Below are 144,179 nucleotides of genomic sequence, written 5' to 3' on the forward strand. Positions count from 1 at the left end.
ATGAATACAATTTCAAGTTCGAAATCAACAACTGGGACATACAAGAAAAATTGAACGTGTCAAAAACAGCTCATCTTAAATTTATTTTTCATTTCAGGAACTATGATACAATATGTAATATAGATTTGTATGTATATATATTATAGCTTTATTTGCCACGTTACAGACTATAGCATTTAACATGTCAAAAACACAGAATATCTTGTTAGTCAGTATTGCATAATTAAATTCAAACATGTACAAAAGTACAAATAAAATATTAATAAAATCATAATAGTAATAGTATTTTTTACCAAAAAAAACTCAATAATAAATTATTAACACGATAGACACGCATAAGGTCAAAATATTCGTCACAACTTTGAAGTCACCATTAAGCGCACGATTTTTTCGTCCTGTTACTTGTTATTATAAAAAAAAAGCTGAATGTTCTTCCCTGGACTTTCACGAGGAACTCTACCGCTACTAAAATAAAATAAATAAGCAGAAAGTTTCATCGAGGGCACTGCCCTGAGGCATTTCCCCTTTGAATAGCTAACATTATTCTTATGCCTAACTTTCCAATTGATGTGTGCTGTTTCTTCTTCTAATTGTAGCCATGGCATACACTATAATGCTGTATGTTATTTGATTGTGATAAAAAGATTTGCAGTCAGCTTAAGGTACTCGCTGGTTGGAGCCTAAATTGCGTCAGTCGCAAAGAAAGGAAATGGTACGTCCTGCGAGAGGCTCCTTTCGTGAAATGCATATGAAGTTTTCAATCGATCATTATGTTGGATAAGGTCTTCATTCCCTCAAAAGAGGGTTCTCCAGCCACTGAATTTGAACTCGCATTTAATAGACGATCCAGTTTTAAATATAAAACGAACTTCTCTCCTTTCTTTCAAATCTATAGACATTTTAAAATTCCATATTCTCTCTCATCCATCATATTTTCAACTTCAAACGTAAATATTAAACAATATTTTCCTTTTGTTCCAGATTTCATATCCTGCGGGAATATCGTAGCAGCAATCTATTTATGGCATTGACTTGTGGCGCCTCAAAGTAATGCACTTGAAATAAAATGTATATTATTATGAAACGTGTTTCACATTTAACAAAATCTTCTTTGCAAAAGAGGTAAAACAAACAATGTATTTTGAAGAGCTAAGAGAAACAAACGGATGTCGCGATTCCGCGAGTTTGACGATATTATTTGGAGAAGATGTAAGTGTGTTTAGGGAAACAATTGAAGATCAGAAATATGGGTTTAGAAGTGAACCCAATGCTGACAGTAATAAAAGTGATCACAAAGAAGAATTTAGTGCTGAAACCGAGTATTCAAATGAAGAAACAAATATTGTTAAACATCTAGAAGTGAACATGAATTCATCTAATAATACCGTCGAAAATTTAAATAACAACGACATTATTAAAGTTGCATCTAAAATGACTAAAAACAAATCGATATTAGAAAAAGACAAAACACAAAGGAACGTTACAAGTAGAAGTGCAAATACATTGTTCCTTTTGTTGCGGATATTAAAAAGTCTACCAATATTTCTAAGCCAGGTGATGGTAATAATCATATTGGTTAGCTTTGTTTGTGCATTGAAAGAACAGAGATTTGCTATTGAACCTCAAGATCAGGTGAGTTTTTGTGATTTTTATCATTATTAAAGATAGTTCCTATTTTACTTCTAAAACGATGTTACTAGTAATTGATCGTTTTCTAATGATACCTAGAGCCGGGATGAGCATGACCAATACAAGCCTACCCATAACAGTAGCAGAGTCACTCAGAAGTTTAATCAAACGTCACCGTGAGATATATAGTTGACAATGTTCAAGTGCCTATAGTTTCACCTTTATCCTTCAAAACCGGAATGCATTAATGCTCAGCACAGAACAATAAATAAAGCAGAAGTGGTTAGTTAGCATCTGATGCGTGCCAACATTAGGTCTCGCTTTCGAGTCCGCCATTTTCGCTTTGTATTTGGTTGTGTCATTCTTTCGCGCAAATTCTCTGAATTCACAGATATAGCGGCTGGGTAAAGTGTCAATTATATTAACAATCCAGAATGTGTTACATCTTTTTAAATTAGAAACTATCAAATCAAATCAAATCAAATGCATTTATTCGTCAACATAGGATACAGTACATTGAAATACATGGTATTAAATAAGTTATAGCGACTCTCTATGTTGCACCTTCAGGCATACGAACTACATAAGTGGATGATGAACATGGTTATTTTACTTAATTATTATTTATTTACTTAATTATTACTCAATTTTATTTAATGTCAAATTACTTAATTATTACCGAAATATTCGTTTATAGAGTAAAATGTTTCATTAACAAGGTATTCAAATAGATTTCTTTTAAATGTTACAATGTCCTTAATGTTCCTTATGTCAGATGGTAATTTATTATAAATCTTGGCACTCATTGCAATAATACTATTACATAGGAGGGCAGATCTGCCACCTACGCTGTCAAGTTTATTATTCCTACGGGCACTCTTAACACAATTAAAGAAGTTTGGATTGCGTCTGATGAAAACTGCGGTATTAAATACATAAAGAGACATTAGCGTTAGTAATTTATGTTTCTTAAAATAAGGTCTGCAGCTATCTGTTCGTTTTAGACCACACATTGCTCTAATACACTTCTTTTGTGCTAGGAACACTCTCTTCACATTTATAGCATTACCCCAGAAAATTATTCCGTAGCGCAATTTTGAAGCTATGAAACCGTGATATGCTGTTAGAACCACCTCGAGGCTAGCTTTCTTCCTTAACATAAATAACGCGTATGAGAACTGATTCACCTTCTTACATATAAATTCTATTTGGGATTGCCATTTCATGTTACTGTCTATATACAAGCCTAGAAATTTAGTAGTAGTGGTCATGTCAACGTCAATGTTATTATTAGTAAATGGGTTCAAGGGGGATTTTTTTAGTTGAAAGCTCATAACTTTAGTCTTACTGAGGTTTATACTTAAGTTGTTATTATTAAGCCACTCTACTACTTCTTTAAGACTGTCAAGTATTTTAGATTTGTCTTCGTACAGTATAGTACAATCATCTGCAAATAGTACCATCGGATAAAGTGTGGATTTTATTATGTCATTAATATAAATTAAAACTATGACCAGTCATTATCAAGATTTCGTAGTGTTTATCATTTGTTTGTGTGAGTTTTGGCGACAACGGTTCCAATAGTAATCGGGGCTTAAGGCACTTCCATTGTTCTTTTGCTTCCGTGCTCACATTACTGCTTAGCAGCAGAAATGAGTATGGTGGCATTACTTTCCTGGATTAAGTCTTTCACATGGACCTCTACTGTCACTATTATAAGTATTTAGCATTACATATCAAAATTATTATATTTATATATCAAAGTTCATAGTATTGGTGTACGCTGGCACAAATTCTTGAAATAATTTTGTCATCAATCATGAGTGGACGTAGCTTACAATTTTGGCAGAAAGAGTCGTTTACATAATTCGATCCAGGATTGTATGTACTAATTTGGAAAAACAGTAGTTCATTTTTGTTAGATCCACTAGCGCAGTAAGGGATGATTTGTCAGTCTTTATGGCTTTAAGTACTACACGGGATGTTTTAGATTCCCTGAAAATCCGCATCGTCTCTTCGCAGACAGTGGCGCCGCATCGCGCACGCGAAGCGCTGATAACGCACCTACTCCACGCGCGATCGCGCTGCTAAACGCATTGCTCACCCAGTATCAGGATTTAGATTTAGACATATTCTTTGACAAACAGCATGTTATTCATCGCGGGATATTGCTGTTCTTGAACTACCTATCGAGTACTGCTGCCGTGTGAGTGAATGGCATGCTGTGCGCAATTTTAATTTTCACTATTTATTTTGTTTTCGATGTTATTTTATTCAATCTATTATTTTATTTTCCTTATTAATATGTTCAATTTAACTTGTAAGCGCTTTGGTGTTAATACTGTAAGCTTCCAAGTGTTTATAAATAAATAAATAAATAAATAAATAAATAAATAAAACTTTTATAATCTTCGAAAGATACGGAAATCTGGTCATGTGGGGTAGCCCACTAAAATTCCCTCGGTAACCATCCTCTGTGCATGAGAACTACTCTTTACGATTCTGAGTGGTGTTCGATATTTGTTTATGTTTCCCAGGGGCCTACAATAATCTTTCATAAAATAATCTTATTTCAATGTAAACTTATAATATCGCACTGTTGCTATAATAGTGTATTAACTCAAAAAGTGTATTTTTTAAAAATCGCTGTTAAAATACGAATTACTCGGTTCCTTTGAAAGATCATTAAAATTTATGTATGTGTTTAAATTTAGCACAATTTCCTACTTATCAGATATATTTAAATTAAGTGAAAGGGAAAAAAATCATTAAGGACTGTTTTGGCTAGAACTAGCTCAAATAAAGTTTTTCTCATTTTGAATTAAGTAGATATCTTTCGATGGTTCCTTATAACATTTTAACGACAGTTTTATTGACGTGTTGGGAATCAAATTTCACCTTCAGCAATGATATAATCTTGAATTTCACAAATTTTGAGTTACAACATTATTATAATACTAGTGCGATATTATTCATGTTCGTACCATGGTAAACCTGTCCATCAAGTAATGTTAAGTGATTGGAAGAACGATTGATTTTCCAAGTTTGTCTATTTGTTGCTAAAAGTGGGAAAGAAATAACGCTATATGAACTACATAACGCCATCTCTTTCTTTTTTGATGGTCCGAATCTTCCAATCGCAATATAATATTAAAATACTTATAGTCATCATATTATTTATATTCAGAAAATTTTAATTGCCAAAAAAATAAAAATATGTTTTGACGGCCTCAGTGGTCGAATGGCTTGTACACCGATTTTCATGGTGTCGCCATCTCTGAGATCCCGGGTTCGATCCCCGGACGGATCCGTGCAGAAACTAACTTTTCTATATTGTCTCGGATCTGGGTGTTTGTGGTACTTAAGTACTTTACTTTATAACACAAGTACTATAGCAACTTACTTTGGGATCAGTGCAACGTATGTAATGTTATCCAATATTTATTTGTTTATGTAATTATCAAATCTATTACGAATACGTTGTTTTCAATTATTTTTCCTCAAGAAAAATAAATAAAAAAAGCTGAGCTGTGATTGTCACGTTGCGTTGTGAATTCAGTTCCATCCTCTAAGATTCGAAATTAGTCTAGTGTCAACTGTTAGTGCCGCTGATTTTTTTTAAAACGTTATCGGTGAAAGACTCCATCGCGGCTCTACACTATACTCTTCTTCTTCTTCTTCTTCCTGTGCTTATCCCACGCTAGGTGGGTTCGGCACAACATGTATTTTTTTTCCACTCTCCCCTATCAGCCGTCATTTTTATACTTGGACCTTTCTTATCCATGTCATCTTTCACACAATCCATCCATCTTTTCTTTGGCCTTCCTTTCCCCTTATATCGCTCCACATTCATACCTAGCACTCTTCTCGTCACATGACATTCTTCTCTCCTCATGATATGTCCATTCCACGCTAACCTATTGCTCCTCATCTTTTTCGTCACTGGCGCCACTTTCAAACTTCCCCTGACGTACTCATTCCTCCATCTTATCCTTTCTCGTCACTCCACACACCCATTTCAATATTCGCATTATTCTGATCCATACAACATGACAGGTCTAATCACGGTCTTGTAAATTTTCCCCTTTAGCTTAAGTGGCATTCGCCGATCGCAAATAGTGCCGTTGACCTGTCGCCATTTCATCCATCCTGTCCGTATTCTGTTCTTAATCTCGCCGTCGTTCTGTATTAACGAACCGATGTACCAAAAATCGGAGTAGACTGGTAGGGATACACCATCTAAGGCAATATTGGTAAAGCTGGAGGCACCGCCAAAGTCGAGAAAAAGCTGTTCGGTTTTTGACCGGCTAATCCTCAACCCGGTTCTACACTATACGCCAATACAATACATGTGACAATCGATTTTCGACTAATTACATTGATTTCGAAACATTTGAATAGTTTTGTGCATTGTTTCTAACTCAGTCAAAGAGCATTAAGTAAAACAATGATTATTATATGAAAATTTAGTAACAAATAATACCATGAAACAAGTAGCGTGTTATTACAATCATATTGTGACATTCGAGTCACTGACAGTGCTGGCTTGGAAAATGCTTATGGCACCGCGACGCGGTCGTAGCTGATCGCTCTGTTTACTTTTCCACCAGAGCTGTGTTAAGCGAGGCCAGGAAAATAAAGTAATTATATTGGTGGATTTTTCTCGCATACCGCCTCGCTACGTCGCACATCTATGTTACAAGGGCATCCGGGCGTTGGTTGTGGGGACATTCGGTGTTCTAACGGAGACAGATTCTTGAGGCTGGATGACATGCACTGTGTTTCGGTACGTCATCAACATAGAGGAGGAATCGTTAAGTAGTCTCTCAAGGTGGTGCCGGAGACTGCGGTCGCTGGTGGGTTCGCGGTAGTATGTAATTGCGTTCTCGTGTTACCATCGGAAGTATAGTAATAGTCGGTACGGGTCCGACATAATCCTGACGTCCCCGGGTGGAAGGTGTCTATAAAGGCCCACCTAAGTTGAAAACGGTTCTTATACTTACCTATATATACTCACACCCTTGGATTACGGTATGGAGACACTATCGATCGCCACTTAGCACTATCCATAAAAACCTGTCTTGCCTCACCTATCAATCTTTCTATTAATCAATCTTTTTATTAAAGCTCTCTTATTCTTCTTACCACGCTTCCCAACCTTTTTAAGAACATTCTCAATTTGACCTGTGAATGATAATCGTGTTTGTCCTCTTCCAATGATGCCTTCCACATTAGCTCTATACATTTCATTCGTTTCTTTACATTCATTCATTAGCTTCGTGTGCTCAAACCACCTCAACATACCCTACTTTTCCTATTTTTGTCACTGTATCCCCTTTCAAACCACATCGTTCATGGATCACAGTTCTGATTTAATTAAAAACGAACTTTGCCAATTTTGTCTTTGTAGGTGTAGCGTTGGCGTTTGCTTTTTAAGGAAAATCAACTACACAATATCGTGGCAAGAATTTTTATATAGGTACATGAGAACATTCATTTTGGCTTTACGTAATATCCCCAAAGAATTTTTATAACTCCTTCGTGGAGATTATGAATTTTCTCTTATTAGGTTAGAAATGATAACCTTGTCATCAACGTTAGGACAAAATTCAACGTTAGGATAAAGTTGTCAAATAAAAAACGTTTTCTCAAATACATCTGTATTTATGTTATATGCTTATGTCAAATCAAAGATGATGAAATTATAACATAACTCGGTGTACTAAGTTATTCAATTTAGTCCAGAATTTCATGTTATTTTAATAAAATAGTTTTGATATTCAATATTCGAGATGCTGTTTGCCCATTCAAGCAAATTTTACGGTATGTTTAATAGTCTTTCAATATTGTGCTTTGGTTTTATCGTATTATGTTAGTTTTATTATTGCAATGGAAAATCACAGTTTTATAAAGAAAAGACGTTTTATATAACCATTTTTGATGGATTTTATGTGGATTTATATATTGAATGTTTTTTTAATTATATTTGTCATCAGCAATATTGATTGCTGATGACAAATGATATATGTGATATGATATATATATATATGATATGCATATTGTGCATACGGGGTATTTTACACATGCCGACGACACGCGTACTTATACGCGCCGCGCTGTAGTGAATCGATACAAACGCCTGTAAACACCGCGTTCTTAGCAAGAAGCTTTTACACTTAGAATTTTATGTAGTTGCTTCATTTCAAAAACTAACTGAAATTAACATACAAAACTAAAATTAAAACTATCTCTTTTCAAAATGCGAGGAGTTGACGTGCGACTTCAGTGCGTCTGCGGCGCGTATACGCGGAGATGACGCGTTTACGGCATCGTCGGTGCGTATAAATACTCCGTTTGCGTAGACTCTTAGCATTATAAATAAGCACGTCATCCAGTTCAACATTACTAGTAAAGGTGGTGATTTTATTAAAAACCTGATCATGGGAAACGAAGAAGGTCGGCGTGAATGGGGATGATCGAGAATTAGTTACTGTAGAAGTCACTAAAGGGGCAAATGTCAAATACTCTTCTGACATTCAGGCACGTTTAGGTGCAAGGAAAGATACGTACGGACGTATCAGATGTAACAAGTCTTTATCGCACAAAATTTACAAAGGACATATACAACAACGGTGAGCTTATCTCTAGAAGAGATCTCTTCTAGCCCATCCTAGCAACGGTGAATAAAGAAAATCGGCGGGAATATTATTGTAGTAGAAAAATAACTTACTATTTAAGAGTTGTGAAACGGTAAGACGATGTAAAACCCAAAAGGGTTTATATTTAAATAATTACTATTGCTATAGTGACATAACTTCATGAGGATATAATCTCAATATAGAGTACCAAAAAAACCGACCTCAAAAGTAGGACTACGTGGAATTACGTCTATTTGCTAAGTTTTATTGAAATATCCCCTAGTTCGCCACTATACAGGACTTGACACTGGAGATAATAAAAAATAGGTTCTCACTACGACACTACTCAAAATATATTGAGGGAAAAACGCCTTGAATTGGAGACATAGCAAAATCAACCATTAAAGTAATTGCACCTAAATTAAAGTTAGGCGCTATTTATAAAAATGAATCTTCATGCGTGAACAGCCACACTTCGAGGCGGATGATTTTCTTCAAAATGATGGAAATGGGTTGTTGGAAAGGGGGTATTTGGTGTGGGTCATAGGAACAGGTGACGAAACATGGATATATAGTTACGATCACAAAACAAAGCAGCAATCGAGCGTATGAGTCTTTTGAGATGAGCCAATACCAACCAAAGTAGCGCGTGTGCAACACTTTGCACAAAAAGAAGGAATCATCCGCTCCTTCTAGAGGCACTCCTCTAAGCGGAAGATTGTTTCTTTTTTTTAATAAAACTGGACACGTGGCTACTGTTGCTTTGGAGAATCCGGTTTATTGGAAGTTATTGACAAACTCCGTAAATATAACCGTAAACGCCGTATCATCTTGCACCACGATAATGCCAGTTCTCACACGGCAATGAATTTTTGAAGGTGAACAACGTTGATCTTATGAGCCATCCCGCGTACAGTCCAAAATTGGTTCATTCATATGAAAAAGTGCATTAACGCTAACGGAGAATATTTTGAGAAAGAATAAATTCATTTCTGATCATTTATAGTACTTTTTTCTTATTCATCCCGGAAACTTATAGTGCGCCTCACGTATGAACATGATAATGTATTCTTTTATTTAGATGCTAACAATAAGTTAACTAAAGTATAGAACTATGCAGACGACATGGATCTACTGAGCCCATCTATCACTGGACTACAGTTACTGGTAACTATTTGTGAACGATATGTTGCATCGCATGGCCTCAACTATAATGTTAACATGACTGTACTAATGGCGTTTAAGTATGGCAGAGGACCGGACAACATCCCGCCTGTCACATTAAATGGCACCGTACTAAGTAATTTAGCGAGTTTTAAATACTTATAGCATATACTTACCACAAATGAGACGATGAAGATCTAGAGCGACAGAGGCGGACTATAGTCATGAAGAGTAACATGTTGGCGCGTCGATTCGATAATTGCTCAGTTCAAGTAAGAATAACTCTGTTTGGGGCTTATTGTTAGGCGTTCTACACTAGTCAATTGTGGTATCATTATATTAAGCGACCTTTTGCTAGACTCAGAGTTCAATACAACAATGCATTTCGTGCTATATGCGCCGCGTCCTTGGCGGTGTGTAGACTATAGTTTGCCGTCAATAGAGTAGATGATGTTTTCGCCATAATACGAAAGAGACATTGGTCCTTTCTTACGAGATTGAGCGATTCGGCCAATATTATTGTAAGGACAGTATGCGATACGCGCTACTTTCTAAGCGAACACTAAACTTCACTTTAAAATATAAATAAATAAATTATAATTATACTACTATTTGTAATGTAAATTCAATTAAATTTAATTCTTAATTATTAACTTCATCAACAATAATAATTTTCCGTTAATAAAATTCAATTTAATTGTAATGTAATAAGTAATGTTAAACCTATTTATGGGTGTATACTTAAATAAAGAAACATTTTTTATTTTTTTATTTTATAGATTAAGTAGCAGTGGAAAGCCTTGTAAAAGAGTTCGTCCAGGGAAATGCCTTACGTCTTACTGCCGCCATGCAATAATTTGAGTATCACTGTTTTTTCTGTTTTGAAGGTTAATGGTGCTGGTGAAATTACTAGCACATGGGACTTGTCATTATAAGTCTTAGGGTGACGGGCGCAGTGGCAGTGTCCCTCAGATTTTTGTGATATAAAGTTTTTGATGGCCCCACAACCGCTATGTACAGGCGTGTCGCTTACCACCAGGCGCACGACTTGTTCGTCCCGTCAGAAAATATCTTATAAAAAAATATTTGTGAAGACTTAGTTACTCAGACCGCTTGCACAAGAGACATACGTTCATCCAGCTGGACTTTCACAGCTTGAATTGCTTGTCCTTATTGGAAAACAAGTTTCCTTGTGCTAGGTTTATGGCATGTGTGTATCAGAGTAGTATTGGCTTGCCACCGTTCACTTTTGTAAATAGTCGTCCTCTAGGCAAGAATTTTTAATATCCACAGAAAATTCACGAACCATGTCAACTTTAGTTGCCGAGGGAAAGAATAATATCGGGGATTGTTATTACTCCGCAGGGATTTTGCCGGAATGTTTGATTTATGGTTTAAGGTCTGGGGGAATTAATATTCGGGTTTGGGTTTGACGGTTGAAGTTTTGGAGTCTTTCCTGGTGGTTCATATTGAAAGTTACTTAAAATTATGTTCTTGTAACGTGGCAAATGAGAGATGAATGTTATTAACGTCACAAGTTGAAGTGCCAAGGTTATGTCAACGAGCGATCCGTAAAAAGATGAAAGATTTTACAAGGACACGTTTGAAATTCTCGAGATTTTTTCTTTTTAGGTCACTCAGGACCATCTCTCGAGAGCTTGAATAGCTGTGTTTAATATTTTTGGCAGCTTAAATTGTAACTGTCTTAGCCGTGAATAAATATATTTTGAATTTTTATGATTATTTATGTTTTTTTTCATAAAATAAAAAGTCGTCGAAATTTTGTCGTCGTCGAATGAGTTATTGTGGATGATTCTTTTATGTCTTATTTAATAAAACAAACATTTTTCAATATGTTTTCTTTTTTTACAGAGTGCTGTAGTGGGATCGAGGGTGACACTTCCCTGCAGAGTAGAGAATAAAGTTGGTCAACTTCAATGGACAAAAGACGACTTCGGACTTGGCACTCATCGGCATTTGAATGGATATGAGCAGTATAAGATGATAGGCAGTGATGAAGAAGGTAAGGATATAGTTCACTACTTTAGAAGTTAAAGAGATACAATGGTAGCAAAAGAGCTTCTCACGTAAGCTATGGATTAAAACCAATGTTTTTGTTCTGTAATGTTGAAGATCAGTTCTAGAATCTTATTCATTATTTTGGAAATGAATTATTTGAAATTTTAATATCTTTCTGACTCATGTCCACATGTTCTTGACTGTAAAACAACTTTACTCGTCATACTATTTGCAGATATTAGAAACCAAGTTAACTAAGCTGAACTCAATGTATTTGTCATATTGTTCCAAGTTTTGGGCAGGACCTCTCCATACTCGTGAAGGTTTTGTTAGGCCGCAGTCTCAAGTTTCAAGTGCTGGTATGTGAAATTGAGTCGAAGATTAAGTTTGCTTGCCGAACAAGTGCCTTTACACTTGGTCTTGTTATGTCTTAGGCAAGAAATCCACAGACAGAGACTTCAACACATTTACTTATTGGTTGTACCACTTTATAGAATTATGATATTTTTGTTACAGGAGACTACTCTCTTGATATAGCTGAAGTGACCCTCGATGACGACGCTCTCTATCAGTGCCAAGTTAGTTCAGGGCCTAGAGGTAAGACTAATTAATTAATTATCATTAAATTAATCAATTTAATAAATGTCATGAGTTCCACTAACTCGACGTCTCTCTTGGAACAAGACACCTCCAGGGACATATTCCAAGGCCAATTAATTTAGAATTCACATATATTCAAATATAGCCTTCAACGTCAATGTCGTATCTAGTATTATGTCGTATTTTATTTCTTCTGCAGTTTTTAATCCTTTACAACCCGTCTAACTAAAACTAGCTAAGTCGATGCGCAGTTTTACTAACACCAGACAGGTTTGCGTGTGCATTGAGGGTTACTGCAAAGTTGATTCAACTATACTATAATAACTAAAAGTATGTTTCAAACCATAGCACGATACATCGCATTGTAAATTAACACTTTTTCATGAGAAATTTAATGTGTGGTGAATAGATTTCTCTTCAAATCATAAAACATAACACAAATCAGTATTTTGGTTTTGTTTTCGATAAATGATATTTAAAAAATATATATACGTGTTGAATTAATAATGTGTAATTTTTTGTGAAAAATATAAAGATGTTCGATTTTCTATAATATTCCTTTTATTAGTTTTTTGACTCTAACAATTTTTAATGGTAGCAACGCAATAGCATAGTATAAAAAGACAATATGGTAACTCCATACAAATGTAGCAGCGTGGTTTGTATGTGTGTGCGCCCGCCGCCCGCCGTATACGAACGCACACTTTTCGCGTTGCATAGCGCTGGTCGTCTCACGCGCCTTTCATTATTATAGCTTTCATCATTATTTCTGTTCAGTAAATTACATAATTTAACATTTCAAACCATTCAAAGAGCCCAATTAATTGGAAGATGAGCACGTAATAACCATCTATTGATTCGGGTATCTACAGATTCTATTAACTGTGATGCGGTAAGAATGGTAAGCTAAATACAGGTATCCTCCAAGGCGAAGCTTTAGTTCGTCGCTAAGTGTAAATAACAAGTGACGGTATGAACAAAACATGCGCCTGGTGGTAAGCGACACGCCAAGCCATAGCAGTTGCAGTGCCAATCAGAACTTTAAATTACTCAAATCTTACCGTCACCACAGCGCTAATCACCTTGCGACATAAGTTGACAAGTCCCATGTGCCTGTAATTTCACCAGCACCCTTATCCTTGCAAATCAGAACGCAGTTATTCTGACATTACTCCTAGGCGACAGAAAGGGCGGCTCTTTCGGAAGGAGCTTTACTGCTACGAAAAGGTTGTAAACCTGCTTCGAAATACTGGTTAGCTCAAGATGTTTTTCCTCGCCCTTATCATAGGTATACGTCACTATAAGGATTCTAATCGTCGACCTCTCAATTACGAAGAAAGAAGAAGAATATCGTAATAAAAAAGAAAAGGGACAAGACAGAAAATACAAAAAATATTAGAATCATAACTGAAAACAATCACACGTAAGACACGAAAATAATAATTATAACAGTAAATCACAAACAAAACTAAATTACATTGAAGCACAAATACTCTCTCATATTTTAGATACCAAAAGCTATCAAAAGTATATTTAAGCTCAAACAGGTGACAAGAAAGTAAATGATAAAATTCACAATATTTATATAATATCTGTCAGTTATCTCTCACGTTAAAATAAATAAAATTGTTTTTGTGAAAGCGTTTAATAAAAACAAGCTTTGATACATTGCCCAAAGTGATTCAATTCGTATTACAGTATCAAAATACAGATTGCCACGAAATTAACATATCTAATACAATCGCACAAAGACAACTGATAAATGCAAAGGAGAACGTGTACTCCTTTGAGGCGGTGCTTTGTACCGTACACAAGACTTAGGACGTTGGTGGCCTCGGGAGAAGGCGGCTGAGATGTACGAATATTCGTTTTGCAGGTGTTGTATTTCAAGTTGAAGATATTTTACGGGAAGATTATTAGTGTAACCGGAAACCTTTCTCTCAACGTTGTAGTTTGTAAAGACAGAATGCAGACATTTGTAAATAGGTGCAGTCTTCTAATCAAAAGGACTCATAAAAATTTCGGAAACCGTTGACGACATGATCATTGTCGCCGACCCATCATCTTTTTTGTATCCTGAATACAGCGAAACATTTTTTTTATGATTGACACTGAGCTTTCTATTAGTTGCATTAATTGCGTCATAAAATTGAGCCGGTTTACAAAATATCGACTTTTAATTTTTATTTTTTTATTTTTTATTCAGATTTTTTAAACCACCTCCCTGATGAGTTGGGTGTTTTTGAGACAGGCCACTGGACTACTTCAAGTGAAGGGTTATGGCCACATTTTTTAATCATTGTGAACCTTCTTCGATGTTCTGTTCTTGCCGCCACAATTCCTCCTATTTCGGATTGTACAACAAAACTCGATCCCGGCGAATATGATTTTACATTGTGTGATTCTGATCGTGATTTTTTAAATATAAGTGTAGGTTCTTAATGTGCACCCAGTGTCAAAGCATTAGCATAAAACGTACGATAATTACTACGCACTTTCCAATTAGCATCCAGACCAGCATACTAATATAAAGCAGTCCATCTACGAGTCTTTAACAAGACATACAACCATTATGTAAAATACCAAGATTAAGGCAACATTAAATGGATATAATTTGGTCCACGTATAAGGTTGCTCAAAAAGCTGGCAGTTTCCCTTCTTTCTATAGCTATCCATAAGCTGATATCCGTTAGGTGTTCCAGTCGGCCAAACAATTATTTGGACATCATGTCATAAAACACACAATTTCATAGAACACGAAAATGTAGTCGAAGCCGAGGATCAGTTTCCATATCTTACGATGTTGTCGAGTTTGAGTATAATTCACTATTGATTAAAAATTTAATACCGCCTCTATTTCACTTTGAGTCAAGGCATATCATCGGGGCATAAATAGCAATTCTCTTTATTTAGAGCGCCGTCTGAGGCAAGAAAACGAGATTGGAATATTCAAGCTTTACATTTAATGCATATGGAAAGTAAGTAGAATACACTTGAACTTAAAATGTTAAGTCGTAAAAATAGCTGACGGGTTTATTTACAAAGCAAACTATAACTAGTATTGCTCTGATCATTGTAACATTGACGGTAGAATTATCAGTCTGTCCAGAACACGTCTGGATTCATCTTGATATCGAGATTAAATTTTCTGACTCGTTAACTTTGAATTATTTCTCCGCTAAACTCACTGTAGAGTAGTTGAGCTCTTTGCGAAAAAGTTTGTCCAGAGACGTATTACCACCCAGTCTGTGGCTCGTTACTGGTGGGCCCGAATTGGCGGCGAATGTGTTCCACGTCCACCTCTCAAGGTGGTTGATGGGAAGGTAACATCTCTCACATTATCGATTTGTCTACTTATCAATGGAAGTACATATGTATGTATTTCCATTGATAAGTAGTAGTATTCACACGTAACAATGTATTATTGGTTACGTAGTAAGTTATAAATAACCCTATATTATTAAAGCCACATGTCATCTGGGTAGGTATTACAGCCTAACCTTTGTCGCAAAGTAGCAATGTTGTACCCCTTCACGTTGATTGTTTCGTCTTGTAGTGATTGCCGACGAATATCCGTGTATTAAGGTGGAAATTGAAAACTAGTATACATTGCTTAGGTTCTGTTTTTTCATTAGCTATAACTTACCCTGCTATGTTTTTCATGTATTGTACTTTATTGAATAATATGCCTAAAGGATCAATTTTGAATTCTGGAATGACAAAGTTGACCAGAGTCAAGGACTTTGGCTTATGAACCGAATGATGTTGCGAGTCGCGCCGAGCGTTATTGTTATAACTTTTATTATTACTTCTGAAGAGAGATGCAATGCCATTTTTCCTATTTCTGCTGCGAAGTAATAACCTGAGTATTACTGCGTCGGTTTTTAAGAGTAAGGGTGCTGGAGAAATTACTAGCACATGAAACTTGTCAACATGTGACAGACGCAGTGGCAAGGTCCATCAAATCTTTGCGATTTAAAGCTCTGGGTGGCACTGGAAATGTTATGGACATACTTGTCGCTTAACACCAGGCGTACGATTTCTTCGTCCCGTCACTTGTTATCATAAAAAAATAGGCACAGAAGAAGAAACATAAACATTGTATTTATATCCAAAAATCAGTTATTGTAACTAATGAGAAATAACAATATCTCATGAGATATCAGTCTGAATACCGTAAAAAAATTGTTAATATTAATCTAACGACATGTGACAGAAACTTACGGCTCAACGCATTTCAGATATACTGGGAATTCAACTCCAGGGGTAATATTGCATTTTCTTACCCCGTATTGGGATATCCAAAACAGACATGCGTGTTTCACACTCGCTACAATTTAAAATTTGTCAGCCAAAGGCATTTTTTTACTTTTCTTTCGTAGATTTTAAAAGATGATAAAATGCCCTTCAAAAGAAAATTCCTTCTTCAAAGTTGACGAATATTTTGACCTTATGCGTGTCTTTGTTAATAATTTATTGTTGAGTTTTTTTTGGTGAAAAATATTATTACCATTATGATTTTATTAATATTTTATTTGTACGTTTGTACATCTTTGAATTTAATTATGCAATACAATAAATTACTAACAAGATATTTATTCTGTGTTTTTGACATGTTAAATGCTATAGTCTGTAACATGGCAAATAAATTTATGAGCTAAATCAACTATATATATACATACAAATCTATATTACATATTGTATACATCGTTCCTGAAATGAGAAATAAATATAAGATGAACTGTTTTTGACACGCTCAATTTTTTTTGTATGTCTCAGTTGTTGATTTCGAACTTGAAATTTTATTCATCTCAAAAAGAGTACATAAGTACTGATATTTCTTTAATTGATGTTATCTGTCGTATCATCAATAAGGAGCTTTTTTAAGATATAAGGCAGCGGGATGAAGAAGTCGTACATACAAAACACAAACACACAACGTAACATACATACAAAAAAAAACAAAAAAAAGAACATACAGTCGAATTGAGAACCTCCTCCTTTTTTGAAGTCGGTTAAAAAATGGAAGTCATCTGTTATGATACGATGATAGCTGGTTCCGTTATAAGAAAAGAGAGTTGATGATCAATTCTTTATAAACGAGCGACTCGATAGGTTCTGTGTGTTAGCGATTTCGAAAGTAAACAACAACTGCGCTTCCCGGCTACGAATACCTTGGGGACATATAACTTATAATATTCATAAATGTACATAATGAAGACATATTAAAATATGCCGTTTATTGTTGACATACGGCACATTTTAAATATTTTGATGACTGTAGGCTTAGTCAATACTGCCCATTGTAATTTTTAACTTTCGTTATAGTCACAACAGGGATGGGAAAATGGCGGCACGCGGGCCAAATTCGACCCGCAACATGAATTGATCCGTCTCGCGATCGGTAACAGCCATTTATTTAAATACGGCCCCGATAAACAAAGACCGTAGGTATTTATTATTGAAGTACACTGCGTTTTAGCTTTTTTATGATATCAAGCTATGGAGCAAACAATTCGGGTGCTTGGTGGTAAGCGACTCGTCTTCCCGTAACGTTGTAAAACAACTCTAAGCTTTAAGAGGGAGCATGCCAAAAAAGTTTTGACGTTGGCTCCGCCCTAATTTGTGAAACAAATATATGCCTGAAGTTCGCGTGACATGCGACAGGAGATGTTGAATTTTGCGCATTAAAAGTACCAAATTCGTTTTAGCGGAATAACTCTAAAACTAAAGGGATTAAAAAAAACCGTAGTGACAGTTGTCGATCATGCATAAATACAATTAATTATCTAATTTTTGTCCTAATAACCTGTAGCATTTCGAGGATGAATCGAAAAAATGTGAAAATTAGAGGTCATGCAGGGGATAGGGGATGCAGGGGATATGCACATGGAATTTGTCAACTTATGTCTCAGGGTGACGGGGTGCAATGGCAGTGCCCCTCAGATCTTTGGGATGTAAAGCTCTGAGAGGCGCTGCAACTGTTATGGACAGGCGTGTTGCTTACAATCAGTTGCATGACTTGTTCGTCCCGTCACTTGATATTATAAAAAAATCTATATCGTGTATATTTGTTCTTTTCAAACAAAACAAACCAATATTTCTGGCCCTTTGCAGATCAGCTGACATAGTTTAGATACGAAAAAACTCATAAGAGCTCGATATAAATTTGTTTGACCGCTTATTTTAATTTATTTCCTTGATATTCCCTGATATTTTATTACATGATAAGTATGTAATAAAATGGTTGATTGACGTCACCAATGTCGCTTTTTTGCTGCTGCGTGAAGTTATTCAAAAGGGTTGTATTTCTCAAAATAATTTCTATCTTCAAGTCGTATTTTATAAGGCTATATTTAACTATTCATTTTAATGTTACGAAGATATTCATAATTATTCTGCTTAATTGGAATTTTTGCATTGTCAGATGGGTCTCAAATAATTGTTCTATGAATTTTATCCTTAATTTGATTTTGCCTCTGTCATGTCAGATCACGTTTGAAATTACAAGAGTGAAGTCTTGATACGGCGTTTGTATAATTGTATGTCTCAAAATGGGAAACATTTTTTGGTAGCTTTTGAAATAATGCGTGGTTATTAAAATCTATTCCAGGATTTTGTTAACAACCTACATAGAAATTCTCTCTAGAACCAAAATGTTGACCTTGTCCATCGGTTATCATTGTACGCTCTAAATGTGTAGGTCCCGAAATCGATGTCAGCAAGCCCGCTAAGCCTAGCATGAGGGGAAATAGATAAAACTTAAGCGCGTAGAGATATCTCTCTCTTCTATACCGATTATGTCTGACCTTCGAGCACGACGTAACAGGAAAAGAAACTCTCTACTATATCCGCTCACGCGATGCGCTCCTCCTACCGCAAAATAGCGGCTATTTGGTTTCGCAAATTAGAAAAGCATTCAATTTAAATACAAATTTTTATAAATAAAAAATATTATTCTGCATTGCTAAATAAATACCCTCCTTACTACCAACAAAAACATCTAAAATAAAATGCAGTAATACACCGCAAATCCTGCACTTAAAAAGCACTAATGAAATTTTTGGTGTACTTGGATAAATATGATAATATTCCGTTTGAGTGGTTCTAAAGTTTACCATGAAATTACTCCTTAAAGTATAGTTTGCAAACATTTATATTCATGGTAAACTTAAAAAACGCTACTTACGGTATGTTTTCAATAAATAAACACCGAAATCACCAGCCCAAACAATAACACACACGATTGTCGTGACGTATTTTTGAAGTTGTTTATTTTTTTTAAATGACAGACCCAGGCATTAAAAACTTTACGGTTTGCTAGAGTAGTTACCGAAATAGTAATTAATATTAGTTCTTTTACCTGTTATAACTTCGATATCCGATAAATCGGTATAGAATCATCACCGGCACCTCTAGGTGTGGTATGCGTCTACGGCTGCATGTATGGCGTGAGCGGGTAGGCAAAGTTTTCTCTACGCGTAGTTTCTGTCTTCTGCCCCAAGGGTAGTAGCGATATTTTACTACGACTATCTGTCAAAAGTATATAAAATTTAGCTGTCGTCCTATGGTTGGAGATAAATTGTTTTCATTTGACATTTGCATGCGCGATAACTTAAAGTTCATAGCGCTTGTGCTCGAGCCTGAAGAGATAATTCGTAGTGACGTCATTATCGAGAGAAAATTTGCAGTTCGAAGAAGAGATACTTTTGTCTTCAGGCTCATGCTAAGCCTGTAGGTAAGAATATTTGGAAAAACGAACTTTTCTAAATTGGTAGTACTTTTTATCGTATCGATTTCATGCACTACAATGCTTGTCATTGAACTCTATAGAGTTTCTTTCTCATTCTTCTCTGGGGACTCTGCCTTACGAATGGGCAGTAGAATTTAATTAGGTAAAATGATGATTTTAAGTGAAAGTGTTTTACTATGAAATAAAGATGATTTGAATAGAATTAATAAAGCAGGTAAAAAGTGTTTGTAGGTGTACCATTATTCTACAATGACGTGAAAACATATGCAGAATACTTTCAATCCCTGTCAAAGGGTCCTTTATACGAACAAAGGCTAGTTATTGAACACATTTTTATTTACACTTCAATTTCCATTTTACAAGGTCCCATTACCATAAAACAAAAGCTGGCGTATGAATTTTTTACACTACATGTGTTTGTCATGACGACGGCGAACCCCTCCCCTTCATTCCCATCAGAAAAGGGAAGCCTTTGAAATTTCCATCCAATAACGAAACCGTAGCAGTGCCAAAATAATACAAAGGGTGAATGTTGTGGTAAAAGTTTGACGTTGGACTTTGTATGAAAAGTTTTTTTTTTAATTTGCTACGCAATCGTGCGGTGCAACAGTTATAAAGTGCTAACAAATTAGGATAATATGAGTCGTCAGTTTGCATAATAAGGATCAATTTAAAATACAAATCTAAAATGCATTTTATGCGATTTTGAAATAGGTATTACTTTCTCGTACAAAATATTGATTTTAAAAATTCCAATTAAATATATAATCACCCTGCGAATTAAAGACAGAACAGACAGAAATGAAGTAGTACCGTGGTGACGTCCTATTTAATTTTACAAAAAGCTTTATTTTTCTCAGAAAGATCTATAAGCAGTTACATTTCATGTATAATAACAAGTTCCTTATTGAGAGCTGGAGTCTGTACTAGATTGGGGACCAGTGTTACAGATCACCAGGCTCAATCCCTCTAGGAGTCTAAAGAACGTAACATTATTGTAAAAAATACGATCGTATTGCAAAATAAAGCGTAGCATAAACAAGAAACAACAAGAAACAATGTGTTCGTGCGCGAGTGTGTGAGCGTCGGCAAGTGTGAGTGAGTGAGTGAGCGAGTATGCGGGTGTGTACGTGAATACGTGCTTGCATGTGTGTGGGACCCGCGACACTGGGTATCCGTAGTGCGGCGCTATGAGTGTGTGTGGTATTTACTTCATTTATGTATTTACCTCGGCGGTCCAACGGCCAATTCTTCTCCGTAAGTGGAATATCATTTGCTTAGATTTACGAGTACCAACACGTGTACATATTGTTCAATAATTTCTTGTAAATTATTCATTTGTGTGAAGTAATGAAAATTTGTATGAGATGGCACGATAATCCAACGCGTCTCTTGGAGCTGTCAATGATCACACTAAGTACAAAATGTCTAAATCACAGCTATAGCCGGCAACATAGGCATGTCACAACGATTCAGATAGCGCTGTCGTTATCATTTTGAATAATTCAACACCGGACTGAGATGTACAATCGCTGGATATGTCACGTGATTTTGAATAGCATAGTTTGTGAGGGCAATTTGTTCCGTGACGTTTATTCAAAACAAGTTGTACGTACTAAGTTATTTGTTGGAATAATTTTTCATATGACATAGTAATAGAATGCAGAATGTTTGCCAAACCATCAGCGGTTTTGAATGGCAAATAAAAGTGTTACAAATGTTACGTTCAAATATATACATCATAACATCGATGAATGAAACCCCACTTCACAATTCACAGCTTAAACTCAAATAATCTTTGATTTATTTCAAATTACACTTGACATCGTCATATTGGTTAAATTTTACTACTTATTCGTAAGGTCTCCTGAGAAGAATGAGCAAGAAACTCTACGGGTGGCTCTTTATACTTTTTTATTTATTACAATTAAAAAAACACACAACATGTTTTAAATACATTGTGTAAATTTTTCGGCGGTAGTCTGGCTGTGCTTGTATAATATTCGGGTATGTACGTATGTTATTAGCAGGTATTAAATACCAAGTTTTTAAATAACTATATTTGTCAATGACTCGATTTTATTCTTGACTGTACTTATTAATAGAAATGGTTGGGTTGAAAATGAAATTTCACTCATCCCAACCAGTGACGATATGGAAGGGAAGAGCGGAAAAAAGTCCACTTGTCTCCACCAGTTTGCGGGGACAGTCGTGATGATGATGCGATGATGGCCGCGGTTGAATGAGTGAATTACGATTAACTATTTGTATATATTTATCATTTACAATATTTGCAAGAGCCAGAGATAACCTATAAGAGCTAAACGGGTCACTACCAGGGTTTTTCTAGGGCCTATAAATGATGGAAACGCACGAGAAGTTGTCATCATGAAACAGTTGCAGTACACCTTTACACATTGCCCCATTGATGTATGCAATTTTGCCCGGTCCTTAGTTTATCGCAAAGTGGCAGAATGGCATTCTGGAAGGTTCCCGGAAAACCGAAATAAATAAACAAAAGCCTCTCTAACAATGAAGGAAATCATCAATGTGGAACCTGCACGTCGTAGAAGGTTCACAGCCCTTGGAAAACATGTGACATTATGGCTTAACTCTCTCCTTAAGGTGTTCTGTTGCTCTGTGGTGCGCATGGTATAGGGAATTTCCCAGTTTGTGATGATCTGGTTGAGTAGTAGGTAATTGAATGGCAGTAGAGCTCCTTGTGAAAGAGTTCGTCCAGGGATGTACCTGCCACCTTACCTATTTCTACCGCCCAGCAGTAATGTGACCATTACTGCGTTTCGGTTTTAAAGGGTTAGGGTAAGGGTGCTGGTATTACAAGCACATGGGACTTTTCAATTTATGTCTCGGGGTGGCTGGCGCTGTGGCAGTGCCCCTCAGATCTTTGTGGTTGAAAGCTTTCAGCGGCACTACAACTGTTATGGACAGGAGTGTCGTTTACCACCAAGCCCACGACTTGTTCGTCTCTTGGTATCATACAAAAAATGTGGATGCCTGTAAATCACCATATGGTACTGGCAGAAACCACCGCTGCCGAGTCACGGCCATTTCAGCACAAACTGTAGTCATACATAAAATTTTGTTAATTTTCACAGTATTTGTTTGTTTGTTTCTCTCACCGTATTTGTTTTTATCACAGTATTTGTTATATATAAATGTGTATTAATTAATAATGTATGTTTTATGTGATTGTATGTTATACTTTGCGAAGTGATTGTACTCCTAAATGTTTTGTTTCTGTTTGTATTTGTGCTGAATAAACGTGTTATCTATCATCTGTTTAAATAAAAGTGGCAAGAAAATTAATTGTTTAGTCTTAAAACCATGTTAAGAAATGTGTAGTTGAAGACATTGTTGATTCTCTTCATTCGTATAAAACATTTGTAATATTCCAAATGAAAGAAGGGGAGGAATATATAGGAGTTATTCTTTCCCATTCACAATACGTTGGTTTCTTGGCGCTGGATCGTAAAAAGGACTATAAAAAGTGCTCATGAGCTTTTATAGCACCACTGTGGTCAGGCATCGCAGTTATAGCACGAATGACTTAAAGTAGCAAGGGACTAAAGTGAATGGCTTGCTAAGAAGTTTTTATATATAGGTAGATTGTAAAAAAATGTGTACAGCATGACTTCAGGCATACGTTGTTTATAGCCAGTCGCTAGTGACCCGGCAAACTGTGGCTTTTATGTTTAGATAAATAAAAATTTTTAACATGTTTTAATATTGGCTCAGCCTTAACCTCTATGGAATAAAAACGAAATTTCAAAAAAACCTTATTTTAAATTTTGAGTCCAAGCAGAAAAAGCTGACAATTTAAAATTTACTGTTTAACATTGATTAAATCAAACTTAAGTAAATTAAAAACTTTTTCTCCTGGTTTGTTTTTTTATATTAGGCAGCAAACAAGCGTACCCCACCCCCTCATGGCCCAGCTGATGATAAGCGGTCACCGTCGCCTATGAACGCCTGCAACACCAGAGGCGTCACGAGCGTTTCAAACACTTCAGAACCCTTCTCAAACCCCTTTTGAAGGACTCCGTACTACGTTCCTGCGGGAAAACCCGGACAGGGAGTTCTTTCCACAACCTAATTTTCGTGGGGGCCTTCCTTTGAAACCATGCAGTACGAGATCGACTCGGTTCCAAAGTGTGAGGATGGACTATGCCGGTGTAAAGTTTACAAAATTCACAAGGATATAAAATCAATCTCGATCCACTTGACACACCGTATTATTGTAGATGCGTTGTACTACATATAAAATTTAGAACAACATGCCCATCCTCACGGTACGCCCTTGTGGCATCTTCGTAGCTTCGCTTTTAGTAGGAACTTAAAAGAAATGAATGAAAAAATTACACTCGACCAAGGCCAAGTTTTTGAAAAATCATTGCATTGTTTGCAATATCCCTAATTTTGCTAGTGTTCCTCTAAACGCGTGTGGTTTTTTATTTTGTTGTATTTTATTTACTTTATTTATTTGTTCTGCAGTATTTACAGTGAAAATTTAAATACAACAATGAAATAAACTGCATGTAATAGTAAATCTTGGACGCGACGGGAAACACTTAACGGACTTTTTCTTCTGCAACATGAATTAAAGTTTGCTTTAACTAATTACCTACATAATGGCCATGTTGAGCTGCGACCTTTTGCCATCTTTCGAGTAATTTTAGTAATCATTTGAAGGCACTGAACGAGGTTATCCCACAGAGAACCAAGGTCGTCGACATAGGTGGTAGAATAAGCAAAGCTGAAGTGGCAGTAGGCTGGCATATCTGTCGAACAACCGATAACCTATGTAGGAAGCGAGTTCTTGAGTACAAACGTAGTGTAGGACGCCCTATGGCCAGATGGAGTGACGATTTGCGAAGGGCTGCTGGCAGCAGATGGATGTAACTAGCTGAGGATTGGGCGAAACGGCGCGCATTGGGAGAGGCCTATGTCCAGCAGTGGACTACGATAGGCTGTTGATGACGATGAGTAATTTTAAAATTCATCTTTCTTAAAACTTCCTCTCATTACTTATAAAATACAGCTCTAAGTGTCGTTTAATTGACCCGTTTGATGGTCTCTTCGTTATCAAAGTCGTGTTCGTTTAAAGAATTTTGTAAATAACAAAACAAGTGAAAATCTGAAAGAGCTATGACCGGTAAATACAGTGGATGAGGCAATAACGGGCTCTGCACAGACACTCTGTCGCGCGTGATACAGCAATTGTGCGCGATTGGCGCGCGTGTAAAGACGTTGGAAGACGTCGGTGCACAGCTGAAATATTATTAAACATTTTCAATATTCTTAAACAGGGTTATGGTTTTTTATGATATCTCAAAAAATTATTTTGTCATTTAGTCACATTTTAGTTAGCAGACGGCAGTTATCACAACCTAACTGCAATAGCGTTTGATTTCGTAAAGATGTGTGGTTCAGTTTACATATTTTTCATAAATTATACTTCCCCGTTTGTTTTTAATTATTTTTAAAATGATCATAGCCTTTAAAAAAAGTTCTTTTTTTTTGTTGAAAGTTAGCTAGTGGTAATATCTCACGTCCTTTATGGTCAATCTATTATAATTATCCGTATTAATGGCTTATAAAGTGGTTCTGTTATCACCATTTGCATTTCAATGGATATTTAATTGATTCATTTATTTTGTAATAGTGAAATGAAAATTTGTGCCTTTAATGCGATGCATATCGTGGACTACATCACGAACATTTTCAGTGCTATAAGTAACGTTTTACAGATAAATTTTGCCGTGTTCCATTTGATTGCGAATATGAATTGTTAAATTATATTTTAGGAATTCAGGACTTCGTTATTTTCGATTGTACTTATACTGCGATTTTTTATCTCCCCGCTAAATGCAAGAATGGTCAACAAAATCAAATTACATTAAAGTGAGAGGAAAACAATGGGCTTTATTTCATATGCAAAATACGTAAGTATTAAACATTAAACCAAAAATAAAATATGAATAACAATAATTTTAATTTAAAATCAAGGAAAGTATGGCAAAAGGGTTCATGGCTCAGCATCTGAGGACTATGTTAATTACATCATAGCCCTCGCTGTTATTCTACCATGGCCCGTCATAAATTGGAACACCCCAATCAAAATATATATTTCGGTACAAAAAATAAAAAGATTCTAGACAATTAGGCACCAAATAAATAAAATTTTACGTAAACAACACATAAACAAACAAAATAATCAACATAAGTAATGAATAAGTAAAATATTTAATATGCACAATATCATACGCATATAAATACACAAAACAGATGTATAACTGTGTTTGTATAAACACAAGCAACTTCGTAAAACAGCTACAGAACACATTTATGATTAAAAGTGTTTGAGACATATAATTATATTTCATCAATTCCAGAACTCACTGGTTTGATATAAAATTTTCTGTCAAAATTACTTCTGCCTCGCAATATCGTTCGCTTTCAAATATCCCTGGCTGTTTTTCACCTCTCGCATAGATAAGAAGTTTCTAAGTCCAAGGAAGACATAATTTTATTACCTTTATAAACCTTTGAGTCCCGCTACGGTGGTACATTTTACGAGTTAACAAAGGGACTTCGTAGGAATTGCAACTTTATTGGAAAGCTTAATCTGAATTTTACAGAGTTTCTCATTGCTTGACGCAAAATTATGAATGGTGAATCAATTTTGTAACCAACAAGTTTTTTTCAGTATCTTGGAAGATAAGTGGTATCTATTAGAGCTATTAGTGCTATTTTAAGCTCTGAATAGCACTGCAATCACATCACTTGGTTTAATAAAAGAAAAACTTATAGTACCAGCACGCTATGATGGCCGTTTTGACGGTAGTCCGCTCATCAAGTTTCGTATTAATATATAACTACGTTGAAAGAGCTAATTGCAGTACATTATTGTCAATTGTGACGTGCAGTAAAATTTATGGAATGTATAATTTTACGACACAACCGAAATTGACTTACAAATAAATGGACGACGGGTCCAATACAAAAACCACGAAAAAAATGTCCCAGGTCAACCTATTTAAACGTAGTGACATGTAAAGGAATATGAAAAAGCTAAAACGTTGAATTTAAATTGTAATGTCATCGCAGTACTGTCCAATTTTGCTTACTTCGCTGTCAGTCGAACAAACGAAGACTAAAGCGTGAATGACGCTCTGTATACGATTTTAACGCCCTATAAGTTCGGACACTTTTTAGCGCGGACCCGACGTCCATATAATTGTAAGTCAATGGACACAACACTAGCATTTGTTTTACGAAAATTTTAAAAATGACACCTAGGACTGTCCTCACCTAAGGAATCGCTGGCCAGCACAACTTCTACCTCCGGCAAACTAGCGTCAAAGTTCAATGCAAAATGAAGCAGTTTCGAATTGATGCTATATTAAGTGAACATTTTTATTTTCGTTTTATTAAAACTTTTTAATCAGCTACCCCTTGCAATATAGGTTATAAATCTAAAAACTTATAGATACGACTCCCATTTGATTATATTTTTTTCGATAATGAATTGAGATTTGACGTCACTATTGCAATCTGTTAAAACGGCCATAATAGCATGCCGGTACTGTAGTCGATACTTTTATGTTTACATGACAATATAATTTGGATAAAAATTACATACAGGAAATGAAATTATTTTTCTTAAATCAACCGTGACCATGAGACCTGTGAAGGGCCCAAAACGTCGGTTTTTATGAAAAAACAAATATACGCGATTTAAATTCGGAAAAATAGTTTTATTTCCTATGTGTAACAATCGTGAAGACCTAAGAACTCGATAAGATAATTACATGTCAAATATCTTATCATCAGTCTTCGTCAAATACATAATATATTATAGGATAAATTGAATTGTATTAGATAACGACGTTAGTTTGTTAATGTTATGTTTCATGAAAACATACTATACATATAAATATTAATTATGTTACATAAACAAATTCATTAACGTTCGTTCCTTTTCTGAAAAAAAAAAACTTCTTGAGCAAGTTTTAAAATAAACGAAACCTTTCTGAATACCACGTCAATCTAAATTTAAACAAAAACCATAAAATTGCAAAGTTACTTTCTTGAAATTTGTGAAAACTTGAGTTAGAACTTTGTAGAAAACCGCGGTTACTATTTATTTATTCTTTTCGGCGGAGAAACATGGGCCTGTTCGCTTTGTTGGGAAGCAAAATAAATAATTCACAGAGGTAAACACAAAAGGTCTGTAAGTTGCTCGCTTTTTCAAAATAAGGCTTTCATTTAATGTTGTTACTGGGGACGGGATGGGTATTTTGTGTATCTACAAAACTAGTTGTCTTTTTGCCTTTTAAAATAGTGATGTAACTCGATCGTTCATTGAATTTAAATGAATAATGCAATATTTAACAGTTTTTGTGAATGACTGGTTCACAAATATTTTAAAAAAAGAATAAGGACGTTGAAACCATGATTAAAAATGGTATATCTCTAACAATCATCCGGCCGATGGTTTGACGATATCGTCAGATTTGTTGGATCGCGGGTCGCGGGTACAGGAGCTTGAAAATTGGCGCATTGAATTGGCCTTCGCAGCAGTGGGTTGATGTAGGCTGATGATGGTGACGATATACCTAAAAGGTAAAATGAAACGTCTGCCAGAAAAACTGCTTAAGGGAAGTGAAGTCCCCAACAGCGACAACTCATCATGTCAATATAAGTATGTCACAAAAAGAATAGTTAAGCTGTACTTCAGAAATTCTGGTAGCTCACCTATTTATGTCATCTTCTAATTGATATCTACGACCTTTACAATAATGTTTTAAGTATTTTACACTCTCGTAACTATAAGATCCACGCAGCGACAGGCACTACAAATTGTAATTCATGAATTCGAATAACAAGGTCGCAACTCTAACCGTTGCCCTTTTTTGGGTTTCCGACCTCATAAATATGGGAAAGGCTAGTGGAATTAAATCTATCTCTTGGTTTAACTCTTGGACCCTTAACGTTGTACTGGTGTGTGAGGATTTTATATAATGTCTCTTCCGGAGTCACGTAGATTTAATTTTTGTAGGTGTTGTTTTTCTTCAAGAAAAATAGTGTCTTTTTTGCTACGTATGTGGATGTGATCTGACGTAATACAGACCGGAAATCCGCGAGCAATCTGCTACTTTGTTGTGTGATCCCTAGTTACGAATAGAACTAATCCAATCTCCTCGTATATACTTTAGAAAGCGAGAAGAATATTCATCCTGAGAGATACGTAGCAGCGTATGCATGTAGTAGATAGTATGCAACTGTACCTGCACGGATCGGTGTGCCAAGCTTAGCAATTGTAGCTTTTTCTGGATTCATTTCAGGTAGATAGAATTTTGCGTCTGAAGAAAACATATTTAATAGTATAGTACCAAACTAAAACCGTGTTTATAAATGTGTTTGATAGTAAGGCTGCTTGTTGTCACGTTACGAGCATAAGAGCACACGCTCCTGCATTTGTTTTGCGGGCTGCATGACATCACTTGAAGTAGAAAAGCTGCGATACGTAAACGGGCAGCAATGACGCAAAAGGGCAAAGAAATTTGGAGCTAGCTAACTTTTGACATGTGTTGTTGGAGGCGAAGGAAAAGAATTAGCTAAAGGAAAGTGCGCCGTGAGAATATTCGATGATGATTTTATTAAAAATTTGTTCGAAGGAAAAGTGGCAGCCTAGCGAGAACGACAAGGATGGAAGTCATCAAGCTTTGATTAAAAGCCTAGATTCTAAATCTAAGAAAAAGAGCTAAATTAGCTTTAAGTCATCACAAATCGTTTTCAGCTGTTTATGAGGACGATTTGACAAGTCCGTGATTTTGAGAATAAAAAAAATATTTTTTCATGATGGTTTATTTCCTACGTAATCTCTCTTTAACTGTATTCACCTTGATGGGCGATGTCCCAACTTCTTTAACCCATCAATTTGTTTTTCGTTCTATCATAATTTGACAAGGTTCTGGTGATCTGATTGAAGATGAGAAACGGAATACTCGAAATTCCAATTTCGCCATTTTCAAGCATATTAATTATATCAACGTCATCTGACTTTTTCCATTCCAACCAGTGACGGTGTAGTAGAGAAGAGTGGAAAATAAAAATCCACTTTACCTACCAACTGGGGACAACTGTTAGGGACTAGTGGAAAAGGCCACTTTTAATGTCTATCTTTTTATATTTTCGCGTGGTAATTTAAAAAAAAGTAACGTCAGTTGCTTAGTAAAGAGTCCTAAATTAAGAAATAAAAATAAATTCCGAAAAAAGTATTTATTTAAACTTAAAGTCACGTATTTAACTGCCTCTGTGGCCGAACGGTTACCATGCCGGACTGCCACGCAGAGGTCCCAGGTTCGATTCCCGGGCCGGGAGAAATGTTTGTATGGCTTACATTTATTTCTCTCGTGAGTTTGGGTGTAATTTGTGGTTGTCTATGTGTGTGTCCATGGCACCCGCGACACAGGGTTTCCCTAGTGCGGGGCTATGTTGAGTGTGTGCGTTATTTATTAAAAAAATAAAATAAAAATAATAATAATAATAATAAAAAAAAAAAAATTATCAAACAGCCCTAGTGTGTACTGACAATTTTCAAATTTTGTTATTTTTTCTATATAAATAATAATTATTATAAATTTAATACAAAATATTCATGGCAACAAATATAAACAACACTTGCCTCGCAAAATTCGTCCTCACTTAATAAGCAAATTAACAAGAAGCAAACACGAACATTTTGTCGTGGGAGAACTCGACGAGTATTGAACCGATTCTTATTTTTCTTCTTAACGCCAACTCTATTTCCTGTACGTATTTTAATTGACAGAAACATTTCAACGTTAGAACGTTCTGGTTGCAGTGTAAAGCAAAGAAAATTCAACTTTTACAACGAACCAAAGTAAACAAGCCCGCAAATTGTTCTGCCGCAACAGCTGCTCTGTCCATGGTCCGAATTTGTTGCAAGTGATGAAAGATAGCGTTTTCTTATTTACTAAATTTAACATGCTAACAAATGTCAAACAAATCAAAACATACTTTGGCATTGCTTCATATCTCTGCTGCGCCGAAATATTCGGCGCTTTTGGCTGGCTTATATGTAAAGTTATGAATGTAATTTGTATGAGCTTTTTTTGAGACATATTATTGAAAACGATCAAATGAAACTAACGACTTAATAATATTGTTCAATAAATATTTGAGTTATATATCCAATGCAAACTGTAAAGTATTATTATGCTCGTCACAATAATGTGAAACAAATAGAAAAGAAAATACAACAAGGGACCTTATTACTTTCTTGCAACCTTGGGGTACCACATTGAGCGCATACCGCAGAAGAAAAAGCGTGAGATGTAGCTATTCTCGTATGTTTATGTCGTTTCTCCCGCAAGTCCCGCTTAATATCCACCTTATCTATATTTTAATTTTTAATTATTCTATAAACGTTTAATTATTTTACCGTTAAATATACTATAAGTATCTGTGTTCGAAAAGATGTACCAGTACAAACTAGTATAAAACCTTCTTTTTTCAACGATGATCATTGCTCCTAAATTACGCGAATGGATAGTCTTTGAATGGCAGTTTCATGACAAAAGAAGTCTGGCCGACTTAACTATAGTACAGAGAGTTCAAAGTTGCTTGATTGACGAGTAGAAGGGCTAGGAAGATATTTCAAGATAGGGTGGAGTACGGACGACTATCAGAGGTTTTATGTCTCAGACGGGAACCACAACAATGAATGCAAGAGTGAGTGAATGCAAGAGGGAGTCCACCAACAGAGAGAGAGAGATGATGAGATATCACAATGTGAGTTACATCAGCCACTTAAAACATTCTCCTACATGACTACGACTGCTCTGTCATGAGCAATACGAAAAAGTAGAATGGAGAAAAGAATGCGTATAAATCCTCCATTGCTCAAAGACAGGGGTCTTTGACGATCTCCCACCACTCCCTCTCAAACCCATCAAGATCGTCCCGTCAACGCCATCTTGGCCGTACACGCCGTCTTTTTCTATCTTCGGGCATACAATATATCATATAGATGTTTTTTTTTAATATTTAATAATCGCTATTTGTTTCACTTAGACCACTTAAAAGTGGACCGAATTTAAACATCGGGTGAGTTAAACGACAGAAAGTTGTACCATTTGCGAGTGAGACTGTGAGAGTACACGTATTGTATTTGTTCAGCTCACCCATCCGTTATGCAATGGGCTTTTCCTATTTGGGCCTCTTTATACACTATTTTAAAGTTTTGTGCTCCCCATTTTCGGTCTGTTTGGTTGCGTACTTGAGGTTTATTTGCTTCAAACATTATTTTGTATCTTTCGTATTAATTATTATTGAGTGTTATGATTCTGCAACAGTGGTAGCTTTAGTCTATGTATGTGTTCTATGACGATGTACATCTAAAAATGCTTGTTGTTGACTTACACTACTGTGCCTTGTTGAACAGTTGTCATATTTAATGTTTTTGTTGACCTAAGGTTTACGAATCACTGTGTTCCAAACGGATTTATTGAGGGTGCTAGGTCAGCTCGCCCTAAAGGTCAATGTTCGTCATTAGCCGTATGATGCTTCTAGTATTTGAGGTATCGCGTTCTTCAGAATGTACAATATGTTCTTCGAAGGATGGGTTTCTGTTGTGTTATAATAATAGTTGTCTTTCCAAGATTTTAGGTCTTCTTAGGACTCGTCGATTATCAGAGTGATTAATAGACAGCCAAGCGTCTTCTGTTGTGTCTTACAAACTTCTTTTGAAGAGTGTAAATATATGTTATGCTCTATCGACAACTTTCCATTTTGATTTATCTTGGCCTTAGATCTGCTTCCTCGGTTCTGCAATTTTGTATCTTGCATTAATGTGACTATCTGTGGCACTTTTGAAGTATATATTTGATATAAATTCATTCAGTACAAGAATGAACTCTTTAACATTCTTTCGTGTTCCTTTTACATGTAAATCGACAAAAATATTCAGGATTGTACCACTTGTGACCTATTTTTAAAATAGATCAATTTGGTTAGCGTTCTATATTTTATAACCTGCTATAATCTGTTAAAAAGTTTAAGTGTTTCTTCTCCTAAAAATAAACTTTCAAAGATTTTTTTTAAATTTATTTTTGACTAATAATTTTCTGCCTCGATTCAATATTAGTACAGCTCGTTATATCAAAGTCAACGGTGACTTCTTTGTAACCCTGTTACCGTCACAGAAAACCTTTTACTTGTGGCCCTCGAGCAAAATATAAATCGTGGCTTTACGTAACTCAATCTTCGTGAGATGAACAAAGATCCCGAATTTCTCGTACGTGAGGAAATTGACAATTTTCGTGGGTACTTTTTGATAAATATGGTCGGGGTAATTGAGTACTGGTCTATGGTTCTGGATTGTTTATTCGGATTTTGATTTATAGTTCCTAAATTGTTGCTATTAGTTTATTTTTACAACGTGAAGAGAAAATACTAAAGATGTGCCAAACAACTTCACAAATTTACATAGTCTCAAAGTTGCCACAGTAATGAAATTATTGGGGGCAATGCCTAGCTGATCTAAAATAGAACCAATTTAGTCCAATGTCTTCGTTAACCGCTGGGACCCCAAGTAAGTTGTAAGAAAGTAACACGCCTTACCCAATACACCTCAGATTCAGTGAATTATTAATATAGGTGAGAAAAGAAGACGAAACGAAAACGAATGCTTTGGTATGCAAAGTACGGTGAATAATTCTAAGACTTTGGCATTCCAGGTAAAAGGAAGAAGGTACATAATTTCTCACAATTAAAATTTGTCAAATACTTGGAGTCTTGTAAACCCGATCCCTAAAGAAATCGAACCTAGCACAGTCTTTCGGTCAGAGCTTGGTAATAAATCTGAAAGCGGTTGGCACACAGAGGTAAGTTTGAAGCAGATAAATTATTTTCCTCGTCCGACAGTCGCACGTGAGAGTTCTGCCAATGAACCACATGTGTTTTTGTTCTGTACCACGTTGCTGAGTAGATTTGTAAGGTGCGATATCTGTGTTTTTCATGTTTTCATAGACTTGAGCTCTAAGATAAACCTATATAGACCTAGATTTAAAATTATATTTGAGTACACATATATTTCTACAATTATAACTGTTGTAGCCTAATGATTTGACCTACCATTTCTCAAGTAGTTACGCACATTCTGAGTTTTTTAGAATTTATGTGCGAAATTGAAATTTACCATTATGCTTTTCGGTGAATGAAAATGTAGTGATGAAACTTGCATGTCGGAGAAGGTTCACAACCCTTGGAAAACGTGTGAAATCCCCAACCAGCATTGGGCCGGCGTGGCGGACTAAGGCCTCAACCCTCGCCTGATAGGAGACCCTTGCCCAGCAGAGAGACGATAAATGGGTTGATGATGATAACACAATTGTATGACCGTCGCCAGGTTTCTCATAACGCATAGATTCAATCCATTTTTATATTCATCTTTTAAAAAGCAGTAAAGAATACGGCAGTGAAACGTGGCAAATTTGGTAAACTAATTTTGATGAGATTTATACCTAGGGTCAAGAAATTCCCCAAATATAACAAAAAAATTGTAGCCAGTGGTAAACGGTATGAAAATGCAGAGGAAAGAAAAAGGCAACTAAAGCTTTGTCACAGTTTACAGCCGACAAGACAGTTTCCGACAAAGATGTGGATGGAGACTAGGGAAAGAAAAAATACTCGAGGATCATAAAGCTTGGCAGAAGATCAAAGGCACACACCATTACATAATTTATTTGACGTTCGCAGGCTGACTATTTAGTCTGGTATGAAATAGTATTTCAAAAACCATCAAAGCGTTGTTTACGATTGCACACGTTGAGTAAAACGATATTCGGTCAATTTCAATGATCTCTATTTCGATATTGTTTGCATGTTTCAATTCAATTTTTTCCCCTTTGTACAGAACGAAACTTCACGCTTATGGTCTATTGGAAATATTTGAAATACCATCAATTGCTAGCAGTGTTGTGTTGTAATAGATAAATTATCGATAATTCATTTCATATTACATTAAAATTTTTGATAAAAATGTGTAGAATTTTTTAACGTGCTTTAGCGTGCCAAAATTGACAAATCTCTAAGAGAGAGAGAGAGAGAGAGAGAGAGAGAGAGAGAGAGAGAGAGAGAGAGAGAAGAGCTCTTGCTTGAACTCTATTTCACAAATTTGTTTAATAGTTGGATAAGTTATGATTTAGGCTCTTCACATTTGCAATACAAAATATAATTAATGAATAAGCTGTTACAACAGTACTTACTGTAATTGGAAACATTTTGAATGAAGACATTTAAATTTAGAAAGAAAAGACTGCTGTTGCACGGAAATCATCATGACTTCTGATGTTCTTGGACAACCATATTTAGATATTAATACGCATTTTCGATATCGACGCAATTATATCCACATCCCAATTTCCAACGATGCCATCACTCAACACCACGCGCTACATATTTTAAAATATTCGATATAAAGAAACAAATTCGCAAAAAGTAATTTAAATAAAAACAGAGCAATTTGATTATAGTTGTTTAACCAAAACCAAATTCTGTTACAATACGTGTGATAAACTTGGTTTGAAGAATCTGCTTCGATTTGTTTTGATTACATTCATTATGTTACCTTTATTTTATTTCACATACACATTGCCAATCAAATGAATTCATGATTAATGCCAGATAACATTAAAAAAGAATGAACTGAATGAATAGAACACAAGGAAGCAATTTTCAATAAAGCGCGACACGGCCTGACCGTGTTATATCTGCCTCCGTGGCCGAACGGTTACCATGCCGGACTGCCACGCAGAGGACCCAGGTTCGATTCCCGGGCCGGGAGAAATATTTGTATGGCCTACATTTATTTCTCTCGTGAGTTTTGGGTGTAATTTGTGGTTGTCTATGTGTGTGTCCATGGCACCCGCGACACAGGGTTTCCCTAGTGCGGGGCTATGTTGAGTGTGAGCGTTATTATTATTATTATTATTATCTTCAACTCTTTACAACTCAAAATCTATTAAACGTACGCACTCTCATGTTATTTTCTAATAAGGACTACAAGCTACATTCTCAAATTTTATTTAAAAAAAGTTAAATACTTCTTGAGATAAATCGTATCTGGAAGTTAAAGTTTCTGTTTCTGTTCAAAATTTGTACTGTAAAGAACAATGGCAAAATCATAAAGAATTCGCGTCTTCAAATATGTCTTAATCACAAGTATGAATAAAATAAATTAATTAGGTTTTTTAAATTATAATAGCGGCCTATCTAAGTATGGAAATAAAATCATATTTAAAAGAAACTCTAATGACTAATTAGTATGTAACATATGACCTCCAAAACTGCAAATTGGAATATCTTAAATTCCAGACTTCTCAGAATAGTAAACCTGAAACAAAATTTGCTTAGGAATTACAACTCTACATTTTCACATATTTTTCATACAACAGACACGTACAAATTATGTCAACAAAAATTTATATGGGAGTTTGCCATTGTTCTTTACTCATGTTATTATTTTTTTCTATTTCCGTTGGTAAGTTTGAAGGAACTTCAATTGAAGTTGACATTTCCCAAGCAGCACACCCATATCTAAATATATACTATAAGATATCTAATAGAATTTAATTCGATTGAATATTTTAGGAGCTTATCTTTCTTCTATATCTTTTTTCTCAAGTAACCCTTCTAGAATGCTACAAGACCATTTGTAGAATGTAGACAGTTTTTATTTAGTCTTATAGACAGTTTTTAGATAATTTATAGTCTTTGATAGTTTTCTTAGTATTGCTATTTTAAAACCAAAATACTAAAGCGTTACAAACACAAGACGCAATTCTCTTAATACTAATAGATTTCAAGTTTAATGGCTTACAAAATGTAAACTATCAAAATTGCAACATAGCGAAATTAGATATAATATTTCTGACTTTTTCGCGCAATGTTTAATCGGTTAGAAAGCGTGAATTAACATGCGACTTTAATACGTTGTGAAAAGTGATGTAAAACCTGTCATAAAAGTAATGCAATAAAAAACTTTTAAAACACTAGGTCAAATAAAACAATGTAAAAAATCCAATTTGTCGCAAAAAAACGTTATTCTGTATAATTATATTGAATGTGTTATATATGACTAGAAAGGTGGATAAATTCCCTATCATATAAATATAAGGAATATTTTAATGACATACCTAACTTATGTTGGAAGAAATAAAATTTTCATTACAAAATTGAGATTATTTCTTCACGCCAACCACATTTCACACAATAATTTCACTGTATTCTATTGATAGACGGCACAATACACATACACAACATTGAAGTACAGTAGTTTACGCGCTCATTTCAGTTGTTTTTATCATTTCAGAACACGAAATTACAATGTTTATTTATTTGTCAACAAACAAAAATGCCGGCCATGACCGGCTCGCGCGCGAATTACAACTATTGTATCCAGCGTTCCCAATTTGTGGGGAATTCCCCAAATTGTGGGGAATTTCAACTAGATTGGGGATTTTGTGGTGATTGGCGCTATGTGAGAAAATTGTGGGGATTCTAACATTTTATCATTTTGTTATCAATTGCTGATTCATCGCTAGTTTGATCGTCACTGTGATGGACTATAACGACGTGTTTTTCAACATCGTACATCTCTCGTATTATTAACAAGCAGCTTAAATAGAACTATTATTAGAGCACTTTGTTCTGAATTGTAAAATTACCAGTCAGTGCTTGTTGAGTTCGCGATTCTTTCTTCCGCTTAGGCCGGTCCCCGGTACGAAGCAAAACGAAATCAGCTATTGATAAACAAAGCTGAGCAGTTGGTACTTCCACACCACAACTTACCATTCGTCAACTTTAAATATTAAGTATAGGTCGAAACTCATTGATTATTTCTAACATTAATATAGTGTCACCAAATGCACAACAAATAATCAATTTACTTTATTTGTAAGGCAAAGAAAAATGAATTTTTTTTACAAAGACTGATTACAGATTAATGTTGAATCTAATTAAAATAAATAAACGATTTAAGGTCATCTAATTCTATAATTAGTTTTACATTTTACATTCTGTTTACATTCACAAGAAACGTAATAGCTTATTACATTTTGAGTTTTTTAATTCTTTATTATATTTTTAAGCGATGTATTTCTAATAAATAATGAAAACTCGAGATGTGGGGAATTAGTGGGGAATATGAACTTTGCTCTCACCAAATTTAGGGATTTTAACCGTGATTTTTGGGGATTTTGAACAATTGGCATTGGCAACGCTGATTGTATCGAATGATGTGACTTAATATCCAAGTTCTCCAGCTCCACCAGATCTTTTAATATTCTTTATCCATTTTGCATGAACTCTTACAACGTCCAATAGAGTAAAAACCCTAATTGTACTATTTTTTAAAATAAAATCTACTGAAGACGCACTATAACGCGTTTGTCATAAGTACAAACACTACAGAATGTCTAAAAATTGAATATATCTAGAATAAATTTCAGAACACTAGTTTTTAGACTATTAATACTTGACTGACAGTTCAGTTCTTGACAGCGACCGGGCTGCACGTCTAATTTTTAACAAATGTATCACGCAAAAAACAGCTCAATGACTAAGTGCAGTAAGTGCGAAATTTCTATTAAGCCCGACGACACTGCTTCAAACGTGTCATGCAAGTCGTGCGGACTATACTGGCATGTTTCATGCGCCGCGTTACGTGTTAAGCCACGTGATTCTTCCAGCTGGCAGTGCACGTCGTGCAAGACGAACAGCACAAAGAAAGGCAAGCAGGCGGATCGTAGTGAACCCTCTCCTACTAATATCAACAATGCCGAAATACTGAAGAGCATTAAGGACCTACGTTTGGAAATGAACAGCATCAAAAAGGATCAGCATGCTGGTGACATATTGGTAACTTTGGAGGACAGAATTGCGGCTGCTGAAACCAAACTCTTGGAACTGGAGGATATTTCGGAGCAAATTATAAATCTACAGCAACGTGTTTTTGACTTGGAAGAGCGCAACATGGTACTGGACCAGGCCGATCGTGTACGTAACTTGGAACTCCACGGACTGACTGAATACCCCCAAGAAAGTCTTACTCAGATAGTTGTACGAGCCAGCAATATGGTGGGCTTGAATTTGAATGAAATGGATTTGAAATGGGTTGGTCGGGTTGGATCAAAAGCTAACACCAATTCAAGACCCCGTACTGTGTTGATAAAATTTCACAATCAGGATGTCAAGAATAACCTACTACGTGCACTGAGAAAACGCAGAGGAATCACTATGCAAGAGCTGGGCTATGCTGAAGAATCCAGAAAGGTACATGTAAGCGAAAATTTAACCCCACACTTCAGAGACATCTATCGTGCTGCCAGGAATCTGCATAAATTCAAATTTGTTTGGACCTACAATTGCCGGATCTTCATACGTGAAAATGAAAAGTCTGAATTGGTACTGGTAAAGTCAAAAAACCAACTAGAAACATTAGCTTAATTTCTTTTATAATACCGTTTGTTATTGCACGTCCTTGTTGCTGTCTTTTATCTATATGTATAACTAGCACACGCTTCATTCACCCTTATTTAGGTCTTAGCTTCTGCATTACATTCCGCATTGTAACTTATTTAACTGTATTATTTAACAATACTTTAGAAAATATCTGCCTCGGCTCACGACGTATATGTGGACTTTGCGTATTCATGTTACTCGGGTATAGTCTAGTTGCTTCCGCTAACCGGTTTCGAGTGGATACCTGCCCGCGGGCCCACACGCTTCTGCGGCCAGTTGCTAACTCACGACGCGCTCTTCGCATTGACCTACCCTTATTTTCGTCACTCTTAAATAATATCCTACTAATTATTTGTAAAAGTATTATAATTATAATGATACATAACGATTTTGCCATTTCAATACAATATAATTCCGATTTTGATATTTACAGTATAATAGTTTATTTTAGTTTATTTACAATGGTTAAAAATAGGAGTAATAATAGTTTGTGTACTCTGGGCTTATTAAATGTACGTTACACGCATGCGTTCTGTACAAATGATGATATTTACAATATAATAATTATACCTTCGTTTGTTTACAATGGTTAAGAATGGGAAAAAAAGTAGTCTATTTACACTAGGCTTATTAAACGTACGTTCACTTAATACAGGTCGAGACGAATTGTTAAATTCAATTAAGTTGTTTGATTTCGATGTTTTGTGTTTAACGGAGACTTGGCTTACACCGGATTCCGACTTGCGTGCTTATTTTGTTTCGGGCTACAAATTGATTCACAAACCGCGGAGTTCATGCCGGGGCGGTGGGCTCGGGGCATATGTAAGATCTTCTATACGTGTAAAGGAACTGTATACACCCGGTACTATACTTGAACAGATGTGGTTTGAGGTCAAACTTGATAGTATTCTCGTTCTTGTAGGCATTGTTTATAGACCTGATTATGTTGCAACTAGTACTGCAACGGACTGCATTAGTGAATCTTTATCCTTACTGGCTCCTAAATATGAACATTTATTTTTGCTAGGAGATCTTAATATTAATTGTCTTAGTAATCGCAACATCGTAAATTTACCACCATGTTTAGTAAACTTAGCTGAATGTTATAACCTCCATCAAATAGTTAATTTGCCTACTCGAATTACTGTTGACACATCGACACTCATTGATATTATTTTAACTAAATCCCACACTCGTCCATCTACTTTGGAGGTTGTGCATAATGATGATCTGAGCGATCATGGACTTATAGTCAGCATATTCCCCTTTTCTTGCCGCAGGCCCCCCCCGCGCACGGTGACGTACCGACCTCTAAGTAGTAACGCAGCAACCATCGCGAACGCTGCCGTATATACACCTTGGGAACTTGTACTTTTATATGACGATATTAATGAAATGGTTGAAATGTTTTCTTTATTAGTTCTGGATTTATTTGACACCTTTGCACCGGTTCGTACGGTTACCTTTAGGTCTCCTCCAACACCTTGGATTACCGACACTTTGCGTGAAATGGGAAAGCTTCGCGACAACGCCTGTAGTAAAGCCAAAAAAAACTGGGTCCGATCCTGACCGAATCTTCTATCGTAATATGCGTAATATCTACAATGCGGCACTTATCAGGGAAAAACAAGCCTACTTCTCACATTATATAAATAATAATGGGAGTGACCCGGCGGTTATGTGGCGGCACATTAATAACATTATAAAACCAAAATCCGATCTTATAATACCCCGCCATATTGCCGACCCCGATGTTTTAAACCATTATTTTGTTAACTGTGTCCCCGGACCATCTAAGAATCTTGATGATGATGACTCAAATGTGCCCTCCACCTCGCAAAATTACACTAACATATTTAACTTCTCACCAGTCTCGAACTCTGTGATTTCTCGTATTATTTCCACTTCTAGAACCAACTCTAAAGGCTACGATGATATTTCAATGTATATGATTAGTTTAACTCTGCCTCATTCACTTAACGCTATTACATCTATAATAAATAAGTCCATCGAAACCGGTATCTTTCCTAATAAATGGAAATGTGCTCTAATCACTCCGATTCCTAAGAAGGCTAAGGTTGAAGACTGCGGTGATCTTAGACCTATTAATATTTTGCCAGCACTTTCTAAAATCTTGGAAAAGATAGTCAAAATCCAAATAGCCGACTATTTCGAAAACCACTGTATTATACCGCGGATGCAGTCAGGGTTTCGCCGGAAATATAGCACGACATCTGCTTTGTTAAATATTACTGACGACATCTTGATTGCGTCTGACCAGGGCAAGGCTACTATTCTGGTGCTACTGGACTTTACCCGCGCTTTTGACTGCGTTCCCACTCAGCTGCTAATTGCTAAGATGCAATCTATCGGCTTTTCCAGTATGGCATGTGACTGGTTTAGGTCTTACTTTGCCAATCGTAGCCAGGTGGTCCAATGTTGCGACGGTACGGGCAGTCTTAGGCGGTCTAAACCACTTGCCTTGACACGAGGTGTTATTCAGGGCTCCATACTGGGACCTGTACTATTTTCCTTGTTCACAAGCAGCATGCCGTCAGCTATAGTCAATTGTCGTTACCACTTATACGCTGACGATACTCAGTTATATATGCATGTACCACCTGATCCCGGCCTGGTTACGGCAGCCATGAGTGCTATTTGTTCGGACTTGGACTCGATAGCAGATTGGTCTGAACGCCATGGCCTTATTCTCAATCCAAATAAAAGTGTTTTTATCATTTGCGGTACAAATAAACAGATTTGTTCGATTAAGAATATGTGTCCAATAATCTCTATTAAAGGGACTGTAATTCCTAGGCAAGATTGTGTTCGCAATCTCGGCCTTATCATGGATGAGGGACTTAAGTTCGAAAAGCACATAACACAAAAAATAGGTCGTTGTTTTGGCGCTCTGAGATGCTTATATAGTTTGGGGGGTTACCTCAATACAAAAATTCGGTTAAAATTGTGTAATACATTAGTTTTGCCACATCTACAATACTGTGACATCGTATTCGGTCCCCGTGTCTCCGTTAAAACCAGTAAAGCTATTCAGAGAGTACAGAATGCATGTATGCGTTATTGTTTTAGAATACGTAAAAGGGACCACATTTCACCGCACCTGGTCAACCACAAACAACTCAACATGGCCAACTCAAGGTTGCTAAAATTAGTCTGCTTCGTGCAATCTATAAACAAGTATAGGGTTCCGGTTTATCTGTTTGACAAACTCGACCCAAAGCGTAGCCTACCAAGATTGCGTGATCGTGGTCATATTTAAAACCTACCTATATTAACTTTGGTCGGGAGTTCGGGTTCGTTTAAGTATGCCGCTTCCAAGGTTTGGAATGATCTTCCACCACCTGTGCGAGACTGTCATGTCCTTTCCAATTTCACATTCCGCAAAAAAGTTTCTAATTGGCTTCTGTCAAAACAAGCCTTGGAAGCAGGCGTTGCTGTTATTGTGTGAGTTGGGTGCGGAGATTGTGGCTGCTACGGGTCTGAGCTGGCCCTGGTGTTTGCACGCGGTGGTAATGCAGTTAGCGTTTACTTACTTAAAAATAATCACGAGGATGGAATGATGTGTGTGTTGGAGTATTTTTATAATTATGCCAGGCTGTAGCTGAAAATCAGCGGCGGAGTTTATTACAACGCCATTTAGCTGAGCTACAGACCTTATCATCTCGTCAACAAATATTGTCATTATTTATCTATTTATTTATACATGTTAGTTTTATTTTGCAACTTGTAATGTATTTTTTTATTTTTTTTATTTTTTTTTTATTTTGTTGATGTGTTCATTTTACTTTATTACTGTTGAGATGATTAAATGCTTTTATTATTATTATTATTATTATTACTTTACTGGATGTGTATAGAACAATTTTACTAAAAATAATCAGTTTTTCTACAGATGAACTTAAAATAAGGACTATTAGAGCAAATTTTAAGAGAGATTACACTTAATTAAGTTGTTTGGAATTAAGAAGGTTTTAAAATTTTGACTTGAGTGAAATAAGTCTATAAGAACAATTTTTTTTTTCTAAAACCTTTTATAGAGAACTATTATCTAAATCTATACCATATTAAGACTGTTTATAGATGTAACAGTTTTAAGGCGTATATAGTGTGCTCCTTGGGTTACTTGCATTATTTGATTGCATTATTTCATCTGCAAAAGTGAAGTACCTTTTTAATCGTTATTATGAACTCGACTTCTTTATCATACACATATTTCTGTTGGGAGTGAGTTTTAAGCAAAGTCAGTAATAATTGTACGACTTAAATGTATTCTATAGTATAATATCTATCGTCACCAACATGCCAGGCCCTTCTTTCCTCCTCCACTCCTTAAGGCCCATAGCCAGCTCTTTGATCTCCTTATAGCTGCTCACTTTGATCTTCTTTTTTATTTGTTCAGCCATTCGTGATCTACTTCTCTTTCTTTTCCCTTCTATTCTATATTGTATTGTAAAGATTTCTTTCGTCCCTAACGCATTTAATAAATTTCAATTCTTTTGTCGGATTATTGTGACGGGCCCACTTGTCTGTCATGCTGTACTTTTCCTCCTTTTATTTTTTTTATATTGTTTCAGTGTGGGATACTGACGTGCTTTAGCACAAGTTTAGAGTAAGCACTGAATTATTATTCACTTCCTATCCTTTAATTTACATAAACAAACATGGTTACATAAACATCAACGAAATTAATATTTTCTCTATTTAGAGGTAAAATAATATTCTCAATTAAGCCTTTGATAAAGGATAGTAACAAAACATCGAATATTAGGGATTGCTCAGAAAATTTCATAACAAATACCAAAGTCCCATTCCGACCCAACTTTCGGTCGATTCCCAAAATCCAACATACTCTCGCATAACTAACTTACAACATAATTTAATTTCCCGCTTAAGCCTTACTAAAGACCATAGTGTAGAAAATCATATTGTCGTGAACTAACTCTGTTTATTGGGCTTTAACTTCTATACCAAAGTTACGAAACAGGCGCGAATTATACCAAGGCCGTTTTCCTTTTAATCCATTTTCGTTGGTTTCAAGTTTCTTTACGAAAGAACGGTTTGTCATAACCGTCACAATTGGGATTAGAGTTATCCTATGCAATCTAAAAAGTAAATTCTCGAATATTTTCCTTGTTTTATTCAGGGAAATGAACATTCTCTAAATAAAACTGTAAACGTGATGATGTCAAGAGATTTTAAGTAGCGCAAAATATTTTCTTTTAATCCGTTGTCGCTAGTTTGAAGTCTCATTGAGAAATAAATGTTTGTCACAATTATTATACATTGTTGATATTCGAGTTAGCTACCCTATTTGACAAGAAACTTCGTATTTATCACAGGAATCAATCAGCATTCAGAATAAAAAGCATAGTGAACGTGATGGCTTTACGTGCTATTTGTCTTATTAATGAAATAATATTACTTTCTTATTCAATATAGCATAAAGATATTGTTGTCTATCAACATACATATTTAATCGTTTCTACCAACTACTACGGGAGATATGACGGTATTCTGTTCAATATGGGTCATATTTATTCCGGTTGTCTCACTGGAATCATTAGTAAATTTTCTACACTATATCTAAAAGTGTATCCGTTTTCGTAATCCTGAATAATGGTAGTTATGTTAAACGCATTAGGTTCAATTCCAACTGTTTAGCGAATCCCACTTCTGATTTATATTTTGCCCGGATTATTCTTCCGCACCTTTTCTATTGTTTTCGTTGTTTCAGTGGAAAGTTTTAAGTGAACAGTTTTGTCGATTTTAAGTGGAATTGAATTATGCTTTCGGAAGTAAAGAAGATGCTATGGTTAATATGTCTGCTAGGAACAATAAATATAAATACAAGTATAAACTACGGTTCGGTTCGGTTTAATATAATATAAAATAAATGAAAAGTAATGTAAGCTTGTTTCCATTATAGTATTACTGATTCAATATAATAATTACGTTTTACCGCCCACGGCTGATCAACATTCTTGTGTAGACGAAAGTACGCTATGACAAGTCATAGCGTGTCATATTAAATTGTACTAAAAACCTATGCGTTTTAGAGAAAAAATTTTGTTAAAACTTGCTTTTGCCATTAGAAAGTTCAATGGCACTAACATGTACTTGTATCATTTCTTACAAAAACGCCGGTGTCCACTTAGATTATCTTAGATTTTAAAGATATTATCTTAGAGTAACGTCCACAAATATGTGTGTGTAAAACATTGAATTTTGTTAGTACGTTATCGATACTTCTCTATGAAGAAGCAGTAGGTGGTAACTATATAATAAAGCACTTGAAAATTGAACTACAAACCACGTCGTTGGTTTTTTGAAATCCATGTAGCAACTATTCTAACTGGGGTTCCCCACCCCTGCTAGATTAGTTTAGTTTAGTTACTTCCTATGCTATGTCCTACAGATTTCTCATGTAGGGTACAGTGGAAGATTTACAATCTTATTTGTGTTGCAAAAACGAGCGATTCGTTCTGTGTTAGGATCTCGGGTTTCTCATAAAGGGAAAGGTTTATTATTAGGGAAATGGTACCATGACTGTAGCATCACAGTACATTTACTCAAATATTTTGTATGTCCATAAAATTATACTTAATTTCATTAAGAAAGAAGATATTCATAATATTGATCTTAGAACTAAGTCCAAACTCATGGTATCACGATTTCGTTTAACAAAGGTAAACGATTCTTTTATGTGGAACTATATACGTTTTTACAATAAGATTCGGAATATGTATTAAAGTTATCATTTCCTAAGTTTGAAACTTACATTAAAAGTATTTTAATTGAAAAGTTATATTACAAAATTGAAGACTACGTGTTAAATAAATATGTATGGAAACACGACAAGGGTCTAGATTCCACACAGATTAGATTCGAAGTGCATAGCATTTAAGTTTATTTGATAAGAGCAATCCTTAGAGTTTTTTGCTCGTTCTTCTCAGGGAAGTCAGCACAGTGAACGAGCAGTAGGTTAAACAATTTCATTTTTATTTATTTTACCTATGGAATAAATGATGCTTTGACTTTGACCAGTACTATTATTATTTTCATATTCAATTGTACGGTAAACGCCGTTAATATCCATGAATGTGTTAATCATGTTCTGTTCATTCTTGACTCTTGATAGGTTGATAAAGTTAAAACCCATTGTTTTCAGTGTATTGACCTTACCAGAGAGTTTTGAAATTAATTGCACGCAATATATTGCTGGCTTTGTCACATATATTTCTGTGTCCGTGATTGTGCTGATTTTCCCTACACTTTAGTTCACCACTTTGAGCTCTGGCATCCGCAAAAGCAAAGGTGGTAATACCGGTTAGATTCTTGCACAGAGATGATAGTACCACTAGCACAAAGTCTTCTTCTTCTTAATCACTTCCTCATTGCTGAGGATCGTGACTCCCCTTCATCCTGCCAGCTATTTGCCTCTATCGGTTGCGCTCAATCGCATGGTGTAGCACGGTGCTAACAGGTAGCTCCAGTTGTTCGGAGATCTAATCATATCACCTTTTGGAACTTCTGCATTTAGATCTCTTTTCCTCCACCTTCCCTGTCACGTTACCAAAACAGCGTATCACATTCTACATGCAAGTTGAAGACAGACGCTGTGCATTCTTTATCTTGAGTTCCTCAAGTAGCAGAAAGTAGTCACAAACAATTTGTTAACAATTTCCACCATAATTATACAATTTCCACAAAATATTATAGGCATATGATTTCATATTTTCCCTTAGGAGTTAAAAGGCAGAACTATTGTCGGTATAAATCAAACAAGTTTCAAACTATTCCGCCGGTTAACGACTCCATTCATAACTCGCCAAGTTATGGCTTGTTCGCAGTTTTAAACGCGCCCCCAACTAGTTTATAGCTTTTCGGGTTACGAGACCTTTTTATCGGAAAAACTAGGAAAGCGACACGTTTGTAGATCGAATTAAAACTTTGTTTGAAACACTTCCATTTATAAATGAAAGGGTTGAAAATTGTGTAATGATATAATATGTAGGTATTACTTATTACGCTGAACAAATCGTTGCGATAAAAGCTTTGAGTACCACTGCAACTGTTGCTAGTAAGCGTGTCGCTTACAACTAGGCGCTTGTTCGTATCAACTGCAACGTCCTGCCTGATCAGATTTAGGGAAAGAACGAAGAACCAGATAGCAATCACACATACTAGAAAGGACCTTCTTTCTCAAGAGCAGTAACGGGTTTTACGATATAAATGAACCTTCCTGTAATGAAGCGACTAAAACTTAAAAATCTAAGCACCTATAAATCGTGTCGGTCTGTTGTATTAGCTGTTAGGTAACAGTTATTTATTGTTTAGTGCGCGGAAGAAAAAACAATGGAAGTGCTTTAAGCCACGAGTACTATCAGAACCGCTGTCGTCAAAACTCACATAATCGTAATTACTTACATGTTACTGATAATGATTGGTCTTCTTTCTAATTTAAAAAGATGTAACAAATTCTGGATAATTATATAATTTATACTTTACCCAGTTGGTATATCGTTGAAAGTTACGTATTGCATGTTACGACGTCTTGATTTTATAATTGAAATTTTATCCCATTTGCTGCCATCTAGCGGCAATAGCTGAAATACAAACGATTTACGCATATAAACAATTTCCAAAAAAATTTGGCCATATTGCAGCAGCATATTATAACATTTACTTTCGTTTCTTATAAGAAAAAATATTACGATAAACTGAAAATGGAAAATTTATTAAAATTAAATAACATAAGATTTAATTTAAATTGATGGTGATTTACAGATGCGACTATAATTTTTGCACTTCAAAATAGCAAAACAAAGGCACTTCTGCACGATTTTCGAGGTTTTACGGATAATTGACACGACCGTAACGTACAATGCGAAAATGGCGGACTGGGCTCTAGTATATGGAACTGCGCGTACCGTTGGCACGCGTGTCCCGCCCATTAAGCACATTTGCTGTTTTTGTTATGTATCTGTAGATTACCTTTGGTCCATCTTCGTAACTGTTTATCATAACTAGTTACGAAAGAAGATTTTTCCTTCACTGTTTCGTAACTAGTTATTAAAAAGGAATATTTTGGTCCATCTTCGTAACTGTTTTTCATAACTAGTTACGAAAGAAGATTTTTCCTTCACTGTTTCGTAACCAGTTATTAAAAAGGAATATTTTGGTCCATCTTCGTAACTGTTTTTCATTACTAGTTACGAAAGAAGATTTTTCCTTTACTGTTTCGTAACCAGTTATTAAAAAGGAATATTTAATACGTATTCAAAACTCCAGTTACGAAAACGGATGCAAATTTATTCTTTCCATAACCAGTTACGTAAAAGGCTTACTTTTTTCTCTTTTTGTATCTAGCTACGAAAGTGGATGCTTTTAATCTTCTTTTTATAACTAATAAAATGCAAAAACCAAATAATTTTTTTTTGTTTTTTTTTTATTTGGTTTTTGAAGCAACTGATTTTCGCTTCCTTAACTAAAATATCCAGTACCTTCGCTAGTGAAGGGTTTTGGCATCCTACATATTTATTAAGTCTGGCATGCCAGCCTTCAAGATTGTTAGTTTTCCTAACTTCTTCACCATAACAACACCACCTTAAACTGTCAGAATTAACACAAACCATTTGTTTTCAGGCGAGCCACCGATAAGGTCGCGGTATGCTCGCTTACTTATCCTGATGCCACCAGAACCACCCAATATACTTCAAGGCCCTGTACTGCAGGCTGTCGAAGACCGAGAAGTCAATTTGGAATGCGTGTCTGTTGGAGGAAAACCAGCGGCTGAGGTACAATTTTCTACTAGCTACATTCACAAAGTTCTTATAGTTGTAGTAAAGGCGAGAAAGATAATGCGTCTTAACCTGTTCGAGCAAAGGAAGGATTTTAGATGGCTTTCAAAATACGGAAGTGGAAAGTAAAATAAAAGTATCCATATACAAAGCAAATAATTTTAGAGTTGCATGACAATGAACAGCTGTTATGTCAAATAATTATGTAGTTTTGACTATAAAAACTTTGTTATGGGAACTGAACTATCGGGTATCAACCAACAAATGTTTTTTTGTATGTAATCAACAAATGTATATGTGATATCAGTTATGTAGATATCGGATAAATGATTTAAGAAGTTTTCGAACGGTGTTAAATTTGTTAGAGAATTAACCCATAATATTGTTGCAGATAACTTGGGTAGACAACGACGGAGGAGTTCTAACTCAGGGCGTCACATATAATGTGGAGCAGATGCCAGATGGACGCAGATTCACTGCCCGGTATGTTACAATGTTATCAATGTTAAGTACGTAATGTTACTACCTCCCTAGTTAACGGTTACCGTATTGTTCTGCCGCGCAGAAATCCCGAGTTTGATACCCAGACAGGGAGAACTATTTGTATGGCCTATATTTAGATCATACAAATATGTATAATATGAAATGAGGTTCTCAATTCGTGCTGTATTTTTGTGTGTGTATGTCACACAATTGCTACGACGTTTGTGAACCGATTTCGACGATTCTTTTTTTTATTGGAAAGGGGGTACATCAGTAGTGGCCCCATTTAAATTTAAAGAAAATATTCTACCTCTTAGGATGACAAATGAGGGAATGAGTTCGGTTTATTGCGTTTCACCCATTTTACGTTAACTGATTTCAATGAAACTTTGTATATAGATGTAATTCTAATGAAAATAAAATGCCGCGAAAACGGATAAACAAACTTTTGAGGTATTTTTTTTTCGAATAGAACATTTTTATTGTAAACTTATTTTCAAGTAAAATAAGATTATTTTTTTTAAAACATGCGTGATATTTAAAAAAATAAAAACATTTAACGCACTTTATTCCTAAATAAGCCCTCATTATACATCACGATGTAGACAATATCTTTAAATTTCATGTGACAACGGACACTGTATCATTTGCAAAAGCTTTCTCTATTTTTAAGTGATGATATCAAAGAACCGTATTTCCAACAAATAATTATTTTCAGCTCAATCCTCCACCTCCGTCCGCGTAGACACCACCACAACCAAACGTTCACCTGTCAAGCGCAGAACACGGCTGATAGAGCGTATCGAGCCGTTTCCATTAAACTAGAAGTAAGTAACTCTCAAACTACACTATTAGACAAATAACGTTCAGAATACTGGCGGCAATACGGTGTTTGACTCTCTTGGACTAAACTATATGCTTAAACGGATTTACTTTGTCACTATATTTATGTTTAGGCATATTGTATCTTATAAAGATCCCTGTGTCGCTGGTTCATATCCGGCTCGAAGGACCAAAACGTATGGGCCACCTTACTCCAGACATGGATTGTAGTGGTAGTACATTACCAACTGTTCACCGATACACTACATCAAAGAAAGATTTGCCACCATAATACCTGTATTTTACGTATACCAACATACTTACTAACTGCCTCCGTGGCCGAACGGTTACCATGCCGGAATGCCAGGCAGAGGTCCCAGGTTCAATTCCCGGGTCGGGAGCAATATTTGTATGGTCTACATTTTTTATGTTGAGTGTGTGCGTTATTTATTTATTTCTATCGTGAGTTTGGGTGTGATTTGTGGTTGTCTATGTGTGTCTTCATAGCATCCGCAGGGTTTTCCTAGTGCAGGACTATGTTGAGTGTGTGCGTTCTTATTATTATTACTTTTACCATTTATTTTCACATAGTCACCAAGTCTTTCTCTGCGTACTACAACTACAATCTAGGTATGGAGTAAGGTGGCCCATACAAATATACCAATAAGTCAACAATACTGCGAATTGCGAATTGAGATAGCGTAGGTCTGGTATCTAGTACCTATTGTTATACCAGATGTCGCGACTAGCACAGAATAGTTATTTTTGTGACTAATTTGTTTTATATTGACGAGCTGCAATTTATCAAAGCAACTGTAAGTTCTAGTGATAACAGACAAATTAATTAGATGATTACTAGAAGCTTATTTTTTAATTAAATTTTTATTGAATTGGTATTCAATTATTTTTTGTGAAATTACTCCACTAGTTTGTTACAATTATTAATACAAAGATCGAACACTCAGAAAAAACACTCAGAAAAAATTCTTTCGATCCGGTCGGATCCGAACCGACGTCTTCTTGCATACCGTGCCAGACGCTATACCAACTAAGCCACGGAACGAACCAACGGACGTCACGAATTTTTCTATGTGCTTGCGTCGTGTCTTTGTACTTGGTTTTTCAACGACTTTTTAGTCGTAGCGCCATCTATGAGAAATCGTTGACAGATTTATCACCCAGTTAGTACCTTTACAGCTACCAGTCCTGGCGAAAAGATGTCGCTATTCACTGTATTAATTAAATTTTTATTGAATTGATATTCAATTATTTTTTGTGAAATTGCTCCACTAGTTTGTTATAATTATTAATAGAAAGATCGAACACTCAGAAAAAAATCCTTCGATCCGGTCGGATAGCTTATTTTTTTATAATATCAAGTGACGGGACGAATAAGTCGTTCACCTGATAGTAAGCTGCAGGCCTGTCCATAACAATTGCAGTGCTACTCAAGAGCTTTAAAACGCAAAGATCCGAGGGGCACTGCAACTGCGCCCGTCACCCTGCGACATAATTGACAAGTCCCATGTGCTTGTATTTTCACCAGCACCCTTAACCCTTCAAAACCGGAACACAGTAATGCTGACATTACTGCTTGGCGGCAGAAATAGATAAGGTAGTAATACTTCCCTGGACGAACTCTTTCACAAGGAGCTCTACTGCTAGTAATTATAGCACGATTCCAGGACCGGGAGAAATATTTGTATCGCCTATATCTATTTATCTTGTGAGTTTGGGTGTAATTTAGGTCCATTATGGTATCCGCGATACAAGGTTTCCCCAATGCGGGTCTGTGAGTGTGTGCCTTATTATTATAGGTGTTTGAAATTCGTTTTTGACTAACTGAATTGTTTCTTTCTTTCTTAGTAATATTTAGCTGTTGATCTTACGTGGAAGTTGAGGCGCTTGAACCATACAGCTTAGTTTAGCTTATTTAGTAGTAACGAGGGTGTTTTAGTTGGGTAGGTAGGTTAAGGCTCAATTTATATTGCGGCGGAACGGCATGGAAGCGTTTTCTTTTACGATATTGTAACTTTATGATCAATTGTGTAACGGACAAACTAGATACGAGCCAAAATCTTCCGAAGATTTTGGCTAGATCCTGTGTGGTTAAAACGTTAAAATATTGACAGCAATTGGCAACGTTTTTGTTTTACCTTTGACAATTAGGTTTCGTTTTAGGTTTAGTTTTGATTTTTTTTGACAGTTAGCGCGACGCGAAATGTATGCAATGTGTCACATTAGCGACGTTTCGCTTGTGGTTTACCGTTGACAATCAGAGCGATTGGCCACTTGTTCGGGCTTGCTCGCACCGGTCATAGTCCCCTTCTCGTATACCCTGAGGATCAGTAGGGTGAGTCACCATAAAGTTCAATATGCTATGTACAATATCGTTACAAAAATTCGCTTCCATTTCGTTCCGCTGCAATATAAATTGAGCCTTAAAAGCTTCGGATGCTACTAAACACTTTCGCAGGAAGAGTGCGCTATAGGAGAGAATCGACGCGAGCGTACGCTGAACTGAGGATCTATTAGACCTCGCCGGTGAAAACGGTAATCGGTATGGAGTATAATTGGCCTGTAAAGTGGCGAAAATAGTCAGAGTCGTTGAAGATTTTCGAAGATCGTTGGCTACTACGAGTGCGTTGAGATTGGGAGAAGTTTTACGGCTTATTAATCTGCAAAAGTTTATTGAATATCACAGCCGCCCTCTAACCAAAATGCGGCGAAGTGACAAAATATTTTTTGAGGTATCATAAAAAAACCATAACCCAGTTTTGAATGTTGGAAATGTTTAATGATATTTCAGCTATTTATCGTTAAGGTAAGTTCCGATAAGTCGAGCACGTTAACTAATTGTGACTGTTTTAGAAGAGAGTTTTGTGCTCTATTTTTTGCTATTTAAAACGGATAATTAACCATTTGTCTCTTAACCGCGTTATAGTTAGTGGACGGCAGATCACAATGTTTTACTACCATGATATTCAATAATTCAACTTCAACTGCCTCCGCGACCGAACGGTTACCTTGCCGGACTGCCACGCATAGGTCCCAGGTTCGATTCCCGGGCCGGGAGAAATTTTTGTATGGCCTACATTTATTTCTCTCGTGAGTTTGGGTGTCGTTTGTTTATGTTAAGGTTGTATCCATCGCACCCGCGACACAGGGTTTGCCTAGTGTTGTACTATGTTGAGTGTGTGCGTTATTTTTTTTTTGTGAAATCGCTTCACTAGTTTATTATAATTATTAATACAAAGATCGAGGCCGAATAAGGAAGACTTTCACAGATGGCGCCACGGCAAAAAAGTCGTTAAGAATCAAAAACAAACTTCTGCCACAAGTACATAGAAAAATTAGTAAAGTCTGCTGGTTCGTTCCTTATTTGAAATACCATAAGGAACTTTTTTCTTTACAACAAATTCTCCCTTATGTCATTTTAAATTTCCATCGTAATACTGAAGGCGCTGATACGAATACAGCCGGATCGAACGAAGTTTTCTTATTGTTCGGTCTTAGTAGACCTGTGTGTACGTCTCCGTATATTCCAAAAAAATATTCTGTGTTTTTTGTAATAAAGATAATATCTCTAACAATGCCGTGCTGTTCAATTTGGTGGTGTGGGAAAAACAGCAAAACATCTAATTACAAAACAAACAGAATCACATTTCATCGGTAATTAAATATTAAATATGTAATTTTGCAATTTTCGTCCATTATAGCAAAGCTCAAGTTAACTGATCGATTTGAAGTGAAACAGTTGACGACACCCATTGACGACACCCGTCAATTGTTTCGAACTCGAGCTGGCCAATCGGAGCGTAGTTGTCACAGTAATGATATGGCAGAATAGTTTTCAAACAAATTAAATGACATTTCGTCTCTATTTCTGGTTATATGAGTATATAACCAGAAATAGAAAAGATGGGTGGCGTACACTATACAGGCAAGTAATTTATGATAAACGTTGCCATTTAAAAAAAATCGCTAGGTGGCTTGCGTTATGATATGAGGTGTCCTAAGAAGGAATTATTCAAAACGATTACGATACTTGTCAAAAAGTACTAATACCTGAAAAATATCGAGTAAAAAAGTATCGGTATCGGAGGGAAAGCACTCGATACCAAAAAGTATCGATACTTTTTCCGTGTCCGTAGCTCCCATTTTTCGGGACAAGTTACGATTACTTACGAGAACACCTCAGAGTGAATGTCTTTTTGTAAGATTCGCACCCACTGGGACTTGTCGCGGACTCTGCGTCGCGCTTGCATCTAACGCAACGGGCCGTTTTATTGGACATATTTGTATTATAAGCTTCTACAATAAATCAAGTTATCTTCACCGAAGTACGCCGTTTGATTCCTGGACGTACTAAGAGGACACCAGCTAGCCGAGCAAACCTCTAGCCTCCTTCCTACTACAAAAACTAATTAGAAAATAAACATGAAAAAAAATTAGGTGTATTTTGAACGGGAAAATTCAAAAATGCAATAAACAAAATTACGGTAAAAGCGTTTATTCGGTGAGGCCGTTCATATGGGAAAATCGGTAATCGATTATCGCTTACACTACACAGGCAGTAGTGACATTTGGTCCCGCCGGCTTGTGCGAATCGAAAATTTCGTCGACCGTAAAACTGCCTTTCGGGCACGTACGCACCGTAGCCATTCATGTACTGACATTGTGATAGACAGAGAATAACAATGATAGACATAATCAAAAATCGCGAATGGAATCGAAAAGCTAAGCTACCAAGAATTTGAAATGAATTGAAATTATGGTTTATTTTTTCCTCACAAACATAAAAAAGCTTATGAATGTATACAACCTCAAATGGCTTTGGTTGATTCCGCATGACAGTAAAAGTGTTGAATCAATCCATCGAGTATATAACCAGAAATAGAGACGAAATGTCATTTAATTTGTTTGAAAACTATTCTGCCATATCACTACTGTGACAACTGCGCTCCGATTGGCTAGCCCGAGCTCGAAACAATGACGCGTGTCGTCAACTGTTTCACTTCAAATCGTCCAGTTAACTTGAACTTTGCTATAATGGACGAAAATTGAAAACAATTACATATTTAATATTTAATTACCGATGAAATGTGATTCTGTTTGTATTGTATTTAAATGTTTTGCTGTTTTTCCTACATCACCGAGTATAACAGCACGGCATTGTTAGAGATATTATCTTTATTACAATAAATGCAGAATATTTTTTGGAATACACGGAGACGTACACACAGGTCAGTAGTTGTCCTGTCTATATTTCAGTGCAAACGAGAGTTGATATTTATAAGAGTCTCTATTTCTGGTTATATACTCGATGAATCAATCACTTTCGAAAAAATATATACTAAATGTGAGGGTACTAATAGGGGTAATACATACACTAATTACTAGACGGTATCAAACACGATTCCTAAAAGTTTTCACGACAGAAAAAACACAAACTTACCTCGCAATTTTACAAGAAAACCGCTGTGTTCAATAAGTACTTTACATATACCAATTTTTTTTCTAATATCAGCTGAACTAAATAGAACACGTGTAGTATACGATACACTTTTTCCAAATGGCATTAATTTCGATTGTAAAAAATTAATTCTGAACTAAATCCACTATCTTTGCCGCTCGCCCCAAGCAAATGTGAGTTGGATCTGAGGTAGTATGGATTCTTAAGAATAATAGCAGCAGCAGAGCTCCTTGTGAAAGAGTTCGTCTAAGGAAGTATTGCTACCTCACCTAGGATAAATATTACCATCGTAGGGTACATAGTAGAGATGCCACGAATATTCGGCTACAATTCGGTATTAGCCACTTCCTATTCGGCCTCTTTTTATTCGACCGAATGCTACGACTATTCGGCCGGATACCGAATATCAAATAATGATAAAAAGCTCATATTATTCAAAATGTATCATGTACTTTAATCACAAATTATTGCTTGAATACATAAATTAATCAGTGGCAGGTTGTGATGAATGAAAACAAATTTTTCAGCTTTTTTTGGTAACAAACGATTGGGTTTTTCTTCACAAACAATTTCTGCATCTGAAAATAGCTTCTCACTGTAAACACTACTGCCAGGAGACGTTAAATAAATCTTAGCAAGTTTTAACTGGCTTATAAATATTTAATATTAAATAAATAGTAAATTAGTATGACTTATCCAAAGAACAGAGTCCGTTGTGACAATATAGCGAAAAGAATATAAGTACATTACGAGAATAATTTCGTTATTCAAAATATGGCGGTAAAGGTGCATTGAGAATTTATATATCTTATTTCGTTTCGGAAATCATAAAATCGAACAACGGTCGATCTGACATCCACAGCGAAGAAAAACGACTGAAATGTATGTCCTAAGAATAAGTAGTCTTATACATAGGTCTTTGTTCTACGGATGAGTCGATTAGATGCCATTGTTGTCACGGCGCCGTGAATGAACAGCACAACTATTTTCCATAAAAAAGAAGACACCAATTCAGTGAGAGACGCCACAAACTTTCATCAAGGCCTGTTTATATGAAAATCATTTGTGAACCAGGTTTTGTCAGGCAAAGATCGTATTTACACTTACGACTGGTCCATTTCTAAAATATAATGTTTATCTGAATACATTTTCTCAATGGATAAGGTAAATTATCTCATTCCAATATACCTATAGGTATATACGAGTAAGTATATCCTTATAAAACTTTCTGAGCACGTCGAAAGCGTAAACGACCACTTTATTTCCATAACTAGGCATTTGAAGCTTCCCCAAAAATGAAGATAATTTGATACTACGATTAAGCCAGCGTTTATTTTAGATTTTATGGCAAAACTTCCCTTAGAAAGCGATTCGACTTGCATAATTTTTGTATTAAAGGGTAGATAGTAAATTTAAATGCACAGGAAAAATGAATGTCTTTATAGATTGAAGGTAGACATTTGAAGCAAATAATTTAATAAAAGCAGTGGTAAGCTAATGGTTTAACCTACCGCCTTTCAACCAGAGGCCATGAGTTCGAATCCGGGCTTTCACCTCTTTGTTTCTTGGAATTTGATGAGGGAACTTTTATTTCAAATTTACCACGAGCTTTTCGGTGAAGGAAAACTGCGAAGTCCCCGACCCGCATTAGGCCAGTGTGGCGGACTATTACCTAGCAAACCCTCGCCAGTAGCTAATGCTACATCGCTGCTAAAAGTCGCGGTGTGTAAGTCGCTCCTAATGTGGTTGAAACCAACCAACAGGCTGAGAAAAATAAAGTAAATAATTATAATATTGATACTCTCGTTCGAGAATTTATTTTCATGGCCTCTTCGAATTTTCGGCGGAATGCATATCACTTACGTGCGAGTAATAGCTTCAATAGATTATCCAAACATATATCCATAATATTGACCTTTTTAACACTAGTGTTGCATCGGTGAAACGACTTATCAGTAGTTTGTTTTTTGGCGAGAAGGTAATTACTAAGTGTTGCGAAAATGTACATAGTATAGTTAGTAGTTATATAAATTAAATTTTTATTGAATTGATATTCAATTATTTTTTTGTGAAATTACTCCACTAGTTTGTTATAATTATTAATACAAAGATCGAACACTCAGAAAAAACACTCAGAAAAAATTCCTTCGATCCGGTCGGATTCGAACCGACGTCTTCTTGCATACCGTGGCAGACGCTATACCAACTAAGCCACGTAACGAACCAACGGACCTCACGAATTTTTCTATGTGCTTGCGTCGTGTCTTTGTATTTGGTCTTTCAACGACTTTTTAGTCGTAGCGCCATCTATGAGAAATATACATAATATACAAATAAAAATATTCACATTATTTGCAATGAGATCACTTCTTGCCTATTATAAAGCACTTTGTATTCTTTAAAATGCGGAAATTGGTTAATGGGTTCGTACTCTTATCTTTAATAAAAATGCAAGTAAATTAATTTGCTACTCCGCGAACCCAATGAAGGTTAAATCGTGCAAATAGCAGTGCTTGTATTAAATATTTTTTTCATTTAATAAAATGTACAAAGATTAATAACACAAACGGAACTATAGTTACAGACACCACCACCAAAAACATATCCGACACGTGTTGCGCCTCAATACGAGGCATCCTCGGGGGTTGTTGATTGTTCGACGCTCTGCCGAAGAATCTTCTTCAGCGTTCTTCGGCAGAACGTCGAACAATCAACAACACACATACACACTTGCCATGGACTTCCGCAAAGTAACGCCTGAATCTATTAATTACTTTCATCTTTGTGTATGAACATAGTAGTAAATCGTGAATTTTCCTAAAATATAATGATTAAATTTTAAAAATAACGTCTAGACATTCTTTTTATAAAGTAGGAGCTATTGCAATCGCTACGCTTGAAAAATTTATTTCTCGCTACGATATTATTGCTACGCTCGGCGATCGCACTAAAGGTCTAATTTAATACACAGAGATACGTTCGCGCTTATGTCTGGATTTACCCTTACTTATGTTTTACGATATCGTTTAAAATAATCGAAATCGAGTTTTTGTGAACTTGTGGTGCCATTGGAAAGCAGTTAGCGTTTGCACTAAAGCATTAAGCAGCATTTAGCATTTTTAGTTTAAGTACTGCCGCCACCTTACCTGTTTCTGCCGCCAAGCAGTAATGTGGGCATTATTGCGTTCCGGTTTTGAAGGATAGTGAAATTACAGTCACATGAGACTTTTCAAGTTATGCCTTAGGGTGATGGGCACAATGAGGGTTTGTAATATCTGAACCCGGGGTCGGTTTAAAGTTGCAACGAGACCCGAATGAGCCCAAATGCGTGTTTTTTAAATTATATGTTTAAGGAAACTGATTAATTTTCGAAAATATGTTTTAACGTACGAGTCTACATACGTAACTCAGGTTCAGACGAAACAAATTTAATGTCATCTTTCGAGGTGCATCTGAACCCGGGACTGGATGCAACTCAAATTACACTATTTTTGACAAGTAAACAGTCCCGGGATCACAGGATACTCGCATTTGGGCTCATTCAAGTTCCGTTGCAACTTTAAACCAACCCTGGGCCCAGATGCTACAAACCGCAGTGGCAGTGTCTCTCAGATCTTAGCAATTTAAATTTCTGAGTGGCAATGCAACATGCTACTGTGCTGGTCACCTCTCAGGCAAGGGTTTAAGTCATAGTCCACCACGCTGTCCCATGAGGGTTGCGGACTTCAGACGATTTCCGAGAGGTTGTGAACCACACCAAAAAGTTTTTAAATTAAATTAAATAAAAAATTACGAGAAACTCAGAGGTTCCGGGCCTGGGTTCGAACCCACTTCCTATGCTTACCAGTCGTAATAAATTGCTAATTCACATTGTTACTTTTGTCCATATTTGAATTTGTCCCAAGCGCTGGCAATATACACTGAATCTTGAAACCAAATCAGATGAAAATATGAAATTTAGAGAAAATGAAAATGTATTATTTTAAATTACTTTTACCAACTTCGAGCTCGAGACGACACTATCATAAAGCCCAAGCTTAGCCAACGGAGTTACGGGGCTATCGAATTTACATAATGCAAAACGGGCTTAAAATTGCCAAATAAACGCTAAAACATTCAAAGCACTTATTCAACTCAGGGCAATTTCATCAACAACTTAATTACAAGAAAAGAAATCTACTTTTATTTGAGTTTGCACACATAAATTACTTTTTAATCCAACCCCCCAATAAGCACGAAAAGGAAGGTAACGAAATAAACAGACAAAAAAGCTGCACCACAATTTTCTGTACGACGAAAAATACGCCGAATCTGCTCCATTCATCGTCCAAAAACTTGTGACCCATGAAAGTTAGTACGATTGGTCGTAATTTATTTTGTAACATAAAAGATGTTAGGGTTAGGGGGGATCATTTTAGGATGGATGACGTTTTATACTGGAAAAGTGAAAATAAGAGCGCTGTGGTTCTAATTTTGTGACAACACGTCAGCGGATCCTGCAGATCCTTGAGCCTGAACATTTTTTTCTGCGAATTTAGCATCACTGTAACGGGTGTTAGGGTTTTTAATATCATTTCTCTATTTTTTCCAAGTTGTCTTTTGACACGGTATCTTCTTAGTTCTTGAAAGTATTAAACATGCAACTTTCTTTCATTAGTCATTTTGAGATTGTCATTTTGTTTTGTAAATAATGACACGTTATATTAGTACTCTGAATTTTTAGCAGAGCTTCTTGTGAAAGAGTTTGTCCAAGAAAATACTAGGTAAGGTGGCACCTATTTCAGCTGCCAAGCAGTAATGTGAGCATTACTGTGTTCCGGTTATACAGGATGAGAATTGCTGGAGAAATTACACAGGCATAGCTGTTATGGACACGCGTGACTTTCCACCAGGAGCACGTTTTGTTCGTCGTTCATCACTTGGTATTATAAAAAACAAAAGAGAATAAGGATATTACTTGAGTCAAAGTAATTAAGACATATTTATTAATTTAACATAATGGAGTAGCGAGACGAAACTTGGTTGGTCTTTGGAATTGTATTTTGACGCCAGTGGCCACCGTCCTACATGAAAAGATTCCGAGTTATTTATCTCGTAGAACCAATTTCGATTTTTAGTTATCCAGAACTGGGTGTTTGTAGTACATGGAATTTCCTAGTTTGAAAACCAGGTAATTGATGAGGTTATCTAGCACTGTTATGATTACATTATAACAGATCATTATTTAAATGATATTCACAATAGGATAAACTCGATTTAAGACTATATACAATACCGTAGACACTTGCGTTTTACTGGAGGCTTGGGCTCTAATTCCCCTTTTACAAGGCTTCGTCTAGACACCCTAGTGATATCGGATATAATAGGATCTCCCTTTAAACTATTCAATACTTGTTCTAAAAGAATATATAGCTTTGTTTCACATACCAACGCTCATACCATAAATAAATAAAAACAAAGATACAGAAAATAAATACTATTTCTAAACGAATCGAAAGCTTTGCTTTAGGAACAACAATGCGGACGTCTAGAGCTGTCACTCGACACTACAATTACGTTCACTAAAGTCAATAAAGCAGAAGCAAAAGCAACAAAGACAAAGCAAAGCGGAAAAAAGCACTTGTTCTAAGCGAATCGATAGGTTTGGTCCATGAATAATGGCATCGATATCTAAAGCTATCTTTTTATAGAAAACTTGTGTCCACTGTTATAAAGTACAGCAAAAAACAAAAGCAACAAAAGATACAAAGCAAAAAAAGAACTGTACACAAATCGATAGTTTTGTTTCTTGGACAATAATACCGGTATCAAGAGCTGTCTTTCCATGCAAAAAGCACGTCCACTTAAATCCATAAAGTAAAAACAAAAGCAATAAACACAAAGCTAAGCGAAAAAACCTTGTTCTAAGCAAATCTATAGCTTTGCTTTATGAACAAAACACTGATGTCTGGAGCTGTCTTTCTCTTTAAAAATCACGTCCAGTAAATTCCACGAAGCAAAAACAAATGCAACAAAAACATATGAAGCGAAAAAAAGAGACTGAATTTACGCGTGGGCAATATCATACGTTTCTAACTTCTTGCAAAGCTCTTCTCGCTTACTGTATTAAAGCCACATCTGCAAAATGATAACTTTTCAGGAAAGAGGCTAAAGATTGTTCGAATGAAATTAAACGACAACTTTTTTATGCTTACCTAGAAGAGTTGTAAAATTTCACAGGTAAGTTTCAAAGGACTGGAATACTCTCTGTGTTTTCTGAAAAGCAAATAGAGTGTATAGGCATTTTTAGGCAAACGCGTACCATCGTCGGTCACATCATCGCTTAACATCAGGTGAGATTGTCGCCAAGCGCGTGTCTATTATTTGTTAAAAAAGGTACATAATCTGTTTCATATATTTCGTATAAGTTTTATGACCTTCATGTGATTACCTTTGACGTATCAGATGTGGCTATACCTTTCATTACACCAACGTTGTACCACTATAACGATCCTGACCTCCTTCCTCGTTATTGCACCTTTTTATCACACTCTTTACTGGTTCCTGGGGACTTACTTTTAAAATTTTGAATCGCTTTCGAATACCTTTTTTATACTATCAAGTGACGGGACGAACAAGTCGTGCGCTTGATGGTAAGTCACACGCCTATCCATAACAGTCGCAGTGCCATTCAGAGCTTTAAATCGCAGAGATCTGAGGGGCACTGCCACTGCGCCCGTCACTTTGAGACATAAGTGGACAAGTCCCATGTGCCTGTAATTTCACCAGCACCCTTTTCTTTTCCTTCCACTATTTTTACGTTGTTCCGTTCCGACTTCAATTACATCAAAATTTTTGAAACGAGATGACTTGCTTATTAATATCATATAAAATCGTCATCATTATAAAAAACTCAACTTCACCTCCTTATGCAACTCCCCGAAGCGACGTGCATTCCTCTAGAAAATGTATACTATTTAACTGTCAAAAGTTTCTCGTGCATTTTATAGCGAAGAAACAATAAGATGTGATGAAAATTGTGTGTGCTCATTGCACATACATTAACATTACACATTATTATTACTGTCAACAGTTCCTAATACGTCAAGAAATGATAAACCTTTAAAAGAACACCAACAGAGCCCTCACTCAGGTCGAGGTTGAGAAAACTAAGAAACGTATGCGTACAGACTACAACATTACATTATTGTGGCTCAAAACTCAGCCACGCTGACTGTGTCGCCATTAAATCCTCAAGCATGGGCCATTATTTGAATCGTATTGCACAAACAATTCAGGTTAGAACTATCCGAAAATCCCCTCCAATTATCCTTACTCCGGCTAACCTGACTCCGAAGCCTATTTAAAGATTTCTGAATCAGCCATGGCAGTTAGTATCGAGGACGAAGATTCTCAGAAAGCGAGACAAAGGTAGATGGCACTCTTTCGCGCACTTTGGGCACTTATCAAGGGCACTTACTATTATGTTGTAAATTCTGATAATAAATAAACATAAATCAATATTAGGCAGCATCACATACATTGCTGTGATTCCAAAGTAAGTAGCTAAAGCTCTTGTGTTATGGAAATCGGAAACAACGACTGTACCACAAACACCCAGACCAGTGACAATATGAAAAAAGTATGTTTCTACCGTGAAAATCGGTACGCAAGTCACTCGACCACGGATGTCGTCAAGAACTAACTGAAGTTCCCTAGTTTCAAGAAGCAAAAGACGGTAACGGTTTTCAACATCGATAGCATATCTTAGATTATCGATACTCGCTACCATCTGTTCTGAAATAAAAATACCCAAGTTTGCTCAGCGAAGAGCATCTTTGCGGTCCATAGCGCAATTACTATATGTTCGTTGTTGTTCGTTTGAAAAGTGAGCGAGTTTGGATCGAGAAATACGAAATTGTTGAAATAGTGTAATCAAGAGGTGGTTGTATTAGTTAATTCTTTAGTTAGTTTTAACGGATAGTATTTTAATTTAAAATCAATTTGATAGCACATTGGCAGATAGTTTTAGAAAAAAGTCACAGATTAATTACAATTACACATATTCTTAAAGGTGCCATTAACGAATTTCCTCATTTAGCAAACAATGTAAAGTGTTTAACAAAGCTAAAGAGACATTTATGAAAAAAAAAAATAGCACATTTATACAAAAAGTACGTCGTCAATATCATATGATCATAGGCCTCCCCCAAAGATCTAGACTAGCTGGTCGGATGCAACGTGCATTCATCGGTTACTCGCCACTCTTACCAAGCCAACCGTCCATCTAGTAGGGGGTCGTCCCACTGAATTTGACAAGTCGTTCCATATGCCTGTAATTTCACCAGCAACCTTAGCCTTCAAAACCGAAACGCAGTAATCTTCACATTACTGCTTGGCGGCAAAAATAGCTAAGGTGGCACTTCTCTGGATCAACTCTTTGATTTTTCTCCACTGCTACTAAATGTTTTGCGATAGGCAACTAAACATTTACAAATTTAAGTACGTAACTTATAAATTTGTCATAGGCACATCGCCACTGGTTTTTTAAGTTACACAAATGTGAAATAATATTTTTTTTAATAATATCAAGTGACAGAACGAAAAAGTCGAGCACCTGATGGTAAGCTACACGCCTGTCCATAACAGTTGCACTGCCCGTCACCCTGAGACATACGATGACAATTTCCATGTGCCTGTAATTTCACCAGCACTCTTACCCTTCCAAACCGGAACACAAGACCTAATGCTGATATTGCTGCTAGACGGCAGAAATAGGTAAGGCGGCAGTAGTTCCCTGGACGAACTCTTTCACAAGGAGCTCTATCGGTACTAAAATCATCATAAATGTTGAATAAGTCTGTGAGAGCGCTGCTGACGCTGGTGGATTGTAATGTTGTAAGGCGAGTGTAGTGTAGTAGCCTCCGCAGCTTCCGCAGCCTCCGCAGCCTCTTACTTAGTAAGTTTAAAGTTCAGAGTTCAAAAGGGTAAAGAACTAGTGGTAATAAATCCAGTTTTATAAATATTTATTTTTAAAATACTAGAGATTTTTCGTAAGTGGTAAACGGCTCAAAAAAATAAGAAGAGAAAGTCTTAAAAGAATGTTCTCCCTGTTCGAGTTTCATGTGAGTTCCAGTAGTTCAACTTAACTCTATTTTGTTGCTCTTTTGTTACATACGCCTTTGTACTCGACGACGTATTTCTGTTTGCGTCTTTGTCGGGTCAAGAAATATAGTTGCAGCTGTCTCTAATCCATGTACTGTGTGAATATATCGCCGGAAATGGTACAATGACGGTTTATATGAGAATTATCGCTGTACTGCTTGTATAAATATATTTCATTTCTATTTTATTAAGGATATTATGAGTGTCGAAGTGTAAGATTGACTATACAGGGTGAAATAAAGTTTATGTCAAGTTTAGTAAACATAAAGATACGTTTTAGGCGTCTCCTTCTGAAATTGGAAAGTTTCTAGAACCGCTTTAATTAAACCTATTATAAGAGCTTATAATATTATTTATTATTATTATATTACCCAAGGTATTTAATCCATTGAGCCACAGGTTGCTTTAGTTTTATTGAACTGGTTGAGCCACGCATTGAGTGCCAGACTCACAATAAAGAACTAATATTAAAACACGCAACTCTGAATCTTGCACATAATTTAGCACTGATTAATATCAATTGTCATTCGTAATTGGAGTTAGATTTTTGAAATTCTGCTCACGGGGTTGCGTATTGAAAAGACAAAAGTAGTATTGTTAAAAAATATCATGTCTGCAGTTTTTTTAAACGGATTCATTTTTAAATATAATTAGTGTAATTTCTCTTTTTTTTATATAATATTAAGTAACGGTACGAACGAGTCGTGCGGCTGATGGTAAACTACATGCCTGTTTATAACAGTTGCAGTACCATTTAGAGCTTTAAATCGCAAAGATACCACCACCACGATCCACCGCGATCGGCACCCTGTGACATAAATTGACAAATCCCATGTGCCTGTATTGGAACTCAGCAATGCTCACATTGCTGCTTGGCGGCAGACATAGGTAAGGTGGCAATACTTCCCTGGACGAACTCTTTCACAAGTAGTTCTACTGCTACTAAAAATCGTGAATAACTCCATTAATTTGTACAAAGAAAAAATTGTTCGACCCGACAGAACTTGAATCTGTGTCTACGCTGCACCGTAGTGATGCTCTGCCAACTGAGCTACAGGTCGACTGAGCAGGTCGAAACAGGGTCTGTTATAGATCTTTGTTTTAGGTTTTCCGGCTTTCAACGCTGCTAGCGACATCATGTGAGAGATTTATGAACTTTCTCACTCAATCGGCACCTTTACTCATGTTGCATTGGAAATATGGAACTTCAATCATGTTAACTATCAATATGCTTCGTGAAATCAATATCAACTTGATAAAATTCATTAATTAAAATGGTTTCTGTAATAATTCTGCTTGATAGGTTCGTGACATGTTACAAGAAAACAAGTAATCTGAAAGACCTGAAATAACACTTTGTTTGTAGGAAATGAAACTGTTTTTTCGGACATAAATCGCGTAAAAGCGTGAAGCAAAACATTGACACTTATTAATAAGTAATGTAGCGCGCAGTGCTAGACTATGGTTGAAACTAGTCGGACCGCTTCCGACTAAAATACTACGCGAGTAAGTCCGGTTACGTTTATACTAAATATAATGTGTGATAACCGCGTTAGTTTTAATAATAAATTGAAATTAGTCGGTACCTTTTTTATACTTAAATAGGATAGTCATAAAATATATTATATGAATTTTGTGTTAATTTTTCTATGTTTTAAATGTATTTATATCCTACAAATATTCCACACTCTTTAGCTACTTATATGAACTGATCACCAACTCAATTGAAAACCTTACATGTTAAACCCTAGTTTGGCTGATGAGGTTTACATATATTGCAATGTACAGTATTTCCTTACGTTTATCTTATAATTGATCTTCGATTCGGCTAGATTCGAACCAGCGTCTTCAGTATACTGTGCCAACGCTCTCCCAATTGAGCTACGGAACTGGTAGATTTTACGAATTCTGTGGCTCTAGTAAGTAAAAAAACCCAACTTTAAAAGGAGACACGAAAACCGTTAAAGCTTAATATGATATTAAGCATTAAGTGCTTTTCGCGTTTGCTTGCAAAGTTGGCTTTTTTTACTTATATCTCTTTTTCACTAGAGCTATAGAATTTTTCTATGTGCACCTTGCAGATTTTTGTTTTTTTTTTTTTGGTTTTTAACGACTTTTTTTGCCGCAGCTTAGCGCCATCTTTGAGAAATCTATGACAGTTTTCACTAAATTTTTATTTATTTACTTACCCATCCTGTTACTAGTTAGTAATAATGAAAGCACGAGTACGACTATTGAAGTCATTTGAAGTATTATTTTCCTTAAGTTACCAATATTAATAAACATTTTTAAAACAAGTTTCAATTCAAATTCAATATAAAAATATATCTCATATTTTGCTCAAAGCCACCCTCCTTTGACCTTTTATCTTGAATATAAGAGAACATTAACAAAGTGATATTAAAATTAATCTACCCGAAAAAATATATGAGAAAAGAAATGTCGATCAAAAGCCTAATTGTCCAAGCTTTAATACGATTACTTCGCTTTTCACTTTTCTAAAACGGGAGCATTATGAATATTAAGACGCTATTACACTTTTGCCAGAGTTCTTCCTTCTTCAGGAGTTTTAATGTATTCATTTTGCAAGTGTTGGTTTGCTTTGTTTACTTATATAATATTTTATTAAGTGATTTGTTTTGAATTTTTTGTATTCAGTAAGATATCTATGCATGAAAAAGATGTTAAAGTTGTTAAGCGGGTACTATCGCCTATAAATCTAAAATGTAGCGATGCAATAATTTGTAACCAGTGTAACCACTCTTAGTCTTGGCGTTAAGGATTCGATCGGGACACATTCCTTTGAACAAGTTCAGATATAGGAAATGAAACAATTTCGAATTCGAATTCGTTTGTTTGTTTGAAAAACCAAACATATACGTGATTTAGATCTGAAAAAATAGCTTCTCTAATCGCGAACACTGAAGAAGTTCGGATATCTGATGTTAACGTATGAGACGTGCCATTTGACAATACACGTTTATCGTGTGATAATGGAGTGTGTTAGGAGTGAATTGGGAACGAGTTCGAATGTTGCGAAGCAGATCGTTAGGTGCACCATACAAGTGTTACTTTCTGTAGACGCTGAATGAGGAGTTCTCGGGTTCAACCCAATTTTGGAAATGAACTTGTGGCGATCCCATTACAAAATGTACATATACTAATATAAACACTATATATATTCTAAAATTATGAATATATAGACAAATACGTAATATATAATACATACTACAATAAATAAACATTGACTACAGAAAACAACTACACTAAATTAATGTATAAAAACACGGATGCACTTTTTTTAACGCACAAACGCATATCCTCGCACTAGGGAAACCCTGTATCGCGGGTGGTATGGACTCACACATAGACCACCACAAATTACATCGAAACTCACGAGAGAAATAATTGTAGGCCATGGAGATATTTCTCCCGGCCTGGGAATCGAACCTAGGACCTCTGCGTGGCAAACCAGGATGGTAACCATTCGGCCTCAAAGGCAGTTTCCTTCACGACGCATCGGACGAAAACACTGGAGTCGTGCACTGTGATGCAAGAACAATGGGTTGCGTCACTCACCTGCGCCGGTGCATCAAACCATCTTGCAAACCAGTCCAAATCACTCGCGGACGCGAAGCTCACATCGCTTGCTCTTATGTTTGGGACCGCATATCTGTTATCTACAAATTTTCTAAATTAGTCTTTGTCCAGGTGTTCTGGGCAATGTCTCGAAGTGATTCTGTAGCTCTGGTACTTATATAGTTAGTAAATTTCCTAATTTGAGACTAGAAATTAAAGTTACATGAGGGGTTAGACCCATCGACAACTATTATCCCACTGAGTTATTACTGTGCTCTATGCTATACAGTAATATTTCTTTAACGGAATTTAAAATCTTTTTTTTATTTTAGGTACAGTTCGCCCCAAAAATTCGCATGTATTTCAAATCTGGAGCCAAAAATGGAAGAGCACAGGAAGGAGATACTCTTGTTCTGGGTGAGTAAATAGCATACCTGTTTTCGTATTGAACTTTTGATAGTACAGTTAAATAGTAACAGTAGTTAATGAAGTAAGTGATTAATCAGTAAGGCAACGTCTAGACTCGAATATTAAAGATTAATGTAATTAACAAAATCCGGATGAAAATTATAAACTTTATTTTTCACGTTGTATACATATTTATGTGGTTAATAACTATTAAAATATTTTTATTTCTTAGCTTTTTAACCGACTTCAAAAAAGGATGTGCTCAATTCGACTGTATTTTTTTTGTATGTATGTTACGCGATAACTTTGAACTAATTTTGATGATTCTTTTTTGTTGGAAGAAGGTTACCTCAATATTGGTCCCATTTAAATTTGAAGAAAATATTCCACCTCCAAGGGTGGCAAATTAGGGGATGAATCCGGTTTGGCGCATTTTCCGGTAACCAATTTCAAAAAAACTTGGCAAATAGATGTAATTCCACGAACTTTTGAGGTCGGTTTTTTAGTACACTGTACAGCTCTTCCGTTACATTTTGTTTCCTTCGTAATAAATTGCTTTAAAATGACGGGACGAACGAGTTTTAATAATTGTGGTAACATAGCAGAAAGAAGATTAAACTTCGACGGTTTCACAGAAACTGTTGGTTTTATGAAAGTCCTATTTCTTAATTTAAAACACGTGGAACTAAATTAAAAGTAAATCAACGCAATTACAGGTACAGATGTCTTATATTCCACGGACGTTAATTCGTTAGTAATATTAAAGACTCCTTAGCGTCGCAAATGTCCACAGACGGCTGTTACCATTTACCGCCCGGTGAATCGAGACAATACTAATAAAAAAAAAATTCCACAGGTTGTCAAGCAACAGCGAATCCAAACATTCTGACCTACAAGTGGTATATAAATAATGTTCAGATTGTCAGCAGTGTTTCCCATGAACTGGTAAGTGTGTTTATAACAGTGTATAATAATATACTTATTAATACAAAGATCGAACCAGGGACCTTGCTATTCCGTGAGTCATGGCGAGTCCAGCCTTCCGGCTTCCGAAGGAATTTTTCTTTGTGAAAATAATTATTACAAACTAGTGGAGTAATTTCATTAACTGAATATTATGGTAGAAAAAATCATCATGGTAATAAACATCATAACTTTCAGTAAACTTGGTGCATAACATATTATACACTAGTAAGTTTGCACATAAGTATGGCACATTATATAGAATATTATTAAATAGAAATACTTATTGATAAAATGTGCTATCGTGTTTACTAGTAAAGTATCCCACATGTACTTATTTGACCTAATAACTATTTACAGCTTTAAAGCAATCTAATGATTATATTTTTCTCATAACATCAGGCCCCACGTTGGGCGCCAGTTTATAAGAATAAAACATTCTCAAAACAATCAACGTGCTGACCGGCAAATGGAGAACAAAGCGGTTTAATAAAGGCAGTTATAACAAGAGCTTTTACTGTGGCACTTTTATACTTGTATTCCTCCATTACATGCGATGGCTGCTAGTATTCCCATTCGCTAAGAACAAAAATGCAAAGTAACTTACTTCTTTTAGTAACAAGCGTTACACTGCCTCATTTCCATTTACAAAAACCGTCTTGAAATATCTCGAGTCATATTAATTTTACAAGTCGAAATTTGCATGTCGTCGTCTCCAAAAATATTCTCCATGGTTAGGGTTGGCTCATTCAAAATGGCGGACGTCATCCGTCAGATTGGACATTCAGCTGTCGAGAATCGGACAATAGCAGTCTTGATCCTTTATCTTTTGTCGTCCGAAAGACAAACGACTGTATTTTATTGAGGTTCACTAAGTACGTACCTACTTAGCCAAATATTTTTTTTAATCTTGCAAAAACAATGTCCAGATACATTCCACTCGATTCGTGAACAAGAAGGATAAAAATCTCAATGAGCTATTATATCTGTTCTCAATCAAAAGGACTTGTCATCTTAGATAGTGTGAACGTGTTTCACTGTTTGCTATCAACCCTGTCCACGGTAGAAAATTTTCAAATTTCTTCTTGGCACACCAACCACCTGCAATATGCATTTTGCATTAGCCACGTTATAGCAGCGAAGTGCTCGAAAATATTAAATGAGGTGTACCTTATGTAGTTTATGAAGGCAGGTTTATTAAAGTTTGGTTAAGTAAGACCGAGGTTTGGTTCGAAGTTATAGTTTCAAGTTAAGTATAAAGAAAGCTATTCTCCGCTGAATATTAGAAATAGTTTTGGATGACAAAAGATATAGAAACATGGTTATGAGAAAAGCGAAAATCCCTTTGTAAGCAGATCCTTTGTTGAATGAAATCGTAATGAGTTTAGCACAAGAAGATAATAATATTAGGTACATAAACTTACTATGTTTCTATCTGAAGTATTCTAAAGGATAGGGTAGAAATAATAATAAATATACCTTAAGGAACGTTTTCGCTTCCTCGGAAAGGATCACAACCGTGAACTTAGGTCTAAAATGGATAACTTACTGAAACCGCCTTTCACTCGATTGGAGTATTCAAAAACTCCTTTACGGTTAAGGCTGCACAACTATATATATAACTTCGGTCTGAAACCCGACATTCTAAGTCGCTTCCTATTTTCAAAACTGGATACGCAATCCAATGTTTTTCATGTTTTTGACACTGTCCTAGTCTGCAACGTGTATATTTATTAGTCAGTATAAGTTAGGTATATATACATACATGTATATATACACGTACTAATAAATATTTAGGTATACTGTGTAGTTATTTGTTTTTTGATAAAATATAAATTTTTGTTTATCTATACAATTAACACACAGGCACACTACGTATCCCGCTCTGATTTCTATATCTCAAAGGTTGTCTGGAACAGATCGCTCTTAACGATAGGGCCGCCTTTGCCCACTTTAGTTATAAGCTGTTTATGTACTGTTTTTGTTCTTGTGTGTGTGCGCAAGAAATCTATCTATCTATACCCTCCGTATCCTGCTTCCTAGTAGCAATGGAAAAATCTGTGGACTTTGAAAGAGATACGTTATAATTCTATTAATTGGATATGTAAGTTTTTCTGATCTAAATTTTATATCTAATTAAATTTTAATTAATAAGTTCGAACACTCCTAATTCAAATTTCTTCGATCCGGCCGGATTTGAACCGACGTTTTCTAGCATACCTTGCCAGATGCTATACCAATTATCAAGTAAGCCACGGAACGAACCAGCTGACCTCACGAATTTTTCTAAGTGCTTGTTGTCGCGTTTGTTGTTTGTTTGTCTTTGTATTTGGTTTTTCAACGACTTTTTAGCCGTAGCGCCATCTATGAGAAATCTACGAAAGTATTTTGTCACTCAGTTAGATATCTTTACAGCTACCGGATTAATACCGGCCGGATCGAAGCATATTTTTCTGAGTGTTGGATCTTTGTATTAATAAAATTGTAACAAACTAGTGGAGTAATTTCGCATAAAAAATAATTGAATATCAATTTATAATAAACATTTAGTAAGTGCAATTAAAAAAAAATCTCATTGTAAAAATGATATTTTGCAAATGGCATGTAGCGTAAATTAGAATTTTCTTCGGTAAGTTAAAAATTAAAACACAACGTAGAACTAAACCATTACAATAAGTGCAAACGGCCATCTATTTAGTTCAGACTCGCACCGCTAGATGGCGTTGGGATCGAGTTAAAACGCGCTATCAAAGTACACACAGCAAAAAATGACATAGAACGTGGAATTTTGTAGAAGTGTGGATATTCCTCAGCTGCCGGACCTATTTCGCTTCCGAGTTAGCTTCCACTCGTGGGACTGTCTTGGGACGTGATAGCCTGGTCTGCTGTTGCTACGCCTCCTGCTTCCACTTGTGGGACTGGTTTCGTAGCACCCTTCGCAGCTGAGCAGTCGTAACCCTCTACGTTACCTGCTCCCCTGGTGGGACAGTTTCGTAGGTGCGTAGCCATAGAACATCAAATCATCTGTTAATTGTATTGTAAAAGTTGCTACAAATATTGCAAATAAATATCCAGATTTCCTACAAGTCGGACCTTCATTAGCTCTACGATTGATTCCCTTACAAGATAAGATATTAAAATTAATAACTTTTAGTAATTAATAGATACAGGCGTTATTTTGCGGAAGTCCATGTTAATAAAAATGGAAGTAATTTAATTTGCTACTCCGCGAACCCAGTGAAGGTTAAATTGTGCATAATAGCTGCGCTTATGTTGAATATTTATTCATGCAGTTAATTATCCCACCATCCCTCCGCATAAAATTAATAAAATAAATAACACAAGTGCAACTTCAGTCACAAATCACCAACAAAAATATGCCCGACATCTGTGTCGCCTCTCTATGAGGCATCCTCAGGGGCTGTTGACTGCTTGACGCTAGGCCGAAGAGTGAGCTCGTTCAAAACGTTTTAGAACAGATGGAAATAATTAGGTACAACAACAGAGGTTGTATAATAAATGAACAATTGAATTTTGCATCATCACCTTTATTATGGGTATTTTCGGGTTTCAACAATAGCAACACTGGGGGTAGCGGGGAATAAATACACCAACCGTTCTTCCGTCAACATCGTCCGTGATTGGCAATAATATTAAACATAACTAGTTAATGCTTTACAGTCTCAGTCAGTCGTGACTATGGAACGTGCAAAAAGCCTGAAGTGTTGATTTGTTTGAAAAAAAGAAACAAATATTCGCGATTTGGATCCAAAATAATACTTTCATTTCCAGTGTGTTGCAATAGCGAATGCCTAAAAACTTGGTTGTTCCATTAACCTTCGTATACCCGCGCATTGGTCTCTCAGATCGACGATAGTTTCCCGTGTTTTGTTTTGAAACAGAAAACAAAGCTTTGGGCTCACTGCTAGCTGCATGGTTCATAGGTAAATTCATTTCAGCGTAACAGGAGTATTCGTGCATACAACACGTATACCCGTACACGACACCGATCGGTCCCTGAGACCGACGCGGGTATAGATGTCACAGTTTTAGGTAATAAATAGCCTTAGTAATTGTTATATTTAGGCATTATTTTTAATTTATCAATTGAGTTTACGTTATGTATTATATTTTAGGTTATATTTTATAACTTCAATATGTAAGAGGAACGCATGAGAAGGTTTTTGGAAGAGGATGACTCTGATTTTAACTATGAGGGTGAAAATAACAATGAGTTTGAGGATCATAGAAGTGAAGCAAGTAAGCAATGGCATAGAGCAGGAAATAGTTCTGAAAACGGGGAGAAGTTTCTAATCTATTACCTAGTCAAAAATAGTTAAATTAAGTGGACTAAAAATGCTCCATCGATGACACGAAGAGGTATTTTTGAGCAAGATGTATACCTAAATTTTTTTGCAACATGCTATTTAATTTATGGTTTTTTAATATTATATATTATTCTTTGATATTTCAGAGTTTTTGTTATTTTATTACTATAAAAAGTACGATTTTGTTCAAGTTTTTGTGGCTCTTAGGAATATTGTAACTTACCAATAGCTGTAATAAAGGACTGATTATCTCTAATAAAAAAAATATTTTATATAAAACTTTGTTTGATACAATTTTATACATTTCCTTTTAATATTACACTTAATGATATTTTATTAAGCGACATACTTAGATAGCCCTCGAGCTTTCGGTCTCACTGACCGTGCGCGGGTATAGGAAAGTTAATTATTTGGAGCATTACCAATTTGGACGTATATTTATTTTAACTCCAAAGAGGTAACACATACATTTCTACTGTTTTTATCCCATATTACTGATCTTCTTCTTCTTGGTGTGTCGTTCCCCGTTCATGCACTCCTCGCTTCGGCTGACTTGGGTCCGCAGCCTATTTAGGGACTTCCAAGTTTGCCAAGGTAGATCATTCGCAGAGAGGTGTTCCGACAGCGGGATGAGTGATGCCGTGGGGTATCTTTCCTTCCAAAGATTTATTGTATTTTTGATGTGTAACTGATACAGTATTGTATTTAGAAAGACAATGTTTGTATCATTCCAGAATTCAGAGGGTGGTATTTTATATTATCCTTATATATATTACCTGAAGTTTGGGTAAATGGAGTCTGCAAATTATGTTCTCTGACCCTAATAACAGACAAATTTTCTGTAATCAAACTCCGAAACCTGTTTATTTTATTTTGTTATTGATTAATAATATAAAGAAATGTTGGAAATGTATATGTTTTCTTTTTAACTTTACAACTATCCTCCATGATCGAGTGGCTTGCACATCGATTTTCATGGTGTCGCCATCTTTAAGGTCGGCGGTTAGATCCTCCGCCGGGTCAGTATAGAAAACTATCTTTTCTGCATTGTCTCGGATCTGGGTGTTTGTGGTACCGTCGTTGTTTCCGATATCCATAACACAAGTGCTTTAGCTACTTACTTTGGAATGTTGTCTAATATTTATTTATTTACTTATTTTACATAAAAATTGCACGATTTATTTCCGCCTTCTCCTTTCTATCATCGGGGTCTAGAAGTAGGCTGAGGTTTCACCCTTATGTTGTGGATATTCCAATACGAAGCGTTTTGATTCTACATTTATATGAAGCTATGAATTGGAATTCTCTACTTGTAAACTTACTCCCTAAACAGCATAATTTGAGCCTTTTTGAGCCAAGAGAGAATAGTCATTATTTAGGTGTGCATGCTACATCGTTGACTTCACTGTCCATCAAGTGAGATGGGGCTCAAATGTGCACTAATCATTACAAAAACTCTCACTTGATTTTAAGCGATAACGTGAGCTTTGACATTACGCGTTTGTCTAAAAAATACCTATTAACTCTAGCCTTGAATAGCCCTAAGTTGTACTTATCGGGAAACAAAATAGCATACCGTTCGCATTTGGAAGGAGGAAGCAAAGGCTTCTTGAGGAATGCTATAAATTGGGCCTTTTCAAGGCGATATCGAATACGCATTATTTAGGGGTGCATACTCCATCATCTTACTTCATCATCACTTTCCATCAAGTGAGATGGAGGTCAAATGCGCATTTATATTTTTGTTAAAAAAAACAGTGGTGCTAAAACTGATGCGTGTATGTTTGTTTTATGCCGGTAGTATAAAAACTGTCCACGTCCGGTTTCAGATTAGTTAAAAGCAGTAAACCTGTGGAAGCATTTTTAAAGGTGTATGTGTGTTCCATGAAAGCCAATGGGGAAACTGCAAATGAATATTTTATTGCAGGTGATAAGAAATATAACGCGACATCATAACGAGGCAACGGCCAAGTGCGAAGTTAACAACGCTGTGGGGAAAAGTGCTGACACTAAGACTCTAGAAGTTTCTTGTAAGTATTTTTTTAAATAAAGTTTTAACTGCATCTAGAACATGTTTGTCACCAGTGCCCCTACCACGAGTTTATTGTGACAGTTGACGCTAGCAACCGCGTAAGTTATTTCATGGCGTCACTTCACATGACCTTGTACTCGCTATTGGGTGTTTGATGTACTTAGAAAAATATTTCAACTACAAACAAACGTGCAAACACTAACAAACATGACCGTCTACATATGGAGTCAAATAAGGAGTAAAAATAACAATATGACAATAGTGTGGAGGGTTTATTTGCGTATTTGCCTATTTGGCTCCTTTGATGTGCGTCGAGAAACCGACCAGCGCATGGTGAAACTCGAGTTTGGTATTTGGCAAACACACTGTCACGCGTAGTATCTACTCATGATTTTGCCAAATATATCAAATATGCAAATATAAATAGCCATGTGTAGTGCCATTACAATATTGTATGGCAAATTAAAGTGTGTCTAGCAGTAACAAGAAGAAACATTTTGTATACAAACATTTTACGCGGTCGCTAGCGATAATTATCACTGTAATCTCATGATAGAGGCACTGGTTATTATTACTGCCCTGCTTGTCATAACTAACGCATTTGCTTTTCAGTGACTTTTGAGATATTAGCACCTAAAGTTTTATAGTCACCTAAAGTTTTATTGTCACTTAAAAAATTGATTTTGATTTTGCTTATTGCTAAATAAGATGTTGAAATGTTTATTCTAATGCCAGCCTAATACAAGTTCACAAGTACTAAAACACAAATCATCTTAAACTAACCTAAAGCACAGGTTACTTAATTGTTACTATGTAATAGATACATCACTCTCATATAAAATCGGAAATACCTACGTTATAATAGCCTACTAAATCTGACTAATGACACCAGGCGCTCACTACGAGGAAAACGGAACCTAAGAACGCGCTCAGAGAGGTGAAAATAACGTTGCCTATCTTGGGCAGTCGCGCGGAGCCGAATGCTCATATATGAAAGACTTATATGAGCGCTTGTACCGATGTCGGTACACTCAGCGGTAGGTACTTAATCGCGTAACCCTGAGCGAATGACAGAACCCTGCTTAAAGTACGTTACATATAGAGTTATAGTTATATATATAAAACTAAAGTGTTATGAGCTCTATGTGTTCCGATGGCGGTTGTCCTATTTATTTGAATGCAGTCGTGGCGATTTTGCAGGGCTGACGAAGCTAATAAACGAGGGTTTCATTTTTAACCGACTTCATAAAAGGAGGAGGTTCTCAATTCGACTGTATGTTCTTTTTTTTTCTTTTTTTTTTGTATGTATGTTACGCGATAACTCCGGTATTTGTGAACCGATTTTCATGATTCTTTCTTTGTTGGAAAGGGGGTATTTCCATAGTGGTCCCATTTCATTTTGAAAAAAAACATCCAGCTCAAAGGGTGGCTGTTCACGCATAAAGATTCATTTTTATAAATAGCGCCTAACTTTAATTTAGGAGCAATTACTTTTAGTAATTATTTAGTTGATTTTGCTATTTCTCCAATTCAGGGCGTTTTTCTCTCGATATACTTTGAGTAGTGTCGTAGTGAGAACCTATTTTTATAATCTCCAGTATCAAGTCCTGTATGGTGGCGAACTAGGGGATATTTCAATGAAACTTAGCAAATAGACGTAATTCGACGTACTTTTGAGGTCGGTTTTTTTAGTACTCTGTACTGAGATTATTTTATAATATTGTACTGAGACATAAGTTGACAAGACTCCTTCGAAACCAGAACGCAGTAATGCTAACATTACTACTTGGCGGCTCCTTGTCAAAGAATTCGTCCAAGTACTTCCTTTTTATACTTAACACGTACGCATCAGACAAGGGGCCAGGAGACGAAGCGGGGAGGGACGTTGACAACGCCGGCCGCAGAATATTATAATTTTCAACCAAGGATACGAGCAGAGCACGCAAAACTTTATCGTGAATAAAGACCCATTTTCTTGTCATATTTTTTTTTATACATACGAAGATGAGTGCTTTATTCAGGATAAGTTTCACGTTTGTTCCTCTCCTTACTACGTTATTGCATACAGATAATTATCGTTATCATGTTATGTCTTTTTATGTGAAGGCGTCTTCATAACGATTATCCAAAAATATTTTCTTTCACTTATATCTCCATTTTATTTATAAAGCTATAAATTCTCAATTAAAACTTTTGCAACCACTCCCCAATCTTTTGTATAATCTTCTTAGAAATTAATATCTATTTTATTTTATTTCCAAAGTTAGTCTTCTCCAAAATTAAACCCTCTAAAGGGATGTAATAATTTTATTCCATGAAGGGAACCATTGAAATAATTTCGATTATTTTAACAGACTTCATTAATGACATTTGGTGCTTCATTACGTTTCCCGTTGAAGAGATTATAACTGTATTTAAAACATTCGTTATGTTTAAGCCACTTCGGTAATTCGGTCTGACTATCAAGGTATAGTTTTTCATATTAGATATTTTAATCGACCGAGATTGTGCCTGACAACCACATCAATTACCAGGTCTCGAACTAGGGAATTCCCGGTACTATGAGTACCAGAGCAATGGAATTCTTTTCAGGGCTCCATCTGGAACACAAATAAGAATAAATTTAGAAACGTTCATTTTCCAAAGTTCCACCGGGAATCGAACTGGGATCTACTCAATCAGTGCAAACCGTTAAGGTACTGAGTCAAGTTTTGTCAGATTCAGATTCAGGTCAGATAAATCGCGTATATAATTATGTTTATTCAAACAAACCGACGTTTCGATTCTTTTACAAGTACCATGGTCGCGGTTGACTGAGAAAAATTATCAACCAGTTATGTCTAATATTAATGCAAACCATCCTACTTTTCAATATAGTCATAAGTTATTAATTTGAACTTACTTATTTTTAATTTAAAATATTCCAAATTCTGTGCACAACTTTTAGAAAACTATTTTATTTTAATTATATTATTTTTCTTATTAAATTAAATTTATTAAAAAGGAATCTCTTATTAAGAAATGGCTTTTTAGTAAATCTGTTTTAAATTATCGGTTTTTATTATTATCTGCCCAGTACAACCCACATTATTTGTCCCTCTCGTCTCGTCGTCTCCTGTGAAAGGGAATTTTAAGGTCATAGCCTGCCATGTTGGCCCAATGCGGGTAGGGAACTTCACACTTTGTCTACGGTGGAATACATATATTAACTATTTAAATATTTAATAACTTTTAAAATTTGGGACTTAATCGTGTATAAGAACCGTAATCTCAAAAAGTCTGCAATAGTAGAGCATTTGCTGGAATCAGGGTTTGGTCATTTATATAGCATCTGGTTCATTTAATAAAAATACGTAGTTTTTAAATATTTTCATTACACACACAGTACGTATTTTTATTTAATAAACCAGATGCTATATCGACGCAAACAATTTTTTTCTTCATCGTGTAAAATTGTCAAAATTGAGATAGTAGATTGCCAGTTGACAGTCGATATTTCAATCCCAAATTGAAATATAAATATTGAAATCGGGAGTTAATCGTGTGTATTTGCTGGAATTAGGACCATACCACTGGATCGAGCCAAGACCCTTTCTACAGGAAGTCATTACTACAGTAGAATTGTACGCGAATGTGTTGAAATTATAAAAACAAACAAATCGCTAATATCGTGAGTATTGTTTGTCGGTCTAGTGACAAACCCTAGTGCACAAATAAATTTTAATAATGAAGACCAGCAGTAATAGAGTTCGTTGTGAAAGAGTTCGTCCAGGGAAGTACTGCCACCTTACTTATTTCTGCCGCCAAGCAGTAATGTCAGTATTGCTATGTTCCGGTTTTGAAGGGTAAGAGGGTGCTGGTGAAATTACAGGCACAAGGGACTTGTTAACTTATGTCTCAGGGTGACAGACGCAGTGGCAGTGCCCATCTGATCTTTGCGACTTAAAACTCTGAGTGGCACTGCAACTGTTATGGACAGGCGTGTATCGTGTGTGCGCTTATCATCAGGCGCATGACTTGTTCGTCCCATTACTTGATATTATAAAAAAAGACCAAGTAAGGTAGGTAGAAAAACTCGCACGGCTAGAAGATGTTGACACCCGCCTCTTCAGTTTCTTCTAGGCCATGGACGTAGCAACACATCCAAAACGTCGAGTTTTAGTTTGAATTTAAAATCAAATAATGTATATTAACGCTATGTTCCATATTACGTTGATAACTCTTATTTGTTTTCCCTCCTGTAAAAATTTCAATTGGATTGTGTAGTAAGTACGTAGATGGTGGTTGAGTCCGTTCCACCGCCATATCGTCAGCAAGCAACGCAGCTGAGTTGGCTGAGCAATTAAAAAGCCAAATGTTTTCAGGACTGACTGACTTCCTTTGAGGTCCCATTGCCCTTTCTTTCTATAGAATGTAATCTAAAATTAATGGACCGACTGAGGAACCCAAGGGCCGACAGCTGCCTTGCTCAACGTACCGTACCTTACCCTCTTTTGTATTAGCATAGCCATATAAAATGTGGACGCTTGCTGCATTTTGGTCACTCAATTTTTAACTTATAATATAGCCCAAGTTCTAATATTAGAAGAATTTTGTGTAGGTGATAAAACACGTCGTGCCGTAGTTAGTGTTCTAGTATTATAAAGGGCCTTACTATCAGTGGCATCTTTCAAACGCAAATTTAAAGAGCATTTCCTGTTAAACTCAATAGCTAATAGCATTTGTACATACCTCCCACGTAGGTTGTTGTAAGTCAAGATACCATTTTTTGCTTTTTACTGAAATATATCCCTTTCTATGTATATTACCTATAGGTTCCATATTTTAAGTAAAGAAATCACTTGGTGTTATGTTTGCTTTCAAACATGGAACCTATAATATACATAAAAAGTAAGTTAGTAAGTTTTTTTATCCGTGCGGAGACGGAGAAAGAATACTATTCTCCGCCCCTTTTCCTCCGATGGGTGTCGTAAGAGGCGACTAACGGATTTTAGAGCTTCCATCTGCTCTACTGCGTGGTAGGGCATGGCCCGTCTGGTTAGTGACCACCGTACGCATGGTGTAAAACCCGTCAAGTGACCGCTTGTCGGTCGCGTTTCGGGATCAGCCAGCGTATAACCAGAGCTCGAGTGAATGCTGCCGCGATGCAGTTGGTCTGTGGAGGCTTCCGTCGAACCAGTGCCAGGAAGACTTTGATAACCCGCCGGCCAGGGAGACCCGTAGAAACGGTTGTTCCGCTGGCCGCCCGTGGCACAGTACAGGGGCCCAAGCGAGTCTAACCAGCTCGTGAGGCTGCCTCACCATGCCACGCATAATCTCGGGGTGGTCCGTCGTGCCGGTTGGTGACCGGAAGGTGGGGTCCCGGTGGCCATTCCCGGGGGGGTTCGGGGGCCCTTCCGTCCGGCGGGTTAATGATACTCATCTGTAGGCAGATCTCTGGCGAAACAGGCCGCCACACTTTGACCATCTGCATCGCGGTAGCTTTTCCTCGATTCACACCTCCCTCCTTTTATCCACCATGACAGCGCTTAAAATAAAAACTGGTCGAACAGCGGTGCACACCCCCACCACAACCAAACCGTTTGAGGTCGAGTTCGCTAACATCCGCGGACTCCATGCAAACCTCAATGCCGTCCACCACCATCTTGAGACGGCACGGCCAGCAATGATGTTTTTGACGGAGACGCAAATAATCTGCCCGGCCGACACAGGCTACTTGCACTATCCGGGCTTTGTGCTTGAAGAATCCTTCAAAGCCAAAGCCGGAGTTTGCTTGTTCGTTCGGGCGGATGTTTGTTGTCGGCGTCTGCGCTGTCTGGAGGACCCTTCCTTTTCCCTCCTTGTGGTACACGTCGACTTGGGCTCTCATAGCCGTGTCTATGTTTGCGTCTACCGATCCCATAATGGCGACATGGAGACAACTCGACTTATGGACCATCTTAGTCGGGTAGCAGATGATGCGCAGGAGCGATTTCCATTGGCGGAATTGGTGTTTTTGGGGGACTTCAATGCTCACCACGAGTTGTGGTTAAGTTCCTCCAAAACTGACCATGCTGGTAGAATTGCCCATGCATTCGCCCTCACGCACGACCTGACTCAACTGGTGAACCAGCCCACCAGGATCCCAGATATAGTCGGTCACGCGCCCTCTTTGTTGGACCTTCTGCTGACGAATCGTCCAGCTGGTTACCGAGTGGAGGTTCGAGCTCCTTTAGGATCTTCTGATCACTGCTTGGTATCCAGTAAAGTGCCTCTGGACCCGCTACCGCCTTCCGCGGTATCGAAACGCCAGATTTGGCACCACTCGTCGGCAGATTGGGATGGTATGCGGGATTATTTCGCATCCGTTCCTTGGGGGCAGCGCTGCTTCAGTGGGAAGGACCCAACAGCTAGTGCGGCTGCAGTTGCTGATGAGATATTTTTAGGGATGGAATACTACATTCCAAATTCCTATCTCATCGGCAAAGGCAGACGAAACCGATGGTTCAACCGCGAGTGTGCCAGTGCTGCTGATAAAAGGCAAGAGGCATATCGCGCTTGGATCAAAGGTATAGCACTTGGAGATCCCGAAACCCACTCGCTGAAAGCAGCCTACAATAATGCCACCAAGTCCTGCAAAAGGGCTTACATTAGAGCGGATGCCCAGCGCGTTGCTCGGGTCGGCCAAGAACTACTGACGCATCCTACGGGCAGCCGTAGCTACTGGCGTCTGGCCAAAGCCGTGCAATCCAACTTCTGCCAACCCTCGCTGCCACCATTACGATGTCCTGACGGAACTTTAGCCCACAAGCCGCAGGAGAAGGTCGATCTCCTGGCTAAACTCTTTGCGGCTAACTCCCGAATCGACGACTGCAATGCACAGCCACCTATAATTCCTCACTGTGGCCACACAATGCCCGATCTTAAAATCAGGCAGTGTGATGTCCGTGCAGAGTTGCAGTCAATCGATGTCCGGAAAGCTAATGGTCCTGATGGCATTCCTCCAATCGTTCTGAAAATGTGTGCAGCGGAGTTGTCCCCCGTGTTAACGCGCCTTTACCGCCTCTCGCTCTCTTCAGGTTGTGTGCCGGAATCTTGGAGAAAGGCTAATGTGCAACCGGTCCCCAAAAAAGGAGATCGATCAGATCCGAATAATTACCGCCCAATAGCCGTAACTTCAGTTTTGTGTAAAGTGATGGAACGGATTTTAAATAAACAGCTAATCCACTACCTAGAAGAACACTCCTTAATTCACGATCGTCAATACGGGTTTCGGCCGAAACGGTCAACGGGTGATCTTTTAGCGTTTATTACACATCTCTGGGGTGTGGCTATTGATAAGCGTGGCGAGTCGATGGCTGTTAGCCTTGACATAGCCAAGGCTTTTGATCGGGTCTGGCACAAAGCTCTTCTCTCCAAACTCCCGTCATACGGCCTGCCTGCCCAGTTCTGCAACTGGGTCGCTGGCTTCCTGCATGAGCGCAGAATCCGAGTGCTGTCAGACGGATGCGCTTCGGAATTCATGTCAGTGAACGCTGGTGTCCCTCAGGGGTCCGTTCTATCCCCCACGCTGTTCCTTCTGCATATCAATGATATGCTTCCACTTGGAAATATTCATTGCTATGCAGATGATAGTACAGTGCACGGAGGGTATAATGGTCACCCTGCGGCTGGGCGGGTCGAGACTGAAGAGAAGCGAGTGAATCTTGTCATTGAGCTCAATCGGGTGTTGGACCTCATATCTCAATGGGGCTCCAATAATCTTGTTGAGTTCAATGCCAAGAAAACACAGGTGTGCGCGTTCACGGCAAAAAAGACGCCATTCCTTCCCCTTCCTTCTCTTCAGGGCACACCACTTAGCCTACAGAGCAGCATTAGCATGCTCGGTACGGAGATTCGCTGCGATCTGAACCAGAGGGACTACATTGAAGCCGTGATAAAAACAGCTTCACGTAAACTCGGTGTCCTGAACAGAGTGCGACGCTTCTTCGCGCCGGATCAGTTGTGTCTCTTGTATAAGACACAAGTGCGATCGTGCGTGGAGTATTGTTCGCACCTCTGGGACGGTTCCGCTAAGTACCTTCTCGATGCCTTGGACAGATTGCAGCGGCGCGCTATACGCATTATCGGCAATGCAGAGGTCACTAATACTCTCGAACCTCTGCAATTGCGTAGAGATATTGCGTCACTCAGCGCTTTCTACCGTTTATACCACGGCGAGTGCTCTGAAGAACTCTTTGACCTTATCCCACCTTCTCCCTTCCTCCATAGGAGCACGCGTGCTGCTCTCCGGAGTCACCGCTATACTGTCTCTAGCATTCCATCGCGCACAAAGAAATTTGGTGACTCGTTTCTTTGTCGCACTTCCAAAAGATGGAACAATCTACCAGCACACGTATTTCCTCCTTCCTATGACTTGGGGTCCTTCAAGCGAGGCGTGAAGAAGCACCTTGTAGGCCGGCAGGGTGAGGGCGACTGATGATGCGTTGTTTTCACGCTGCACCAGTTGTCCTTGCGTCTGGACTCCGTTTCATTTAACATCAGGTGGGACGGAGTCATCTGTCGAGCTTAGTATATAAAAAAAAAAAAAAAAAAAAAAAAAAAAAAAAAAAAAAAAATGTACAAATGTTTAAATTATTATAGAACAGAGCAACGCCACTGCGCCTGTCAACCAGAGACATAAATTGACAGATCCTTTGTGTCTGTAATTTCATCCATTTTTGTCATACAAGAACACCGTTACCCTTCAAAACTGGAACGCAGTAAGAATCACCTTACTGGTTGATGGCAGAAATAAGTAAAGTAGCAGTACTTCCCTGGACGAACTCTTTTACAAGGCGATCTACTGTTTCTAATATCATAATATAAAAGCACAAATCTTCCATTGAATAAAGACTAACAACTCTAGTGAGAGACTAGGCAACTGGGCAACTGGACCTGTAATCTTATATAAAAACAAATCACCTATTTTTGCTGAATAGCAGACGCTATTGATGGAGAGTGTACATGGATAATCCAGTAAATTACATATCCAAATAATGATCAATTTAATTCTTATTGTTGCTGCTAGCTGCCTTTAATGTCCCTCCTCATTTCTGTCCTGCGAGCGCGGCCAACTTTACTCGGAAACAAAATCGATAAACTCAATTCAATTAATTATTTTTATAGGATTCAAAGATATAAACGAATAAACAAAAAAAATCCTTCGATCCAGCTGGGTACGAACCAGTGACTTTCTTCGATTTTCGATCGATTCCTATCGAAGTAATTTCTCTTTGTGTTTGTTCGATTTTTTATCAATAATAACAACAAACTAGTGGTATTATATCACAAAAAAATATATGAATATTATAATATTTTTGTACGACATACGTTTAAGGAAACTGCGACCTCTTGTATCCACTTTGGTATTGAGGCAGACGTACTTTGCATATTTTCATTTATAGATGCATCGCACTGTGGGGTAACTCAACTACGTCGAATAGGGTTTTTATTCTTTAGAAACGTGCACTTAGAACTATAGTAGGTATAAAAAAGGTCAGTCCTGCAGAAACGTTTAAAAAAAACCATATGATGACGTAATCATAATACTTATGCGCGTCAAAACTTGAGCACTTATGAGCGACGTACGGGCGGAGGCCGAGTGTTGCGAAACGCTGGAAAACTAAAATCTGTTGCCGTTGGCCCCTGTATCGAACTCACAACGAGAAATCCGCGGGTGATAGGTCTTTGACTCTGCGAACATCTACCCACAGACCTACAAAGTTCTACAAACGACGAAACGTTTAATATCAGACTAAAACTCCTTTTATTGGATAATGAATTCTGCAGTGTTGATGGGTTTCTTCTGAAACAATTGTAATTTTGTTTTACTTGACTTCGTTGTATTTAGACAAGCAGTCGAGTAGTATAACTATACTACTTTATTTTATATTCATCGTTATTGTTTGCGTTAGTGACGATCATATTATCCCTTGACATTGTATTTTTAATAGTAATATTGTGACATTGACAATATGAAATAAATTATTCTATTCTATTCTGATTCTATTTCACATAAAAAAACAGTGTATATTAAGCAATGAAATATTTTAACCATGTTTCCGATAATGAGTATATTATTAGCTGAAAGCCTAGGAGGCGTGATTTCCCACTCCACCCCATTCTGTTATTACTATTATTTTTTTTACTATAACCTCGTCGATTTTCTATAAATTACTTATAGAACATTCCCACTTTATAATTGAGTGATATAGTGCTTTACAAAGAAATAGGTTAATTAATAATATGTTATTAATTAACCTATTTCATTGTCACAACCGTCAACTTTCGAATACTTCCAAAGCTGATTTTCCATAATAGTACAAAAAGACTTTGTTAAAAAATATGTTCTAATCATAACTTACAAAGTATGCAACAAAAAGACATTTAATACCATATAACAACACTATAAAGGAAACTTGTTACCTCCAATATGTTGTTGTGGTTGCAACGATTCGCCGATTGTAAGCTTTGTTGCCATCAAGCAAAAGTAAGTGGCCAATTTAACGTGCAGAGTGCACAGTCTCGCAAGGTCTAAGGTTCATTCCTTAAACATTGGACCGAACTTCATTTGTGTAATCTAAGGAAGGTCACTTTTCAAAATGGAATCGGCTTGAGCACGTCACAAAACGCTTTACAAAAAATCAGGTCAAAAATAATCGATCCCTTTTATCCGGCTGCTATCCTATAACCTTAATTATAATATATATTTGTTAGTACAAAATTATAATTTTTTACTTTAATTTTTAACTATTATAATAGCCTCAGTAGCAGAAGGGTTACCATGCTGGTGCAGGTCCCGGCTTCGACTCCCGGGCCGCGAGAAATATTTGTATGGCCTACATTTATTTCTTTCGTGAGTTTGGGTGTAATTGGGAGTTATGTGCCAGACGCCCGAGACAACAGCTAAGAGATCCGATGTAAACGAGAGCAGATGGTCACCCGGTTGAACCTGAGCCTGAAAGCGACTGGGGATATGCGAACAGGGTCAGGTTTAATGCAATTAAAACACAGGCGTGTCTTTTCACATCGAAACGAAGTCCCGTGCACCTTAGTCCGACTTTTCGAGGTGTATCCGTGCCAATAAGGGACCACCTTAGCTACTTGGTCTGGACTTATCATCCAACCGCAACTTTGGGCGATACATCAAGTGCTTGGAAAAAACTGCTGCCAGAATCTAGGCGTACTTTACAAGGTCAGGCGATACTTCACACCTGAACAGCTTTTAACTCTGTATAAAGCACAAGTTCGATCGTGTATGGAGTACTTCTGCCACCTTTGGGACGGCTCTGCCCATTACCAGTTAGTTGCATTAGACTCGGTGGAGCAAAAAGCAAAGAAACTTATTAACAACGATTCTCTTGTGCAGTCGAAGCTACAAAATCTCGACCATCGCAGAAAAGTAGCCTGCCTGTCGGTTTTCTATCGGATACATTTCGGGGAGTGTGCGCAGGAACTTTTCAATTTAGTTCCACCCTCACCGTTCCTTCTTCGGTCGACTAGAAGGTCCGGAGCACTCCATTCTTATGTCGTTGATATTCCACCTATTCGCACTAAGCGCTTTGCTTCCTCCTTTGTGATGCGTACGGCAAAGGAATGGAATGCTCTACTCTAATCTATATTTCCCGAAAAGTACAATTTGGGGCTATTCAAGGCTAGAGTGAATAGACATTTTTTAGGCAAACACGTCCCATCGTCGGTCACATCGTCGCTTAACATCAGATGAGATTGTGGCCAAGCGTGTGTCTATAGACAATATATAATAATATATAAAAAAAAAACAATTTGTCTTGTCTACGTGTGTGGTCATGGCACCTGCTTTACAGGGTTTCCCTAGTGCTATGAGTGTGTACGTTATTAGGTATGTATTATTAATTCTTATTGAAGGTTTTAATTATATGTTTAATGTAATTTATTCAACATATTTACGCACCAGTGCGCGATCGTGTGTGTTAAATTTGTTGAAGCATTGCCCGTCCTTTTTGTTGCTGCCTGTATAAATTACTAATCGATCTATAATGTAAGTTTTTAAAGTTAATCCATTTGTCAACAGATGGCCCAACGTTTAAAGTAAAGCCAGAAAATGTGGAAGGAGAAGATGGGTCTATTGCAACCCTTACTTGCGTGGTTGATGGTCATCCCCAGCCTAAGTTACTGTGGTTGAGATATGAGAATGAAAGGATCATTGTAAGTATAAGATTATAACTCGTATCCTCGGTATAATAAAACCACATATGATCATTTGTCAAAAGTGCTTATAACATACCTACCAACACATGGACGACAGGGTCTAATATGAAAACCAAGAAAAAAATGTCCGGAGTTAACATATAAAATATTTAATGCAAAAATATATAGGCCCAAAAATTCACCACAGGAAACTTAACAAAATGCACCATATTTAGCTTCTAGTAAAAACTACTTGATCATAAGAGTTATGGAGTTAAGCCTTTATTGTCAAATTTAAAATATTCATTTTACTCGAGTAATTTTTACAAGTTTTTATACAATATGCCATGATTGACACGCGCGCTGTCGTGCGACCAAATGAAGACTGACACGGGATCGATGCTCTTTTTGAGATTTAATGCCTTATAGGTTCGGATACATTTTAGCGCGGACCTGTCGTCCATTTATTGGTAGATCAACACACGAATGTCATAAAAATAAAACGAACTACATGAAACAATTAATTACGAGTATGTGTATGTGAAATTTTATTAAACACCCATTTAGCATAAAAAGTTATCGATTAATTTGGTTTTTTTTTAAATTAAGTGACGGGACGAACAAGTTGTGATGGTAAGCTACACGTCTGTCCATAACGGCTGCAGTGCTACTCAGAGCTTTAAATCGTAATGATCTAAGGGCCACTGCCACTGCGCCCGTCACCCTGAGACATATGTTGATAAGTCCCATGTGCCTGTGATTCGTTTGTGAAATCTTAATTTATTTATTTATTAAAATACCTCTCTCTGATGTGGCCATATCAAAACAAATGTGCGAACACAATCAACATAGACGCAAATAATAATTTCATTTCCATTTAGTGTACATATTTCTTTTATAATCGACGACAAAGAACTGACGACCTAATTTTAGATAAGAACTCTTAAATTTGACAGCCCTTTCCAAATTTGAATCTTACGTACCATCAGAAATTAGATTTGGAGCTATCACATGATAAGAGTTACGACTAGACAGCTGCGAAGTGAAAATGAAATCTTTTATCTCTTTCTAACCGATAATAGAGAAGACAGAAACAATTAATTTCTACGAAGTTTGAATGACTAATATTATATATACTGGCAGAAACACAATAACATTTAGCAGAAAAAGCCCAAAATAAGCAGTATTTTGTTTTTTAAACTGCTCCGTTATTTTATTACGGGTCTAGTTTGACAATTACAAAAGAAATGATTGTTTGCTCCTTAGACTATTCCTTTTTTTTCATCCTCTAAGGTTTACTCTGTGGAGTATTTGGGAGTTTTTTTGGTTTCTTGTAAATTTCGTAAACTTTAGTTGATAAAGTTTTTATTTATTTCTTAAATTTTAATTCGATCATTGTTAAACTGTTACAATTTAAAAATTTTCTACTGTGCCTCAAATTCATTCCAAAAACAATTTTGTTTCATATCGATTTTTTACAATATTACCCTGTCAAATCAATACACTGTAACATCAAAAACAGCATTTTGAGAAAAAGCTGCACAAAGGATTCTTCGACTTGTGTCATTATTCAGGTTAATGACATGAAAACACACTAACAATAAAGTGACGTGGTACATAAGATATTAACTAATTCTATGCGTTACAATTATACTTAGCAGAATACGCTATTGCTATCTAAAAGTAATTAATTTGTTTTGCCTTGATAACAGCTAATAAATTTTTGTTGTAATGATATTACGAAACACTGCAAGGACTTGCAGGGTGTTGGTTCGACACGATAGAATAGAGATTATAGAAGACTCTATGTCAATGTTAAAAGATGATCATTTTATTGCTACTTTTTCGTAATTCTTATTTATTTAAATACAAACTGTAAGGGCAGAATAGCGACGCTGTCCGTACAGGATGTTACCTCGTGATCGCGACGCGGTAACTGTTATCACGAGGGTGTTTTTGGAGTAGTTGTTGGTATTAAAAATGATATAACTTTAAAAGTAATATTGTTTATTTATAAATGAGAATGTGAAACGAAGTATTATAAATGTTTTAAATATGTTAATGTTAAATGTTATTGATGTTTATTGATTAGGTGTTGGTAACTAACTATAATAAAAAAAACAATAAAATGTCATAATACGATTTACCACATCAACAAAATAGCTAGAACTAGCACATCTTATTACATCTTACTACAGCAAAATAAAACTAGAACTAGACCATGTCAATGTAGCAAATCAAAGTTCAATGTTGTACGTAACCGTAAACAACCCTTTCGGCATGAAAAAAAAATGTTTTTCTAATTGGGTTTGATATTTATGCATTTACGCCATTAGTAAACAAATACAAAAATAAAATCACTTCTTCAAATCATGGCATGCCGTCATGACCCTTACCAAAGAGTTAGCGTGTTTTTTATGACTTAAAATATATTTGCTTTTTTAATAGAGAATGGGAAAGTTGCCAAATTTGACTGTGACGATATCTCAAGAAACAGCAGGACAATACTGGTGTCGTGCGAGTGTTGAGAATTATCCTGATGTTGAAGCTTCTGCCATGGTGTATGTTAAAGGTAAGGCTAGAAAAATGGAAAGAGATGATAAATGATTATAAATGAAGAAGTTACCAACTTTGTGCAACTTTTGTGAGCAAATGTTTCACCGTTTAAAAAGCATGGAATTTACCAGTCCTAGGTTCGACTACCGGGCAAGGAGAAATATTTTTGTGGCCTACATCTATTTCTCTCGTGAGTTTGGGTTGGGTGTAATTTGTGGTTGTCTATGTGCGTCCATGGTAACTGCGATACAGGGTTTCTCTAGTGCCTGTGCGTTATTACTATAATTATTATCATATCGATCTATCTGCTCATGTAGGGTACTGGATACTGCAAAAACGATTACATCACTGGATTTCATTGTGTACTTTATAAAACTATTAATACGTTATAAGTTGGACAATGGTGCCGTCATTTATATTTTTTTGAGAAACATTTTTTTAAATAGCCTTGTATTGTGTCCCATTGCTGTGAAAAGGGCTAAATGTTAAGCGAGTACTTCATATACGCGTCCAAGTCGTCCTTTCATCTCCTGCTTAGTCCGTCTCGTCATCGCAGGCGGTCTTCGGCATTCACTAAGTAGCTGAGTAAGTCCTTCTCCAACCCAGTCACCCAGTATCACTTCAGCTTGGCTGTCCTTTTCCCAAAATTTGATATGCGTGTGCTATGAGCGCAGTGTAATGTTCCAAATTCTATCTATCCTCTTTACACTTAATATGCTGCGTTTCATGTTTCTCTGTCGCACATTGATCTTGGACTTTTGAAATAAACTAACTCAAATCACACATACAAAACATACACGTAGACAATCACACTCCCAATAAAGCGGAAAGTATAATAATATAGACAATAAGTTAAACAGGTTGATTCCAAAACAAACTAGCTAAAATATCAAATGAAGTGAAAATACCAACTCGACAAATCTAAGTTTCTAAACTTGCTAGTTCACGAAATGTTCGAATCCAAAATGACCTGGGAAACGACATTCCTAGTTGCTAACTTCTGCTAACAGGTTGACGGCAAGTGCACGGAATTGACAGTCCGTTTTGTATGATTTGAAAACTTTAGTACCACACCACGGAAGTAACTAATGTTCTTGACATTGTAACAACGATCTGGCTTGAACTGCCAGCAAATGATGATGGAAATATATCTGCAGAATAGTAAGATTAATATATAAACAATAAATAAAATTTACGGAAAATTGTTTGCAATCAGAAAGATAACAAACCAACCAAAGGTATTTATTTTCTCATGTCAATCGTTGGACAGCTACGGCGCAGGAACAGACCTCTTTGATTAGTAGGTAAAGCTCTAGATAAAGGCCAAAATATACAGTATATGCCTGTAGCCCGTCGCAGACAGATGTACGGTAACTAGGACGTAAGGCACGCCAGGTACAGGTATCTCAAACTAAGGCGTGTTTAACGTGGTTGCAACATTACTTTGTAATTAAAATAAATCTTTATTTTACCGACTTTTTAATTTTACAAAAATAGTTTCTACATGTTGCGCAGAAATGTGTGATTTGCTACCTACTGTTTTTTTCACAGGTTCACCAAAAATTATGTCCAACCAAACTCAATATGGAGTAGAAGGAGATAGTGTGAAAATTGAATGCGTAGCTTTCTCAGTACCGAAGCCAGATTACGTGTTGTGGAGTCTCAATGGAATCGAAATCAACTCTTTTCATAACCAGGTAAGAGAATTGATAGGATAAAAGAATTTACATGTATAATTATTATATTCTGTCACCACTAAGGTTATGTAGAAAAGGATGTTGCATTTCCTAATAATTGTGTACAGACAATTACAAGTTAGCTGTACAAACTTTTACTTTATACATTGCAAATTCCAAAGCTATGTCAAAAACGTAGTGTGTAATTTTGAACAGAGTTTTTTTGACAGTGTTATAAGACTGTGGCGTACAATAAAAACTGTTCTGATTATTGTTTTTAGATTTAACTTCTTTTCTCTGGTACTCCGATAATATAATATAATGATTTGTAAAAGGTTTGAATTTAATCTTTTGTTCATAGGAATATGCTTTTCTGGAAGAAACATTGTCAGATAGAATTACAAAATCTACATTAATCATACGAGAGAGTCAAGAACGACACTTCGGAACTTACAACTGCAGTGTTACAAACGTTTATGGAACAGACAGCGTTGAAATAAGATTGGTTGCTGATAGTAAGTATCTCTATATTTGTCTGAAAAAAACTTTACATTATTGCAATGCTACAGCTGAAACCAAAATAGCGGAATACCTGCACGATATTGCTATTGTTACCAGTTCCTAATTTTGGTGTATCTACATGGATTTCAAAAATTGGTTCAAAGATATTATTAATGACAGGCATTGACTTACAATTATATGGACGTCGGGTCTGCGCTAAAAAGTGTCCGAACTTATAGGGCGTTAAAATTGTATACAGAGCGTCAATCACGCTTTAGTCTTCGTTCGTTCGACTGACAGCGAAGCAAGCAAAATTAGACAGTACTGCGATGACATTACAATTTAAATTCAACGTTTTAGCTTTTTCATATTCCTTTACATGTCACTACGTTTAAATAGGTTGACTTGGGACATTTTTTTCGTGGTTTTTGTATTAGACCCGTCGTCCATTTATTTATAAGTCAATGATGACAGGCAATAAAAAGTCAAAACTTATGTCCGAGATTTTGTTTTTGAGCATTAGTTTACAATACGCTTAAGTATAGCATAAATAAATCAACTAATGATCTTCCAGAAACCTTACCTCTAATCCTCATCATATCAGCCGGCTCCTCAGCAGCAGTTCTCGTCCTCATAATCATGCTGATAATTATGCTGTGCCATCGGAAGACCAGGCAGTCGGATGTAAAGAAACCTGACATTACGGATGTTGGGAAGACATGTGACCAATTCAAAGACAGTGACAGAAGTTCGAATATTAGTGATATGAAGATGGAGCTACGACAGGTGGAAGGCGGTTGTGATATGGTACGTGGTATATTTAGTATTTTAAAATGTAAGGTTGAAGAAAATAACAGTATAATATATATTGAGACAAAATTCTTTGGTGACTTGTTTACCTCCAAATCTACTATAAACCACTTATGGTTTAATATGTAATGGCCAATGTTGTTTTATTCTTTCATTCCTTCAAGACTGGTACAAGGCGCAGTACTGGGGCCTTCCAGTACTTCCAGTTACTTTGCGGCTTTGTAACAAAAATATTACATTATAACTTAAGATTTATTTTCCAGGAGAACTCAAATGCCGGATCAGAAACTGAGCTCCATTCAACTCTTCATTTGACGACAAATCTTGGGTTGCCACTAGCTGGTCCAGTCCCCGTCCCTGAAGCCGTCTTTGATAATGAATTAATGAAACAGTATCAGAGATATAGTGGAGATTTTAATCAGGCTTTGACTAACTTGCATTTTAAGGTAACTTCTTAATAAATTGTAGCTCTATAAACATACTGCTAGGTGTTTTATCTTTATGACTCATATGAAACTTGATTAAAGAAATATCGGACAAAAAGAAGAATTAATTCGATCCGGTTGGATTCGAATCAGAGACGTCATCATACCGTGTCAGATGCTCTCCCAACTGAGCTAAGGAACGAACCAGTGAACCTTACGAATGTTTTATGAGCTTGTTGTATAGATCGGCACTATATTTTGCATTCCAACTTCCAGTTTATACTTCTTGGAATTTCTCTAGAACAATTACTTTCGTGAGAGCCGCTGGTTCGTTCCGTGGCTTAGCTGGCATAGCATCTGGCACGGTTTGCTAGAACGCATAGGATCAAATCCGGGCGGATCGAAGGATTTGTTTAAGTGTTTGATCTTTGTGTTAATAACTATAATAAATTAGTGGAATAATTTCACAAAAACATAATTGAATATTAATTCAACACAAATTTGAGAACAATTACTTTCTTTTTTTTTTCAACTTTCACACTCAAATAATTTACGTGGCTTAAACTTTATGAAGATCTGCCTGAATAAGTGTTAAGATATAGTATATTTATAAGATTTAGTATATTTCTATTTAGTATACAACACCATATTTAAGATAACGTAAGCGACACCCCTAATAATTATAACAGTTGTAGTGCCCAGAGTTATAAGTCGCAAAGATCTTGGGGGTACTGACGCTGCCCATTCCATCATGTGACGTATTGTTGACAATCCCATCCGTTCCGTGGTTTCACCAGCAATCTTACTATTCAAAACTGGAACGCAACAATGCTCACATTATGGTATGGTTCCAAATGTATATACATTTTGTCTACTATTAAAACGTTGAGCAAAATATTAATTACCAACTTCCAGAATACGATGTTTTACAAGCTTAATTCTCGTATTCAAACGCGGCGTCGACACAAAATTTAAAGCCAACTCAAATGAGCATACAGTAACACGTAGGTTTCATTATTACTCTTTCGTACGTCTCTTTCGAATTCTCATATGTCAGCTATGTGGAATATGAAATTTAATATCTCTGCCTTTGTCTGCAATGATAACATCATAATGTTTTTGTTTGAATTGATGGATGAATCGGGATAATTGTGCTAAACCTTGTCAATATTGCTTTTAAGGAGACCATCAAAATTATCGTTTTTATTGGGGTATGTATTTCTTTTTTAAGACCACGCTGTACGCTTTCATGATTTTCCTTCAAATCTCTATCAGTATCGTGTATGTTTATTATAAAGAAATCATGTTTTAAGAACATGTATTTTAGAAATCTTAAAATATTATTTGACGATTAAGATTCTCACCTTTCAGGCACACAGTCAAAGCAATGGTTACGTACCTTACGTGGACTATACAAGAGACTATGCCCCTCCTACAGGAGATTCCCTGACAGGATCCTTGACTAGAAGTAATGATACATATCCGAGTCACTGTGGCTCATTACATAGACAGGCCAGTTGCGGGAGATTAGGTGGAATGGTTGGACCTGATGGTGAGTGAACTTCGATGATGAAGATTCCAGTTATAAATAGGTATTACGACTTCTGTTAAGCTAAGAGAGTGCACCATTCAGATATTACGAGACAGCCTGAGTTGGATCTTCTAGCACAACTTTGTTTCGAAACGATGAATGACGGAAACAAAATTTTGAAATTTTAGCGTTTGAGATTTTCCGGTATTTGATTTTTATAAGGTATTTTTAATAAATACCTTTACCTTTTTTTCTTTCTATGACTTGAAAAGTTTGTTCAATTCGGATATTATGATCGCTTTAACAGCAGAGAAGCTCAACTTGATGTTATTTTTGCAGTTATACCGATGGCCAATCCTGGAATAGCGGTTGGCGGAGCAGACGTCCGATACGCTGCTACTTATGGGAATCCTTACTTAAGAGGCAGCGGGCCTTTATGTAAGCATACTTACTTATATAATTATTTTGAGAGAATTTTTCTGTGTTTGAAAATGTGTCTGAAAATAGGTTTTGATCATAGCGACAGTAGCTGTGATGATATTATTCCACATCCATATTAGTCTATAATTGAATGAATGGAAAACATTTCTGCTCATCGTCTAATATTTATAATTGCAAGATATACATTTTCTTATTATGAGGTACTATTACGTATGGAACAATAAAGTATGCATGTCTTTGATTCAAATCTTTCGAAATGCTGAATAACTTTATTGGGTATTTTACAAATAAGTTATTTTGTTTCAGCTTATGTGCCACAAGTTACTTCAGCCATTTCGGGGGTGAAACCTCCTCCTTATTATAGCATTAAAAATTCCAGTCTTGCTTTGCCTGGTGAGAATGTTATTTTAAAGTTTCAAATCTCTTACATCTTCCTTTTATGAATTTATTTATATAATCAAATTTAAAAATTAATTTAACTCGTCACTTAGATTTCTTTAATGTTTGGACAACAATCAACATTATTATGGTGATGAGTAATTGGTGAAAATAAATATTTCCTATGCTGTGTTTCTTAATTCTACCAATAAATTACGTTTGATTGATTTTTGCACAGTAATAACATCAGTAAGTTCCACGTCCCCATCATCGTCATCATCGTCAAGACCTATCACCAGTCCGATGGCTTCTTCGTCTTCTTCTGGCGGGGCTCAGCCTCAAGTGAGTTCGTTATTCTTAAAATTGGATGCTTATCCACTTGTTTATTTATCACTGCGCGCTGCGGCTCTCTCTGGTTTTTTCTTTATTTAGTTTCAGGATTTTTGTATTCCGTGTTCTAATTGTTACACTATTTACAATAAAAAGCCATGTTTTTATTATAGTATATTAAAAGTACAAAGAGGCAACTTAGTTTTGAAATCGTATGAAATGGAATTGAAATATTTTTAAATTGAGTTACTGTTACGTTTAGTCTCGTTTTTAATTAGAAAATTCTAGTGGAAGTTTCAAAGTAAAAGTAAGAAAAAATTATATCAAATGTAAAGTCCTTAGTGGGCACATTCCATCTCCTACAATATTATTGAATATCATATTTTCTTTATAAGACTCTCAGCTTTATACCATAGTTTTAAAGTCAACTCTGTATCGTTTTAAGAACGGTTCAATATCCAAAGCATAAAGCTGAGTGTGCTTTAAATTATAACTTGCTAGTATACAGTAGACACAAGTGTTAAGTTTGTGTTCTCTTCAGGTGCCTAAAACTTTGCCACAGTCGCCCGGAGCACTATACGTCCTGCCACCTTCCAGCCAGGGAAGTTTAAAGTCTAAACAAATTACTGTTAAGGGTAAGTTGAATCTAACTTTACTATCTTCATTTTACCATCTCGCTCTAGGCGTATCTCGTTCGTAATATTCTTTAATTTCTTATTTTATTATTTGTGAAGAAAAGACAGTACTAGGGTATGCTCTGCAAACAAAGTGTATAATTGGGCAAAGATATATTAGGGGTTAAAGTATGAAATTGCCGTTTTATTGCAATAGGTTCTTTGAATTTTCATAGAATCTTCATGGTTTGAGGTTTTCGAATGAAACTTTTTTCAAATGGTTTCTGTGATTTTTTTTTTTTTAAATTTGAAACATTTGAATATCGACTTTCAATTGTTTTTGTTATTCAATTTAGACAAGAAAGATGGATACTGCGAAAATTCGAGTGATTTTTGAATACGAGTTCCGACGCGGAACTAACGCGGCAGAAACAGCCCGCAATATCAATGCTGCGTTTGGAGAGGGGTCTACTAATGAACGCACCGTGCGATTTTGGTTTAAACGCTTTCATGATGGAAATTTCGACTTAAAGAACGAGTCACGAGGAAGACCGCCCATACAGGTGAATAACGATGAATTAAGAGAGATAGTGGAAGCCGATCCTAGTCAAACTACCCAGGAATTAGCGGCATGGTTTAACGTTACCTTACCCACAATATTGACTCACTTGCGTCAAATCAATAAAATAAAAAAATACGAAAAATGGGTGCCTCATGATTTGACTGATCTGCAGAAAGAAACGCGTGTTGAAACTTGTGTTGCCTTGTTGAACCGGTACAGAAATGAAGGAATATTGGATCGAATTGTAACATGTGATGAAAAGTGGATTCTTTATGATAACCGGAAAAGAAAAATGCAATGGCTGACCCCAGGTCAAATGCCACAACAGTGTCCTAAAGCAAAACTTACCAATAAAAAGGTAATGGTAACTGTTTGGTGGTCTCAGCATGGTGTTATTCACTATAGTTTTCTCCGATCTGGTCAAGCAATAACGGCAGATGTCTATTGTGCCGAACTCCGAACCATGTTGACAAAACTAGCAGTAAAACAGCCCCGACTCATGAATCGATCTTCACCATTATTGCTCCACGACAACGCGAGACCTCACACAGCACGAGAAACCATTTTGACCCTTCAGGAACTGCAGTTAGAAACCATTCGTCATCCTCCGTATTCACCAGACCTTGCTCCAACGGACTACCATTTTTTTCGTGATTTGGACAATTATCTACGTGACAAGAAGTTTTCTTCCCAGGAGGCAGTACAAAATGCTTTCACACAGTTTGTGCAGTCTAGATCGTCGGAGTTCTATCGCAAAGGCATTAATAACCTTTCCATTAGATGGCAGCAATGTATAGATAATAATGGCAACTATTTTGATTAAATAAATTTGTTAAAAATTTAAAAAATAAACAATTTAGATTTTCAGTACAAATCGGCAATTTCATACTTTAACCCCTATTACTTTGTATGAAATTTTTAGTTAGATAACTCCGTTCATCCGAAAGTTTAAAGATTATTGATTTATGGAATTATTATGGAAGTTCGGGAGAGTTACCAGTAGTTCTATCGAAAACTAAGACTCAGATGTATTTTTTTATGTTATCAAGTGACGGGACGAACAAGTCGTGCGCCTGGTGGTAAGCGACACGCCTGTCCACAACAGTTGCAGTGCCACTCAGAGCTTTAAGTCGCAAAGATCTGAGGGGCACTGCCACTTGCGCCTGTAACCCTGAGACATAAGTTGACAATTCTCATGTGCATGTAATTTCACCAGCACCCTTGCCCTTCAAAACCGGAACACAGCAATGCTGACATTACTGCTTGGCGGCAGAAATAGGTAAGGAGGCAGTACTTCCCTGGACGAACTCTTCACAAGGAGTTCTACTGCTACTAGTTTACTTGTAATTCTGTGTATATTTATCATCCTGAAATCCTTTACTTCACGTAAATAGGTATCATCTCCAATCCATCTTTAATCTCATTTTGACTTAGGCTCAATTTACATTGTTTCGAAACGAAATGGCAACGACTCTTTGTAACGAAATTGTACATAGCATAATTAACTTTATGTCAATTGTGTAATGTATAAATTGGATACGAGTCACGCATCTTGTGGAGAATTTTGGCAGCTACTGTATCGTATCTATCTATAGGTATTAAAGCCAAATTGGACATATAATGTTTAATAACATAACCAATGGCATAGAAAAAGAACATTTTTTGTCGATAGCTAGCCCGCGACCTGCTTGCGTAATTAGAATTTAAATAATAACACTTACCTGGCCAATTATTTATTAACTTTGCAAAATACTTATTGATACGTATGGACTATGAATAAAATAATTAAGTTTGTGATACCTATTAATATACTATATAATTAACTATACACGAGTATCTCATCCAGCATCAATTTCCGATTCTGAACTTAATTACTATTCGATATAAAAACGTTTGCAATTTCTTCCTTCAAATAAAAAAATCATGAGTAAATAATAAATGATTAATTATAGGAAATGAAACAATTTTTCCGTATTTATAAAGCGTATATTTGTTTTTTCAAACAAACCAAAGTTTCGGCCCCTTTAAAGGTCCTATGGTCACGGTTAACTGAGGTGATACAGTCATCAACCAGTGTCTAATATTAATGCAAACCACCCTATAAACAACGTCGCGTAAATAAGTTTGCAGTCTCCGAGCATGTCTTGGATAAACTTACACATTCAATGAAATTTGACAAACTCCTGGTTCTTGCAAAAGAAGTCCCTTATCTATGATGATGCGAGTGGCCATTGAAATTAAAAAACACCTAATTACTACAGGGAAGATGGTTTCTCCGTCCCACCAGTTTGGGATCCAGTATTTCCTCGGATGAAAAATCCCAAACAGACATAAACTGTAGTACTAATTGATATGTTTTGATTTATTCTAATTTCCATTATTAATTATTAACAAATTTAACTTAATAAAAATTCATATTGTTAAAATAATTTGTAAAACATGATGTAGCGTAAATTGGAAAGTTTCTTTGTAAAATTAAAAATAAGGTATTTAATTTATAACTTTGGTAACTATAGTAAAAAAAATAGGGTAGTTTGTGTTAGACATATATACATAGCTGGTTGACGACTGTACTACCTTTTTTTTTTTTGACGGGGGAATCTTTATGGATACCTTACTGAGCCCAGGGAGACTCAGGGGTTATGTGGGGACTCTCCTTTCAGACTGGAGGGCCTACCCCACTAAAACCCTCTCGGGTTACCCTCTCGCCGGTTGAGTCGGCGTCGTGGGACCGGTGAACATTCACCACGACGCCTCCCGGCCGCTCTAGCTTGCGCCAGGGCTCCCGCGCCAACGGAGAAGCCAGTCGGTTGTCCTCCGACCCGCCCCCCAGACGAGTGAGGCCGTGCAAAGCAGGCTCCGGAGTCCCTGTCCAGAGCCCGCTGGCCTCACTAGGGGATCAGGCGAGCAGCGAACTGCCTTCGCCTTCTCCCCGTACGTCTGCGCCGAAGCGGGTGCGCGTCCGCCGCGTCCTCGCGCACCCGCTCCGCGGCCTCTTTTTGCGACATAACCTCTGCGCAACACGCAAAACCACGCTCGGCAGCGAGAGGTCCTGCCCTACAGTCCCCGTCAGAGTGCGGCGCTGCCCATCCCACCGGCTGCACACCTCTAGGGTGTGCTGCGCGGTGTCATCCACAGCGCCGCACTCGTGACACGACGGGGACGGTTGCCTCCTCGCCACTTTGTGCAGGTAGTGACCGAAACACCCGTGCCCAGTCAGCATCTGACAAGGTGGTACGACTGTGGCCTGTGGGACCGGTTTACCCACTCTACGAGGACAGAGCGGATCGCCCCTATGGTACGAGCGCCATAGGGGGGATCCGCCAAGCCCTCTTTCCACCGGTCCCGCATGCGCTGTGCCGCGAGGCGGCGCTCCCGCTCGACCTCTTGGGAAGCGGGTCGCTCGTCTAGGTCCGTCATTCTCCGCCGGTAGGTGTGGACCTCCGCCAAGACCTCGGCTTTGAGGTCCCACGGCGGAGTACCGGCGAGGATGCATGCGGCAGCGCAGGCCACCGTCATGTACGCCCTGCAAATTCGCAGGGCGACCACCCTCTGGGGCCTCCTCTGCAGCGACTTCGTCGCCGCTGATAAGGCCCCACTCCAAATGTGGGCCCCGTATAAGGCCATACTCCGGGTTACTCCGGCGTATAGCCTCCTGCACGGGGCTCCCGGCCTCCCGAGGTTGGGGACCTCGAGCCCCAGCAGTTGTATTCGGCGGACCACCATGTCCGCCGCTACTGAGGCTCTTCGGGCCGCCTCCTGGGAGGTGGTCCCCCCAGACGGCCACCAGCGTGTGACAGTACTACTTCAGCCAACCGTCACCATGGGTCTGTAAAGGGCCCGAAACGTTGGTTTGTTTGAAAAAACAAACATACGCGATTTCAATTCGGAAAAATAGTTTCATTTCCTATGCTTCCTATAACAATTGCGAAAACCTAAGAACTCGATAAATGATCAATTACTTTTAATTAAAATCATATCGCACTCTTGTAACTTAAAATATGTAACATTCAATTTATTTACTATTGAACGTAAAATTTTAATCTCTACACGTCAATACAACCGTCGTCGATAGAATATTGTGAGAAACAATTAATCTACTTAATTCAAAATGAGACAAGCTTTTTATGACCTAGTTCAAGACATACTGTCCTCATTCAAAAATATATAGTCAGTAGTCATTGTTTAGGTGTGCATGTTACATCGTCGACCTCATCATCACTTTCCAACAGGTGAGATGAAGGTCAAATGCGCACTTATTTTTTATAAAAAAAAATAAGGAAAACATGAAATTATTTTTTCTCTTTTACTTTAAAATATATTTAGTATGTAAGAAATCAAATAACCTATACCCAAATTTTAAAACCTTTCGCGAGAAGTGAGCAATTGGTTTTTCATAGATTCTGAAAAAATACACTTTTCGCGTTAATGCATAATTGTAAATACAGTGATGTTTTTGTTTATAGATATATTTTATTCTACATTGAATTTGGCTAGAGTATGTACGTGACACAATAGACATACAGTTAATTATGCCATGAACAATTTCGTTACGAAAACTCGCTTCCATCCCTTACTGCGGCAATGTAAATTGAACCTTAACCATCTTGATTGTAGTACTTTTTACAAGAAAAAAATATTCATTATTTATTTTCTATTTAGGAATACTGCCTGTGGCAATCCTGGTGTTATAATTTGGAGTACACTTTGAATATTAATTTATTAATTTAATCACAAAACCCTGTTCAAACAAAAATGTTCAAAAGGAAGCAAAACGGAAGCGGCTTCCACTTTGAAATTGTTTACCGGATCATTTTACCACTAAATATCAAATTTATAAAGCATGGTAGACGTTGATAAAAAACGTATAGGTATAAGACGAATATTCTCTCAGCCATTTAAAAATTATGTTTTTGTTGAATTTGATTTAATTTTTACATGAAATAAAACGTACATTATAAATTTGTCTTGTATTTGGCAATATTGTAACGTATTTATAATGCAATTTATTGGTGTTTTATAAATTGAAAGTGAAAACCAAGTTTGGACAATTAATGTAATTTTTTTGTATTGAGGATGTTTTTATGATTTTTTATTTTTTTTTTATTTAAGGAAACAAACAGTCATCAACAGAGAGGCAATAAATCAAAATTGATACACATACCGACCTAGAGTTCCATTAACAAAAACTAAAATAAGGTAATGAGCGAAACAACATCAGAATAAAAAAAAAGAAGAATATTATACAAAATAAGAAAACTTTAAAACTTAAATAATTAATGCTACTTCATTACATGTACAAGTAAAACAGAATCATTATTGACATTCACGTAAGGAGGGATCCTTACGATTGGAATGTCTTAGAAAGCTCTTAGAGAGATATATGTATATCTCTCTCAATATATATATATGAATACATCTGTGTATACCTATACGTATATATATATACACGCTGTATATTTGAAAGTAAGACATATTCATACATGTCATAGTAAATCATGTTTAAAAATTACAATAAAGGACCCGGAAAACTAACTACGGAAAATTTGAAAATTAGTGGACCCCCCAAACCAATCTTCATTGCCGAGAATTTAACTGCAAAGATGAAGCGGCTATTCTACCTTGCGCGGGTATTTGCCAATAGCAATGACTATAAATACTGCTGGTCCTCAAATGGCAAGATATTTATAAGAGCAAGAGATGGTTCTCCTTATTACATCATAAGGGCTGAAGAAGATCTAGAGAATCTGAATCAATCTAAGTGACTAGTACTTATAAGTTTAACTTGCATGCTATACCTTTTCTCACTTCAACTGTCATTTACTGACCTGTTACGGCCTATAGTGATTATTGCTCAATGTATTCGATGTTATATTTTATTTAAAACAAATGTAAAACACATGCACACATCCATATTTCAGCACTGCATCATACACAATTATTCACGCATATTACCAACAAATCTCACAAACATCATAATATCTACATCTACTATAATCTTACTACAAATAAAGAGGAGTGTCTTCATATTCACACATATTGGCTCAAATTTTAGATTATTACTAAATATTATTTCAATCGGTTTATTCAATTGTTTGTATTCAAGTGGTTATCTCTTCCACAAATTTTATGGCTGACCTTGTTAACGTTTCTTCCGAGATTGATCTCGTATCAGTCAGTAAGTCGTACAAATGCTCCCCAGAAAATGCATCATTTTTTCTCACTAATCCAAATCACTATCTAAAGACATTTCACGTAAATATAAGAAGCATAGGAAACTCAGTAAATTTTGATAATCTGCAAATTCTCTTAGATCGTATAAAATTTGGCCTTGACATTATTGTACTGTCGGAGTGTTGGTTGAGCAAGTGCCCTTTTGTTCCAAATCTATCTGGTTATACGTCATTTACCACAAAATACAATAACCAAAACGATGGTATAGTGGTTTACGTGAGAGAAACTATAACAGTCAGGGTTATTGAACCAAATATAAGCGATGCAAACTGCTTGACCCTAGAGCTTAATAATAACGTCGTAATTATTGCCATTTATCGCTCACCTTCCTACAGAAATATTGAAGACTTCACAAACTCATTAGACAATTTACTGCTCTCATTGCGTTCTTTCAAAACCATAGCTATAATTGGGGACTTGAATATAAATATCTCGCCAAATAATATCGATCAGAACTCAAACTCATACTTAAATTTACTAGCTTCACACTCCATGCTACCAGCTCATCTTTTCGCAACGCGGAACAGTAACTGTCTTGATCATCTAATTCTTAAGACTAACACACAGGCTATCACATTGATGCTGGACTCCTTGTTCACCGACCACCATCCCATTATATTTTGCTGTGCTTCATCTAGCATTAGGGAAACTGCTAGTGTTAGGACATCAAAACGTATCGATATGCAAGCTTGTTTAATTGGAGTGGAGGGCATGGATTTTTCTGATATAGAGTATAACAATGATGCCGAAAATGCGGCTCATACCCTAGTACAAAAATTATCACTCCTACTGAATACGAACACTGCCATTACTGACACTCCAAGTAGAAAACGCATTATTAAGCCCTGGATCTCACCTGGCCTATTACGCTGCATACGACATAGGGACAGACTTTATCGGAAAACAAAAAAGCAACCAAATAATGATGTCATACAGATCTCATATAAAAGGTATAAAACCTTCTGTAATAGACTGCTTAAGAAGGTGAAAAGTGATTATGAGCGCTCAGAATTTCAAAAGCGAAAAAATAACCCTAAGCAGATGTGGGACCTCATTAAACGACTTTCCAACCTGCAACAGAAGGCCTCATCATCTGATGAATTACTTTCCACGTGCACTAACCCTCAAGCTTCTGTAAACTCCATTAATTGCTACTTCGCCAGCGTAGGAATGAATTTAGCATCCGAGCTGACGTCGAATCTTCCTGATGCATCGACCCAAGTTCTTGCCAAAGAACAAGATACTTCTGTAAAGGAGTCTATGGTTGTGCTCGGCACGGACGAGGTGGAAATTGAGGAAATTATTTTGGGGCTCAAGCGGGAATGTGCTACGGGCTGGGATGGAATTCCAACCTCTTTTATTATTGATGCGAGACATGTTTTGATTCCTGTTCTTAAAAAAGTTTTTAATATGTGTCTCTCAGCTGGCATCTTTCCAACTGACTTTAAGAGAGCCTTAGTCCACCCAATTTATAAGAGTGGGGACAGACGCAGTGCAAACAATTACCGACCAATATCAGTGCTAACCACTCTGTCAAAAATTTTAGAAAAAATCTTAAATAAAAGATTAGTCAAGTACCTAAATACTAAAAATGTACTCGCTCCAAACCAATTTGGGTTTAGAGCTAACAAGTCAACTGAGGATGCAGTCTTAGAAGTAACAGGTACTATAATTGATAACACTAACTGTAAACAGACCTCACTATGTACTTTTATTGACCTCACTAAAGCATTTGACACGGTGTCTGTCCCGATCCTTATTACCAAGCTCTATAACATCGGTGTCAGAGGTGTCGTGCTGGATATTTTTAAAAGTTACCTTAGTGGTAGAAGTCAGCGCATCAAAATTGGTACCCACATTAGTCAGGATGAACCTATCACATACGGTGTTCCCCAAGGAAGTGTGCTTGGACCCACCCTGTTCCTCATATACGTGAACGACCTATGCCAATTGGAATTGCCAAACAGTAAAGTTGTCGCATATGCTGACGACACGGCAATTGTCACTCACGGAAAAACTTGGGAGGAAGCTCGCCAAAGTGCAGAATCCGCATTAAAATCAGTGATGATTTGGCTGACGCAAAATCTGCTTACAATAAATCTGAGCAAAACAAAATTCATTACTTTTTCGCCTAAGCTCTCGACACAACCTGATGCAACCTTTATTCTAAAGGCTCATAAATGTGGGACATACCCCAAAGGCCCATGCTCCTGTGATGCAATATCTCGTGAGCGCAACATTAAGTATCTTGGGGTAACATTAGATAGTGTTTTATCGTGGAACGAACACATAAAAGTCGTCACAGCGCGGGTAAGAAAGCTTATTTTCGTTTTTAGTAGACTGCGTGCTGGTGCTGATCCGTTTATCCTTAGAACAGCCTACTTTGCCCTTGCGCAGTCTATTATTAACTATTGCATAACGGTTTGGGGTTCCTGCGGTAAAACAAAGATCTTGCCACTTGAAAGATCTCAGAGAGCTGTCTTGAAGGTTATGGCATCCAAACCAATCAGATACCCCACTAAATTAATTTACAACTTCTGGGAAGTACTCTCGGTTCGGAAACTGTTTGTCTTAGGTGTTATTCTGCGCCAACACAGAGCTGTCCCTTACAACCCAACCTCTCTCAAAAGTAAAAGACGGCACGACAAAGTATGCCTGACTCAAAAGTGTAGAATAGAGCAGGTCAAACACCATTTCAATTATCTAGCACCCCTCCTCTACAATAAAATCAATAAAGAATTAAATATATATCCCTTGAACACATATAGATGTAAAACTATTCTGAATGCGTGGCTTCTGAACCTAGATTATGATGATGTGGAATCCTTAGTTAAATAACTAATGCGAATTAAAATTCTCTCTCTCTCTCTCACACACACACACACACACACACTCACACATACACACACACACACAACCTACAGAGTACTAATTCATGATAAGTTGTTATGATAAAAATTACGTTCTATAACATAAATTATAAATGTCTGTAACGTCTGTCCTAGAGGCGGGCGCTAATGATTGCGACACAGTCCTCGACTACTGCGGTCATTAACGCTTAACATTTTTGTATATCTACTTTAAGTTTTGGTTACAAATAAAGATTTTTATTATTATTATTATTATTATTATGTTACAACTTAACATAGATTAAAATAAAATTAGGATATGGGATAGAACAAAAAATAAATCAACAAATGTCTTTTGAAGTGTCCACAGGAATAAACCGTTTCCCTTTACGCTTGATTTCGAGTGCAATAGGAATACTACCAACTACATATATATGTATATTATGTATGTGTGTGTGTACATATTTTATAACATTGAGTGACGGAACGCACAAGTCGTGCGTCTGATGGTAAGCAACACGCCTGTCCGTAACAGTGCCACTGAGAGCTTTAAATTGCAAAGATCTGAGGGGCATTACCACTGCGCCCGTCACCCTGAGACATAAGTTGACAAGGTCCATGTGCTTGTAATTTCACCAGCACCCTTACCCTTCAAAACCTGAATACTGTAATGCTGACATTATTACTTAGAGGCAGAAATAGGCAAAGTGGCAGTACTACCCTGGACGAACTCCTTCACAAGGATCTCTACTGTTACTAAATATCGATATATTTATATCGGGTTTGATACGCGGTAGGACCAATTGGGGACTGAAAATGGTTCTGGTCTGGGTGTTCTGGGATATGCTCCAGAGTGAATTCCGTTGGTCTGGTGCTCATAGTATAGGGAGTCCCCTATTTCGAGACCAAGCACTTATTGTGGTTGTCTGGCATATTATAATCTTTATTATTATTATGTATATAGTGCAACAAAAACGTTAAGTCAGCTCGTAATAATTTTTTCATCACACTCGCTCGTAAATAGTATGATTTCATGGTGGCTAACATGAGTATATAACGCCCCGTAAAAAAACCCTTGGGCCTTTTTTCTTCCCATTACAGCCATGGTAGGTAAGGTGTTTTTTAATTGTAAAACGACATCTTCCTTATAGGTCGGGTTCAAGTTCAAGCAAGGAGGTTACTTAAGTCCAAAACTGAAAAATTCGTTTAAAATGTTATCTAAACAGAAATTTTATTGCATATCACCCACATATTACTTAAATACTCATTATTACGAATTTCTTTTATTCGATTTTTATTATTTTCTGGCCGTATACAGCTTTGCATTTTGCAACATTTTAGTTCGAGTTGTACTGTCTATGAAAAACTAGCTAGTTCGCTATCTATTGATAAAAAAGAACATAAAATTCTCCATTTGCAGAATCCACATTGTTGTTGTGTTGTGAACTATATTTATTCGTACAAGAAATTAACTGACAGTAAAAAATACAAAACTCGAGTTTTAAAGCTCGGGTTTCTAGCAGACCCACGTTATGAATTTCTTACTTCCTATAATAAAAAAAATAAAAAAAATATAATAATACTGTCCTTAATGTACTATTATTCTAATGACAACAACCGTCTTTAGCGAGCAAAATTATAGTTTCACAGAGCACGGTCAACCGAAAATGTATGTAAATAAAATGTTTATTTATTTATTGCATCATTAACAATATGGATTACGTCCCATATTAATCCCTTGTTAGTGGATTACTGTCAGATCGCAGCAATAAATATAAATAGGTTTCCACGAATTTATATTTTCTTGTACATAATAAATAATAAATCGTATTCTGAATAATAAAACGACAAAATTCGAGAAGTAACATTTTCGGTAAATTTACGAAATAATGCTTTTTGTTGTTACCATGAATTTCATTGGCACTTAATGCTTTTGATAAATCTCTTAGTTACACCGTGTGCGGATCCAATAAAGTTAAAAGTATTGTCATTCGCTCAAACTTTCATGCTAATCACGATACAAAACAGCGTAGTCGGGTATGTAGTACCATTTGGTACACCAGATGTCGCGACAAGTACTAACTGGCTATTTTTATAACTAATTTGTTTTACATAGACAAGCTGCAATTCATAAAAACTACTTAAATTTCTAATAATAACAAACAAATCAACTAGATGGCGCTTATTGCACGGATTTATATTGACAGTACCAGCTATTCTTTAATTTTGTTTAGGATTACCGCCATCTATCCATATTAGGAAGCGTTAATTTATAAATTAGTTTGTAACACACAATGCCATCTATTGACATGCATATTTGTCAAACATCGAATTTGCTTAACAATAAAACTAAAACTAAATAAGATATTATTATTATTATGTTTTCTACACATTGGAAATTAAACTAGTTTTTCGGATCTAACTCCGGTCAGCCGTGACTATCGGACCTGTAAAAAAAGTTAAAGATTGGATTGTTCGAAATAACGCACACACTCATAACCCGCTCTAGAAAAAGTTATGGACACACTTAAACTCACGAAAGAAATGTAGACTGTACAAATATTTTTACCGGCCCGGGAATCGAATCCGGTACCTTTGCGTCGCAGACCAGCATATCGTTCGGCAACAGAGATCCGAAAAACAGTTTCATTTCCGATATACGTAATGAACAATCGAATATTAGTAATAATAAAATTATGATAAAAAAAAAATGAATATTAGACAACATCATATACGTTGCTCTGATCCCAAAGTGGAAATCGGAAACAACGGCGGTACCACAAAACCCAGATCCAAGACAATATAGAAAATTTCATTTCTACATTGACCCAGACGGGTATTGAACCCGGGACATCAGAGATGGCTACACCATGAAAAACCCACATAACAATAAATAGCTTAGTTAGTTAGTGTCTAGCGCGTGCCAATTATAGGTCTCGAAAGACCTATCTGATCTCAGTCTACCATTTTCGCTTTGTATGGCATAGTTGCATCATTCATTAGTCCAAATTCTCTAAAATCCTAGAAACTGACCTTATTGTGTTGTTTTGGAGTGCAAAAATGATAGCCACACCAAAAATATTGCTCGCGGTGTTATTGCATATCATCGGAAAGTCTATTTTAATAAATTTTCAGTTTCCCGTTAATCGAAATAATTTTTTGTTACAAGAACCGAAAATAAAGTTTATACCCCAGCAATATGATCGCTTCTTGTTTGGAGAACTAAATTAATAACTCCAATTTGTCGCGGTTCAGAAATTAACCGCTAGAAATTTCAATATAGTATCAAAACGTCGTCACTTGTAATAATAGGTATTGATGATATGATAGTAATGATGCATATCATTGTTAGTTCAGTACCATTGATGATATGCCAACAGGGCGAAGTTTAAATTATATTAGCAATCCAGAATTTGTTATTCCTTTTAAATTTGAAACTACGACCAATCAATATCAAGATTTTGTAGTAAATTAAAAATTTGTGAGTTTTGGCGACATCGGTTCTGATAGTAATCGAGGCCTAAGGGACTTCCAATTTTTTTTCTTCCGTGTGAAAAGCGCTGTGCAAACCATTCGACCTCTGTTGTCGAGGTCGTCAATTGAATATTGATAAGTATTTTTCACCACGACCCAAAACGTTTAAAGCTTTTTCCTGTGTTTGGGAGTCTTAACTCTCGTTCTCGTAGGAAGTGTCATTCGCAACATGCGTGTTTTCATTTGGTCGAGTATTGCTTATTTGACAGTAATCGTTTCGGACGGCGAACGAGAGTATAGAGCCTGCTGTTTAAATATCATTAGCTTCTTTTCCAGTTAGCTCAGGAATCTCGACCTTACAATGTGTCGAGGCATTTTTAAATGTTTAATTTAAGTTTTTTTTATAACTTTTATGAATTATATTTGCTCGATCATCTCAACCCACCTCCAGCACACCAGCAAGAGGGCTGGCGATAAAGTAACAGTAGAGCTTGTGAAAGAGTTCGTCCTAGGAAGTGAGTATTACTGGGTGCTGGTGAAATTTCAGGCACATGGAACTTGTCAACTTGTCTCAGGGTGATGGGCACGTTGGCAGTGCCCCTCAGATTTTTGTGTTTTAAAGCTTGAATGGCGCTGCAACTGTTGTGGATAGGTGTGTCGTTTACCACCAGACACACGACTTGTTCGTCCCGTCACATAGCATCATAAAAAAGTGTAATAAGTACAAGGAACTTGGCTCCGACTACCTATTCGCACCCTTCGGAGTTGAAACCCTTGGCTCGTAGGATTTCGATGCCCTTCATCTGTACAAAATTTATCTAAAAAATGAACTGACTGGGAAACCTAAGAGCCGGCTACTTTGGCTTTACTACAGCTACCTTGCCCAACGCATTAGTATAGTTATACAAAGGGGGAAACGCTGCGCCAGAAGCATCTTGGGCGCCTAGCCGAGGGGACCCACTTTTATGACACATTTTTTTATGAATACATATAAGTTGTTAGTATTTAAGTTTTTATTGTACCTTACCTGAATGTTTGACCTTATTGTCTAATAAATTATATTTTTCTCTTTTTCAGGTACTGGATCTCAATTGAAAGCTGGTACTCATGTTTAATTTATCTAAAAGTGTAGATAGGGTATTAAAAAAAGTTTGCAAGTGTTTAACAATCTTTTATTGTGGTTAAAATTAAAAAAGTGACTATTGAAAAAAAGACGTTTTTAAGTAAATGTTAAAATTTTTATTATATAATATTAAAGTTATGATTATCTCAAAGAATGTCAAAGGAGCCTAAAATTTAAAAGCTTTAAGTGTCAAAGAAAATCTTATAAGTTGTCTAGATTAATTACTTTTTAAATGTTCTCATACTTTTGTAGGTTCTAGTTTTAAGTTATGTTAAGGTTTTGTTAAGACTGAAATTCTGAATAATTTTATGTGTAACTATGTTAACTTAGGGTATCAATGTATAACATGCAAACTGTAATAATTTTTTAAAACAATTTTTAATCTTCTCGTATAATGATTTTAAATTTTGTAAATTTACAGACAGCTTGCAAAATAAGAATTGATATTTTTATAAGTTATCATGTAATTTTTTTTACACTTTAAGGTTTTAGTTAGTTAAAATTTATGTAACTTTGTAAATATGTTTTCTTTTTAATAAATGAACTTTTGAATGTCACTTTCTTACGCTTATAAATTGTTTTTAAAATTATGTTGCAATCGTTGTAAATCCACTTGTATCTGCCATCGTTGGTAGGTTCTTTTGTAAAGCGTTATACAAAATTTCGATTAACCTGTTTGTCATTAAATAATTAACCAACAATGGATCTGTACCAACATCACAAAGATTTTCATTCTCTGTTATAAAACTTTTAACAAGTTTACTGCTTTGCATGTCATTCAAAATAATAAATACAAACATGTAGGATCAGCCGCCGTCGGTATGCGTACGGACGAGTTCGGAAGTCGGTCGGAGTTAATTTTGTTGAATATTACTTATTTGTTTCGGACGGATGTCGGACGGAGATCGACAGTAGCGCCCCTGATTCATTGCCAACTCGTGCCGAGCCGCGTTCGTACGAACTGATGCGAACCGCATAACATCGTTTTCGCTCTTACGTTCATGGACATAAGCTTTTTCTGCCCCGCCATTGACTTACAATTATATGGACGTCGGGTCCGCGCTAAAAAGTGTCCGCACTTGTAAGGCGCTAAAATCGTATACAGAGCGCGACACTCCGCTTTAGTCTTCACTTGTTCTACTGACAGCGCGATACTGCGATGACATTACAATTTAAATTTCGAATAGGTTGACTTGGGACATTTTTTTCGTGGTTTTTGTATTAGACCCGTCGTCCATTTATTTGTAAGTCAATGTTTCCCGCTTAATGCGATTCTGCGTTAATTAGCGTGGTGACTCCCTATACTTTAACTTCGCTGTTACGTTACGTACATTAGTAAATAAATATTTAGTAGAAATACCTCTCGCTAACGATGAAGGACAACATTGTGATGAAACTTGCACATCGAATACGGTTCAAAACCCTTGGAAAATGTTTTCCCAACTAGGCCATGTACTTTCGTTCTCCATCCTACATCCGTCCGAAGCAATTACTGTCAAATAAGTAATACTCGACTAAATTAAAAGGCGCATGATGCGAATGAAGCTTCTTGACATTGTTTTTTTTAATTTAGTCAAGTATTACTTATTTGACAGTAATTGTTTCGGACGGCTGTCGGACGGAGAACGAGAGTAGACCCACAGGCCCTGTAGGTACAGTCAAGAGCACGTCAAGCATGACACTTTGTACTTTGGATCTTTCTTATCGTAAGCGGCATAGAGTTGGATTTAAATTTTAAGTGTCATGCTTCACGTGTTCTTGACCCTGTACCTACAACAAAAGACAATGTCAAGTATGAAGCTTCATTCGCATCACGCGTCTTTTCATTTGGTCGAGTATTGCTTATTTGACAGTAATTGTTTCGGACGGCTGTCTGACGAAGAACTAGATTAGACACCCAGCACTGTGCCAACGTGGCGCTCTATGGTCTGAACTAGGGATGCACGATTTTTTGTTTTGAATCGAATTTTTGGATCGTATGCACTTGAATTGAACTCTAAAATTTCGGTTGAAAAGAAATAATAATTTTGACAGCCTATTTGGCTTCAGTCGATTACGACTTTCATTTGGTGATACTAGCCAGTGTGAAAAGAAGTTCAGATGGCACAGAAGTATCGACAATTGCCAAATATTGTAGACTTATTGTACTTAGATGTTGCCAAACTGCTTTTCTTGCAGCTCAATATAAAATAGGGGTTCATCAGATAGAGGCTGTTTGGTTTAAATTATTAATACGATCTAGAAGATTAGATTCACCTTAGTGTAGAGTCGATTTACTTATAAATCGCATTGAAATGAATCGATACAAAAAATCGCTACATCGTATACACTTAAATGGATCTTCATAAAAATCTCGAATCGTAATGTGCATCCCTAGTCTAAACACCCTCCTTTGTATGTAAATTTTAGATTAGGTTCTGTTTATCATCAGAAGAGCTCTAAGCATTAAACGTGAGTTTAACACTTCTTTGAAGAAATTGCATTACTGTATACGCTTTCTGGCACAGGCGCATCGAGAATTTGATTTTGGTGTAATGCTTCGCCTTGAGTGTCTACGAGGCTGCTCCCCCGATGTACTATACAACCATAATTATATTTGTCAATTTGTACATTTAACAGTACTGCTAATTTAAGTCTTTAAAACATTTTTACGGAACTACGTTGATAGTGCTTTAAGATCTATGAATAAAAATGTTTTTCGATAACACTTTGTTTCATTTATTCTTGAATATAGAAGTTTCTTTTACGTTGAATCGTAAGCACAATAAAACAAAAACAATATTGAACTTGTAGCCAGGCAACTTGAAACCATAGATACATAGATAGATATACACTTTATTTCTCACACATAAGAACAAAAACTGGTACATAAACAACTTAAAAGTTATGTGGGCGAAGGTGGCGTTATCGCTAAGAGCGATCTCTTCAATTTGACGGTGATACCTCCAGTTTTGATGCACGTTATTAAATTATGATCCTAAAACGTCGCTTTGTAGGACTCTCGAGCCCAATGAGACTCATATCTGTTAATACGGTAAAAAAATGAGTTTATTCAGTAATTCGCCTATTATATTCATAATACTTTAAAGAGGAAGTAAAAGCACAAAGTGTGAAGACAATGAACGCTGAATTACAAGATGAAAGATCAAAGTGGTGTAAACAATAGGATGCCGTCGCGTCACTCTATGGCACTTACACCTTCTGATCTCGAGGGTACTTCTACGTGTGACAAGGAAATTAGATGATTGAACAGCACTGTTTTCATATTTATAGGGAGACTGAATTACTATGTACAGCATTGTAGAATTATGGACAATAATTCAGGGACTTATAATTTGGATTCTGAACTAAAACTCTTAGAATTTTTTTATACGTTTCTATTATCGTATTTTATTATCTTCTAGGATGAAATCGAACAAACCAACCTAACGGAAATTATGACTAATCGTGCAAAAATCACAAAAACCTTAGCGTTCAAAACGTTGATATTATCGTGATAGCTTTTGATATACTTTATGTTACAATTGTGGTATCTGATATTGGAGGTAATTTTGGACTTCAGCTCTTTTCATGGCCCTCCACTTGCGGTGAGACGCGACGGAAGCAGTTTCAGGTACTTGAGCAGACAAGTACCGTTGAAGATTATTAATTTGCTTTTTATGACAAACGAATTCTTTGTATTTGTTCAAAATTCAAACTGGGTTTTACTTAACCGTTTGGTGGTATTGGCGCAAACTGGAATTTTGTTCCAATATTTATCTACGTTAAGAACAAGTTTTGTACAAATCAAAGCAGTGCTTTTATAACTTTTGTATAACCTTGGTAAAACTTTATTTAATTGTCTAGTATATTTGGAAGAGAAAACTACCAGCGCTTTATTATCAGGAATTACAGAAAACTAGGTTTAGGATTCTAACGAAGAAAGGGTTTTGGTTTGCGTTTTTAGAATCAAAGGGATACATTTGTAAGGATACTTCTATTAATCCTTTCTATATCATGAATTTCGATTTGTGTTTAAAGCTGTTCAGGCAAATTGCTTAGATCACATAAATTGTCAATTAGAAGGTCAAATTTGGAGGTCGTCATTGCCTTCTTCTAATATTGGAGGAGTTGATTCCGTTTTCACTTCAATCTGCTTTTCTCCTCCAAGAAAAAAATTATGTTATAACCGGAATAATTGTAATATTTTTGGTTTATATCTTCCTTGCACAACTTGTTGGTTTACTGCTAAAAATAAAATCCTTTTAGATCATAATTTTCACTGACCTTGATTCTCAAAGTAGGGTAACTGGGTACATGAGTGCCAGTGTGAACCAGAATAAACAACTTTACACTAAACGAACGACTATATTTTTAAGTATATGAATTTAAACAATATTAAAACATGAAATATGAATAAAAGTAAATTAGTAAATAAATAGCTGGAGCGAACGATATGGACAGTATGGGAAAAAATAGAAAAGGAGTGAGAAAAAGAACAGAAATATACCTATTTACGTTTAATTTATGTAATACATAAATTAAACGCAATAAAAATACAGCACATGACAGTGACAATCAAAGATAATAAAAAAAAAACGAGAATTTGGCAAAGAATATGAAAAAGCAAGGAGTTAAACTTAGAGGATGGAAAAAAAATTAGTTAAATAGCAATATATAGCGACAGTTATTACGAGGATAAACTCTGTCACGAGAAACTCCTTCTTGATTATTAACTATTTTACCAAAACATTGTGATTGAACTCATTTATTTTTTCCTAAATGTAACGTAATCTTAACCAACAGTTTTCCAGTTATAAAATTAACAGTTAATATTAAAAAACACACAGCGTTGCAAACGCAGCGTCAAGCCGAGCCAAAATTACACCACCGCACAGTGAATCAATTATGACATAATTGCGCAAAACACAATGTATGCAGACGGAAGTGGTGTAGCGGCCATTTCCCGGTTCCTCTCGTTTTATTTAGTTTAAATTATTATGAACTCTGACTTGGTTATTTTCATCCACTGTGTTGTTTATATTATATATGTATACGTAGGGTTATTAGTAACCTCGCAAGACTGTTGGCATTATGCTAACATTATAAAATGGGTGTTCTGGGACTGAAGTACTCATAGTACTGAGAATTCCCTAGTTTCAGACCTGGCAATTATTGCGGTAGTTCCATGACTTTTTATAAAACATAAAACGTTGCATTTATTGAGATTTTTTTGTAATATTACTCTGCTAGTTTGATGTAATTATTAATATAAAGATTGAGCACTTAAAAAAATTCCTTCAATTCGGCTGGATTTGAACCGATATCTTCTAGTAAACAGTGCCAGACGCTATGCCAACTAAGCCACGGAACCAACCAGCGGACCTCATGAATTTTTCTATGTGCTTGACGGATTTGGTTTTCAGTGACTTTTTAGTGGTAGCGCCATCTATGAGAAATATATGAAAGTATTTCGTCACCCAGTTAGGTAACTTTACCTATTAGAGAGATGTCGCTATGATCTGTAATTAGATTTGGCACGATTTGCTAGAAGACGTCGGTTCGAATCCGGCCGAATCGAAGGAATTTTTTCTCAGTGTTCGATCTTTGTATTAATAATTATAACGCCACTAGCTTTGATCCAACACACAGAAAAATGACATCTTTCCTATTTCTGTCACCATAGCAGTAATGTGAGCATTACTGTGTTCTGGTTTAGAAGGGTAAGAGTGCTGGTGAAATTCAGGCACATCAGGCGTGTCACTTGGTATTAGAAAAATAAGGTGGCTTTACTTCCCTGGACGAACTCTACAACGACTATTTTCTACTGCTACTAAAATTTCTTTTATTATATGTCTTCAATTTTCTTATGACGTGGTCAAAGTAACATATTCTCTATAGTCCCCAATAAGGCTCGATTTTCTTTGGATCGCAGATATACCTACTTAGGTAATCATTAAATGTTCCAAGAAATAAGAAACTCTATCTCTATTCACATAATGTCCACAGCAACATAGCAGGGAGGTTGGCGATCGAAATAAACTTGATATCTCATTAGATATAACACAGGGACCCGCTACTGCCCATCGCTTTGATTTATTTGGTATATTTTCTATAACATCAAAGCAAATGTAATATAATGTTTCTGTCCATAACAAGTAATAACATAGCAAAGTAATTTAGTAATTAATTATATTTTTCCTACAAACTGCGTTATAAATAGAATATGCTGGTGAAACTACACGCACATGTGACATGGGGTGACGGGCGCAGTGACAGTTGCCCTTAGGTGTTTTCAATTTAAAGCTCTGGGTGGCACTTCCACTGCTATAAACACGCTTGTCGCTTATCACTATAACTTCGTATCATAAAATCAACGAGTACCCAGATACCCACATACCCAGAAATAGAGACGAAATGTCATTTAATTTGTTTGACAACTGTTCTGCCAAAGCATTACGGTGACAACTGCATTCTGATTGGCCAGCCCGAATTCGAAACAATTGATGCGTGTCGTCAATTATTTCACTTCAAACGACCAGTTTAACTTGAGCTTTGCTGTGTCAGACAATTCAACGAATGAAAAGTGATTCAGTTTGTTTTGTAAATAGATGTTTTGCTGTTCCTACACTACCGTATGAAACAGCTCCCCATCGTTAGAGATATTATCTTTATTAGAATAAATACACAATATTTTTGGAATATACGGAGACGTACTCACAGATCAGTTGTTGGCGCTGTACTATTTCAGCGTTCTAATTTGTGATTTCTGTGCAAACGAGAGTTGATATTTAAAATTGATATAAGGCCCATTTGCATGATAAGTTGCCAGGGATGGATAGCCCTTATTTCGTCTCAAGTTCTGGTTATATACTCGATGCATAAAATAAACCCGGGTCAAATTCCGCCGGAAGCAAAGAATGTTCGACATTCAAATAAACAAGATGATCGCCATACAAATTCATCAAAGTCATCTATCTCGGAAAAGTTATAGAGTAACTAGAGAGGCTCGTATTAAATAAAGAATATATTTGAGGCGAAATATCGAAAATTTTGTTTTAGCTAAGTCCATCCTGCCTTTTATCATACAAGAGAATCGTGCAGGTGCAGAGCTGTACAAATTTGAAAGGAGTGTTTACCTTCAATCTCGACGGCGCCCGACGGCCATGAAAATAAGATTATACAGCCCCGTAGCCGTTCCCACGTCTTGATTAAGTTTTCATTAGATGCAGTTGTGAATATCCTGGCACAAAGCGGAAGATTTCCTTTTGTTATTTAAAGAAGAGTAGACGATAAAAGAATTAAAATAATTTTTTTTTTTTTTCTAACTAGGACCACAAGTAAAATAAGAAGATCTTGCCCGACTGTGGAAGGCGACGCGGACTGTTCATGCAATGAGCCATCGCGTATACAACCACCTACCTGTCTATATGTCTATATGGCTGGTGGATTAGCCCTTTCTTTAATTTACAGGATTTTATTGTATGTACCTAGGTACTATTTTTCTTTAATATCAGTTTATAATGCTATATTTAATTATAATTCAATACATTTATTTATTTTTCTCAAGCATGCTCGGAAATGTTTGCATTACTTTCAAAAAACGAACACGGAAAATTTGTCATTTATGGACCGTGTGACTCAAATGCGACTTCTTCCCGGCCAAGGCCTGTAAAGTATGTATGAAAATTCATTACCGTCCACTTCTCTAAACTTTTAAATTTACCTACTAAGTAGACAGGCAAAAGAAAAACTCTATATAACTCTATATATAGCCAACTCTCCTGTGTTTGTATTTGTGAGAATTAAAGCTACTATATATGATAATATATATGATACATTAATATTTTTTTGCTTTTTCTATTATACATATTACACCCTTTAGTATTTTATTATTTCTTCAGATTGTTTGAGAAAAATACTGTACATGCCTCCGCGAGCACGGGGATTGCTTGACTCATACTCGTCCAGCAATTCCTTAATCCTCGGCTTCTGCAATAATGTACTATTATATTCTCGTTGACATTGAAGGTACTAAATTGACATGTAATGGATAAGTAATTGTGATTAAGCTGTTTAGTAGTAGTAGAGCCCCTTGTGAAAGTATTCGGCCAGGAAGTAGGTACCTTATCAGACCATTACTGCCGTCAAGCGGTAATGTGAACATTAATTACTCTGCTGGTGAAATGACAAGTGAAGTGAAGACTTGTGAACTTATATGTCTTACGTGCTAGCGAGTGCGCGTATGAGCGTGAGAGAGTGTGTTTGCTTGTGTATGTATAAAGAGGACTGAAGTATGTAAATAAAATCAAAATCGTGACTTATATGTAATTTCTACATTGTTTAATCGCAACAATTTAGAAAAAATGTTTATTAGGGTGTACAGAGTCTTAATTCTACCATTAATTTTACATAAATCTTCCTAATTGAATACCTAGGTGATAGATGCGATTGCCATTAAGGATCAAGTGAATCTACACCAATAAATATTGGAACGAAAAATTGTAACGATCGAGATGTTGAATAAAATCTGTTACATTTTATATCCATTGATTTCGCGGTAACATAAAATTCTTGTATTATTGAAATATTTTGTTTCAATTCTCGAAGTTTATGAAAGTCAGACAATGGAAATTTGCTATTTGCAAAGAACTTTGTAGTTTTTATGTTCCATTCTTTTCATTGTATATTTCTGTTTAGTTGAGTTCGTAGGTGGGTGCACATTCTGAAGTTTACGAGTATAAGGCTAAACTAAAACTTTATTTTTAAAAACAAAAAAGTATTGTATGGTTTTGTGACATCGAATACTTTGCTCTACCTTTGTTTCTTACATTCTAATTACGGTATACTTTTTGAAAAACTTGGAAAAATAAAAGACAATTTCTTAAATGCCTTTTATAAAAAAAAAAAAGAAAAAGAGATATGTATGCCGAGGTCCACCTCTTCCTAGGTCTCCATCCACATTATTATTAGTATTTTCATCAATCACTTTATCTTCAATTGATTGACTGACCATGTAGAGCTGCCATGGCCGAGTAGGGCTAAAAATCAGGGTTGAAACCATTGCAAATTGATTTTAACATTTTCCTGAGCTCGTGTCCATTACACACGTAAATTATTGTTTCTATTTTGATTTAATTTTTTTTATAATTATTGTGATTACTGTTAATTATTTCTGTAAATTGTATAAAAAAATTATTTTCTCATTTCTGTAAATTATTATTATTTTTTGCTATGTGTGTGAAAATAAATGATTTACATTTGTGCCGGCAAACTACCAACATTCATTTCTAAATGACCAAACCATTGAAGCATTCCCATCTCCAGGATGGAGATGGAGATGGTCACTACATCATCTTTCATACCACAACACCTCTTATAGTTTTGAGTAATCGAATACTGATACTTGGCTCCAAGAAATATTGCAAAATTAGTATGCATTTTTAAGAGCATGGAAGGATAGGAGACAATTTTTAATGTCTTTTAATGCGTCTTCCGTAAGAATTGACAATCACTTTCTGTAATTTTTTATAATAAACGCAGGATTATCAAAATCCAAAGATTCTTAGTCATTTTTAGTGCACAAAGTAGAAATTATTTGCAGGATTAAGTTTAAGAATCGATGACCTCAAAAGCCCAACGGTTAGCACTGGTAAGACCAATTTGGGAAAGAAATTTCTGAATTGGTTCTGGTTCGAGTATTCCGGGTAACGCCTCGAAGTGAATTCTATTGCTCTTGAACAAAAAGTACAGGCAACTACAAGTTTGAGACCCAAGTCTTCCAATTTTAAATCATCTACGACGCCACACGGACGCTGCCGATGCGTTACGTCGTCAAAACGCTATCGTTTCGGCGCACCGAGTGCCCCACAAGCAATACGCACCGCAGCATCCTGTTCCTGACAATTGTCCGATGCGCACGCCATCCGGTGCCGAACGCCGTTTTAACGCACTTTATTTATGGCAATTAACTGCCTTCGTGACCGAACGGTTACCATGCCGGACTGCCACGCAGAGGACGCAGGTTTGATTCCCGGACCGGCAGAATTGTTTGTATGACTTGCTTTTAGTTCGTCTCATCTGAAGAATAGAGTACGGTGTGATTATACATCAAAAAGAAGATAAGTACATAATCTAGAAAAAAGGCCTATATAATCTTCAAAATAAGGCCTATAGGTATTTTCAGAATTTTTATATCTTATTTCATTTCGGAAATATAAAATCGACCAACAGTCGATATCAATAGCTAAGAACAGAGAACGAAATGTACAATGTCCTAAGAATAAGCTGTCTTGCACATGGGTCTTTGTTCTAAGCATGAGTCGAGTTTTCTCGCGAGTTTGGGTGTAATTTGTGATTGTGTATGTGTGTGTCCATGGCATGCGCGCCACAGGGTTTCCCTAGTACGGGGCTATGTTGCGTGTGTGCGTTATTATTATTATTAAGATTTTTCTTGAACTCGAGTCAAGATCGTATATTTGGAACCAGGTATGAGCCTAGGCCAAGTATTCTTATTCGATTGTGTCATCTGATGGGTGAAGTTTGTTGTGCCAGGTGATATTTGGAGTGAAGTCATTATTATTACCATTATTAATTAGTTCTAATTTATATGTAGTATCAAGAACCCAGGCGTTGCAATGCTGATGCTCCCTTATATAAGTACTTTCACTCTGGTCTAGAAAATTCTCAAATTATATCCACTCCAAAGCCGTTCGCTATTAAAATGTGCAAGCGTTACGCTTCGTGCGAATCTTGGGTATAACCGCTCCCCAAAAATGGAAAGGGGATATTTATACTGTACGTGTGTATATTGAACGAATCACAATTAAACAAAACAATGTCTCAATCGACAATCGTCGTTAAGGTATTCAGTTACGTCAGCATTCGCCAACCGCTAATTCAGCTGCAATCGGAAGTGTCGACGCTGCCGCGTTCAGTTAGAATGTTCTGTTTGCACACTTCCCTTGCGGATGTTGTATACAGAACTGCTGTTGATTTAGCACAAGTACTATCTCGTGGCATGTCGTTTGGTGTTCTGTACTAGCTGCTAATAGGGCCGTGTCGGGTCGCTTTAGTGTGAAAATCAAATAAAATAATTTTAAAAGATATAACGCTCATTTGCTAATGGCATCTGGAGGAAGCGAAGAAGATAATGTGAAGAGTGTATCAAATTAAATATGCCTAATCCAGGAAAGAACAGACGCAATATATATACCCATGTGCATGTTCCAAAAAAATACAAAATAATTTATGAATGAAAGTTTGTGTATGTACAGTTAATAGCATATTAAGCTTTAAATTTTGTTTGAAAATCACCTCCAGTGCAACGGTGTAAGATCCGTCGCGACGGTATGTGACATCAGCTATATGTTCTTTGACGCGGGTACAAGTACTTCGTTTTGTTTGTCCAATATAAGAGAGACCGTACTCACAGTCAAGCTTATAAACTCCTGCATCCTGTAAGGGGATGTTACATTTCACAGGTCTCAGGAACTGAGAAATCTTCCTCAGGGGCTTGAAATAGGTCTTAATAGATGCGCGCCTGAGGACTCTTCCGATCTTGTCAGTAACACCTCTCACGTAAGGTAAGATGGCAGGTCTTCGCTCGACTGTTGGTGGTTTCACACGGGACCTGCGGCATTGGCGACTTTTTTTATATAACAATTATTTTATGTTTTCAATTCAGATAATTGTTACGAGGTATTTACCTGTACCTATATTGTTTCCCTCCTTTAGTAGGTTAGAGACTAACCACACTAGCGTCTTTCGAGTGTCAGCGTCTTGCCAATGTACGCACAGCGTCCACACGACGTCCACGCGGCGGAGGCGTCAGTGAGCGACTGCTGAGAGTCTACTCCCATTCTCCATGCGACATCCGTCCGAAATAATTACTGTCAAATAAGGAATACTTGACAAAATGAAAAGACAATGTCAAATATGAAGCTTCATTCGCATCATGCGTCGAGTCGCATCTTTAGTCGAGTGTTACTTATTTGATAGTAATTGTTTCGGACGTATGTTGAACGGAGAATGTGAGTAGACCCTCTAAATAGTGCCGAATGTCGGGCCGTCACGCGGACGTCTCGTGTCGACGTTGTGCGTGCGTTGGCAAGACGCTAACGCTCGAATGACGCTAGTGTGGGGGTCTCTTAGTATAACGTATACTCTTATTAGGAAGCTGGAACATTACGGTGTAAATGGCAAGGCGTCGAAACTTGTCTCGTCATATCTCAACGGTAGAATTCAGAAAGTAGACATAAATGGTGTGACTTCTTTGGGTTCTCTGGTAAAAATGGGCATTCCACAGGGCTCAATACTTGGGCCTTTCTTATTTCTGATTTATATTAATGATCTGCCATTCTTTGTTAAGGACCATTGCGAAATAGTGTTGTTTGCTGATGACACATCCTTGATTTTTAAAACAGACAGACATGACATTAACTATGACCATATTAATAATACCCTCTCTAAGGTAGTTTATTGGTTTAATGCTAACAATTTATTGCTTAATGCCAAGAAGACAAAATGTGTTAAATTTGAATTACCTAACGTAAAATCGACTAGTCCAAGCATAGAAATAAACGGAGAAAAGTTAGGCTTTGTTAATAAAGCAGTCTTCTTGGGCGTGATCTTAGATAGTAAACTTCAATAGTTTCCACATATATCTTCCCTGGCCAGCAGGTTAAGCTCCGTTGCATACGCAGTCCGCAGAATACGTGAGCTTACCGATGTTAGTACTGCTGGACTAGTTTACTTTAGTTACTTCCATAGTATAATGTCCTACGGGATTCTCATGTGGGGTAAAGCGGCAGATATTCAAACCACATTTGTATTGCAAAAACGAGCGATTCGTTCTGTGTACCGTCTAGCCTCGCGGGTTTCTCTCAGAGAAAAGTTTAAGGAGACTGGTATCATGACTGTGGCATCACAGTACATTTACTCAAATATTTTATATGCTCGTAAAAATATACATAATTTCAATAAGAAAGAAGATAGGTATCCATAATATTAACCTTAGAGCTAAGTCCAAACTCCCATGAGTTTGGTACCATGTCACGATTTCGTTTAACCAAGGTAAACAACTCTTTTATGGGGAACTGTATACGTTTTTACAATAAGATTCCGGAGCATATATTAAGTTTATCATTTCCTAAGTTTCAAAACTACATTAAAAATATTTTGATCGAAAAATCATATTACAAAATTCAAGACTACGTGTTAGATAAAGATGTATGGAAAGACGACATGGCTCCAGAATCCACACAAATTTGATTCAAAGTGTATTCCATAGCATTTAAGTTTATTTGAAAAGAGCAATCCCTAGAGTTTCTTGCTCGCTCTTCTCAGGGAGGTCAGCGTAGTGAACGAGCAGTAGCTGAAATGTGACGATTTCAAGTGTAAATTTATTTTACCTATGGAATAAATTATCTTTGACTTTGACTTTGACTTTGAAACGAAAAAGTAGCCAGAACCGCTTCACTTCATTTTAATTATGTAAACCGAGGTTTAAAAACTTACAATTCTTATTTTAAATGAGTTTAAAGGGTTAATGATTGTTATAAAAAATGAAAATGTAGAATGTAAGTTTATATAAAATGGGCCGTTTACTATTCCTTATCGTATCGTGACGTTGTATCTAATATTTATTAGAACTAGAATAAATAAGTATTAAAATAGAAAAAAATAGCGGAAATCAGGCGATAGCTAAGAGAGAGTGAGTTATATGAAAAAAGTTTATATTAAGTAAAATCTTATTAAATAAGCGTTAGATTAAATATGTATACATGATACATTACACACCCGCCTGTAATTTCACTAGCACCCTTACCATTCAAAACCGGAACGCAGTAATGTTTACATTACTGCTTGGCGGCAGAAGTAGGTAAGGTGGCAGTACTTCCCTGGACAATTATTTCACATAGAACTCTACTGCTATTAAAATTAAAGAAAGAATTTTTTATTTTGCTTTGAATATTGTTCATTATTCATACTCTCAAATTGTCGATTTTAATTTTCAATTCCGACTACAACTCTGCAAATTTGTTACGAGTGAGACAGCTTTAAATTAGAACAATTAAGAATTAGTCTTGCTTTAGTCGATAATGACAGAGACAGCTAAAATAAAGTTTTAAATTCACCGGAATTGAAGTCGTTTCGAGACAGAAACAAATTGATCAAATCAAATAACAACATTTCAATATCAGGCGTAGGCCAATAGCAAAGGATACCTTGTCCAATCTCGGCGTGTTTGGCATTAATCAGAGAATTGTATCGGTACAATGAACTGCATGGAACACCTTTGAGTTTATACTGGAAATAGGGTGGACATATTCGAATGTCTGTATGGTATACCCTTCGTGTGACAAATTCACGCTCCAGAACGTCAAACGAATACCTTCATTTGGCGCCGCGGCGTCGCCATTTTACAAAATTATTTAGGTACTATAGAAGACGTAACTCAGCGTAGAGGTACTTTTACAAGAAATCTCAATAAATATAATTGTAACATGTATTCAAATTTGTATCTAGTTTCGAATTGCTAAGATATCTGTTTGACATCAACTCTCTATTATTTATATAGTTCCAAATACAAAACCTAAGCTGCCTGCTACAGTACGTCTTTCCAGCAGGGCACTTAGTTCTAGTGTCCGCAGTTTAGAAAAAAACTATTAACTTTATTGTTGTTTTGAATGACACCTATGAACTTATACTATATTTTTCAAATCATCTTGAGGTTATGCTAACGGATTGTATGGCAGAAACACATTTTTGTGTAAAACTATAGTTAAGTTGTAAATCAAATTCTGGTTAAAGAAATTTCCACAACTATGTTTTTTTACAGCAGAGGTTTTAGAAAAAGTCGACCATGACAGGAGGCCCCGCGTCAGTCTTGTATGATGGCCCATATTTAATGATTAAATAAATAAATATACTGAGAATAAATTCACGTTTAAACAGAACGCATAGATAAAACTTATTTTGTTTATTGTGCCATCCTTGTCATAACTGACGCATTTGAAGTTGGTAACTTTCAAGATATTAGCACGTAAAGTTATTTTTTATTTGGAAAATGTCAATTAACTATACAACTGAAATTAAATAAGACATAAAAATACCGCTATAGGTTTGTGAATCTGGTTTAGCTGATTCCAGATATGTTATTAACTCAATTTTGTTAAAAATGTAGATTACGTTAGTTCTTATACTGAGGGCCGAAGAATCGAAATTTTGTGTTGGGGCACTTAGTGATTGTCTCTTTTCAAAATTTAAAATGTAGATACTATGTAGCGAGGAATGGATCAATTTCAACACATTCAAGCTGTGGTAACCTGTTATTAAACTCGCAACCTAACATAAACGTAATCCATTGTATCCCAGTAACTATTATTGCGAGACAATAGTAATTGCTCTTCCTACACTCCAAGGAAGTTAGATGACAAACTATGAGACTTTTTATTAAGAGAAAGCGCCATTATACTTGTAAATGAGTGTAACGTGATATAAGAAATATCGGCGTCGATTCGATTGAACGTAAACTAAATTTAGTTAATGAATGTCTTTCAAGAATGATGGCCTAGTTTAAAATAGTTAATAATGATTAATATAAAGATCGAACACAAATAGGTTAGATTTCGTTACATTCAATTATTAAGGCGACATGTCTAGTCAGCGGTTAGTAGCTGTAAAGATACCTGGCTTTGTGAAGAAAAGCTTTCATAGGTTACTCACAGATGGTGCTACGGCAAAAGTCGATAAAAAAAAACACAGATCTGCAACAAGCACATAGAAACTAAGGTAAGGTAAGGTCTGCTGTTTCGTTTCGTATTTTAGTTGGGATAGCATGAACCATGGCATGGTGAAGGCTCTGGTTTGACTCTAGGTGAATAGAATGAGTTTTTCTTTGTGTTCAATCTTTGTATTAATCGTTATAATAAACTACTGAAGTAATTTCACAAAAAAAAAGATTAAAAAACATAATAGTATTATCATGATATTCAACAAAGTTAGTATTTATCACAAAAAAAGAATTTGCAAAGTTTTTATTGAAATCGGTTACCGGAAAGTGCGCGAAATCGGATACATTACCTAGTTTGCCACCCTTTTTTTTGGGGGAAATCTTTATAGATACCCCTGAGTCTCCCTGGGCTCAGGGGTATCTATTATGTGGGGACTCTCCCTCCAGACTGGATGGCCTACCCCACTAAAACCCACCCGGGGTTTACCTCCCGCCGGTTGAGTCGGCGCCATGGGGTCGGTGCACATTCACCACGACGCCGCCAGGGCTCCCGCGCCAACGGGGGGGCAGGTCAGTTGTCCTCCGACCCGCCCCCAGACGAGTGAGGCCGTGCAATTTGCATTCTGCAATGCAATCTGCTCCGGAGTCCCTGCCCAGAGCCCGCTGGCCTCACTAAGGGATCAGGCGAGCAGCGAATTGCCTTCGCCTTCTCCCCGTACGTCTGTGCCGAAGCGGATACGCGTCCGCCGCGTCCTCGCTCACCTGCTACGCAGCCTACTTTTGCGACATAACCTCTCTGCAAAAGGAGACCACCGCCTCCCAGGACTCCTCGCTACCGAGCATGGCCACCCTTAGCGGTGGAATATTTTCTTCAAACTTAAATGGGACCAACACTGAAGTATCCTCTTTTCAATAAAAAAGAATCATCAAAATCGGTTAACAAATTTCGGAGCCGTGTTATCGCATAACATATAAAAAAATACAGTCCAATTGAGAACCTTCTCCTTTTTTTAGAGTCGGTTAAAAATGGTTATTTTCTGTTTTATCACACAGCTACAAATGATGATAAATTATCTAAATTTTATTATAAAAAGGACACGGAGCTTTTTATTGCTTAAAATAACCACGTGACAATATATTGGTCTGTATACTTGATTCTTCTGCTTTGCATTTCAGATATTCTGCAGCAGTTTTTAAATCATCTTTTTGATGAATTAGGTGACTTTAACCCGCTATTCTAGAAAGGTATCGAAAAATACAATATTTTGTTTTGGTTAACAACTATCGATAAATCGACACCGATGGATAGTTGAGTTTGTACCTATTACAAATAAATACCTACTTAATTAAATAAGCGTGCGATATCACAAATTGGTTCTACCGGAAATCGAATTCGATATTTTCTGCAGCAGTAGAGCTTATTGTGAAAGGTTTCGTCCAGGGGGCCTACCACAACCTCTTAAAACAATATTACTTTAACCTTACATTGACTTTTCGTACCATAACGCGCTTAAACTAAGCTTATTGTAATGTTAAATATATGGTGTTTTATTGGCAGCTTTGTGACTATTCATTCACTCAGTTCGTACCATGACGCGCCTTTGACATTAAAATAATATTTCTCTTATGTCAAATTTAGCAATCTTAAAATAGTTACACGGATTTGTAATGATTAAAAGTTAAGTTGAACTTATTTATTTACATAAATCCCTTCAATATTTTGTTTATTTTTTATTTAATAGTACATAGGACATAATTTCTCGTTAAATAAAAATACGCGATGTTTATTTTGTAAAATTATGACAGCGCCATCCATATGCTCCTTGGCGATACTACCAGTTGACACTAGAATATAGTTCCCAATTCACAACGTCAATATCAAGGCTCAGTTTGTTTTATTTATTTTTCTTCATGAAAATGCGGAATAATAATTGAAAACAACGTAATTTTAATAGATTTCATTATTACATACTTTTCTTTTTTGGCAGTTAAAATTCTCTGAATGTAAATAACATTAAGTACCACGATAACACGATTCGAAACATCAAAAAAGAAAGAGATGGCATTATACAGTTCATAAAGCGGTATTTCTTTCCTATTTTTAGTAATAAATAGACAATATTGGGAAATCATTCGTTGTTTCAGTCATTTTAGCAATAATACATTTCTTGGTAGACAAGTTTGTCATGGTACGAATATGAGTAATATTATAACAAGCTTACTTTAAGATTACATTGAAATAAGATTGTTTTTTGGAAAGGTTAAGATAGACCCCCAGGTCAGTACTGCTACCTTTCCTATTACTGCCGCCAAGATGTAGTGTGAGCATAAATGCACTCCGGTTTCGAAGAGAAAGGGTGCTGGTGAAATTACAGACACGTGCTTATAAACTTATGTCTCACGGTGATAGGCGCAGAATGAACTAGAGAATCTTACGAATTTTTCAATCTGCTTGTTGCAGATTTTTGTTTTGTCTTTTGACTGGCATGCATTTAGGACGTTGGTTCCGATCAGTTGGATCGAAGGATTTTTTATAAGTGTTCGATTTTCGTATTAATAATTTTAGTGTTAGTTTTATTTACTGTTATTTTCAATACTAGTTAAAAAACACAGCTCTACAAAGCGTTCAAAAGTAGTAGCTGTTTAATCTCTGCTGACAGTGGATTTTATTGCACACAAATGAGATCACATAACTTTAGTATCCGTTTCGTTCTAGTTAACAACTTGTAAATAAACGGGAGGATCTATTCTAAGAAACTTGTAATTTAAAATGGCCTGGCATCGCTATAGTTAAGTATTCCGGAGAGACATCTGGGATTCGATTCTGAGTAAAATCAATTTGAGGAACGAATTTCTTCTGATTGGTTCTTGCTTGGGTTTTCTGAGTAATGCCCTTAGAGATAATTCAGTTTCGATCTTTTTGTTCCGTTCGTTTAGCCCAATAACTGAAGAGCATTGCTAATCTAAATAAATATTCTTTATAAATATTTTTTAGTGCACCAAATTAATACAACAGAAACATTAGATTAACAGAAAGTGAGCAAAGGTGGACTTATCTCTAAAAAGAGATCTCTTCCAGCCAACCCAGGGCAGTGAGAGCTGAGGTTATAAGCGGGCAATAGCGTGCAAGAGAGAATGAGAAATAAATATAATAAAGTAGACAAATAAAAAATACCATTACTTACATATGTTTGTAATAAGAAGATTACAAAGCGAGCTCAGCAAGAAAGTGCTATTTCAACCTTTCCTTGAAAGAAGAAGAATATTCAGATCGTAATTGTGAGAAAGGTGAAAATGTTTGAAGCCTCAAAAGGTCAATTCCGTCAGATGGCGCTGATCAATAGGGTGGAAGTAGTATATATTTTGTAAGTCACTTTTTTCCTACTAGTATTATTCAAATATTGATCATGAACTAAAATTATATTCTAATAAATTAACGCTTCCTAGTATGAGTGGGATGGCTTTTGCTGAACGAGAACTCCCACGTCTCCCGAGACGTGTGACTGCAGACAAAGGGTCTTGAGCATTCTAAAGCCCTGATAGCTGCCTTCAGTGCCAAACACTGTAGAGAAGCTCTGTCACTGGACAGGAATGGCTTCAGAATGCTGACTAGAGCTTTAACAGGACATTGTAGCTTGAATAAGCACATGTCAAATATTTGACAGAGAGAAAACAGAGAATGTAGATTCTGCCACGAGGCGGATGAAACTCTTGTGCATCTCCTCACCCAGTGCTGCCCTCTGATGAGCGTGAGAAGTTCCATACTGGGTAGGCACAGGCAACACTCAGAGGACATAAAGACTGTCGGAGCCAGGAAAGTCCTTCAGTTCCTTAATGATGTTGGTCTTGGCTCCGAGCTGTGATTAGTGGTGAGTGATGAGGGGCCTCATAGACCCCAAATGAAGCCACCATAATAATAATAATAATGAGTAGATGGCGTTAATCGAAAACAAAATAAAAGAATAGCCGGCACTACAATATACGGTAATGTAGGCAACAAGCGACATCTAGTTTATTTGTTTGTTATCACTAGAAATTAGAGTAACCTTTGTTAAATTGCAGCTTGTCAATGTTTTTTAAAATATAACATTATACAACGAGACGAATAAGTATTGCGCCTGAGGGTAAGCGACACGCCTATCCATGACAGTTGCAGTGACACTCAGAATTTTAAACAGCAAAGATCTGTGAGGCACTGCCACTGCGCCCGTCAACCTGAGACTTAAGTTGATAAGTCCCATGTCCCTATAATTCCACCCGCACGCTTCAAAACCGGAACACAGTAATGTTGATATTACTGTTTGGCGGCAGAAATAGATAACATGGCAGTACTTTTCTGGACGAACTCTTTCACAAGGAGCTCTACTGCTACTACAGATAGAAGAAGTACTAAATACCCGATTACGATATATTGTATCGCGGCTAGCAGTCCTCTTTAAGTTATCGGTTCATGCTACAAGGGATTGTTTAATTTAAAATCAAGTAAGAATAACAAGGGCTTCTTCAAACACTGTTATTCACTTTGAAATTTATGATCGTGTTGCCAATTTAATTGGTTAGCATTTTTATATGAACGTATCGGTCCAAACATCTTAGAAGAAGAAAAAGAAGTAAGTCCCATTTTTATGATCATCAGGTGATGGGACGAAGAAGTCGTAGGCCTGGTGGTAAGCAACACGTTTTACTTTAACAGTTGCAGTACCAGATCTAAGGGATACTTCCAAATCAAGCTGAAAAGTCACAAGGAGCTCTACTGCTACTTATACTATTTATCAAAAGGAGCATAGAAAAACTGTGCTTTGACGAACCAACTCGTGCTTCTCTTCAATAAAATAATTTTTCACCTCACTAGCACGGAAAGGCTTCCTTTTTCATTAGAAATCTGCGCGCAATACCGTTTATTCCACGCTAGCGTGGAAAAGATTTTTGAAATTCGAACTTGTCGATGGACTGTGGTGCACGTAACTTTTTCTTTCGATGAAAAACAAACATAATGACACGTTCAACTACGCGATTTGTCGTACATTATTAATGTAATATAAATCCGTTGATACATTTTATTCTTAATTAAATTTAAATTCACAACCACAATTGATTTTATTTATTAAAACTGATTTGTTATAGTTCATAGTTCAACTGTTTTTCTTTCATATACCATTTTCCTTGCTATAGTGAGGTGAAAAGTTGAGTGTTGGCTTGAAACCCTCGGTACACTCAGGATTCTATACAAGAACTCCGCGTTAAACAACAACTTTGCACCTTGCATAACAAATAACTATTGTCGTATTAGCACGACATAAACAATTAAAATTTACTAGTAACACCATAATCTGACTGATACAGGCAACAAACAATTGCGTAAAGTCGTGTTATACCGTACCGTAATCTGTACTATTTATAGTACGAGTTGGTACGGGCATTACGGACCGTTTCCCCTGTGCAATTCAATTATTTTTTACGATCACCTGGTACAAAATGGCGGGCAGATAAAACTGGGACAGTGTGGTGATCGGGCGTTGTTTTGAACGATGGTTACTTTAGTTTTTTTTTAAGTTCTCGTTTTTATGCAACATCAGTGGTGTTTTTTGGAGTACGCTTGACTTCAAAATTTTTGGTCAAAATTTGACTCCCTGACTTGAGATTTTTTTAATAATATCAAGTGACGGAGGGACGAACAAGTAAATTATACGCCTGTCCATAATATTTACAGTGTCACTCAGAACTTTAAAGCGCAAAGATCTTAGGGGCACTGCCACTGCGCCCGTCACACCACTTAAGTAGACAAGTCCCATGTGCCTGTAATTTCACCAGCACCACACAGCAAAGCTGACGTTACTCCTTGTCGGTGATAGATAAGGATAGACGAACTCTTTCACATCAGAAGGAGCTTTACTGCTTCTAAGTTAATATTATTAAGAAGAAGTAAAAAAAAATCAGAATAAACTTAATAAGTTCATTGCTTGCGTTTTACAATCGATTACATCTCACACTTTTAATAATAAAGTAAAACCAACGATACTACGACGACCAACGAAACAACGAGATTTCAACAAAATAGACTGCTGAAAAAACAATGTTTTTATATCAATTAGAACTTTTGCTTATATTTCGCCGGCGTCACGAATAATTAAAACAAACTTTAAAGAACTCTTATCTTATGAAGCATAGAGTTGAATTCATCTTAAAGCTTGACGAATTTTTTATTCTGTACCCATTGACTTACAATTATATGGACGTCGGGTCCGCGCTAAAAAGTGTCCGCACTTGTAAGGCGCTAAAATCGTATACAGAGCGCCAAACTCCGCTTTAGTCTTCATTTGTTCGACAGACAGCGCGATACTGCGATGACATTACAATTTAAATTTCGAATAGGTTGACTTGGGACATTTTTTTCGTGGATTTTGTATTAGACCCGTCGTCCATTTATTTGTAAGTCAATGCCTGTACCTTATACTTTTAACTATTGTGTCAGTTGCCAAAAAATGCAACTATTCCGATTTCGTAATTTTATTAATGAAGCTGCGATTTTATAATTTTACACATAATATACAAACTTTATAATATAAAGTAATTGACTCAATGAAAAACGAGAACAGCTAGAAAAAATTGCAGGAGAATAAAAGGAAATCTAAGCTATGATATTACATTTCACCTTTGCAAAATGACAACTTATCAGGAGAGAGGTTTAAAGATTCTACAAAATAAAATAAGTCGACAAAATTTTTGTACTCAAATAGGAGATTTACAAAATGTCACATATACATACATTGTTTGATGTGGTTCGTGTTATTTTTATGACTCTCATGTGATAAAATGACTTTGACATATGATTACATATAGCTTTATTATACGAAAGTTACGCTTTTTAGTTTATTACAACAGTGGTCTCTCTGTTACTTGTTTTTTATTTATTTATTTACGTTTCACATATAGTCTTTAGTGTTATAGTACACAAACTTAGAACAGGAACTACACGTGAGACCCTGTAAGGGCGTAGCAAAATACACTTGTGACATAATACACATTTTAACCATGATAATATAAATTAGAGTTTTATCGTAGGTATAACATTCATAAAATTTTCCCCTATACAATTGCTAACTTTGTTTAAGTCTTTTAATATTCATAATTTTAGAGTAATAACAATTTTATCGAATGATGTCAATGAATATTAATATAATAATAATTCAGATAATAAAATATAAAAGCTAATGTCAACTTCTTATCTTAATCATAAGATTAAGTTAATTAATCTATCTATCTATATAAAATTAATCTATCTATCTATTTATCAAAATTCAAGTTGAACCAAACACAAGGACACGACAACAAGCACATAGAAAAATTTGTGATGTCCGCTTGTTCGTTCCGTGGCTTAGTTAGTATAGCGTCTGGCACGGTATGCTAGAAGACGTCGGTTCGAATCCGGCCGGATCGAAGGAATTTTTTCTGAGTGTTCGATCCTTACTACTACTACTTACTGTACTAATATTTATAACAAACTAGTGGAGTAATTTCACAAAAATAATTGAATTATAATTATTAATGAATAATTCAATAAAAATTTACAATTCAAGTTATTTTTCTTGAAGTATTAAACATAGTTTCTGCGTACTTGGACGACAAAATCCATGGTAGCGGATTTTTTTCTTTTAGCTCTTTAACGTTGTCTCGATCTATGATAAATTGAAATAAATATTTTAAATAATAAAACTAATTTGTATGAGTAGTAGAGTTTAAACAATGTGACTATTTCATGTGTTATATACTTATCTATAAAATAAACATAATTCGCACATGCAATAAAACACTGTCGTAACTCAAAATTGTGTAATTCAGAAAATTTACAGAATGAAACCAATAAACATAAATTTTCGTTTATAAATGGATAACTAAATATTATGTATAAATAAAAATAATCACATTACTCACGATAACATTTTTTTTACAATACTAAATATCTGGACGAATAAGTCGTGCGCCTGGTGGTAAACGACACGCCTCTCCATAACAGTTGCAGTGCACTCAGAGTATTAAATCACAAAGATCTGAGCGACACTGCCTCTACGTCGGATACCCAGAGACATATTAAGTTGACAAGTCCCATGTGTCTGTAATTTCACCAGCACACCTATCCTTCGAAACCGGAACGCAGTAATGCTCACATTACTGTTTGGCGACAGAAACAGGTAAAGTGGTAGTACTTCCCTGGGCGATTATATATTCCCACAAGATTAGGAGCTTCTTTTCCCCTCGATATTATATTATAATAGTACAATTATAATACAGTATTCATGGACAGGAATTCATTTAGTGTAAATTGTGTTATCTTAATTTCAGCAATTTTTGCAACAGTATTTGGTCTTAAATGCGTATATCTTATACATGAATTTCAAATTTGAATACGTAAACATTTTCAATACATACATTAACAGTGATAACGGAAAAAAAAAATTAAAAACAAACAGAAATCCACGTTATTTATTCATCAATTACAATCAAGTCTCCATAATTAACAGTTAAAGGCTCTAATTGGCTCTAGACTCGACACCAAGGAAATTCGACAGAGTGACTTTCCTTGTATTCAGGTAATGGTTGACGGAGCGGCCTATTGCGTGCTTAGTTTGCTTTAGACTTTTATAAGTCACAAGAGACTGAAGTATAGAAAGCATCACGCAACTACTTCTTACTCAAGTTTGATTTAACGATGTTTTAAATTTTATTAATGAGCATAATTTGCGACTACAAATGACAATTTAAAAAAACAACAACATTGATAAACTATGTTTAAGATAATGTAATACAAAAATTCTTATTTTAGAGGCGTACACGGCTTCGTAGGAAAATGCCGGCAATGATTTGTTCAAATAATATATTTTGCGTTTTATTAGTTTTACATTCATAAAAATATAACTAGTTGTATTACTAAGATTTCATTTCACAGAATTCTTCTAGGGAAGTACTGTCTTACCTATATCTATCGTTTAGGTTTTGAAGGGTAATCAAGGGTGCTGGCGAAATTACAGGCAAATGGCCCTTGTCAACTTTTGTTTTAGAGTGATGAGAGCAGCATTACAACTATTATGGACAGGCCTCTTGCTTACTATCAGGCGCACGCTTGTCTGTCCTATCACTTCTTTCAAAAAATTCTTTCGCACAAAAACTGAACACTGGTGTCAGTTTTGAACCAATATTAATAATTTTAGTAAAATTGCACTGTCGCTAGATGGTGTTAGGATACAAATAGAACGAGCTTTCTATACGTGGTTTGCTAACACAAAAGTTATTTAAGATTTGTATTAGCATTCAATGCTCAGGTACTCGTTGTAAAAAAGTTTCCATGTATAATGCACTTATAAAACTATATTGTAGCTGTAATACGTCTATTTTTTAACGGACTTCAAGAAAGGAGAAAGTTTTCAATACGACTGTATTTTATTGTGTATGTATGTTACTCGATAACTCCGGGTTTTGTGAACCGATTTTGCTTATTCTTTTTTTATGGAAAGAGGGTACCTCAGTAATGGTCTCATTTAAATTTGAAGACAATGTTCCACCCCCAAGGGTGGCAAATTAGACTACTGATAGGTAACCATAAGCAGGCAACTGTATGCATGAATGTAAAACTATAAGTCTCAATATTTATTTTTCAGTTCATTTCCCGAATTGGTCCGACTGTGAATCGAAACGGGGACCTACTCAAGCAGCGACTACAGTACCAACCGTTGTTTCCAAAGATCGTACTGTTTTTGTTATTGTACGTAGTATTAAAACAAGTATAATAATAATAATATTACCACTTTTCCCATTTCTGTTTCCACAAATCACACAACCACAATTAAAATTATCAACCTTAGCGAATTTCGCAGAATTTCGTAGCAAACTTGAAAACTTTTCGTGATAAAAAGTAAATTCGTGAGTCTATTATCTACTTTGGACTGTCTTCTTTGTTTTATCGCCATCTTTTATTAAAAGTTGATACATTTGAAATCGGCGGTATCTTGTCGGAACAAATTTTCTTTAATTTATTGTTAAGGTAAATTAGATAATGTTCCTTGTCAGTAGAATTATCTTACAAAATACTGTCGATTTTTTCTTTGATTCTGATTCGTCACGCTATAGAACCAGGTATTCTCGGTTAAAACAATTTAGGAGACGTGACCTTTTACTTGACTACCTCGGTGGCACAACGGCTTGCGCTGGATGAGGAGGTCTCGGGTTTCAGTTCTCAGTAGGACCAATGTGGGAAATGCATTTTTCTAAAATGATTTTGATCTGGGTGTTCCCCGAAGTGAATTCCTCATGTTTTATGATATCAAAGAAAATGTAACGTAATGTTTCTATACATAACAAGCAATCACATAGCTAAGTGGTATTACTTCGCTGGGCGAATTCTTTCAGAAGGAGCTCTACTGCTACTTACTTCCCTATTTCTGCCGCCAAGCCTTAATGTGAGCATTGCTATGTTCCGGATGCCCCTCAGATCTTTGTGATTAAAAGCTCTAAGTAGCCCTGCAACTATTATGAACATGTGTGTTACTTACCACCAGACCCATGGCTTGTTCGTTCCGTTCCTTGGTACAATAAAAAAAATAAGTAGAAAGGTAATTAATTATGTTTTACTCAATAAGCTGGAGCGGTTGCAGAACTAGCACTTTTGGGTTGCGTAAATTTGACCACGTTTCAGACTTTCAATCTAAACTTGGATGGTTATCCATACGTTGTCGTAGGGACTTTCGCATTTTATCCCTTCCATACTCATTACCTCCATAGAGAGGTATATAGATACATAGGGCGCACTATAAGTTTCCGGAACTAGCCACTTACATAAACAATATTTAAAAAATAATGACAATATTTAAAAATGAAAAACTCTTTGGCTGTAGAATACAGTTTGTTTCATCTGACTGTCACTTGTTTTCGCATTGTGGCATCATTTTAGAAACTAATTGTCTACATCATCATGGATTTAACGCGTGAAAATTTTCGTAGCATGATTTTCTACGACTTGAAGTGTAATTTAACAGCTCAGCGAAGCTTCGCTCGGCTTCAAACTGCTTTTAGCGATGAAGCACCATGCAAGACGACTATTTACAGCTGGTTTGCAAAATTCAAATGCGATCGTGTGAATCTCAGTGACGAATTTCGTGATGGTGGGCCGTCCACTGCTGTGAACAACAAAAACATCGATGTTGTGCGCCGTATGATCAAAATAGACAGGCATGTGACATACCATGAAATTTGGGCATCTTTTAGCATAGACATGAGGCAAATACCATTAATACTACACAAACTTTTGGGTGTGAAAAAGCTGTGCTCTCGGTGGATCCCACACAATTTGACTGAGGATCAAAAAACAGATCTCGTCACTAGGTGCAATGCGATTCTTACCAGATTCAATGAAGAGGCGTCAAATTTGGTGTGGGACATAGTAACAGGTGACAAAACATGAATTTATAGTTACAATCCCAAAACAAAGCAACAATTGAGCGTATGGGTCTTTCGAGATGAGCCGAACCAACCAAAGTGGCGCGCGTGCAAAGTGCCTCTAAGCGGATGATTGCTTCTTTTTTAATAAAGCTGGACACGTGGCTACTGTTGCTTTGGAGAATCGTTGTACCGTGAATAGTGATTGGTACTTGGTACTTGGTGTAACGGGCTGGTGTCCGCAACTCGACGTCAAAGCGCCTATTTTGCGTGTGGTGGGTCCTACTCGTGCCACCCAAGCTCCTCCAGGAATCTCAGCAATCTCCTCGGTTTACTGAAGACTTCGGGGAGCGACCTTGGCACTCCAAGGTACTTTGTCCTGTAGTTGGCCACGCCGGAGCACTGTAGTAGGATGTGCGCAGCCGTTTCCTCCCCCTCCATGCACGCTCTGCATAGAGGGCTGTCTGACAATTGTATGGACCATGACCATATACTCCATATATACCATGACGATATACTCGCATTCTCGCATCTCGCGCTTTATATCGCTCTTTAGCAAGTCGCACCCTGACGTGCCAGCTCTGCAGGTCTGGGTGTTGCTCTGGTACTCATAGTACAGTTCAAGACCGGGTAATAAGTTTGGTTATAGGTATTGTTATTAATTTGATCTGGATGCACTAAGTATTCCATCGAGAAGTAAAAGGTTTGGTGGCACCTTCCTCTGTCAGAGTTGAGAAATGGAACTCCCTTCCAGGTCACATATTCCCTACGTCTTACGATATGGGGTTCTTCAAACGACGCGTGAAGATATATCTTGTAGGCATGCAGGGTGGAGGTGGCTAGGGTGGTGATTATGTTAAACACTGTACTAGCTTCCTTCACGTTTGGATTTAATTTTCCATTATACATCGGGTGGGATGGAGTCATATGCCTGACATGTATAAAAAAAGTAATGCATTTTGTGACTTAAATTTGATAATTACAAATTTATTGAGCTAAGCCTAAAACCACATAGCTGATAAAAGCTTATCATGGCACGACTAAACGTGGTCAGAATAAGAGATACTACAAAAATGTCCGTGCTAACTAGATTATGAATCAAGTGGTTCAAATTAGAAATAGAAAAGGCGTTTACTTTCTTTTTTTTATTATTATCTATTACAAATTTTGCTACAAATTGTCCGCCTTTGCATGCATGCTCGACATTCTTTTCTTACTATATCTGTTGTTGTTCCTGTAATTAAATAAAAATAATGAAAAAAATCTGTTTCCGTCACACCTAGAACATGAGGTAATCGAGTAAAAGCTAACAAATGACTCCCACATACCCTCAAAAAACTTTATACAACCTGTATACGTACATACAGGGTGTAATCGTAACAAAAAAAGTATTTTTATTAATTCAAATAAGCCCTGAGCGCATTTGACCTCCATCTCACCTGATGGAAAGTGGCGATGTGGTCGACGATGGAGCATGCACATCTAAATAACGCCTATTCACTCTCGCCTTGAAAAGGTCCAAGTTATTAAGTTCAGGGAACAAGTCTGCAAGCAGGGAATTCCACTCCATAGCTGTTCGCCATATAAAGTATGGAAGCGTAACGCTTCGTGCGCATCTTTAGAATATCACAACGTAGGGGTGGAAGCCAAGCCTTCATCTAGTCTCCCGATGATGGAAAGTGGAAGGCAGAATTAAATCGTGCATGACATTCATAGGGAGCATATAGTTGACCTACTTTTAGAGGTAACAATAAGTTTACATATAAATTTTGCCAGCGATGACCTACGGCTCTGAGACGTGATCACTTACCTACTATGAGCCTCATAAAGAAGCTCAAACTCAATCAACGAGCTATGGAGCGAGCAATGCTCGGCATTTCTCTACGTGATTGAATCAGAAATGAGGAGATCCGTAGAACGAAAGTCACCGACATAGCTCGAAGGATTACCAAGTTGAAGTGGCAGTGGGCAGGGCACATAGCTCGTAGAACTGACGGTTGTTGGGGCAGAAAGGTTCTTGAATGGAGACTACGAACCGGAAGGCGTTCAGTGGGACGGCCCCCTACTAGATGGACAGATGACCTGGTAAGGGCGGCGGGTAACCGAGGGATGCCCGTCGCGTCCGATCGACTGGTCCGGAAATCTTTGGGCGAGGCCTATGTTCAGTAGCGGACGTCTTCCGGCTGATAAGATGATAAAAAGATTGCTATGAATAAAGTAATAAAACTATTTCATAATTAAATAAAAACAAAGTGATGATTGCTTTTGTAAGTACAAAATTTTGTATTTAAAGCAGTTGTTCGAAAGTAAAACCTGTCTACGAATTTCATATTAAATGTATGGGTCCGTTTAACGTTAAAATTTTGAATATTTCTTCTTTCTAGTTTTATTTCTAAAAAGTTATTGATGTCGTTTTTATTTATTAGATAACGTACTCTCGATATCAGTTTAAAGACTATTGACATTTCTTCTATTTACGGAATAACCGCCGGGCACACTTAACGATTTCACCCAGTATTTACGTATATATGTACTGTTTTGGTTACTAGTGTAGTGTGTTGTGATAACTAAATTTATAAATTAATTGGTTCAAGATAGTTATTATTAAATAATAAATAATTTGGTAAATTTTACGCCTTACTGTACCTTTCCACTTCTGTTAAATAAAAACACTCAAAAGGTGTAATAAACTTGAAGTCTATTATAAACGAATTTAGATACCATTTACTTTAACATAAAAAGTAAGAATTAGAATCGCATTACAGAAGTTTCCAGAAAAGCTAAATAACTAAGCATTTCTTTATCGTACCACCCACTTTCCCTGAAAGAAAATTAATATTTGTTCTGCGAAATTAAAAACCTACGTGAGTACAGACGACAGCCGGATCATGAATAGAATCTTTATTAAATTGTACAAAAAAAAAAATCTTCTTACTAGCACCGTAAAGTTCAGATTCAATTACCAAAACAAGATGGTACAAATCGGATGTAATGTCGCGGAAACTCTCAGATGACCGTCTTCGATAAGAAATAGAGCACAACATATACACACATAACTCTTCTTTTCACTGCTACTTTTAATTATTATAATAAACGTCTTTAGTTTTTCTTATTTTCTTGTATAATTTAATAAATATTAGTGTTTCAGCTCTTTTATAATATACGTTTTTGTATCATTAAGTTACACGTTACCTAACTAAAAATTTACAAAAAAATATGTTACTGTAAAAATATCAATTTTGTCTTAGTCGTACCGATTTTTTTTTTGTTGTATTAATTGTACATGTTTAAGTCCATGAAACAATTTTAAATATTTTTTGGAAATGATTGGGAAGCCTTCGCTTCTATATTTATATACTGGAATAGACATTAAAGAAGGAAAATCCATCTCAGCAGCAATTAAAGCTAAAGGTTAAATTAAATTTATCAAATCTTTGGAGTTTGTGCTTCTAACAACTATTCTGTATCGCCTGAATGTATTAGGGTGATGATACGAACTATCGACTTTTTAAGGGAAGTGCGTGAATAAAAGTCTCTCCCGAATACGGAAACCTCGAAATTCTACAAAACACACTTGACACATGACTTCTGCGGTCAATTTTCAAATTGACGCTATTCTACAATGTCCAATTCATGATCATACATCGGAATTGTTAAACATAATAATAAAGAAACGGTCGACGGGGAATTTGAGCGACTGTACACAGGATATTGTCGTACAAGAGTGATTTTTTGTTTACCTTTCCAGATTGGATTGAACGATTTTTTCCTATATAGCAGACTTCCTTTTTCATTATTTCTTTCTATTTATAAATCGTAATCCTAAAATACACTTTTTATTTTAAATATTATTTAGGTTGCTTTTAATTTTTCTAGATTTTTCCATCATTAAGGAGTATATATAATATATATTTATAAAATAGGTAATTTTGTTGAATAAATTATTTTCGTTTTTCTATTTGGAATTAAGGAACTAAACAGTGCAAGGAACAAAGCAATCTTTAAGTTTTTTTTTCTAAATTTGTGGCGCCAAGCACAAAATATGAAATATTTCCAAGTGGTCAATTTGGAATTTGTATCTAACTAGACTTTGTAACGTCATAAATTCAATAATACATTACTAGATGGCGTAAGAACCGAATATTGACTCGGAATAATAAATACAAAAATATGCAATATTGAGATTACCACGGTATTTTAATACTATGATATTCAACATTATTTTGTGAGTTCACTCCATTAGTTTGTTATAATTATTAATACAAAGATCGAACGCAAAGAAAAATTCATTCGATCCGGCTGGACTCGATATCTCTGGCAAGCCGATGGTAGCTGTAAAGATGCCTGGCTGACAGACGAAAAACTTTCATAGATTTCGCACAGATGGCGCTACGGCAGAAAAGTCGTCAATGTAAAATTAACTTTTCAATATTGTCTCAAGTCTAGGTGTTTGTGGTACCGTCGATGCAACTGCCTCTGTGGCCGAACGGTTACTATGCTGGACTACCACGCAGATGCACCGGGTTCGATTCCCGGGCCGGGAGAAATACTTGTATATCCTACGTTTATTTCTCTCGTGAGTTTGAGTGTAATTTGTGGTTGTGCGTTTGTGTGTGTCCACGGCATCTGCGATATAACAAGTCGCGTGCCTCGTGGTAAGCGACACGCCTGTCCCTAACAATTGCAATGCCACTCAGAGCTCTAAATCACAAAAATCTGAGAGGCATTGTCACAGCGTCCGACTCCTTGAGACATAAGTGAAAAGTCCCATGTGCCTGTAATTTCACCAGCACCTAAAACTGGAACACAGTAATGCTGACATTACTGCTTGGCGGCGGAAATAGGTAAGGTGGCAGTACTTCCCTGGAGCTTACAAGGATCTCTACTGCTACTACCATGTACCGAACTGCTTT

General features: G+C 36.5%; 1 protein-coding gene across 1 annotated transcript; it reads left to right on the forward strand.

Annotated features, from left to right (window-relative positions):
- Positions 1 to 1,134: 1,134 nt before the first annotated feature.
- Positions 1,135 to 112,487, forward strand: LOC113233523 (irregular chiasm C-roughest protein-like). The gene is made up of 21 exons (XM_026468645.1): positions 1,135 to 1,632; positions 11,304 to 11,454; positions 11,967 to 12,047; positions 49,042 to 49,193; positions 49,588 to 49,679; positions 50,398 to 50,506; positions 69,033 to 69,117; positions 69,965 to 70,053; positions 76,327 to 76,429; positions 88,505 to 88,638; positions 91,069 to 91,192; positions 92,728 to 92,873; positions 93,214 to 93,367; positions 93,928 to 94,160; positions 94,427 to 94,609; positions 95,960 to 96,140; positions 96,459 to 96,557; positions 96,867 to 96,953; positions 97,177 to 97,280; positions 97,810 to 97,903; positions 112,079 to 112,487. Exons 1-21 carry the CDS (start codon positions 1,135 to 1,137, stop codon positions 112,114 to 112,116), a joined length of 2,937 nt encoding a protein of 978 aa, XP_026324430.1. The 3' UTR covers positions 112,117 to 112,487.
- Positions 112,488 to 144,179: the final 31,692 nt, after the last annotated feature.

The sequence above is a fragment of the Hyposmocoma kahamanoa genome, unplaced genomic scaffold (assembly GCF_003589595.1).
Source record: "Hyposmocoma kahamanoa isolate Upper Pololo Valley unplaced genomic scaffold, ASM358959v1 79, whole genome shotgun sequence".
Taxonomy (NCBI): Eukaryota; Metazoa; Arthropoda; class Insecta; order Lepidoptera; family Cosmopterigidae; genus Hyposmocoma; species Hyposmocoma kahamanoa.

Bases quoted from the DNA above. Each gene is read 5' to 3' on its own strand.
- LOC113233523 (XM_026468645.1), top strand. From the start codon at position 1,135: ATGTATTTTGAAGAGCTAAGAGAAACAAACGGATGTCGCGATTCCGCG. The intron at 11,455-11,966 runs GTAAGGATATAG...TTTTTGTTACAG, and splicing joins GATAGGCAGTGATGAAGAAG to GAGACTACTCTCTTGATATA. The intron at 50,507-69,032 runs GTAAGTAACTCT...TTTTTATTTTAG, and splicing joins CCGTTTCCATTAAACTAGAA to GTACAGTTCGCCCCAAAAAT.